A 144,179-nucleotide genomic window follows, 5' to 3' on the forward strand; every position below is an offset into this window, starting at 1 on the left:
GATAAAAAATAGACAATAGTTAAAAGAAGGCATGCAATAATATGGCAAACATGCCTTGATCTTAATTGGACTTTTATCAGTAGAGGTAGGCTAATGACACTAATTATGTTAAACTGAGTTGTAATGCTATGAATATTGATTGCAAAGAAGGTATAGATGTTTTCCTCAATGCAAGAAAGGCATAAAATAATATATCTAATAAATAAATAATTGCTTGCAATAATCTCCTCCAATGAAAAAGTAAGCAACCAATTCCAAAACTATGTATTACGGTGATGTTTGGGGGTTATCATGGAGAGGAATCTTCCCATGGAGTTCCTTATGGGTGGTGTCTAGGATGGTGAAGAGGTCATCTTGGAGGTCAAGCTCTCATCTAGTTGGTGGGTTGTAAGGGGGGGGCACCCCCCTCTATGCATGCGTGTGCATGTGCGCGCACGCGTGCGCGCACACACGTGCGTGTGCGTGTGCGTGTGCGTGTACGTGTGCGTGCGTGTGCGTGTGCGTGCATGCGTGCGTGTGTTTGTGTGTTGCATCCCTGATGAATTGCCATGTTATAGATACACTAGAATCAATAGTTGGTGAGCTTATTCTTGGTGATGGAGTGGCAGAGCCAAAGGTCCTAGGGCATGGCATACATTGGCTAGGCTTGTGTACTGCTTGTGGGCATAGTCATGCATGCTGTTGTGGTGGGCCGGGAAGTAGCTACTCACCCATAAGGACAATGATTGGAGGTCCACATCTAACATGTGGATCCTGAACTTGTAGCTCACATGGCCATGATACATGACATGCTATTGGCTAGCATAGTTATGTGGCCTCAAGCATATTCATTGCCTTAAGCCAATTGGCCTACATTATTGTTAGGTGGTGGCTTTCTCCACTTGCATGCCTCCTCGTCCTCCTCTAGTAATGAAATGCACTGCAACATACCTTTACACCACCAAAGGCAATGTGTGGTGGGCCAAGTAGCTATCGGACTTTGAGCATCAACATCACTTGGAACATTGTGGCCATGCTTGACTTGGGTTGTAAGAGAGCCACTTGGTGTAGCTCACTCAAGAGTCCCTTTGACCTATGGTCTTGCCTTTGTCACCCTCTACATGTCCCACTCATCACCTTCGTGGTTGAAGTTTGTCTCCTCTTAGCAATTCCATGCATAACACCATGCAGAGTTTCGACAGCCCATGAAACTGCCTTTCTCATTTGCATTGAAGGCATCCAGAGGTTGATCACGGCAGCCACCTGAATCAACAACCCCCAACAATGTATGGGATGTAGTCTTAAGGAAGGTGGAGTTGTCGATTTGGCCGCACAGAAGAAAGGGAAGAGGGAAAGAAGGAAGGAAATGGAATACCAAGAAGGGATATTCCTTCTCTTTCTTCTCTCACTATATGGTATCTTAAATGCTCTATGCGGAGGGGGGAGAGTGTCTGTCTTTTGAATACGGCATGCATGCATATGTGAGAGAGAGAGAGAGAGAGAGAGAGAGAGAGAGAGAGAGAGAGAGAGAGAGAGAGAGAGAGAGAGAGAGAGAGAGAGAGAGAGAGAGAGAGAGAGAGAGAGAGAGAGAGAGAGAGAGAGAGATGCACTATCCTAAATGCTGTGCGTGGGAACGAGAGTGTGTGTTGAACACGATGTGATTGCGAGAGATAAAAGTGTATTTTTTAAATTCTAGAAAAGAAAAGAAGGTTTGGGAGTATTCTATGTTTGTCACGTAGGCTTGGTTTTAGAGTGGGGAAATCTTTGAATTATAATAGTAAATAGATAGAAGTATGCATTATAAAAAATAATGATAAGCGAAGGCATGAAACATTATGGTTGTTGGAATGTTTAATAGTGAGAAGTGAAGCTAGGGGGTTTTTTTTTTTGTTAAATTCCAGAAGTCTAATTGGAAGTTTTAAGACAGGAAGCTTGAGAGAGGGGAATTTTTACTATCTGTGCAAGAACGTCCGCCCCCCCAAACTTCGTCAAATTTTCCCCGTTCGGGGGAGAAGCATCCGCCATCGCGAGAGCTTCGAGAGCTCAAACCCTTTCCTTTGTAACATCCGTATCCGACCGCCTCATTACCTGTTCGGGACTGTGCGCCACAGCCGAGGACGGGAGAAGCTCAGAGCTGGCTGAATTATCAGGACGGAAGGCCATGCCTGAAGATCGAACTCAAGAGGAAGGAGAAGTAGAAGAGGAAGGAAATAAGGAAGTACTAGAAGAAGAAGCGGATAGTTGAAAAGACGGAACCCCCCCAGTTTATGTCCCAACGCGCTCCTTACGCATTTGCAAACATGATCCCTGTGTCCAATTTCGATCAACATGCTCGCAAATTTCTGGAGCCAGAGCTTCGTATCCGTGCGAGTGAGCTGCACTTTCGTTTTCCCTTCTCTGAGAGAGAGAGAGAGAGAGAGAGAGAGAGAGAGAGAGAGAGAGAGAGAGAGAGAGAGAGAGAGGGTTTGAATACTCTAAGGAACGTACAGTGCATGTGAAAAAGCGTTCTGATTTGATTGACTTCCAGCATGTTTCCTTAACTTGCCAATTCAGCTATGCAAAGCAGGTTGCAATTGGCCATTGAAGTGCGGGATAGCCTTGAAATTGTTCATACATCCGAGTATCTTAACTTTTTGAAGAGTTATTTCAGGGTCTTTTCTACCGTTTTAACACAGCTAACGAAGCCACAGACCACTGACAGTATAGAGCATAAACTTAGGAATGTGATAATTGAGATTCTGAGTAGGTTACCGCACACCGACATCATCAAACCGTTTTTGCAAGACCTGTTGAAGCTGTTGATGCATGTATTATCAACCGACAATGAAGAAAATGGGTTGATCTGTTTGCGGGTCCTTTTTGAACTGCATAGAACCTTCAGACCACACCTGGACCATGAAGTTCAACCTTTTCTGGAGTTTGTATGTAAGGTGTGCATTCAAACTTTTTTGGATATTGCCATTCTGCTTTACCACAAAAACAGAGGCCACATATTCTCCAAGCGGGTTGGATTTGTTGATTGTCATTTTGTATTTTGGAATATGAATTCAAATGAGTGCAAGAATGTTGCTTTTGGCGTCTCTTGCACAGATCTACAATAACTTCAGAGCAACTGTGAACTATTTCTTTGAAGATGCAAGTGGTTCAGATAATCAGTCTGCAGCTTCTCAGCACACGCTTGGGTATATGGGAGCACAGAGACCGGGTGGCGGCCCTATCCCTGGACAACTGAATCCCAGCACCCGTTCATTCAAGATTATCACAGAATGTCCTCTCATTGTCATGTTTCTTTTCCAGCTTTATCCTCGTTATGTGCAAACCAATATCTCTACTCTTTTGCCACTAATGGTAGCAGCAATATTCATACCTGGCCCACAGCAAGTGCCTCCAAATTTGAAGAACAGGTACACTGAGTTGAAAGCAGCTCAGGTGAAGGTGTGTGCTACTCTTTTCTACATCTGTTAATACATAGCACCACACTTTGTGCTGATAAGGATGCGTCGTTTAGATGCTGATAACAAAGTACCAAATTTTGATATGCAGACAGTCTCCTTTCTAACATACCTTCTGCGAAGTTTTGCGGAATGCATTAGACCTCATGAAGAGAGTATTTGCAAGAGTATTGTCAATCTACTTGTAACTTGCCCTGACTCTGTCTCCATCCGAAAGGTCTGGCATCTTCACTTGGGAGTTCCTTATGCTGATTTGCTAGGCATTTTCTGTGGCATATTTGCTTTTGCTACCGTGGTATGTTTGTTCTCCATAAGAAAATCCTGGTCTTTGAATCATTTGATAGGAACTTCTTGTAGCAACACGACATGTTCTTGCAACCGAATTCAAACGAGGCTTTTTCCCTTTGATAGATAAAATCTTAGAAGAAAGGTACATGGACGTTTTTCTTCTTTGAGGATGCTCAGCAGTACTTATATCACTCTTCTTGAACTACAGAAATTTTGAAGGACACATAAATTTGCAAGTGACATTTTGCCTTTCTTCAGGGTTTTAGTTGGAACTGGAAGGGCTTGCTTTGAGTTGCTCAGACCATTGGCATACAGTATTCTTGCAGAACTCATACATCATGTGCGACTTGATTTAAGTCTTACTCAGGTGAGAGGAACATTGGTTAATTCAAAAGTGCCTTTCCAAATTGCACCTTCCACTCTCATTCTTGGATGGGGCCTAAACTTTGCTCTTGGTTAATGCTTACAGCTTTCACGTATTATATATCTATTCTCAAGAAATATGCATGATTCTTCTCTCCCATTGGGTGTTCAAACCACATGTGTCCGCCTAATGTTGAATCTGGTACGTGCTTTTGAGGTGTTTATGATTGCCATGAGGTGTTTATGATTGCCATTGTTTCAAGGGTTCTACGAAGCAATTTCACATGTTATGCATTGGAAATGCATGATCATCTCACTTTAATAGCATGCACTTGGAAACCTTTCACTGCCAACATAGATATTCTACTTTAAGAAATGGATATGTTTTAAGGGATCCCTGGTTGTTTATAACAAAGTTGTCATTTGCTACATGGTGAAATGGTGGATGTCCATTTTTTGATGGCATGGCACTTTTTGCACATCATTGTGAAGATCATGTGACATGCTGTATTTAGCTAATTCAGGATTTGTCAGAAGCATGACATGTACATGTGCATGCACATATGTGTGCATGCTTTCATACATCCCTGATCTTAATCAGCCCTTTGAATCTCATTGTATTACCTCAAGTGGAAGCACTGTGGATCTTTTTAACCTAGGAAAGATGACTGATGACATCTGAAAGTCAAAAACTGTTGTGGATTTATGAGAAAGAGTTTGCTTGCTGTTGTCCCTGCCTTGATCATATGGAAGCATTATTTTCTAGAGACAAGTGTTTTGGTCAAGACTATAAATGCATATAGTTCTCACAGTCATTGCATTGGGTGACAACTAGGAAAGGAATCGACATTGGGGTAGAAGTTAATGTCCTTAGCACAAGCATGGGGCAGCCCACTTGCTGAAATTTGTTGCTTTAGTGTCATAGTAGCCAACGGAACAAAGGTTAGACCATTCAGAGTTTTGAAGGATTGGCTGATTGAGGTGGGAGGTTTCCAATTCTCAGTCAACTTCATCATGAAGGAGGTTGACTAGGATATCTTGCTAATAAGCAGACCATACGAGGAACACTCATACAATTTATACTTGATGCAAACAAAATGTACTGGCTGATGCTTTGTCCCCAAGACCTCAACTAAATACTCTTACCATGGGACTTGACGCTGACTTCACATGAATGAAGGATACGTATGCTGTAGATATAGACTTTACTCAGGTTTGGGCTTGTTTATAGGATGGGGATATCAAAGTAAGTTCGACAACTGGATAGGGGTTTCTCATGAAGGAAAACCAGCTTTGTATTGTGAAAAAATTGCAGCCTTGACAGTTCCTATTTTCTTTGGGGACATTTTGCCAACCTGGTCTCAATCTTGGAGGGGAGTTACTTTGCTCCCACTACCCGACTAGGTCTTCTTCTTGTTCTTTCCACCCCTTGGCTTCCCCTTTTGTGTGGTGGAAGTCAAGACTGCCTTTGAATATAGCAAATGGGTTTTCTTGTTAACTTCATCGAATAACCTTGCTAAGTGCTATAGTTGACATTCATATTGATAGAAGTTGAGTAATTGGAGTTGTAAGATAACTTGCTACATAAAGTTGAATATTTAGGTGGCAACTTATTCATGAACAAAAAGTGACCTGTTCATCATTTGACTTTGGTGGGCTAGTTATGGCAAATTTTGTGAGTGAATGTTGACCCAATGATCTTGAACTCTTGGAATTTGTGGTCGAGGTTGATACGTCGGCTATGATCGTGAATCAAATAGTGTTCGGCTAGATGTGCCCAATGCTTAGATGCAAGATCAAATTATTGAAGTTGTGAGTAGAATTCGGGCATAAGACCCTGCATTAGTTTGACAATGACTATGTTATTTCTGCTCTTTCAAGAGTGGATCACCTCGTATGAGAACCATGGGGGGTTAGGTTGGGGATCTTGTCCCTAAACGAGCTCTCATTCGCCTATTCCAAGACATGATAGATCATATTTGACCAGGTGGCAAAGTCTGATTGGTTGAGACGAGTTTCATCTGTAAACACATTCTTGCTGATGCAGATGCTATTAGTAGATTAGTTGGTTCATGTGTGAGTCTGTGTGTGTTTTAGTGGGGTGGGCACAATATTTTATTTGTGAATTTCTTTGGCACTTGATTTATGAGATTTGGTCATTTTTGGCTGGCACCACCGCACCTTGTGCAGGTCACTTATACACACTTTGCATTTAGTTTAGAAAACATCATAGTCCATAGTTTCAACCCTAGCACACGTGCACTAGTTCAGCCCCCTTGTATTAGTGCACCCATTTGACACCTAGCCTAGTGCACATCCCTTGTGTGCACATATTGTGTATCATACATAGCCCATATCCTTGCACTTAGTGAGTACGCGCACAATCCTTGCACATTGTACATAAGAGCGCCAGTGTACCCATACACCAATGGACACATGCACTATACACTCCCTTGTGCACATGTACATGTACACGTGTACCCATGCACTAGTGTACACCCCTTCTGTACATAGCTAGTACACACTGTCCTTGCATACTAATAACTTGCACATCCCTTCATTGCACATGCATACACCCCCTTAACCCATCACATTAGAGCACTGTTACTTACACTCACACACTCTAGTACAGTGAAGTTTCAACTTCCGAAATAAGTTAAAATCAATCAGACCAAAATCAAAAGTAGCAATATCAACCTGAAAATATTGTTGCCCAACCACTAGATGATGCATATGTGTGTGCACTAGTCTATGTGCTTACCCTGTTTAATCTAATCTACATGGGATATAGATGACACTCGTGTATTTCTCTCTTCTTTGATGCATTTCTAAAGAGGTTCTATTGGCGGTCACCTCCTGTAGGACAATTTTAGAGATGTGGGAGAAGCTCCCAATATTGTACGTGGTTTCATTGACCATGCGTGTAGTGACCCTCTATGGTCAGCTCCAATAGATGAAGTTTGAGCCGAAAGATACCATTCACTTTTTCTTACTTTGTGTTACACAAGTATAGGATTAGCTTTAGCACATGCAGTCCACGCTCTAGAGGCTCATCTTGTGGGAAGTATACAAGCTTTCTTCAGAGTTTGATGGAGTTGCCAATGCTTTATGGGCCTAGACATCCTTGACACTTGTGAGCTTCGCTTGTGCATCCTCTATGCTGCTTGAGCATGAGACATCCTTTGAGGTTACAAGGAAGGCTTCTAGCTTGACACGGTGGCCATGATGAGGCATTTACAGCTTTAGAGAGGGGTGGCAGGAAGTAGTCAAAGGCCTAATTCGGATGGGTGCTAGTAGGATTGGTCACAGGGGTTACGAAGTGACTTAGTACGAATGCACTAAGGACACGTCGGGGTTAGGGCAACCGAGTCCTATTTATAGGATTCAAGGCCCTATTGTGCACATTCATTGTGTGATCACCACCCTTGGACTCTTGGCCCGTTGGCTGATGCATTCGTACATCGGGATGGTGACCCTTTTATTGTGAGTGTGGCTTGCGTTGAGTTTCATGTGCAGGTTGGATCATAGAGGGACGTTTCACTAGTGTTACAAGGGAGGCTTCGATCTCGACATGGTGGCTATGATGAGGTATTTGTAGCTTCAAAGAGGGGTGGTAGGAAGAAGAACTTGAAGGCCTAATGTTATCATTGTGAAACGAAGGGACATTTACGTAAGGATTGCAAGGAGTTAGCGGCTTTGGAGAAGAAGAAGGAGAAGAAGCGGTAGTATGATATGTACTTGTTTGATCAGTCGTCATCCTCCTTTGACTGAGACTTGAACTCCTCTCTAGATCCTTTGGCCAAGGTGAAGACAAGGCTTGGAAGGGGTCATCTTCTTCAGAGTGAAAGAAGGTCTTAACCATCCCTCTTGCTGCTTTCTAGTGTTAGTGATGTGGTCATTCCTCACGACTTTGCAATGCTAGAGAGAGAGTGTGAGTGGGTGGTGAGGTGGAGCCGATGAGCCTCATCTATACAAGTAATATACGTGCAAAGGATCGAGAGAGGAATTTCCCTTTTGTATCAATTAAAGTTTGGGAGGTTTTGAAAGCTTGGAGCTTGGATTGACATTCAGGTTAATGATGGGTTGTTTCTTGACAGAGGGTGGGATTGACTGTTAGTTTGAACTCACATGAGGGGATACTTTGATGGTTTGGTTGAAGGTTGTGAATTTATGGTCACATATGCTCAAAGGCATTGTTGATAGGATGGTCATGTATGCGATTGCTTGGCATTGTTTGATAGATGTAGAGGGTTGCTATGATTCTTCTCTATTTTTAGGAGGTGGTATGATTGATGTCGACACTAGGTTCTCTTGGAGGCACCTTGGTGGTGGCTTGATCATCCACTGCTTGGGTATCCATGGTCCTATTATGATGGTCATTGTTGTATGTACTATGATAAGTCCTTATTATTGTATCGATGTATTGTACCAGATCATGCATGATCTAAGAGAGGGTGTTACAGGATTAGTCAGGTCATGTGTGAGTTTGTGTGGGTTTTAATGGGTCGGGCACATTATTTTTTTGGTGCATTTTTTTGATGCCTGATTTATGAGGTTTTGGTTATGTTTTAGCTGGTTGACAAGTCATTTTCTTATTATTTTATGGTGGGCGACTTTTCCTGATTTATGGCCTATTTATTGGCCTAGGCTCTCTCTTCAATCATTCATCACTTGCAAGACTTTTTGAGAACGTCCTGTTGGAGAGAGGGAGCCATTGCTAGTGCCCACTCAGGTGGTGACTTATTGTTGTATTCGATCGTCTCATGTCAAGCTTGGTATATGGATTCCATTTCCCAAGCATTCTTTTGAGTTCTTCTTTGTAGTGTACTTCTTTTCCTTTGCAGCCTTTCTTCTTTCTTGTGTTGGGCAGTCTATTTCTTGTAGATTCTCATGCTTCCATCGCTGCACCCAGTTTTGACAGATGCATGGATGGCTATGTAAGGATTTGGATAAGTGGGTGGCAGGGAATAGAATTGTGAGTGCTAAGGTGCTACATGTGGCACCGATTTGCAAGGCATGGTGACTTTAGGTGTTCACTGAGTAGTGTGTAGTGTAAAGAAATACTCGTCTACAGGCAACAAACACAATTGTACGACAAAGTAGATTGATAAAAGACCTCAATTTGGTTAGAGTAACTCAGAGTCAATGAACACTAGAGATGAAGGAAGAATAATGAATAAATACAATGCTCATGCAGTAAACTCACTATGGAGGGTGGATACAAAACCTCAAACTCTTGTGTTTGTAGGACCGGGGTAGAGATCATGTCAACAACTTTGTGGCCTCTAACAATCCCAGCAGGGCAGCCTCTTTTTCAGAAAACTTAGCTTTTCCTGCTCCCAGTATGTATCCAGCATGAAAATGTAGGGCAGCTTGTTTTGCTGCCAACACATGTTGTAGCAGTTTTTTGGAGTCCCTGACCAGCAGGGTGGCAGCTGTAGGGTGAAAACGCAGGTAGAAGATGGCTGAGAACAGTTAGCTGAGTTGACTAGAGGTTGAGGACAGCAGGGCAGCACTCTGAACAGCTCCACAAACTGAGGAATGCGTTGGTGTAAGCAGCAGTGGGCTTGAAGCGGGCCTAAGGTAAGCTGGCTGGTAATGAGGTAATGGAGGACTGATGCACAAATACAAGACTCCTATTTTAGAGGCTTGGGGGTGCATTTTTCCTAGTCTCCAAAAGAAAGCCATTTAATAATATTAATAAACATTAACATACCTTTGGGGCTGTTTCGAGACTAAATTAGGGATTAGTGCACATAATTATGATTGTGTGCTGACCCTAACATTAGTTGCTCAATATGTGCGATGTCTCACTTCTTAGAAGGTGAAGTTTATTTGTGGGAAACTGCAAGGCTATTTGCAAAGTTGTGTCAGTTCCAGAGAAGCCATAGGGATAGCTAGCTATAGGTTTCATTAGTAGACTACCCCTATTGAGCAAGGAATGCTGATTATAAATAAGTATAGTTGGTTCTTGAAATGTCCATCTAGGATTGAATTTGCATACAAGACAAAACACGAGCCATACTCACCATAGAATAGAATATAAGAAAATGAATATTACACTTAACTCCAAGCCCTCCACAAACAGGCCTACCCTTGAGCCTAGCACCATCAACATAACAAGCCATACTCATGTCATGAGGGATGGCATCCCATGTGAAAATATGCTAGGGTTTGCCTAGAGAAAACTCTTGGATGGATGAATGGAGACACTATGATATAGATGGAGCTCAAGGAGCAGAGTGGTCCAATGATCACTCTCTCCCTTAGGAGCGGACTGAGGGAGAGTGCTAAAAAGTGTGGTCCTCTGAGAATGGATCCTTAGTGCAATAATACTGCCAATGATGAGGTAGGTGCAGTAGATCAGAGCTGAGGGTGATCAAATACAGCAGTAGAGGGTCAATCAGTCCAATAAATCTGATGTCTAGGGCTGAGGACAGCATGGCAGCATGCTAGATGTTGAAACACATAATTCTATGGGGCTGGAACAGCAAAATGCAACAATATAGAGCCTACCGACAGGTTTTGGATGTGTGTCAATGATGAAGAATCTGATGTAGAGGGTGCAGAATCAGCAAACTGCAGATTTGCTGATGTTGATATCAGCAAACATAGTAGTTCCCATGCAAAACACAGGTTTTACAATGGTTACCTAGCTGGAAATCTGACCGGCAATGCTGGAAATTGTCAAGACGTGAAATTTTGAGATTCTTTAATCTTGCCGATAACATTTGATTAAGTTACTAATCAAATGTGCAAGGTTGTTTAGCACATGATGCACATGGCAATTATTTCATGGTAGCAAGCCAAGGACCCCAAGGATGCAATGGGTGTCAAAGGCAAAAGTTGTGATGAGTTATGCTAGCTGGGCTTTGGTGCTCACTTGGTGCCTGCTTTGACCCTAGGATAGTTGTTTGATCAATAAGTGTTAGTGATGACACTAGGGACTAGCATTAATTACTCAATTAATGCTAGGATCAATAGAGGTTGGGGATCACTCCAGGTTGCAAATGGCCTAGTCAATTTAATTATAGATGGACACACAATTTTGGGCAAGGTTAGAAGGGATGGAATTAATTTTCATATTTAATTAAATTTGAAAATTAATTTAATGGTTGGATAATGCAGAAAATTGGGTCTATGACATCATTTATGATACCTATAGATGTAGGTGATAGTAGGAGGGCACTTCCTCTGGTAGCAGGCGATAGCAATTTGGGCTGATCAGAGCATGCAGCAATCAATTTCAGCAATTTCTCTTGTGGAAATCAAGAATTTCTCTCTTCTTGGGCATTCTCTCACTTTCTCCTGTCAATTCTTAAGAGGTCTCAGCATTTCTCAGCCATTTGGAGTAGATCTCAGTCATATTTGGTGGACAACAAAGGGAATTTTGCTGTAACCCCTAAATTTTTGCAAATATTAGGGTTTAGCAGCCACCTCAAGACCCATGCCATCAGTAGAAGGCATTGTACACTGAATTTAGCACCCGAAATTGGTAGAATGATCAAGGAATTCAGATGCGAGCCGATCCATTGTAAATTTGGGGCAGTATTTTGCCAATTGGGGTTCAATTGGTGCAAGTCTTGGGTGGTGAAAATCAAGGGGAATCGCCAAATTTGCTTGTTGATTGTTGGAGCAGCAAGGCGCTTTTGGATTAGCCAAGGAGATTGTGGAATCTCGGCTTGTAATCAATCCATTAGCAATTGAAGATAAAGAAATACTACAAGGGGTGAGAGTTTTGGGGCCAACAGGATTGTCTAAGAATTTTGAAGATAAAGTGTGCATTTCAGTTTATGTTTATTTATTGATTGCTGTAATTAAATGCTAGATCAGGGAATTACCACCCTATGCGAGAAGGAAGGATGGTTTCAAAAAGAGGTCATCAATGTTGAGAATTAGATCATCTATTGTTTGGAGGAGAAGATAATGCTATAGATGAGGTTGTGATAGTTGTAGCAAGGTTCTAGCATAGTTGCCAAGAAACCGATTTCATAAGGTTAGGAAACTTGTTTCATACCTGGGTGTTTTAGAAACCTATGAAAGACCTATTTTAAACTTTCAAAAAAGCCCTATCCTAAAAAGTGCATGTGGACTTTTTTAATAAATATAATGCATGTAATTATTGATGCTATTTGGAATCTCCATTTGCATTGTATAGGATCATGTATTATGAGAAATTACATTATTTGAGTCATAGAGTCTTATAATTTTCTTTCATCTCGATTGGAACTTGTTTCTAACGATTTGCGAAACTCATATGAAACCTATGAAACTCGTTTCATGTCCCCCTATTTCAAAAACCCTTGGCAACTATGGGTTGGAGAGTCTTTAGATTGTAGTAGATGATGTCAAGGAAGCTGGCTGTAGTCAAACACAATGAATGGATGCCACGTGGCAGCTAGTAGTTGTAGGGAGAGTATCCACGAATAGGTTAATAGTAGCCATGTGCCGATGTAGATGGCTGGTAGCAAGGGCAGTGTCTCTAGGTGGTGTGGGTGAGGGTAGATGATGATGGTGACAATTGTGGCACAAGGGATGAAGAGTGCTATGCACATTGGGTCCCTTTTATAGGACAAATTGAAGCCAAAAGAACTCCTAGAGTGTCTTTCAAAGTGGGCTAATGTTACATTAAAAAACGCTACTGGCCACGTTTACGGAGTCGCCTGAAGAAAAAAACGGACGACGGCCCAAACAGATTACGGGTCCAACTTTAAATTGCGAACCCAAACTCTTCGTGCGTTGCGCAGTTGGGCGAGAGGTGGCCGAGTGATAGTTGACGCGGCTCTGATACCAATGTTACGTATCTGGTAGATTGTCTTTTGTCGACAACTCTGGCGACGGCCCTCTGTTCGTCATAACAGGAAAATGGCATGAGAGATCCTTTCGTCTCACCACCCAGCCACGCCTAGGAGGTTGTTGGCTCGCTAAATCGTGACCCGATTGCTAGCCGTCAACTTGAGGTGAGCTATACTATTTTTAAAACTCACTTACTTCCTAGGCTCCCCTTGACCCCGTTCAGGCGCCCAAGGCCCTTGGAGGTCATCCCTCGAGCTTGTTTCCCAAATATTACACAATAAATGTAACCGCTAATATTCCTTTTTGGGGCTGTTTTAATGAGCCAAAAAGCATTAGAAAAATGTGATAATTGAAAGCAAGTCTTGGTTTCTCAATGCCTCCTCTTAGGCTCAAAAAGGAGACCAAGAAGAGTGAAGAGATGACTCAAGCTTGACCCAAAGAATCCCACCCCAAAAAGACTAAGGCATTGGGCCAAGGGTGTCATGATTAACTGCCCAAGGACCTACAAAGATTGGAGAGGTGAGAGGTATCTTCTTTGGAGTCATTGGAGTGAATAGACATGTGTAGTTTAAAAAATAAAAGAAGAAATTGTTTACTTTTGATTGGCTTCTTAGTTTATACAAAAGTAAGAGCCAATGATGCACAATCACAATCAAGGGTGGTGTTGTAGAAGGATAGTAGAAGTAAAGGGTAAATAAGATGTGATGTGGTAGCTACTAAGGATCTTGGGTGAGAGATGAAATGCTCATTTATTCTTCATTTGATGTGGTAAAAGAGAATCATGCTACATAGTGCAAAGATTTCACTTTGAAAAGATGCTTACATTCACACGTTCTCATCCTATCCAAAGTGCATAACTTATGCATACAATGTGAATGCAAAGGAGTAATGCATGAGGGGCATGCTCATGAAGCAAGATGCCACTTGGATAGCGCATTCATGGGGAAGAATGAATAATGTAATGCACTGATTTATGCAATCTAATGGGAAATACAATAGGGAAGGGATGTCAATGCGATATCAAGAAGATAAAGCTGAAACTTGCATGTACCATGTGAGAAAGCAAGCACTTTAACTACCTTTCAAACCCTCGATGTTGATGCTATAGATACAAGAGCAACTAATGTTATGTTGTGCCGAGAACTTGATGGATTGATGAAACTTGGTGATGTAGAGAGTAGATTTGCCACACCTCAACTCGAAGAGCTGCAAGGGAGAATCAGCCATATACATACTTGTAACATGCGTGTACTCGATCTAATGTTGACCAAGTGTGATAAGTGAGCCCAAATCTCAACCTGAAGAAATGCCATTCAAGAATCCCCAAGATTGCAATTCACCATGAAAATGAACCTAATGGATGAAAAAGAAATGTCACGAGGTTGTGAATCTTCAACCTAATGCTCTTGGGACACTACAGTGGCAAACAATCCTAGCTTGGACAATGGGGGACAAAGACCTGACACTCCCTAGCTGATAGAGCTATAGGGAGAATCAGCCACCTAGCCAGTCAGGATGTCCTTGTATTTGATCTTAGTAGAGGGCTTTGGTGCTGACCAAGTGTCATAGGCATGTCCAAAACTCGACCTTGGGATGGCTCTTGTGCTTGTCAAGAATGCAAACGCCAAAGGTACAACCACTAAGATAGCAGTCCACTTGACATGAAAATGAAAAGCTAGTGTAGTGGTAACTAGTTACCGATGTAAAATTATTGAAATGCTTGAGTTGAAAGTGAAGAAAGATTGCTGCCATGATAAATGGAATATTGCTCAAGACTTGATCTCGAAAGAGAAGATACTATCTTTGTCTCCATATTGTGCATGGATGTGGAGGCAATACTAAGTAAGGCAAGGACTGAAAAATCGTGCTTTCAACCCAATCAAGACTAGTAGATACTTGTAATGTTTTTCTTTAACTGAAATACAAAACCCATCACGAAAGTACTAGTAGAGAAACTAGAGTCTATGTTTCACACAAAATGAGTAAATTTTTTTTTTTGGGCTTCAATGAGCTGAAGAATTCTAATAAAATATGATAAATTAGAGGTAAGTTTTGGTTGCTCAATATCCCATATGACCAATCCACACCATCTTGGTGTATGGAAAGTTAATGCCACAAATAGCCATTGAATGGTCCCTCAATGTGGCTGCCCTTGGATACCCAAGGATGTAATCGCAATTACATGGAGTGAGGAATAGAAATGAGAATAGGTCTTGTAATGGGGAACTTGCTTGAAGTCAATGATCGAGGAGGACAGGGGGATAGCAACTGGTGTGGAGTCAGCCATCTTGGATGCCCAAGGATGTAATCATATATTACAAGGAATGAGGAACGTAATGGGAACGTGACTTGGAATGGGGGAATGCTTGAAGTCAATGATTGGGGGGATGGTAGAGAGAGAGTGTGCGCACGCGTGCGCGCATATATGCACTTATTGTAAACATATATATATATATATATGTATATGTGCATATATACAAAACATACATACATACATATATGTACGTACGCATATCTATATATGTGCATATATACAACTCAAGAGAGGAGAGAAGAAGACAATTGTTTTGTTGTCTACAAGAGGCTGAATTGGCCTATGAGACAAAAATAGGTACATCTTTGAGACTTAGGGAACTATCATGTTTCCTAGTAGAGTAAAGAAAGCATAAAGGAAAAGAACATCTAGCTAGGAAACAACAAATGGTTGGGAGAAAAGAAAACTAGGAATTTGTCATGTTTGTTGATATAGCGACACGAAGTAAGCATGGAAGTGATATGACATGTTGTGGAGGCAAGTGTTGGCTTAGTCATCCCCAATAGTTGATTGAAGAAGGAGAGGAGGAAGAAGAGGAATTGTGGTCCTCCTCGTTGAGGGAATAGTGTTGTTGTAGAGCCTCGAGCAAAGGAGAGGCAATGTAGGTAGGTCCTAGGAAGCTCCCATGATGAAGGTGATTGAGACATCATAGGTTAAGTATGTGTCGCTTGTGCAAACCTAGATGTTATGAAGGAGTAGAGGGCTGTCCAACAGTCACACTCTCTCATTAGAGCAAGTTGAGGGAGTGTGTTGGAGAGTGTCGTTCTTTATGAAAGGATCCCGAGTGCAGTAAACCACCAAGTGCGATGTCGAGTGATGAGGAGAAGGCTGCTTGAGCTGAAATGCACTAGTATTAGCTAAAAACACAACAATCCTTTAGGTTGTAAGCTGTTTGAAATAGCTACATACCATTACGAGTGTTGATCAGCAAGGATGGTAGGAATAGTGTAACTAGCCTTCCTTCTTGGAGAGGGTGGTAAAACTTAATTAAGCACTTAATTACAACAATTTATAATTGAACATAAACTGAAATGTACACTTTACCGCAACAATCTTGAACAATAGGCACCTTGTTGGCCCCAAAATTGGCACCCCTTGCGGTATCCCTTTAACTTGAATTGCCAATGGATTGTGTACAAGCTAAGATTTCACAATCTCCTTTGTTGATCTAAAAGCACTTTGCTATACAACCGATCGGCAAATAATTCGGGTCAATTGCCCCTTGATTTTCACCTAGGACATGCACAAATTCAACCCATAACTACCAAACGCTGTCCAATTCACAATGGATGAGCTGGCATCTTAAATCCTTGAGAATTCCTTGAATTTCAAGTGCTAGTTTCAGTTTATGATACCCTTGACTGATGGCACAAGTCCTAAGGTGGTTGCTAAACCCTAATTTTATCAAAAATTTTGCAGAAATTTCAGGTTTATAGCAGAATTCTCCCTACTATCCACCAAATCTGATTGAGAATACCTTCTATTGGCTGAGAAATGCCGAGAATGGCTGAGCATAAGTTGGAGAAGGTGAGAGAATGCTGGAGAGAGAGAATTCCCTGATTCTCCATGCAAGAAAACCCCAAAATTGGCTGTGTGCTGTTTGACTGAATCAGTCTAGATGCTGTTGCGTATTGCCAGAGAGGGCATTAAATGCTGTTGCCAGCCTGCGGCTGCCGTCACCTACACCTGGGAGGGCTGAAACTGCTATCACTTGCCCTTGATTGGCCTCTCATGCTGTTGGATGCCCCAGAAGATCCTCCAATGGCTGAAAATCAGACTAGCAACTGCTTCATAATCTCTCCCACAGGCTGAATGCACTGAATGGCTCTCCACTGGCCCCAAAAACGTTTTCTCACTCGCATGGGTATTTTTGCCAAGTGGGAGCCTTCTAGTCCGATGTTCTAGCAATTTCCAGCCAGTTAATTAATTCTAAAAATTAATTTCAACTTGTTTGATCTTGCCCAAAATTAAATGTGTCCATCCATAATTAAATTTGCTAGGCCATTTGCAACCTTGAGTGGTTCCTAGCCTTCATCGACTCTCAAATTGGCATTAATTGATTAATTAATTCTAGTCCCTAGTGTCATCATTGATAGTTGATGGCCCATTAATTGTCCTAGGGCCAAATTTGGCACCAATTGACAACCAAGTGCCAGCTGGTGGAACTTGTCACAACTTTTGCCTTTGACACCCACTCCATCCTCGGGGTCCTTGGCGTATTACCATGAGATAACTACCAAGTGCATCACATGTGCTTTACAATCATGCACATTTGATTGTTAAATTAATCAAATGTTACTAGCAAGATTAAAGCATCTAAAAATTTTTACGTCCCCATGACAAATTGCAGCAAAATACAGCACATGGAAGCTGGACAACATGGCCAGGAGGCTGTAAATGCAAGAAACACAGTTGTGAGGGATGGTGACAGTATGTAGGAAGCTTGCGATGATAGAGAACAACCACCAACTAGGCGACAATATCTGGAATGTGTGGACAGCAGGGCTGCAGCCACAAAGTGTTGGAATCGTGGTGGGCTCAAGAGTGGTTGGGAGAGAGAGAGAGAGAGAGTGCGTGTGTGTGTTTGGAAGCTGGACAACATGGCCAGGAGGCTGTAAAAGCAGGAAACACAGTTGTGAGGGATGGTGACAGCATGTAGGAAGCTTGCGATGATAGAGAGCAACCACCAACTAGGCAACAACATCTGGAATGTGTGGACAGCAGGGCTGCAGCCACAAAGTGTTGGAATCGTGGTGGGCTCAAGAGTGGTTGGGAGAGAGAGAGAGAGTGTGTGTGTGTGTTTACATCATCACAAGGTCATGCACCTACCAACAAGACAATGTAAAGCATGAACAAGCGAAATGAGAACAAATGGAAAGCAACTGAATATTTCCAGCCCCCGTGTTAGGAGGGTTGACTTTGCTCAGCTCTTTCTGTTGAACCTAGACTGTGAAGTGTGCTCTCTGGACAAGAAGGTTGTAGTGTGGAATCTAGGTTGTTGCAGCATGAGGTTGCCTGGTTTTGCACTAGGCAAGACGTAAGAAGAATGCTCTGGTTGCATTAATTTTTGGAATTGAATAAGGCTTCTCCTCCTGTCATATGGTCAATTCCCTATTGAGTGAATCTTAAAGCTTCGTAATGTCTACAGAAGGCTATTTACTTATTGCCTGAGGTCTTCGACCCTTTTTCAATAGGTAACAATGAACCTCACATTTGTAAACTGTTTTTGTTTTGTACTGGACATGTCTGTTCAGAATTTTCAAGGCAGTTTTCAATTAATTCTGTTAGCTCTCTAAGTGTGCTCCTGCATACATGCAGTCAAGTTATTTAATGAATTGTGTGGCAATCTATTTTGTTAATTTGAAATTTTAACAATCTCAAGGAACAAAAGCTTGCTCTCATGACACTTGGTTTTAACAGCAATAATATCATTTCCTTTAGTTGAGATATTGGTTTACTTTGAAGGTGCACATCAGCAAACTTCTAACTTCTCATAAGGGTGCAGGTAGAGCCGATTTTCAACAGAGGTGTAGATCCATCTAGTAAAGAAGAAGGGCGAGCTTTATTGGTAAGCATTGGCTTTCTGTACTATTTTTGTATATATTGCACAGAGCACAATTTGTAGAGACATTTATGGGCTTGTGTCATTTTGCATGCATCATGAATTACTGATTTTTTGTTTCTTTTGAAAACTTCTCCTTTCTCTCTCTCCTTTACAGGGACGCATTCTGGATGCATTTGTTACGAAGTTTGGAACTCTTAAGCATATCATTCCTCAGGTTGCTACTTGACCCGTACAGCAAGTACTGTCTATCATCTTGAATTGTGTTATTTGGAGATGTAATTGTGACACTCTTGCGAAATTTGATAAGACATAAGTGGCTGTGTTGATCTTCTTAATATCAAAATAATGGTTGCCTAGGATTGTTTTACTTTTTGCTCAAGCCAATTAAAGTGGTTGTCCATGGAAAAGCTTTTGGAAGGTGGAGATAGTGAGGATGGAAAAGAGCGGCCAAGCTTGAGGGCACGATTGGAACTTCCTGTGCAGGTCATTGCAGAATTAAAACATTCACAAATTGAGACTTTTTGCAGCATCCTGTGCTTTTTCATCAATCTGATGACCATTCTTTGTGCTTGATTGAGCAGACAGCTCTCAATTTACAGGTTCAGCCAGAACATGGAAAGGAAGTTGCTGATTGTAAACAGCTCATCAGAACTCTTATCATGGGTATCAACTATGATTAAAATATCAGTACATTGCCTTCAATTGGAATAGTAGCTTGCAATATGAGCAGGAAAACTTGTTCATTTGTATGCAGGCATGAAGACTTTAATCTGGAGCATAACCCATGTGAATATACCCCAGGTGCCGATGGGACAAGCTCCAGCTGTGGTCAATCCCCTTGGTCCAAAGGGTATGAGAGAGGATGAGGTCAGTATTACGTTTTTAACCTTGTTCATGTATTTCAATACCTCAGCCCCTTTAACTGTTCACTTTGAAAAATGTCTGTAGGTCCGACTTTCAACAGGGATATTAAAGAGTGGGATTCATTGTCTTGCACTTTTCAAAGACAAAGATGAAGAAAAAGACATGTTTCAGCATTACTCCTCAGTGTTTGCAGTGATGGAGCCTAGAAATCTGATGGACATGTTTTCCATCTGCATGCCCCATCTTTTTGACTGCATGATGGATAATAATCAACCGCTACAAATCTGTTCAGCCCTACTGCAAACCCAAAAAGTAGTGCGCTATTTCGCTGATGTTTTGGTGAATTTTCTTGTTAATAGCAAGCTTGAGTCGTTGAAGCAGCCAGACTCACCTTCAGCAAAGCTGGTTTTGCAACTTTTCACACATCTCATTCAAGCAATAGCTAAAACCCAAGGCGATTGTGAGCGTATTCTTCAGCCTCATATTGCAACACTTATGGAAACATGTTTAAAAAATGCAACAGAAGTAGACAAGCCACAGGGTTATATGCACCTGCTTCGTATAATGTTTCGGTCACTCTCAGTGGTGAAGTTTGAACTGCTGTTCAGAGAATTTATACCCTATCTTCAGCCATGCTTGAATATGCTTCTAGCAATGTTGGAGGGTCCCACTGGTGTTGAAATGGTTGATTTGGTTGTTGAACTTTGTCTTATTATGCCTGCTAGGTTGAGTTCTCTCCTTCCACACCTTCCAAGGCTGATGAAACCTGTTGTGCTGGCCCTTAAAGGCAATGATGAACTTGTTGCAATTGGTTTGAGAACATTAGAACTTTGGATCGAAAGTCTCAATCCTGAATTTCTAGAGCCCAGTATGGCAAAGGTGATGCCAGAACTTATCTTAACACTGTGGTCGCATCTACGTCCAAAGCCTTATCCCTTTGGTGCAAAGGCTCTTCAACTGCTTGGAAAATTAGGGGGGAGAAACCGAAAATTTTTGAAAGAGCCTCTTGCCCTTGAGTGCAAAGAAAACCCTGAGCATGGTCTACGATTGATCTTAACATTTGAACCAAATACCTCTTTCTTAGTGCCACTGGACCGATGTATATACCTTGCTCGGGCGGCTGTAATGCAACCTCAGCCTGGCCTAGACTCTTTTTATCGTAAACATGCGTTGATGTTTCTTAGAGTTTGTCTTTGTCTTGTCTTAAATCTGAAAGGGAATATTGGAATTGAGGGGGTCACTTCTGGTCAGTTGAGTACTATGCTTTTGACACCCGTGGATCCTTCAAGGCGTAAAGCGGAGACTATAAACATGAAGGTACCTGCTGCTTTAATTTTACTGAAATCTACAGATCTTAAACAAAACCCTGTCAATAATGTAGGATGTGAAGGCTCAAAATTAGTTGGTTATCTGTACAGGCAGATCCAGGTGTTAAGACCAAGACTCAGCTTATGGCAGAGAGAACTGTTTTTAAGATCTTGTTGATGACTGTGATTGCTGCCAGTGCTGAGAGTGACCTTCAAGATGCAAAGGATGATTTTGTGCCAAACATTTGCCGCCACTTTGCAATGATTTTTCATGTGGAATCTCTAGAGATGCCTCAAGCAGTTTCAAGTCAAACTTCTGGTTCTTCAATGAGCTCAACAGGAAGTCAAAACATCAAAGCTCGGGGCAAGACTCAAACTAATTTAAAAGAGTTAGATCCATTGATTTTTCTGGATGCTCTGGTAGCAGTATTAGCAGATGAGAACAGGCTACATGCTAAAGCAGCCCTTAATGGGCTGAATATTTTTGCAGAAACCCTTCTTCTTCTTGCTCGTTCCAAACACACAGGTGTTTTGACTCTAAGAGGTGTCAGCACTCCTGGAACTCCTATGATGGTTAGTAGTCCATCTATGAATCCAGTGTACTCACCACCACCTGGAGTGAGAATCCCTGTCTTTGAGCAGCTTTTGCCAAGACTTTTGCATTGTTGTTATGGGAGCACTTGGCAGTCTCAAATGGGAGGGGTTTTGGGTTTGGGGGCTCTTGTTGGAAAGGCTACAGTTGATACTTTGTGTCTCTTTCAAGTGAGGGCTGTATGTGCTCTGGTGTATGTACTCAAGAGATTGCCACAACATGCAAATAAAGAGCAAGAGGAAACTAGTCAAGTACTTACACAAGTTCTGCGTGTTGCCAACAATGTGGAAGAGTCCACCAATGAGCCTCGTCGTCAGAGTTTTGAAGGTGTAGTTGATGTTCTTGCAGCAGAGCTTTTCAATGCCAATGCTACCCATGTAGTCAGGAAAAATGTCCAGTCATGTCTGGCATTACTTGCCAGCAGGACAGGTATGGAAGTTTCTGAATTATTGGAGCGTCATCATCAGCGATTGCTTCAACCTCTTATTTCAAGAATCCTTCGGATGAAAACTCCTGAACAGCAGGTATTGACCATAGTACATCAGAAATTGAGATAGTTCTTTTTGGTTGCCTTGATGCATGATGCTTCAATCATTAACTTGCACCTTTTCCAGGTTGGAACAGTGATGGCCCTAAATTTCTGTCTCTCATTGAGGCCGCCATTACTTAAGATGACTCAGGAGCTGGTCAGTTTTCTGCAAGAAGCTTTGCAGATCGCAGATACTGATGAAAGTGCCCTTAGTGGAAAGTTCATGAACCCAAAGCTGGCAATGACACTAACAAAACTTCGAACAGCATGCATTGAGTTGCTATGTACTGCAATGGCATGGGCAGATCTGAAGACCCCCAATCATCATGACCTGCGTTCCCGTATCATAGCTATGTTTTTCAAATCACTAACCTGCAGAACTCCAGAGATTGTTGCTGTTGCCAAAGAGGGTCTGCGTCAAGTAAGTGACTTGCAGGATAAGACATTTCTTTCTTCCTTCATAATCTTGGTTTCTTTCTTCTCTGAATGGAGTTTGAGTTGTCCTCTGGTTACAAAACGTATGACAGGTAATTCAGCAGCAAAAAATGCCAAAGGATCTACTGCAGAGCAGTCTAAGGCCGATTCTTGTAAATCTTGCCCATACAAGGAGTTTGACCATGCCTTTATTGCAAGGTCTTGCGAGGCTACTAGAGCTACTTTCAAATTGGTTCAATGTCACTTTGGGATGCAAGCTCATGGAACATCTCAGAAAATGGCTCGAACCTGAAAAGCTCGTCCAGTCTCAAAGATCCTGGAAAGCTGGAGAGGAACCCAAAATTGCTGCAGGTAGTGTATCAAAATTTGCTTGCTAGTGGTGCAGTTATTTGTATATATGCATATGAGAGGGAGAGGAAATCAGGGAGGGAGGAGAGAGAATGAAAGTATAAATAGAGACCCATGGGGCCTATAAGGCAAAGTGAGATACTGAAAGCAACAGAATTGATTAAAGAGTATATCCCCTCCATGACCTCCCGAACACACACATGGGTCTCTTGAGAAGATTAGCAACTATCACTCTCAAGTTTTTTGTGAAAATATGGATCCCTTATAAAATATGATCTTTTTATTTAGGAAGGTTAGCTTGTAGTTGTTATTTTTGACTTATAATGGCTCAACCATTCATAAAATTCATTCACAATTTAGCCTCATTAGGAGATTATACGTTTTTGATTCAATAGCCTTAACTTTGGTTTCATGTATGTTTTCTCACACTTTTAAGTACTTAGTAGGTTCAGCTGTTGAGTTGATCAAAGTAAGTGTCTTTAGGTCATGGTGATTGTTAAGCACTTGGAAGAAAACTCTTGGATTATATTGTACTTAGAAGAATGGTCTTGGACATATGGAATTAGGAAGATTCATTCCTGATAACAGTTTTGTCATTTGTAGGCAAGTAGACCAAGTCAATCTCTCTTGCATGGAGCCGCTTGACATAATAACAGTGCACTTGAATGTGCTTTGCGGGAGCATAAAACTAAAGATTGCTCACAACTACCACAGCGCTGTGTCTGTTAGTGTAATTACAATGGGAAAGGTGTGTTGAGCCACTAAAATTAAAGCCTGCATTAACACAAACTTATCATATATTTTGGAAGCGACTCATCATTGTCCGCCACTTTTGATCATCCTTTCTAATTTTACTCCACAAAATAAGCCTAAAAAAGAATTATTTATGAAATTGACATTATCTTATCGCAGTAGGACAAAGCCCCAAAGATTGCCTATAAAAGGACATGTTGTGGACATGTATCTTGCCACTGTTCATTAGCATTATTTTTCACTTTTTTGCTCAGCCTTCGGTTATCACCCACCACTACCCTTCATTCAAGGCTGCACAACATCTGGAGGAGCTGTCGCCCAGCCTGAGGAGGTGCTGCCATGCTTCCTTGATGGTGCTGCCCTGTTGCCAAACCCCTGCTGCTGCCATTGCTAGCCCTTGGAGGACATCACAACCTGGTCCGCATTGCTGCCTTGCTGTTGCCATCATCTGGATGTGCTGCAACTTGCGTTTTCCCTGCTACAGTCTTGTGTTTTGCTGCTGTGGTGGACTGCCAGCTGATGTCATCATCTGCTCCCTCTCTTGCTGTTCATTAGGGTGCATCTCAGCCAGCAGACCTTACATTTTTCCGCTCGCTGGTGCAGTTTTTGGGATCCATCTTGAGTATGACATGCTCTTGGAGCTGTTCTTGGTGCTTTTGACACTACTCTCGGGCTATCTCAGCTCACCTCTGTCCCAGTCCTTCCAACATGAAGGTTCAAGGCCCTTTGTATTATCTTCATCTTTGTATACCCTCATCTTTGTTTGAGCAATCAACTTGTATTATTTGCATGTTATACTATTTGTGTTTTTCCGTGTTTGCCCTAGCATTTCTTTACGTACTATCAAAGTTGGGTGCTCTTGATTGACACACGAACCTTGATTAAGAAAGCTTAGCATTCAAGAGCATGTGTGTTCAGTCTTAGAGATACAACCATCATCACACAGCATTCTCCCCTGGAGCCTATTTCTTGAGTGCCATTCCCCTTCATTGTAGGTTTCAAGGGATTGGTATCATGAATCTTTGAACAAGACTAAAGGAGAGGATGTAAAGAAATACCCTAACATAGAAACACAAATACAATTGTACGACAAAGTGCAAACTGAACAGAAGGTAGCTAGGGTTAGGGTAATTCAATGACAATGAACACAGTGAAGATTAGAAATGAATAAGTTTGAATAATCCAATGCTCATGCAACAAACACACTATGCAATGAATGAATTTTACACCCTGAACTCTCATGTCTTGAGGACCGAGGCAGAGGTAATGAGTTATTCGGATGGATCCTAAAACATAGCGAGGCAGCCTCCGAAGATGTCTGGTAGGAGTAAACATATCAATGTGGATGTCGAAACAATGATAGAGATATGCAAAGGAGAGAGAAAATGTGCAATGCAGCAGGCCGTGATGATGTGGCAGGCTGACAGTAGCAAAAATGCAATTAAGATAATGTGGCGGTCCATACAACAGCAACATATACAAAACACAGCCCGAGGGCTGTAGACGATGCAGCAGATGCAGCAAATGCAGCCTAGCACAGGTCGTCAGGCTGTAAACGCAGCCTTCTGGAGAAGATGACAATTGACAACAGCAGTGGAAGGTGTAGACAGTGAGATGAAGGCTGGAAATTGGCGCAAAATGGATGTAGACAATGTGGGCGGTTTCGGTGCTAAGATGTCCTTCACGAACGGGGTGCAGCCATAGAATTTCTAGCACCAGAAACTTGCAAAAATGAGATTAGACTGAATGGAAGGGAAGGTTGTCTATTTATAGAAAGTTTGGGGCCTCCCAAATTAGGGTTTTCATGTGGGACATTGAAACCTTCTCAAACTACTCTTGGTTTAAAGGAATAGTTAAAATTCATTTATTAACTTAAGTTTTGGGACTGTTTAATGAAAGCTAGTGGTTATTTAGCTCACATCCTCTCTCAGGCCCAAAATTGAAACTAGAAAGAGATTGCAAACAAGCCCAAGCTCTTTTTCCTTTCTTTTTTCCGAGGTGTCCCATCCCAAAGTAGCCAAGGCATAGAGAAAGGGTGTATATTAGTTGCTTAGTGACCTACCAAGACTATAGAGGCGATGGTAATCTTACCAAGGGAGCTCAAGTGTTCATCCTAGAGAGGATAGAGCATTTGACAAAGGATGCTCGTCGGCTGCATAGTGGCTTTCTAAGTCTTGCAAAGGCGGATGGAAACACAATGAAATATCTTTTTTTTTTGGGTTGTTTAAAGAGAAAAAGGACTTTTGTTTTGCTTCTTCAAAGATTTAACATTAAGTGTTTTTGAAAATTTTTTGGATCAATTGAGTAATAGTGTCCCAAAGATAGATAGGGATGGTTAGTCTCAAGACCTTCATAAAACAAACAAACCTATCCCAATCACTATTGGGTATCAATGACAAAGGAAGTAGGCTAGGTGGAGGAAGTATCTATGGTGAGTATATAGAGAGGCTTGAAAAAAAAGTATGAAAGGAAAGCTAGACAAGCTAAGCAAGCAAGGGAGATAGTCTTGGAGGTTGCAATGTGCAATGCCATGAATATGGTGGATCCAGAGTACGACCACTTCAAAGACTAAAAATGAATAAATGTGTACAGATGCATGCTTACAAGAACATAATGCCAATGCATTGGAGTTATGCAAGGGACAATCCAGCCGTGATCATACTCATGCAAAATGCGATGCAATAGTGCCACTTGGACTGTTTCCTTGCAGGGGAATTGTTCACTTGTCTAAGCGTCCCTTTGCAAACATAGTCCTCTTGATGATGTGGCTGAAGATACAAAGTAAAATATACATAATGTCCGAGTCAAAAATTGTAATCAACACCCTATCACCAACAATGAGAGAAAGCTGCCCCCTCTCAAACTAGAAGAGAAAGCTTGAGGGAAGCACCATCTTCCCGCCAATCTGAAGAAGTAAGGGAGGATGCAGTGTTTACCCAAGTTGATCATGGGTAGCAAGTATTGTAGCACTGGCCAATTGATCGCATGTCGGCCTTGGTCAATATGTCTGCAAAATTGTTTGATGAATGTATAAACTCTAGGTGAACAATGCCTAGCTCAACTTGGTCTTTGGTAAAGTGAAAATGTATTTCAATATGTCGCGTCCAAGGTGTAATGATCACAACACACGGGAATTGAAGCGTTGCTAGTAAGCTCCTTAGGTAGATGGCCTCGGTGGTACCATCATAGAGAGCCCTATACTTAGCCTTGACCATGGAAGCCGCCACCGTCTCCTGCTTACAACTAGTCCAAGGGATGGGAGCTAAACCAAAGGTAAATATGTAGCTACCATGGAAACACTAGGTCTTAGAATCTCCTACCTAATCAAAATAAGTGTACACTTGCAAACATAAATCAGAGGTATAGGTCAGATCATAAGAATAGGTACACTACAAATATATCAAAACACGAAGACATGCAATTCAATGTGACATCCTAGGTGTAGTGAAATATTGATCGAGCAAATTCACGGAGTATGTTAAATCTAGCCTAGTATGAATTAAGCAAAGTAATTTTCCTAGTACAGATCTATAAGTGTGCTCGTCAAAGGGTGGACCTAGGATATCCTTAAACAATTGGATAGTTGAATTAAGAGGTGTGGCCATTGGTTGTGTTTGATCCTTGCATTATTGATCCACCAACTGAAGAGGGTACTTTTGCTGTGATACAAAAATGCATCCCCAAGATTGAACTACCTTCATCTCCAAAAAGTTACAACAAGTTGAGGTGTGTTATCTCAAATGTAGCACATAGCTTGGCCTTAATTTTCACCATGGCAGCAGAATGTGAGCCCATGATGAGGAAGTCATCTATGTACAACGAGATATAGTTGACCCCCTTTGAAGTGATACAAACACATAAGTTTGGGTTATAAGGGATAGAATGGTATGCATGAGTTGGAAGGAACTCATCCATTCTCTGGAACCAAGACCTCGGTGCTTGCTTTAATCCATAAAGAGTGTTCGGCAAGCAAAAGAAAAAGGCACTTTTGACATCCATCTGATAGATTAGCCAACCGTAGTGAGTGGCTAGCGTAACCAACAAACAAAATGCTATCACCCGTGTAATAGGAGCAAAGGTTGAGAGCCAAAAAATGCCTCATATGAAGTTCTTTGAGGGACAATTGTTGTTGGGTGCTGGTTGAGGATGTATACCGAAGTATTAACAAGCTCTATCCAAAGGTGCTTAGGGAGGTCTGCTGCAAACAACATAGAGCATGCCATGGTTATGATGGTCCGCTGGGTTTTTAGGCTCTTGAACTTGTTAATGTGTATGGTCATGGAAGTACTATCTTTTATATTCAATTTATTAAACTACACGAGTAATTTTACCTTTGAATTCTTTGCTTGGGTACCAAAGATCTTGTCAAGTTACTCTCAAGCAGTTCTAGCATCTTTGATGCTAGAGATATGATATAGCACATCATTACTTAGTCCCCAGACAATGATGCCTAGTGCCTTGTTATTCATCTTTTTCCATTCTTTGGTTTTTGGTGTAGTTACTGCAAGGATCCCGCTTTCTAAATCTTCTTTTCCACCATCTGCATTACCTTCATCATCTTCAAAGAGATCCTAGAGGTCTTTCCTCATGAGGTGATACATGGTCTTTTCCTTCTAGGGATGGAAGCCTTCTCCATTGAACTTTGCTATTTGTTCGAGCTCTGCCATTTTTGATCAGCAGTGAATCAGCCAGTAAAAGGGTTGTACTTCAATGTGTCAAGAGACACAAGATGATTAGTGTTTAGCAACACTGCATGAGTATTAAAAAAATACTATCTTGGAGCTCTATGTCGGATATTGATGCTTGATCTTCTTCTCGCTTGCTAATTTAGTGTGATGCTTTGCTGGGAATTAAGTGCTCAGTAAGACTAGAGTGATAGAGTTTTCAGTGGATTGAGAGGAGTAAGAAAATGAAAGGTTTTATGACCTTGAAGGTCAATGGCTATGGCTGCCCATAGAGATGATAGTTAGGGTTTCTCAAATTGTGATCAACAGAGAGTATTTTGAGGAACCCTCTTGGATAAGGTTAGCCCACTTAGGGGGCTACCAAAGCCCTATAGTGGCAGCACAGATTGCACAACGTGGAGATGATGGCAACCGTACGACCAACAGGGATGCAGTTCAAGACAATGATGAAGAATTTCAACAATGCCGGCTTTTGCAGTACGCAATGTTGACATGCGAAGTGATAGGATGGTGCGCCCTGAGCAGAGGGAAAGATCTCCAGAAGAAATCATGTGGAGATATTGACTGTGGAGAGAGATCTAGGTGCTGCAAGTAGACAAGGTACTGCTATCCATGGCAGCTATGAAAGCTCCAGTGAAGGTGAGGTAAAGTTGAAGTTGATACCAAGCTAGGCAGAAGTGAAAGGGAGCTGGAGAAGCAGAGTGAGAAGCTGACCATGCTTAGTTGAGCTCTGATACCATGTTAAAATGTCGGATCTAGAGCATGGCAGGAGCTATGGAGGTTGAAAGATAAAGACTAAATTCATGTTGACATGGACAATGAGTAGGCAACTGTTACATAAGTGAATTAGGTTCCAAGATGGAAGCTTGGACTCATAAAGACAATCTTGTGTATTGGACTGACAACGACACTAACTGAAAGAGGAAAGCATCATGATATTATATTCATCATTATGAAAGTGATAGTCAAGTACAATGCCTCATAGAAGTTGGGTTGTTCCACTCTCCTCATTGTGCATATGGGATTCAGGACATCTCTTCCCGGAGCATACATCATTTGTCTATTTCTCAACAATACATGTGATTTACATTTTGCTAGTGGCCCTTTGGTTGCTCCAAGTGACGTCTAGGTTATGGGAATAAATTACCATGGAGAGTCAAATCCATACTAGTACGTGAATGTGATAAGAGGTGGATCTAGAGGTAGAAGGACATGTATATCTTGTCAATCACATGTTTATTTTGATTTTTTTGCCTCAATTGCTCCACTGTTATCATTTGCTTATGCTCACTATCCACATTTGGAACACCATCTTGCTATATTGGCTCTTCCTTGAGTGCATCTTGCTGTTGCGAAGCTTATGAAGACGATTTCCTCCTTGCCTTTGCTTCCCTCCTTTAAGGGGCTCAAAAGGTGTCAAAAGATGACGTATCCTCGAGACAATAGGGTTTGCGGGGAGGAATCCGGAGTGAACTCGACAAACATGGAGAAGAGAAGAGAAGAGAAAAGAAACTCTGATGAATGGAATGATGAAGTTTTGAATCATGGAGTGAATGTGATACAAGGGAACAAGGGTGCCGTAGCACAAGGAAAATGATGAAAACAACCATCGATCACGAACTGCAATGTCCTCCTGATGGGGTGTAAGGGTAGTGGAGAGGCTAGAGAGAAGAAATGACGGGCTGAATGAATCAGCCGTCAGGAATGAATGAGAGAGTGGCCTATAAATAGGCACAGTCACTCTAGGGTGGCGCCTCTTTTTGGGGCTACAAACCCTAAATGCAAAATGCAGTAACGCAAAAACGTAAACTGCGGGTGAAGGGTTTCTCAACACCCCCTCTTAGGCCCAAAAAGGGGAAGAAGAGAAGAGTGAGGTGGAGATGAAATGCTATATGTTGAAGAATGCTCATGCAGCGGGTGCCACTTGGAAAGTGTCCCTCGTGGGAAAATTATTCACTTGCCTAAGCGCCCTAGTACAAAGATGATGGAAACGTGCAATGTATAGGAGGAATGTCGAACTTTGTGTGGTGTCGAGAACCATAAGGATATGCCTGTACTCGATCTCGGGAGTTGGCTCCATGCTGACCAAGTGACCAAGGCAAGAAGAAGAGGAGGAAGAACATGTAGAGGATCCCTAAGATCCAAGATTTCCACCTGAAAGTTAACCTGTAGTAAAGAATAGTAGACAGAGTGAACAGGAGAACCTGAAACTCAACCTTGGGAGAGAGGCCACTAGCTCCGTGCATCCATGCAAGAAGGAATACGAAGGCCTTGTCACCAAGTCGCGGTTGAATCTCCGGGGCCCCAATCTAGGTAGATCCTCGAGATTTTGGGTATCAATAGGTGAGATGATTGTTGGAAGGAAGCTGCCCCATCCAAGGGTAGAAGAAAAAGGTAAAAGGCCTATGCCAAGGTGTGCGAAGGATTGAGCGGTGGGTGGGGATCCCTTGTGAAAGTGGAGGAATAGAAGCCTTCTTTGAAGTCACAGTAGATGTAGATGCCCCCTTGGAGGGCAAAGAAAGATCATTCCCCTTTGAGTTAGATAGGGAATCCAAAAAATCTTGGATCATAGACTCCAAAATGCCTGAGGATGAAGTGTTGCTGGTCATGCCGAAGAAGGTATATGGGGTGGTGAAGAACACCCAGAGGTGGCCTCTCGAAACTGAGTAGACGAGGGTGAAGGATGGGGCTCAAACTGAGCAATGAGTGGGCAATAGTCGCTGCTTCTCAATGGAGCGCACTGGGAAGTCGAAGAAGAGGAAGGAGTCGAGCAGCCACTGTCTCTTGAAGGAACGGATTGACGAGGAGATGGTATCAAACAATCATTGTCTCTCAGTGGAGCGGACTGCAGAATCGCGGGCCGTGGTAGCCACTGCACTCGAAAATAGGTGGTGGAAGAATACCACTAGCTTTGTGATGATCTCCAAGAGGTCGTAGCACCATTTGATCCTCCATGTGCTCAAAAGGACTTAGTGCGTATCGGATGCGTCTTATTGCCTTGAGCATAGTACTTTGATAGCCGATGCAGAATGATCTCTCTGGCCCAGAAAGGAGAGGTGCACAAGGAGTGCTTGGTGGAAGATGCATATACTCCGGGGGGGTGGGGAGCAAAGGTCGAAGTGTCAGAGTGTAGCGGTGCGGAAGCGTAGGACTGAGAGAGAGAGAACGTAGAGAGAGAAGAGAGAGAAAGAGACAGTGGAAGATGAAGATCTGCTGTATAAAGTGTGCTGAATACAAAGATATACAGATATATACACGGGCGCAGTGCGCTGGACTGCGTGTCTCCACCTCGACGATGCAACCTGCTGTTCACCTTGAAGTCCGCTGCAGTCTGCACTGTCTCCTGTCTGAAATCTGCGAACAGAGACTGAATCTGTGCGTGCCACCGGTCTGTAATCTGCGAGCAGAGAAGTGTTGGAGATTGCTGGAAAAGTCGGCTATTTATAGCCAGAAAACTGGGCGAAAACAGGGCGCCAGAAAACAGCCTGTCGGCTGCATTAAATGCAGCCGACTGCCTGAACAAGTCGGACTGCCACATGGCAGTCCGACTGCACACGGACAGCAGCTGTCCGACTGTACCTGCTGCACAGGCTGTGATCACCTCTAACACCCCCTCTCAGAGCCTGGGCAGGGCAGAAGCCTGAGGGATCTGGAATGTCGCCGAAGTATAGCTTGGGGAACTGCCTTCGTAAACAATTCTGCAAGATTGTCCTCCGTCTTGCAGTACTCCACAGTGATGGTCTCATCCATAAGCTTCTCTCGGATGAAGTGGTACTGGATCTCTATGTGCTTCGTCCGGGCATGAAAAACAGGGCTCCATGCCAAGGCAATGCAACTCTCATTGTCACATTGCAGCAAAGTAGGACGAGTCTGGGGGCACCCAAGCTCCTCCAATAATCTCCGAAGCCACACAGCCTCACATGTGGTGGAAGACGCGGTCCGATACTCCGCCTCAGTAGACGAAAGGGCTACTGTAGGCTGCTTCTTGCTACTCCATGAGATAACACCTGCACCCAAGGTGAAACAGTAACCTGTAGTAGACCGCCTGTGGTCCACATCACCGGCCCAATTTGAGTCACTCCAACTTGCAAGTACAAGATCTGAACCATCTGTCCCTGCGGGATAATGAATCCCTAAATCAGACGTCCCCCTCAAATACCGAAGTATCCTTTGAGCAGCCTGCCAATGCACTGTCTTAGGTTCACTCATGAACCTTGCCAAGAGCCCAACAGCAAAACAAAGATCAACCCGAGTGTTGAGAAGCCAAATCAAGGATCCAATCAACTGATGATAGCGGAAAGCATCCGCCAAAGGAGAAGCTGAATGGGAAGTGGCCTTCCAGTTCGGATCCATAGGAGTAGAAAGGGTCCGACAATCCTCCATCGCAAAAGACACCAAGAGCTCCTGTACATATCTCTGTTGAGAGATGAAGATCCCCCTCTGAGACTGATAAATCTCATGGCCCAAAAAGAAATGGAGAATACCCAAGTCTGTCATCTCGAACGTCCGATGTAAAGCTGACTTCGTCTCTTGGACCTGTTGTGCATGATCACCTGTGACAATCACAAAAAGCACACAACCATCCTCGGAAGTGTGAACATAAAGCTGCGGATCGGCCTTGGAACGCCGATATCCCAACTGAGACTGAAGGAACGAATCAATCTTCTCGTTCCATGCACGAGGAGCTTGCTTGAGGCCATACAAGGTCTTCTTCAACATGTAGACTTTCCCATCTGAGAATCCAAAGCCAGGAGGCTGCTCAACATAGATCTCCTCCTTCAAATCACCATTAAGGAAGGCCGACTTCACATCCAACTGATAAACAGGCCATCTCCTATGGTCAGCCAAGGCAAGAACAACTCGAATGGTTGCCATACGAGCAGTGGGGGCAAAAGTATCACGACAATCAATCCCTGGGCGTTGTGCAAAACTTTTAGCAACAAGACGAGCCTTGTGCTTATCCAAAGAACCATCGCTAAGGTATTTGGTCTTGAAGACCCACTTGACGCCAATCACCTTCTTATTCGGGGGGCGGGGCACGAGTGACCAAGTGCCATTCCTCTCAATAGCCTCCAACTCGGCTTCCATAGCTTTCTTCCATGGTGCAGACTGTAAAGCCTCCTTCACGGAGGTGGGCTCTCGATCCTACATAACACGGGTCATCAAACAATAGTTAAACAATAGTTAGAGCAAACAAGCTCCGTAGAATGTGCCTGGTGCCGCCGTGACCGCCGCGGACCATCGTGCGGTCCCCACTCCTCAGGAACCCCCTCGATCCCTGAATCACGGAGTGTGTCACGGGCCCATCGAGGAGGAGGCCGAACCTCCCCTCGTTGCTCTCCATCAGCTGAAGACTTTGGAATATCCACCGGTGGTAACTCCTCAGAGGTGACCAGTGGAACAGTAGACTCTGTGTCAGAAACAGAATCATAATCAAAAGGCACGGGCTCCAGTGGAACTGTACTAGGAGCCCAACTCTCCCTTGGATCTCCAAGAACGGGATGCTCCTCACTCGTTGTTATCGCCGGAACCTCCACAAACCGCACATCTCGACTAGTGTACACATCCCGCTTGACGGGATCATACAATCGATAACCTTGGGACTGGGAGCTGTAGCCAACAAATACCTGTCTTCGGGAAGCTGCTTCAAATTTATCACGGTGAGCCTTGGGAATGTGAACATAGGCATCACACCCAAAGACCCTAAAGTAAGAAACATCAGTCTTGGTTCCAAAGTAAGCCTCAAAGGGGGTGATCCCTTCAACGGCCGAAGTAGGGGATCGATTAAGGATGTGGACTGCAGTAGCATAGCCTCGGCCCACAGAACCTGAGGGGTCTGTCGATGCTCCATCATGGTGCGTGCCATCTTGATCACACTGCGGTTTTTCCGTTCAAAAATGCCATTTTCTTGAGGAGTGTTGGTATTGGCAAACTCCTGGTGAATACCTTTATCTGCACAAAACCGAGCAAACTCATTAGAAACAAATTCACCACCCTTGTCGGATCGCAAGGACTTTAACTTCCAGCCCGATCGGTTCTCCTCAAAGAGAAGCCAATCCTTGAAGTGGGAGAAAGCTTCGGACTTTAATGCCAAAAAATAGGCCCATGGCATCCTGCTGTAGTCATCTATGATCAGCATGAAGTACGACCTCCCACGCAAGGACTCATTTCTCATAGGGCCACATAGATCCGTAGATACAAGCTCCATCGGTGAAGTAGACCGCCGCGAAGCTGTGTGGGGAATGGCATCCCTATGTTGCTTCCCCCGAATGCAGGAGACACATGGTTGCTGGCTCACCACTATATCCGGCAACCCTCGAACAAGCTGTCCACGTGAAGCTCTCCGAAGATAATCATAGTTGAGGTGACCAAACCGAGCATGCCATAACGCTGACTGTGACTGTGAAGTAAAAAGAAGAGTAGAAAGGGTAGTGGAAGACTTCAATTTATAGATGTCGTTCTTCTCATATCCGGATGATAGAACCTTCCTCGACCCACGATCAAGGTCTCGTGCCGTAATACTGTCAAACTCCACCAAAAGTCCAAGGGAGCAAATCTTATGAACTGACAGGACATGATACCCTAAGCCTGGTACATGCAAGACCTCTGAGGTATGGGTACCACCATGTCCATCTGGAATAATCTGCATCTTACCTCGTCCTGCTCTGACTGTGAAAACTCAGCCTGCTAAGGCTCTTCCGCGTCCTGAAACTTCTTCACCCGCCGGAGGCGATGAAAAAGCAAAACCTGCACTTGAAAGCTGAAAACTCAAACTTCCTCCGCGTCAAACAGCAGTAAACAGCAGCAAATCCACCACCTGGACTCCTTTCCTGCGCGCCCACCCTCGCTTCAGCCTTGTTCCAAGGCGCAGCCCTCCTGTCTGCCCTCAAACGCTGAAAACACAAATTTGTGTCGCGATAGAAACTCCTCTTCAGGTTGGTTCTGCGCTCAGTCAGCCCTCTAACACTGCTCTGATACCATGTCAGAGTGCAGCGGTGCGGAAGCGTAGGACTGAGAGTGAGAGAACGCAGAGAGAGAGGAGAGAGAAAGAGACAGTGGAAGATGAAGATCTGCTGTATAATGTGTGCTGAATACAAAGATATACAGATATATACACGGGTGCAGTGCGCTGGACTGCGTGTCTCCACCTTGACGATGCAACCTGCTGTTCACCTCGAAGTCCGTTGCAATCTGCACTGTCTCCTGTCTGAAATCTGCGAACAGAGACTGAATCTGCGCGTGCCACCGGTCTGTAATCTGCGAGCAGAGAAGTGTTGGAGACTGCTGGAAAAGTCCGCTATTTATAGCTAGAAAACTGGGCGAAAACAGGGCGCCAGAAAACAGCCTGTCGGCTGCATTAAATGCAGCCGACTGCCTGAACAGGTCGGACTGCCACGTGGCAGTTCGACTGCACACGGACAGCAGCTGCCCGACTGTACCTGCTGCACAGGCTGTGATCTCCTCTAACACGAAGTTGGCAAGTATCAGTGGTGTGTCCGGTGATGCCATAGTAGGAGCACCCAGTAGTCTGGTCATCTGTTGGTAAAGAAGCCGTGGGTACCAGTGTGTCTTGCTGAAGAGGGAAGAGGTCATCTGTTGGTAAAGAAGCCATGGGCACCAGTGAGCCTTGTTGAAGAAGGAAGAGGTCAGCTACGAACCATGAACTGCAATGTCCGCCTCAAGGGCTAGGAGGGGAGTGGAAGGGCTAGAAGTGAGCTTCTAGTGGGAGGAGAACGCTACTAGTAGTAAGAGGTTGCAACTAGTAGAAAAACGTAGGTGAGGAGAGAGGACTAAAAACGCAGGAAAAACTAACAGCAGCAGTCAATATGCTGAAATCAGCTCCGAACAGTGTGTGGTAGGTTGGAAATAGGCTCCAGATTTCAAAATACCAAAGCAAAGTTTCTAACCTTTAATTAGGTGCCTCGGGCCTACTAATTCAAGAGAGTTGATGGTATCTCGACAATGAAACCTTGTGTTATATTTATGAGGTAAATTAAGGGAAACATGCACGAGCCATGACCGTCCGGGGTCTTGGGCGCCCGAATGGGGTTTAGGGGAGCCTAGCATTAAAGAGAGTCCAAGAATAGTAGGACTCACCAAGGTTTGATGGCTGGCAATCGGATCACGATGGGTCTGGCCAGCAATGAACTAGGCAAGGCTGGGAGGTGAAATGGCTCGTGCTCATTGGTATCAGACTGCTTTTCTCTGGTCTTCATCGTCTTCTTCAGAGTCGCTTGATAAGATCGCCTGTCATTGGTATCAGTCAAATTCGTCATACATATAAAAGACATATTCGTGGTTTAAGTGATCGTCCCATTTTCTGCCGAAGAACTTCATTTTCAGCGTGACTGGTCTAGTCCGGGAAGATAAAGATTGTTCTTCACTCTTCGGGCTTACTAATAAATCCAGCAACAGCTGCCCTGTCATTAAAACCACGGAAGTACTTTACTTTGTATGCAAATTTTTTATCTTTGCTTTCAAATTCCAGTGTATTATGATGATAACTACGTTTTAAGATAGAAATAAAGATACAATCTTTAATTTCCTCCAAAAATGGGAAGATTTACATAAACTTAAAAATACTCCACCACATCTCCAAGCACTAGAGGCTAGTTTAACTTTGGGGCCCAAAGCATGTAAATGGTGGCGAACTTTAAAGGAGGCAAATAAAATACCTAAAACTTGGGCTCAATTTGAATCCGTCTTTTTGAAAGAATTCCTTCTTGAAAATGAAATGGAAAGAAATTGGGAAGATTGGGATTATGTCAGACAAAAGGGAAGACCCCTGCTGACATATCTGGAGGAATATGGTGAGATAATCCTCAAATTGGAAGGAATAGATGAATTTCAAAAGACAAGAGGATTCATTAGGGGACTAGATAAAGCCTATAAAAAGGAAGTAAAAAGGAGTTCACCTAAGACGCTGGAAGAGGCAATTAAATTTGCATTAATTAATGAAGATAGTATGCTTCCAGGTACACTCACTAGTCTCATTGATTCGGAGCCCAAGTCTAAGGAATTGGAAACCTCAAAATTTGTGGGCAAATTTAAAAGAAAAATGTCATTTTTAAAGGGTAAAAAACAACCTTTTGAAAAGAAACAATATGTGAGGCCAAAGTTAAGTCCTGATGATTTTAAGAAGGCCAAAAAAGAAAAGTTGTGTTTCAATTGCCTATCCCCTAACCATGCTGCTTGGAATTGCCCTCAAAAGAAAAAGAGGGAAGACAAAGGAAAGGATAAGGACAAGGGTAAGGGAAAAGAAAAACAAATTCACGTAGTGCAGACCTTAGAATTAAAGGGGCATGAAAGGTATAAATCTTTAGAGGTCTTGCACATGGATGTACAACACAAGTGTTGTATGTCAATCTCTATGTGGCAGCCTACCTTTGGGCCACATGATTTAGTTAGAGTGCATGGATTGATAGCTGGAAAGAGAGTTAGAGTCATGATTGATGACTCTGCTACACAAATTTATAAATTATGCACTTGTCAAAAAATTGAAACTTTCCCAACAAAAGAGTGGGCATCAATATGTTGTTCGTATGATGCAAGGTCAAGATAATAAAATATGGGATACAATGGTATCAAATTTGGAAATTGAGATTCAAGGATATAAAGATAAACTTGATTTCCAAATTATGAACATGGAAAGAGCTGATATTGCTCTAGGGAGGGAGTGGCTATGGGGATTGGAACCATCCTTAAAACGTAGTTATCATCATAATACACTGGAATTTGAAAGGGATGGTAAGACTTTTGTCATTCAAGGTGAACATGAAGTATCTGATAATCCTTTGCTGTGTTCTACTGAAGTTCAGAAGCTGATAAAGAAGGAAGTTTGTGAGGTATACATGTTATGGTCTCTTCCTGTACAAAACACTTTTACTTTCTGTAATATAAAGCAACAATTTTCTTATGTTTGTGAGTTGAATGTAAATAATGAATTAAGCAGTTTGTTAGATGAATTTAAAGATGTGTTTTCTTCTGATTTACCAAGTGATCTTCCACCAGATAGGGGTGATATAAATCACCCAATTGACGCAAATAAGGATACTCACTCTATTTCTAAACCACCTTATAAGTTAAGTGAAACGTAGCACCAAGAAGTTGAAAGACAAATTAAGGATTACCTTGATAAAGGGTTTATTCGACCCAGTAATTCACCTTGGGCTTTGCCAATTTTATTAGTAAAGAAAAAAGATGGTTCTATGCGACTTTGTGTTGACTATAGAGCACTTAATAAAATAACGGTGAAGAATAAATTTCCTATGCCCAGAATGGAAGATCTTTTTAATCAATTACAAGGGGCAAAATTCTTCCCAAAGATAGATTTAAGATCAGGCTATCACCAAGTAAGAATTAAGGCACAAGATGTTCCTAAGACAGCATTTCGTACTAGATACGGACATTATGATTTTTTAGTGATGCCTTTTGGCCTCACTAATGCACCAGCTACCTTTATGAAGCTGATGAATAGTGTTTTACGGCCCTATCTAGGACATTTTGTAGTAGTCTTCTTGGACAATATCTTGATCTTTAGTAAATCAAGAGAAGAACATTTGGAACACTTACAATTAGTATTCCAACTGTTAAGAACACATTTCCTTTATGCGAAGAAAACTAAATGTGAATTCTTTGCACAAGAGGTCAAATATTTGGGGCATATTATCTCGAAAGACGGAATCAACATGGATCCAGAAAAAGTAAGGGAAATTGTTGAATGGCCATCTCCAAGGAACCTGGAAGAGCTGCAGATCTTCCTAGGTTTATTTGGATTTTATCGTAGATTCATTCGAGATTATGCCAAAATAGCTGTCCCAATGACAGACCAACTTAAAGGGAAAGGAAAGAGCTTTAATTGGGGAACAGACCAAAATGAAAGTTTCCAAAAACTTAAGGTAGCTATTGCTACAGCTCCAGTACTATTAATTGTGGATCCCAATGAACCATTTGTGGTTGAAGCTGATGCCAGTGATAAGGCGATAGGCGCGGTCTTATTACAAGAAAGTCGACCAGTTGCTTTTAAAAGTAAGAAATTAGACCGTGCAAAACAGAATTATTCTGTTTATGAGAGGGAGCTATATGCAATAGTACATGCAATGAAGAAATGGAGACACTATCTGTACGCTGCCAAACTTTGATTTTATGGGATCATGAAAGCATTAAGTGGCTTAATGATCAATCGGATTTACACGGGCGTAAAGCCAGATGGGCCGAACTCCTCCAAGGGTTCGACTATGAGATAAGATATAGAAAAGGAAAGTATAATATAGTAGTTGATGCACTCAGCAGAATGCCCATCATTAATAAATTGAGTTTTACTCAGTTCACTTCCAACTTGCTTGAATCTTTAAAAGGGAAATGCCAGGTTGATCCGGCATATTCCAACATATGGGAAGCAATAAAAAATGGGGATCCAAATGAAAGTGCTTCTATTGAGGAAGGAATATCTGAGGATGTTCAACAAGGAAATGGAGCATCAGGGGTTGCTAAAACCGGATTCAAGTGGAAGAATTTTACCATTGATAATGGTTATTTACTTTACAAGGGTAGGGTATGTGTCCCGAAAGATACAGAAATAAGGCGCCAGATACTCTTTGAGTGTCATGATACCCCTAGCTCGGGACATCTAGGAGTTAATGGTTGATAATGGTTATTTACTTTACAAGGGTAGGGTATGTGTCCCGAAAGATACAGAAATAAGGCACCAGATACTCTTTGAGTGTCATGATACCCCTAGCGCGGGACATCTAGGAGTTAATAAGACTTTTAGTCTTATTAAAAGGCTGTTCTATTGGCCTGGAATGAATAAGGATGTCCTTGACTATGTGGTCAAATGTAATAAATTCCAGGTTAATAAAGTTGAAAGATTGAAAATGGGAGGACTTCTCCATCCACTAGAGATTCCTTCGGGAAAATGGGAGAGTATCTCCATGGACTTTATTGTTGCTTTGCCCAGAACACAGAGGGGGCACGACTCTGTGTGGGTGATTGTGGATAGGTTAACCAAAATGGCTAGGTTCATTCTAACTTCAACTGATGTTAAAACACCAGAATTGGCTAGATTGTTCGTAGAGAACATATACCGATTGTATGGCCTTCCGGCAAATATAGTTTCTGATCGGGATAGAAAATTTGATAGTCAATTTTGACGTGTGGTATTTAGGAAATTGGATACTAAACTTAGCATGAGTACGGCGGATCACCCGCAAACTGATGGGCAAACTGAAAGGGTTAACCAAATCCTTGAAGATATGCTTAGGGATATGTAAGTAAAAGGCAAACTAATTGGGAAGAGTATCTACCGATAGCAGAGTTTGCATATAATAGTGCCAAGCACTCTTCCACTGGATATAGTCCATTTATGTTAATGTATGGGTTTCAGCCCAGAGCTCCTTATGCAATAGGACTGCATAAGGAAAAGGTTCAGGCAGCTAAAGATTTTTTGGAGGATATGAATAGTATGTTAAAATTTGCTCAAGAAAATATTAAAAAAGCTCAAAATCGAGCTAGAGCATATGCAGATCCTCACCGAAGAGACATCTCCTTTGAAGAAGGAGAATTGGTCTATCTTAAGGTGCCTGAACAAACTAAAACCATGAAAACGGGACAATGTCCAAAGGTTTCACCGAGGTATTGTGGTCCTTTCATAATACTTAAAAAGATGGAAGAACTGGCTTACAAGCTCCAACTACCTGCTGGTAGTAAACTACATCTAGTTTTTCATGTAAGTAAGTTAAGGAAGAAGCTGGGTAATTTGGATAATCTAATCTTAAATGATAACATTGAGGAGCTATTAAATGACCAATCTAATCCATATGAACCAGAAAGAATATTAAATGTTCGTAATAGACGAACAAGGAATACTATTTATCAAGAATGTTTGGTTAAGTGAAAAGATTATTCAGAAGAAAGCTCAACATGGGAGCGAGTAAGTACTTTAAAGAAAAGGTTTCCCAATTTACAGTTAGAAGTATCGTTTTCGAGGACGAAACCGATTCTTAAGGGGAAGGAAATGTTATATTTATAAGGTAAATTAAGGGAAACATGCACGAGGCATGACCGTCCGAGGTCTTGGGCGCGCGAACGGGGTTTAGGGGAGCCTAGCATTAAAGAGAGTCCAAGAATAGTAGGACTCACCAAGGTTTGACGGCTGGCAATCGGATCACGATGGGTCTGGCCAGCAATGAACTAGGCAAGGCTGGGAGGTGAAACGGCTCGTGCTCATTGGTATCAGACTACTTTTCTCCGGTCTTCATCGTCTTCTTCAGAGTCGCCTGATAAGATCGCCTGTCACCTTGCTTTTGGAGGGCTTTTGTAGGAATGAGCCTTGGTGGTTGCAAATCACATCATCAGCATCTCCTTGCTCTCTGACAGCCTCCTCTCTCACAATGGCTGGAATAGACTTCCATCAGCCCCAAAAACGTGTGTACCACTTGCACGGGCAAGTTTTGCCAAGTGGTAGCCTTCTAATCTCAGTTTTCAACATTGCCTAGCTTATTAAATTGATTTTGAAAGTTAATTTAATAATTATTCTAGTGCTCAGAAAAATAATTTCACGAGCCAATAATTAAATTAGCTAGGTCAATTTGTCTTCGAAGTATTCGTGAGCAGTTATTTACCTTTAGATTTGCATTACTTAATTAATTAATGCCGTCTCTAATGTTACCATTGACGTTAGTGGCCAATAAATTGCTCTAGGCCAAAATCTGATTCCACCACCTAGTACATGTCAGACATAACTTATTGCAACTTTTGTCTTTGGCATCAATTCATATTTTGGGGTCTTGGGTTCCACATTGTGAAATAATTTACTTGCACCTTGGATTTGTAAGTCACATTAGCACATTTGATCAACTTTTAATCAAATGTTGAGCAAATCAATAAAATTTTACGTCCTCGTGATGAACCACCCCCTTGAAATCCTTATAATCATCCTTGATTGCACTGCAATGTGCCAAAAAATCTATTGCCACTACTAGAAATACATGTTGGCATTGTAGTCAAACCCTGATTTTTGTTGTAAATTAGAGTTTACAACAAAGATTTTCTCGGGATCCATACATTGCATGTAGGAATAGCTGCATTTTTTCTCATGCAGATATTACTGGCTGCATTTTTCCTCGTGACCAGCACTATACGGAGCATTTGCATGACCGACATTAACACCATGAGTCCCAAACACAGTGGTTGCATATATGCATTGCCAAACTTGCCACTTTGTGCCCCAGCATCATGCCAACATTGCTTTACATGGGGTTATTCATATTACTAGCCATAGCCGGATACATTGAGCCTCACACACCACACATCCACCATAGAATGGAAACTCGTGCCACTACCAAAGTAGCCTCACTATCCCATAATTGCATGTATGCCCTGCTGTCCAAAACCCATTGGATTGGCACTACCAAGATGCCCTTGCATATGCATCAATTGCCCCATTGGCATCATTTGCTTATGCTCACTACCCGCATTTGGAATGCTGTATTGGCTCTTTGTTTGGCACATCTTGCTTTCGGGAAGCTCTTGAAGACGATTTTCTCTTAGCTGAGGATCCATTGTCAATTGCTCAAGCATTTCAGGTACTATCCTTAGCTGATCTTTAAAGTAGTCATCAAAGTCCTTTGCCTCTTGCTGGTTATCATCTTCAAGAGACCTAGAAGGAGCCACATTTTGGTCTAAACCAAAATTATCAGCGTGGTGTCCATGCTGCATGCCTTGTCCAAGATCAGGCATTGCATTTCCTCCAACACTTGGTGAATTTTTCAGATTGAGAGGCATTATCTTTGTTTGATCCCATTTGTCTATGTGAAGACATTTGTGCTGTAATGCTCAGCTGAATACAATTTCAGCACTAGAGCTAAGCTTCTAACCTTCAATCAGGTGCCTCGAGCCCACCAATCTAGCCCACCAATCCAGGGGAGTTGATGGTATCTCAACAATGGAACCTTACTTTTGGAGGGCTCCAAACTGGCTATCAGAACGGTCCTTGATGGCTACAAATCACATCAACAACATCTCCTTGCTCTCTAGCAGCTTCCTTCTCTCTCACTATGGCTAGAATAGACTTCCACTAGTCCCAAAAACGTTTTGCCACTTGTATGGGCAAGTTTTGACAAGTGGCAGCCTTCTAATCCCATTTTTCAGCATTATCTAGCTTATTAAATTAATTTTCAAAATATTAGTTCTGAAAATTAATTTAATAATTATTCTAGTACTTAGAAAAATAAATCCGCCAACCAATAATAAAATTGGCTAGGTCAATTTTTCTTTGAAGTATCCTTGAGCAGTTATATTGACCTTTAGATTGATATTAGTTAATTAATTAATGCCTAGTCTCTAATGTCACCATTGACATTAGTGGCTAGTAAATTAGTCGAGGCCAAATTTAACACCAGGTACCACCTAGTACATGTGAGACATAACTTATAGCAACTTTTGCCTTTGGCATCAACCGATATTTTGGAGTCTTGGGTCCCACATTGTGAAATAATTAACTTTCACCTCACAGGTGCAAGTCACATTCCCACATCTAACTAACTTTTAATCAAATGAATGAAATTTCATGTTCTTGTGACAGGTTGATCTTCTTCTGTTTTTCACTCCTCTTTTTTGACTCCTTTTTGGGCCTGAGAGGGGGTATTGAGAAAACAAGTCATTCAGTACATTTTCCGTACTTCATTCCTATTTTGGTTTGCATTTATAGCCCCAAAAGGCTTTATTTGAAACATTATTCCCGAGGGACTTTAGTGGGTGCTACTCAAGACAATATGTGCCTATAAGTATGCTCCACCTATTCATCATCTCACACATTCATTCCTTTTGACATTATCACTCTCGTCCATATTCTTCTCTCCTTTCTCCATTCTCTCCACTACCGTTCACACCGCATGAGGACATTATGGTTTGTGGCTTCTGCATCCACCTCCAGCTGGTGTTTAGTAGCCTACATCATTTGGCGTCGGCCCTCCTCACTTGGCTTTATCATCATGCTTTGTTTGCAGCAGACTCAGACCGTTTACAGCAAGTTACACCCTCTTTATCAGCCCTATGTCAGGTACCTGCGTTTTTGTGTTTTCTTCACTCGTGAAGGGCTGCCCAACAGTCGCCTGTTTGCAGCCACTTACACAGAGAGATCTTCATCAGATATTCTTGCGTTTTCTTCTCGAATCAGTTGCCTTGTAATTGCCTTGATAGGAGCCATCATCTTGGAGAGATTTTAGAATGTCCTTCATCTTTGACAGTCCCTGAGGACTGCACTTTGGTCCCTCGACAGGTGACTGTCCCTTCCTTCATCATTCAGCATTACCTTCTATATCCTATTGCTTAGAGGATTCCATTTCGCTCCCTCTATAGACAGACCCTACTCTCTCTCTCTCTCTCTCTCTCATTTGCTTTCACAGCAGTCATATTTTGACACTTTGTGTCAAATTATGACCACAATAACCCAAACACATACTTCCAGTAAGTACAAGTTGAAGATTACCCAGGGAACAGCCAAGTTTACAAATGTGTATGCTATTTGGAGACAACAGAGTTTCAAGGTAAGTACAAGTTGAAGTTTACCTGGCCAACAGCCAAGCAAATAAATGTTTTTGCTTTTTGGAGACAACAGAAATACAATTGTTGGCCACTGAACATGTGCAGCAGTGTCCAATTGAGACCATGGAGAAACTGCTGTACACAACCAAGTGCAATGACAATACATGATTCTGTACTGCTGGGTCCAGCATATAACTGGTCCAACTACTGATCATGCCGTATGCATTGCCCTATTCCGTGCCATATGGTCATGAACATGTGCAGCTGTCTAGACTCTATGTATGCAGGTCCTTGCCTTACAGCTGCTGCTCATTGTGCTTTGTGTCTTGCGTTTAGTGGTCAAAGTGCCGTGCCCAATATTGTTGAAGGATTACAGATTTTGTAATTGGCAGATGCTCTAGTAATATTTAGCTTAATTCGACTGTAAATTACAGTTGATAATCACATGCATGTAAAGGTTTAGCAAGCTGGCTTGTGTTCTATGTGACTACACTAGAGTATTTATATATGCTGTTGTCGATATGATGATCTGACTCTTTTGGATTCATCTATGCAGCAATTATTGAGCTATTTCACCTCTTGCCGGCAGCAGCAGGAAAATTTCTAGATGAGCTTGTGACTCTGACTATGCAGTTGGAAGCAGCTCTTCCACAAGGACAAATCTACAGTGAACTGAACAGTCCTTATCGCTTACCTTTGACAAAATTTTTAAACCGATATGCTGCAGATGCAGTTGATTACTTCATGGCTCGATTGACAAAACCAAATTATTTCAGAAGGTTAGCTGGATTTTCATTCATACATTTTACTTATATTTGTATATGTAGTCAAGTTGATCCATGGGTTGCAATTGCATTCTGGTCAATCATGACTGTAAATTATAATGACAAATCACTTTGCGTCTAATTGCTGTGCTTAATCCATAGATCATGAGCAGATTACTGGCTAGTCATCACAATCCTGCCTAAAATCCATCCTATGGATATACTTTTATATCTTTCATCATGGAAATCATGTGTCAATATGTTTTGAATTTCTTCTCAAATTCCGCTGAATAAAAAACTTACGAAGTCAAAGGTCATTTACTGAAATGAAAAATTTATCTTCCTAAAAACCATCAAATCTTTTTGCTCAGCAATGGCATGTAAAATTTTTCATTAAAAATTTTCATATGCTTGAAATCCTGGAGGCTAGTTTTGAGGTTCCATGATGGACGTTGGACATTTCTGAGGGAACTGAAATAGTGAAAGGCTACATTTTTCTATTGATAGTGTTGAACTTCGAGTTTTAAAATTGGATGAGAGGTGGGTAAAGTTGATAAAAGAGCTGGGCAATTGAGGGGGAAAGGATGCTTGCCTCCCTATTGGATGGGTGCCATTTTATTGCTCTTTGTACCCTATTTAGAGGAACCAAGTTTATTGTTATTAAAGTTTTCAGAAATTGTATCATCCAGGTTTATGGATATCATACGGTCAGAAGCAGGTCAAGTACTGAGAGAAGAATTAGCACGGTCTTCAGAGAAAATAATATCCACTCTCTCTCCACAGACCGTTACACAGGCTCCTGATGGGTCTGATTCCATGGCAGCATCAACTCCATCAAATGCTGGAGCAGAGGGCTTCATAGCCATGCAAAAAACTGGGACTAATGCTGAAGGGACTCCAGAAGCACAATTTCATGGAATTGCTCTTGTTTCAACTCTGGTGAAGTTAATGCCAGATTGGTTGTCCAACAATCGACCTGTATTTGATGCTCTATTGTCCGTTTGGCACTCACCTGCACGGCAGGCTCGTCTGCAGAATGAACAAAACTTGACCTTGGATCAGGTAATTCCATGCATGTATAGTCTGAATGAGTAAATTCGATTTCAGGTTGTCAGTTTTAGTATATGCATAAGCACAGCAGTAATGTACGGTAAACGCAAGGCCTTCTTAATGATTTGCATAAATGGGTTACAAATACTAATTTCAAAGGAAAATTAAAAAATGGAGATATTTATCCGAGGGAGGGGAATTTTGCAGAAAGTCAAGCTGGAAAATGTGAGGTTTAGGAAGTGGTGAAAAGCCCTGCAACATTACGTGATGCAATGTGGCCATTTGAGGCATTTTCAAGGCTGGTAGATGTCTCAGCGACATTTCCATTTTTGAAGCATAATTGCACCAGGCATATACACCTGCATTTGAGTGTCTGCAGGGCTTTATCTTTGAGGCTTTTCTAGGCTGGCAGATCTCTCTGGGACAGTTAATTTTTTTTGTAGCACAATTGCACTCACATATGTACATGCATTTGTGTGTATGCAGTGGTCATGTATGCAGGGCTATTTGGCCACATGCTATATCTAGTGTTTTTGAGGCATTTCTAGGCTGGCAGATCTGTCTGGAGACTGGGACACTTCTGTTTTTCAAGCATAATTGCACCTGACATACATACATGCATTTGTGCGCATGCAGTGGTTATGTATGCAGGGCTATATGGCCATATGTATCACATGCATATTCATATCCATGATATGAATATGCATGTGGTCAACACATCCTACACTGACAATGTATCATCAACACATACTTGTCCTGCATATTTATAGTATTGGGTGCATATGCACCAATGCAGACTGTCAAGGCTGGCTGTGCATGTTTTGACTTGCAGATGTGTGTAGGCCTTTGCATTTTTTTAAAATATACATATTCAAGATCATTTTTGCATGCTTATATGCTCCATAAACTAGTCACTTAGCATTTTCTGCAGCATGTGCGTGTCAAATGTTTATTGTTTGCATGTACATATTTGCTTGCACCATTCATAGTGTGTGTCTGTACAGGTGTGAAAGTGTCACATTTGGGAAAAGTAAATCAGGACATTTATGAATAATGTCTAGCCCGCATAGTGGTACACTCTATTTGTAGTGCATTTACAAAATTCTTTTATACACCCTTCATAGTGTGGAAAAAGTGTCACATCTAGAAAAGGACTGATAAATAACAATGCTGTGTTAGATCTGAGCATATGGACAATGATTTGTATTTGCACCTAGATGTGGGCAGCGGTGTAAGAAAATTGCATGCCTCTGAACAGGTGAAGGAAAGCAAAAGGCTTGTGAAGTGCTTTTTGAATTATCTAAGGCATGATAACAATGAAGTTGGAGTCCTTTTTGATCTGCTTTCAATATTCTTGGTGCGCACTCGTATTGACTACACATTTCTCAAAGAGTTCTTCATAATTGAGGTAAGTATATTTCGTTAGACTCCTTTCCAAATGTTTCCATGTCAACAAGAGATCACACTCCCAGCTTTTTATTGCTTTTCACAGGTTGGTGAAGGATATCCCCCTTCAAAAAAAAAAGCAGTGCTGGTTCATTTCTTGCAGCTTTTTCAGAATAAGGAACTATCACAAGATCACCTAGTTATAGCCATGCAGATGCTAATCCTTCCGATGCTAGCACATGCCTTCAAAAATCAGAATTTCGATGTTGTGGATCAGGGCATTATCAAGACCATTGTTGAGAAACTGCTAGATCCTCCTGAAGAGGTGTTTTCATCATCCTATGTTTGAACTGAAGCTGAGAAAGAAGATTTATATGGGCATTTTCCAACCTGAAGCATCCTTTTTGGTATCTGTTTTCGTGTGGCACTCAAGTTTTGGTTTTTTCTTGCTATTGTTTATGTTGTCAGGTGAGTGCTGATTATGATGAACCTCTGAGAATAGAACTTTTGCAATTGGCAACACTCTTGCTGAAGCACATGTCAAATGAACTTGTACATCATCGCAAAGAGCTTATAAAGTTTGGGTGGAACCATCTGAAGCGAGAGGAGAGTGCCAGCAAACAATGGGCATTTGTGAATGTTTGCCATTTTTTGGAGGCTTACCAGGCTCCAGAAAAAATTATTCTTCAGGTTTTTCTGTTTTTTCTTTCAAATACATCTTGTGGGACTCTGTCTCTGACGTTTTCTGAGGCACTAAGGTGCAGTGCTGATGTTTTGCAGGTATTCGTCGCTTTACTTCGTACATGTCAGCCTGAGAATCGAGTTCTTGTAAGACAAGCACTTGATGTCCTTATGCCAGCTCTGCCTCGCCGGTTACCACTGGGCGATTACAAAATTCCTATATGGATTGGCTACACCAAGAAGATTCTGGTTGAAGAGGGGCACTCTGTCCCTAACTCAATTCATATATTTCAGCTACTTGTCCGCCATTCTGATCTATTTTACAGTTGCCGTGGCCAGTTTGTTCCACAAATGGTGAACTCTCTTAGCCGTCTCGGTTTGCCTTCAAATACTCCTCCTGAAAATCGGCGACTAGCCATTGAGCTAGCTGGCCTTGTTGTAGCATGGGAGAAGAGACGACAAGCAGATGCAAAGACAATACCTGATGCAGATGGACATGGTCAGGTGGCAGATTTGAGCACATCAAATACAAGTACAGGAGATTCTGGAGCTGGGTTAGTCGGATCTAAACGTACCAGTGAAGCTGCTGGTCTGATAAGTATGTCGGAGGATGCAAGTAAGCGGGTCAAAACTGAGAATGGATTGCCCTCTCTTACTGCTATGTCCCCTGGAATTGGTGCTGCTAGTGGAACTATACCAAACATTGGAACACCTGGATCTGTTGGACAACCAGATGAAGAGTTTAAGCCTAATTCTGCAATGGAGGAGATGATTATCAATTTTCTTATACGGGTAGATGCTTTCTCACGTTTTCATTAAAACATACCTTTGCCTGAACAATTTTTCCTTAATCTGTTGCAAGTTCTATCTCTGGTGTGTGGCTGAATTTGGCCTTGTTTTAATTTAATTTTTAAGGGGAACAGTTTCTATTCAGCACTGCTTTTAAAGCTCGGTGGTTCAATATTTGGTGTCTGTGAGTCACCCAAACTGATCCAGAGCTTGTTATATTTGGAGTGTGTGCAACAGACTCTTGGGAATCTGGGATGAAAGCTTCCTTAGAGATGTGTGAGCTTGTCAAAACTTCTAAACTCAATTTGAGCTATGCCATCCACTCCAAGAGGCATGTTGTAATGAGCCTAAAGTTTGTCATGTTTCCTGAAGTTTTCTCCTTTCTTTTGTCCTGGAGTCCACTTGTTTGGACTTCTCACTGAAAGACTTACAACTCTTATTTAAGTTAATTAGCTTTTTTGCAAAATATTTTACCTTTGTGACAAATGAATAGATGAAAACAAGGAATCTTAGACTAAAATTTATTCCTTGATTCTCACAACCTCTGAGGGAAAACTTGTTATGTGTTGAGATGCCAGCTTTGGATTACCTTTCAATATTCCCAAATTCTTTGTATTGGCTTGAATATAAATCTCTCTTTCTGGCAGTTACTAGTTCCAGGTCAAATCATCAGGTTTTCAACTATGTTTGCCCAGATGAATATTTGATGGCAGAAGGTTAATGAACTTGGAAATGTCCTGCGTATGTTCTGTGCTTAGATATTGCAAATTACATATGCAAAGCAAAAAATGTTGAACAAGTTTTTTAATGTTGGCTTGACCGCAGGTGTCATTGGTGACAGAACCAAAGGATAAAGAAACGTCTGCCATGTATAAACAAGCACTGGATCTTCTCACTCAGGCACTAGAAGTTTGGCCTTCAGCTAATGTGAAGTTTAATTATCTAGAAAAGATACTGTGCAGTGTCCAGCCATCGGGTCAGAATAAGGATCCTTCTACAGCTGTTGCACAGGGATTAGATGTAATGAACAAAATCTTGGAAAAACAGCCTCACTTATTTGTGCGCAATAATGTGCAGCAAATCATCCAGGTAGGATGGGTAGCATACATCAAGTGTTCAGCTAAAAGCCTGTGTATGAATTTTGTTTCAAACACTTTGTCATCTTGCTAATGCAAATTGACTTCTTGATTTTGCATTCCAGCTACTTGAACCTTGTTTCAACAGTAAACTTCCGGATATTGGAAAATCTTTGTGCACCCTGTTGAAGATGGTTTTTGATGCTTTCCCGGTTGAGGCTGCTAGCACACCCCAAGAGATAAGACCTTTGCATCAAAAAGTTGAGGAACTTATTCAGAAACATCTAATGACAGTAACAAATTCTCAATCTACTCTCGAAACTGGTTCAGCGAATGCTGTGATTGGCTTTACATGGTCTGTTATAAAGACCCTCACCGAAGGACAAAAGACCTATATTGACCGGTTTTTACCTGCCTTGGTCCGTGTGGTGCAGCGACTTGTTCGAGAGATGTTTTCTGCATCAAATGCACAAGCACGACATGTACGGTTTTTCTCGGCACTGTTTAAGGCACTTCAGTTGTGTCTTGAACCTTTTGCTCTTACTAACCTCTATGGTTATTTGTTTCTAGGAAAATAGATCTGATTCAGATGCAGCTGCAAATGCTGCACGGCTGATGACAGAATTGGGAATTGTAACAACAAATTTGAAGGCTTTGCTTAAGCTTGTAAGTGGGCGAGTCCTACTTGTGCTTGATTGCAAACGATCCTTTTGGCAAGCACTGCAGTCAATGCTGGGAGAGAAGGGCACGGATGCTAGTGTATTGCTTACCATACTGGACATAATCAAAGAATGGATAGAAAATGATTTTAGGACTCCTGGACCTGGGAATTCAACAGGGCAACTAAGTCCCAAGGATGTGATTCCTTTCCTTCAGAAGCTTTCCCAAGTTGACAAGCATAACATGAGCGTTTCTGTCCTGGAAGAATGGGAAGGAAAATATTTGAAGCTACTGTATCGCTTATGTTCTGACACAAGCAGGTTAGTACTTAATATTTTTTCTTTCACCAAGCTTGTTGTGGTCCTAATGCATTTGGTCCATTACATTTATTTGAACATGAATTTTCAGGTATCCTTTGTCAACAAGGCAGGAGATTTTCCAAAATGTAGAGCGGCAGTTTATGTTAGGCTTAAGAGCAAGAGATCCTGAAATGCGGCAGAAGTTTTTTTCCCTTTACCATGAATCAATTGGCAAAAATCTGTTTCAAAGGCTTCAGTACATTATACTCCATCAAGATTGGGAGGCCCTCAGTGATGTTTTCTGGCTTAAGCAAGGGCTGGATCTTCTTCTGGCAATTCTAGTGGAGCAAGAACCTATAACCCTTGCTCCAAATTCAGCACAAGTTCCTCCACTCATGGCATCTGGAGGTGTTTCAGAGCGACCAGGAATACAACAGGCAATTGCTGATGTGCCAGATGAAAGTCAAGGTTCACCTATTACCTTTGTTACTGCAGTCAGCAAACATGCACGCTTTTTAAATGAGATGAGCAAGCTACAGGTAAGGTGGTTCTTCCCTTTGTTCTATGAGTTCACTGAATATTTGCACAGAGAGACTAGAATTTTTTGATACACAACCTCAGGTTTTCGCTTCCTTGTTTCATTAGGTAGCAGACCTGGTGATCCCATTGAGGGAGTTAGCTCATACAGATGCCAACGTGGCTTATCATATGTGGGTACTTGTATTTCCAATAGCTTGGGCCACATTGCAAAAAGAAGAACAAGTTATGCTGGCCAAACCGATGATTGCACTTTTTTCAAAAGAGTATCACAGTAAACAGCAGGACAAAAGGCCTAATGTTGTTCAGGCCCTGCTAGAGGGTCTATCATTAAGCCAGCCACAACCAAAGATCCCAAGTGAACTAATTAAGTTTCTGGGTAAAACTTATAATGCCTGGCACATAGCAATATCTCTTCTGGAAAGTCATGTAATACTGTTCCCTCAAGAGACGCGGTGCTTTGATGCACTAGCTGAGCTTTATCGCACTATCAATGAAGAGGACGTACGCTTTGGACTTTGGAAAAAGAGGCCAATTACTTTGGAAACAAGGGCGGGACTCTCTCTTGTGCAACATGGCTTTTGGCAACGTGCACAGGATGTTTTCTATCAAGCAATGAATAAAGCAACACATGGGGGTTATAACAGTGTTTCTAAGGCTGAGATGTGTTTGTGGGAAGAGCAATGGATTGGCTGTGCAAAACAACTTTGTCAATGGGAAGTTCTCGCAGAGTTTGGAAAGACTGTTGAAAACTATGAGATTTTATTAGATTGCCTTTGGAAAATTCCAGATTGGACAATGCTAAAAGACACAGTGCTTGTGAAGGCACAAGTAGAGGAGTCCCCCAAGTTGCGTATCCTAGAAGCATATGTCTCTCTCCATATGGGTGTCGTAGGTGAGGCGGAAAAAAGAGTGGTTCAAGGGTTTGATCTTGCTTTACACCAATGGTGGCAGTTTCCTGAAATGGTTGTACAATCACACTTCCCCTTACTGCAGCAGTTTCAGCAGCTTGTTGAGCTTCAAGAGTCTGCAAGGCTTCTTATTGACATAGCAAATGGCAATAAACAGCTTTCTGGGTCTGCACAACTAGGAGTGCAGGCTGCAGGTGGTAGTTATGGAGATCTGAAAGAGATTTTGGAGACTTGGAAATCGAGAACACCAAATGAATGGGATGATTTGACAGTTTGGTATGACCTCCTCCAATGGAGAAACAACATGTATAACACAGTTATCAATGCATTCAAAGATTTAATGCAGACAAATCCTCATCTTTACCAGCTAGGTTACCGCGATAAGGCATGGAGTGTTAACAAATTAGCTTATGTAGCACGAAAGCAAGGACTCCATGAAGTTTGTGTGAATGTGCTGAGTAAGATGTATGGCTACACATCAATGGAGGTTCAGGTCAGTTACTTTCAGTTCTGGTAGTTGGATCACAAATTAAAGTCTGAGTGATATTGGCCCTCTTTTCCTTTTTTTTTTTTTTTTTTGAGAGAGAGAGAGAGAGAGAGAGAGAGAGAGAGGTAGGTAGGTACCAGAGACAGATCCTGAGTGCAGTAACCATCAGTTGGACCAAAGAATGATTTAGAAATGTACTGAAAACTCAAAACAACCTGCTGCATGCGATGGCCAACAGCCAGGTGTCAATTGGAATTAAAAAAACATAGGCTGTTATTGATGGTGATAGGGGCTAGAGGAGCTAGTGATACCAAAGCAGACTAGGTGGCAGCTGCTAGAGGAGATGGTGCAAAAAACACAGGTACAGCAGTATGAAAACTCCACCAGATCAGGTGGGCAGCAGATGGGCGGCTCCAATAGCAGCAAACTAATGGTGTTAGTAGGTTGGGAACAAATATAATCCACTAGATGATGAAGGACACCTATAGGATGTCCATGGTAGCAGCTGGAAATGGAGGACAGTTATAACGCCTTTTGTATATCAATTATTATCAAGATGTATTGACGCAATGAATCAAATTAATTTGATGCTCGTAGACCTTGAAAGGAAATTTGTATTATGTGAGTGTTTCAAAATATGGTTAAATATTCATTTTTTTATTCAAGGGTGGCCAATGGCTAGAACACCCTCTAATCATACTGGGGCCATCATTGATGAGATGCCCAAGAGAAATTAAATGTTTAGTCAGGCGGTCAAATTGAGCAGTAAAGCCCAAGTGACTAAGACTTTTTCACTTAGATGGTCACATTGACTAGAAGCCTAGATAATGAGTGGTTTCAGAAAGCAAAACCAAATGCTCATGATTAAAGAGGGAAACCATGAATTGGTGAATCTATTCAATTAAGATCTCCATTTTTAAAATTTGGAGATGCCTAAAATTAGGAGATTACTATGTTGGAAGATACTCAAATGGAAATTCTGTTTGTGTCGAAGGCTCCAGAATTTTGAAATTCATACGGATCAATTTTATCTTCAACAGTTATCTCAAATTCTTAACCATTTGAGAGACTTTTAGACTAGAAGGTTTATAAGGTTCTTTCTCTAGAAAATTGACATGTGGTATTTGTTGAGAAACCCTTCACCCGCAGTTTTGCATTTTGCATTTTGCGTTTAGGGTTTTGCACTTTGTGTTTAGGGTTTCATAGTGAACAGTCCCAAAAAAGGGGTTGGGCTCCCACAATGGGCACCACCCTAGATGTAATAAAGCATAAAATACCTTAGTCTAGGATATGTGAGGGTTTGGTATAAAAGGGTGGAGATGTAACATGTGAGGCATCTTTTTGCCATCTTGAAGAATACGAGATTGAGGGATCCTTCCTCCCACCTATCATAGGGATGTGTATCTATGTCCACCATAGCAAGAGGTGAGCATCTTGTTGCAACATTCATCTTTGATTCTCAGCCATTCAGGGCAATACATTTTCATGCCTAGCCACCTTGGCTATGGTTTCTTTGGCATACTTGGTGTATTCTTGTATTTTTCAGTTATTTTGTTTGCTGTGAGAATTGCCTCTTTTACATTTGCCAAATTTGCTATGAAAATTGCCTCTTTTACATTTGCCAAATAATTGGAAAATACAAGAATACACCAAATATGCCAAAGAAACCATAGCCAAGGTGGCTAGGTATGAAAATGTATTGCCATGAATGGTTGAGAATCAAAGATGAATACTGCAACAAGATACTTAGCTCTTGCTATGGTGGACATAGGTACATACCCCTATGATAGGTGGGAGGAAGGATCCCTGAATCTTGTATTCTTCAAAATGGCAAAAAGATGCCTCACATGTCACATCTCCACCCTTTTATACCAAACCCTCACATTTCCTAGACTAAGGTATTTTATGCTTTATTACAAGCCATCGCGGCCTAGAAGAGCTTTGTCCTCAAAGCTGAATTGGAAACAAATTATAAGGATGATTACAAGGATAGCTTGAAGCATATGGAATCATGTTGAAGTAGAGCTCTTATGTTGATGAAGAATCAAGAAGTTAATGAAAAAATGACCTTGACTTTCCGATATGAAATTATTACAGTAAACTGTTTACTGTTCTGTTTATGAATTGTCCTCATGTAAAAGCCATGGAAATTGCTCCAAGTATGATACTTGTTGCTAAGAAGATTCTTCGATAGGCAAACCTTTCCATTTGATAAGGTATTCCACAAGAATTCAGTTCCTTAGAACCTTCTCCAACTTACCAATAATCTTTTCGGGCTCATAAATGATCAAACCATCATCCAAGGGAGGGAGTTATTCAAGAACTTGAATTTGGGGACCAACATACTTTTTAAGCTGAGATACATGAAAAACCTTATGAATTCTTGTGCTTGAAGATAAATCAAGCAAATGAGCAAGATCCCCAAGTTGTTTGACAATGCATTAAGAACCATAAAATCTATGAGCAAGTTTATTGTGTCCTCCTTTGAGAGAAGTATATCCTGACTTGGGAACTTTCAAGAATACCCAATCATCTTCCTCAAACTCCACATGTCTTCTTTTCTCATTCGTATAGGCTTTCATGGTCTCTTGAGCTTTCAGAATGTTGTCCTTGCATTGCTTCATAAGAGTCTCCATCTTTTCTAACTCCTCACGAGCTTGTGGATTCACATCTTCATGGAATAAGGTGGAGGGTACTTGCACTTTGTAACCATATAGAGCTTCAAAAGGAGACATTCCAATACTCATATGATAAGTATTGTTATAGCAAAACTCCGCAAGGTAAAGCCAATGGTCCCAAGCATTTTGTGTGTCATGGGAAAAGTGCCGCAAGTATATCTCTAACCATTTGTTAACTCTTTCTGTTTGCCCATCAGTTTGCGGATGGTATGCTGTACTAGGAGTTAATAGAGTCTCCATTGAAGAGAATTAACCCATCCAAAAGCTGCCCATAAACTTAGTGTCTCAATCGGACACAATCTTTATTGGCATTCCATGAAGCTTGAAGATAGATTCCATAAATTGTTTAGCCACTTGCTTTGCTGTAAATTGAGCTTTAGTAGGGATGAAATGGGCTGATTTAGTCAATCGGTCTACCACCACATAAATGCTATTTCACCCGTGCTTTGTTGTAGGTAATCCCACAATAAAATTCATGGTAATATCAGTCCACTTACCATGAGGAATAGGAAGTGGCTGAAGTAAGCCGCTGGGTAGAAGAGAAAAGTCCTTGTTTTGTTGGCATGGAAGACATTGCATAACAAAATCCTTGACATCCCTTCAAACACCCTTCCAATAGAAGCTCTTATGGATATTATCAAAGGTTTTGAACAGCCCATGGTGTCCCGCTAAAGGTGAAGAGTGCATCTCATGCAAAATACGGTCTTTGAAAGAAAATTGTGGTGTCAAGTAGACTCTACCATGATACCATAGAAGATCGTTATGCCATTTGAAATTGGAATACTCTTCTCCTTTGCCTTGCTGAAATTCCTTCATCATTTTTGATGCTCGCTCATCAAGCAAATACTCTTCTTGAATATCATTGATCCAATCCTTATGCACAATTAAAATTGTAGAGATGGAGTATGTCCACATTCTTGATAAAGCATCTGCTACAATGTTGTCTTTTCTAGCTATATAGGATATTTCAAAATCATAGCTTTGAAGAGTAGCTAGCCACCTCCGTTGTTTAGGAGACAAATTTTGTTGGGAAAGGAAATATTTCAGCACACGGTAATCGCTTTTAACCTTGAAATGACAGCCATATATATATTGATGTCACTTTTTAATAGCATGTAAGATTGCCAACATCTCTTGTTCATAGACATGTAGTTGACGCCCCTTATTGTCAAGCTTGCGACTCTCATATGCTATGACTCCATGGTCTTGATAGAGAACAACCCCAACTCCTTTTCCACTAGCATCCACACATATAGTGAATTCCTTAGAGAAATCCAGGCAAACAAGAATAGGTATTGAAATTAAGAGAAATTTCAGCTCGTTAAAACTCTTGTCGGCTATGGAGTCCCAAAAGAAAGACTCTTTCTTCAGCCTATCGCTTAGAGGAGCCGCCATATGAGCATAATTTTTGATGAATTTTCTATAAAATGATGATAATCCAAGGAATCCCCGCAAAGAGGTAGAAGAAGTCGGTGTAGGCCATTCTTTGACACACTTCACTTTGTTAGGATTCACTCTTATTCCTTTTTCTCCCACAATGTGACCTAGATATTTCACTTCTTTTTCCATAAAAGAACACTGACATTTTGGCAAAGAGTGCGTGCCTTCTTAATATGTCGAAAGCCTCTCATACATGCATCAAATGCTTCTTCTTGAACTTGCTATAAATGATAATATCATAAAAAAATACTAGGATTGTTTTGTATAAGAGAGGCTGCAATATTTTGTTCATGAGAGCTTGAAAAGTGGCGGGGACATTTGAGAGCCCAAGTGCCATGACCAAGAAGTGGCCTCTTTCGGTCCTAAAGGTTATTTTATACTCATCTCCTTGTTTCATTCGAATTCGGTGATAGCCCGAACGAAAATCAATCTTGGAGAAGACCTTTGCAGCCTTAAGTTCATCCAAGAGATCGTCAATATGTGGAATCGGGTATCTATTCTTCACCGTGGATTTGTTCAACTCTCTATAATCAATGCACATGCGGAAAGATCCATCCTTATTCTTTACCAAGAGCACGGGAGAGGCAAACGGAGATTGACTTGGCTGAATTAGACCCATTTGCAGCAACTCTTTGACTTGCTGCTCCAACTCTTCCTTTTCAAACTTTGATAAGCGATAGGGATGTTTGTTGATGGGTTTGGTATTAGGAAACAAATCGATAGGATGGTAGATCTCTCGCTTTGGAGGCAAAGATGATGGTGGCTGAAATAAATCTTTGTACGTCTCCAATAGCTCTTCCAACCTTGGATCCTTTTTCTTTGAAGAAGAGAATAGTTGATTTGGTGGCTGCTCTTCATCTACTTTTGCAAGCAAAAGAGTGAAGATACATGATCGTGCATTGATTTCTTTTCTTAATTTCTTCATGGATAGGAGTTCCAACTGTTTTTGACCAATGCCCTTCAATTCTATATACTGTCCATTCCATTTGAACTCCATTTGAATGCTCTTCAAGTCCAATGAAAATTTTCCAATGGACTTTAATCAATCACAGCTAATAATAATATCAATAGGACCCATTTTCAAAGTAATTAAGTCCACTTGTATGGTACATGAAGGAGATAGAGTAATAGGAGTTTGTAGGCACACTTCATTGCTTGACTCATAAGCACCATTCGCAACTTGGATCTTCAATGGCACTTGCATTTGTTGAGGTAACAATTTCAGCCCATGTAAAGAATTGGTATTTATGAAGCTATGGGTGCTACCCGTGTCTATCAAGAGATGAACCGCTTTGCCATTGATCAGCCCTTCAAGTTGAAGAGTGTTTTCTCCCTTACAACCAGTCCATGCATCATGAGAAATGGCGCACAAAGAACTACCCAGATCGAAAGGGAAGCTATCCACAATGTCATAAAACTCATCGTTGGTTCCATCATCCTCATCATGTATGTGTTCAACCATAGGGTTTGCATCCACTTGAAACACATTTGCCTCTTGATTCTCTTGTCCTTCATCTTCATCCGGTTTATCAATGATGACAAAATTGAGCTTGCTATTTTTAGATTTACATTTCAGCCTATGGTCTTGTGTCCACTTCTCTCCACACTGAAAGCATAAACCTTTGGTCTGCATGTCCTGAATTTGATCATTAGAAAGGACCTTGCTGTAAGTGTTGTTTGGAGATTCTTTTTGTGTATTTTTAGCCCTTGTAAAATTCTGTTTTGCTTCAGCCATATTTCTGAAATTTTGCCCCTTTTTTTTGTGCATAATTTCCACCTTGTTTTGAGGTATAAACAATAGGAAAGATTGGTACTTTGCTGTCACAACTGTTAGGACTGTTATACCCCCTGTTTTCTTGCCTGAAAGCGTCCATTGACTGGGTAAAATAAGCTCCAAACTTTGAGGACTGATTTGAGGAAGAATACCCTATACCTTTAGGCTGAAAACCCATTGAATCCTTCGTATATTTCTGTCCATACCTTTCAGCATATTGAATAACATCATGAATGCTCTTGGGCTGCATTGCACCTACTTCCGAAGAAAGGGCCAGATCTAAACCAAAGATATACTTGTTTAATTTTGCCATATCATCAATTCCATCAATGTACATAGAGAGGTTGAGAAACATATTGGAGTAGTCACACACAGACATGCCTCTTTGTTGAAGATCATACCATCTTTGTTGCAACTTTTCCTTTTCCATCGGAAAAACAAACACCTCAAACATTGCCTTTTTTAAAATCTACCCATGAAGCAAAAATATGACCAACTCTTTGCATGTATCTCCACCATGTATGAGCGTACCCTTCAAGATGGAGTGCTGCAAAGTAGATCTTAGCTTCATCATGGCAAGGGAAAAGAGTCAAGTACATCTCTAGTTTGTTCACCCATTCTTCTAACTCCGTTGGAGATGCATTATTCCCCTTGAAGTTGGAAATTGTGTTTTTCTCTTTATATTCCCTCTCATTATATGTGGGCTAAGAATTGTTAGAATGCTGTCCAAAAGATGGTTGTCTCTAAGGTTCCCATGCATTGAATCCCTTCCAAAGGAATTTGGTCTAGAAGTATTACCGCCTTGATTTTTTTGATTAAATTCAAATGACTGATGTTGTCCATTATTGGGCTGACCATAGATTGTGTTCCCTTTGTTAGTTATGTCTTGAAATGACCTTCTTTCTTCAAGTCTTCCATGGAGCTTTTCATTATCCATTTCTCTTAAGTCTTCATCCCCTACATAAGTTGCCTCATGTCTTGGTTTAAAATGTGGATGGACATAATACTTTGATGGCTGACCATAGGTATTCTTCAATGTAGAAGGCTCTCCTCTCTCAAAAGTGGACATGATTGGTTGATCAATCCCTTTCCCTTTTACATTAGAGGGTTGGGCTGAAGTATTTTCACCATGAGTAGCGGGTCTATTTAGAGAAGAGGGTGTATTTTGAACCTTGATGGCTGATAATACCTCATCAAATCCATTTTTCATAGTTTTTGCTACTATATTTTCAAACCCATATTGCATGAACTTGACCAATTGTTGAATACTCTCATTCATTGCATTGGTTGTCTTTTCTATATTCCCCATTGACTTAGAAAATTCGTCATGCATTCCAATGCTCATCATATGTAACTCATTTGAAAGTATAGGATCCCCAAAAGGTTCATGGAATGCTTGGTTCTTTTCATTTCCAAGTTGCACACATTGGGCATTACCAACACTTACACAATCATCATGTTGGTCTTGATTTCGGGCTTCATTAGTGTTATTTTGTTCATTGGCATACTCTCTAACGTCTTCTTGAATTGTCTCCATCACTTGGTCTTTCCTTTTGCCTTTGGCCATTGGAAATGGTTACAGTAATAATGGACTGTCAATAACAAAATCCCTTGTATTTCTCAAAGTATTACTTCAATCCCAATAGCTTTAAAGAAAGCTTATGATGTAGGGATATAGTAAATTTGAAGAGATTTCAACTTGGGATGAAGGTCTTAGGTGAAATACTGACAAAGTGCTGTCCAATTGTACCCATTGTCACTAAAACTGAAATATCTTGAGCTACAGATGTCAGATCACTGAACTACCTGTTTCAAATCGAAGTTTATTATGCCCTCTATCCAACAAGCTATCAAGCTCCAATTATGGATCTATACAAAACTTTTTGTAATAAGATCTTTACTGCTGTTCTCGAATTTCCTGCAACCTGTCAACAACCTGTAAGTGCCCTGTTTGGACCTGTAGGAGTTCCCTGTGTAAGAATAAACCCTGCAAACCCCTGTAGCTACTTGGAGAGGGTAGTGGGGCACCTATAGGGCTCAAGAATGACATGTAAATAGTGGGTACCTACTGTATAAACTTGTATAAAACTGTGACCCTGTAGGTATCAAAAGAGTATGAAATGCCCTGTTCTTGTTGTGCCAATAGAACTTCTAACATCTGTAATTCCCTGATGTAACTGAAATGTCTCTGCCAATCACTGTCAAATGGATGTACTTGCACCTAAACTTGAAAAGTACGTGGGCTCCGAGACTACGGGAGGTATGCAAAGTTCCTCTTGTACTGGGTTGTGCACCCCATCAGGGTCATAATTGGAAAGGGAGGGTCACCTCTCTCGTGTCTTCATAGGTAGCACCTATAGCTTCATAAATATCAAATCTTTACATGGGCTAAAATTGTTACCTCAACAAATGTAAGTGTCATTGAAGATCCAAGTTGCGAATGGGGCTTATGAGTCAAGCAATGAAGTGTGCCTACAAACTCCTATTACTCTATCTCCTTCATGTACCATACAAGTGGACTTAATTACTTTGGAAATGAGTCCTATTGATATTTTATTGGTTGTGATTGGTTAAAGTCCATTGGAAAATTTTCATTGGACTTAGAGAGTATGCAAATGGAGTTCAAATGGAATGGACAGCATATAGAATTGAAGGGCATTGGTTAAAAACAGTTGGAACTTATATCCATGAAGAAATTAAGAAAAGAAATCAATGCACGATCGTGTATTTTCACTCTTTTGCTTGCAAAAGTAGATGAAGAGCAGCCATCAAATCAACCCTTCTCTTCTTCAAAGAAAAAGGATCCAAGGTTGGAAGAGCTATTGGAGGAGTACAAAGATTTATTTTAGCCACCATCATCTTTGCCTCCAAAGCGAAAGATTGGCCATTCTATTGATTTATTGCCTAATACCAAGCCCATCAACAAACCTCCCTATCGCTTATCAAAGTTTGAAAGGGAAGAGGTGGAGCGACAAGTCAAAGAGTTGTTGCAAATGGGTCTAATTCATCCAAGTTAATCTCTGTTTGCCTCTCCCATGCTCTTGGTAAAGAAGAAGGATGGATCTTTCCGCATGTGCATTGATTATAGAGAGTTGAACAAATCCACGGTGAAGAATAGATACCCGATTCTACGTATTGATGATCTCTTGGATGAACTTAAGGATGCAAAGGTCTTTACCAAGATTGATCTTCGTTCGGGCTATCACCAAATTCGAATGAAGCAAGGAGATGAGTATAAAATAGCCTTTAGGACTGAAAGAGGGCTATACCACTTCTTGGTCATGCCATTTGGGCTTTCAAATGCCCCTACCACTTTTCAAGCTCTCATGAACAAAACATTGTAGTCTCTCTTATACAAAACAATCCTAGTATTTTTTGGTGACATTCTCATTTATAGCAAGTCTAAGGAGGAGTATTTGATGCATGTACGAGAGATCTTTGACATATTAAGAAGACACATACTCTTTGCCAAAATGTCAAAGTGTTCTTTCATGGAAGAAGAAGTGGAATAGCTAGGTTACATTGTGGGAGAAAAAGGGATAAGAGTGGATCCTAACAAAGTGAAGTGTGTCAAAGAATGGCCTATACTGACTTTTTCTCCCTCTTTGCGGGGATTTCTTGGATTATCATCATTTTATAGAAGATTTATAAAAAATTATGGTCATGTGGCGGTTCCTCTAACCGATAGGCTGAAGAAAGAGTCTTTCTTTTGGGACTCCATAGCCGACAAGAGTTTTAATGAATTGAAATCTCTCTTAATTTCAACACCTATTCTTGTTTGCCCGGATTTCTCTAAGGAATTCACTATATGTGCGGATGCTAGTGGAAGAGGAGTTGAGATTGTTCTCTATCAAGACCATGGAGTTATAGCATATGAGAGTCGCAAGCTTGATGATAAGGAGCGTCAACTACATGTCTATGAACAAGAGATGTTGGTAATTTTGCATGCTATTAAAAAGTGGCATCATTATATATATGGTAGTCATTTCAAGATTAAAAGCGACCACCGTGTGCTGAAATATTTCCTTTCCCAACAAAATTTGTCTCCTAAACAACGGAGGTGGCTAGCTACTCTTCATAGCTATGATTTTGAAATATCCTATATGGCTGGAAAAGACAACATTGTAGCAGATGCTTTATCAAGAATGTGGACATACTCTATCTCTACAATTTTAATTGTGCATAAGGATTGGATCAATGATATTCAAGAAGAGTATTTGCTTGATGAGCGAATATCAAAGATGATGAAGGAATTTCAGCAAGGCAAAGGAGAAGAGTATTCCAATTTCAAATGGCATAATGGTCTTCTATGGTATCATGGTAGAGTCTACTTGACACCATAATCTTCTTTCAAAGACCATATTTTGCATGAAATGCACTCTTCACCTTTAGCGGGACACCATGGGCTGTTCAAAACCTTTGATAATATTCATAGGAGCTTCTATTGGAAGGTTATTTGAAGGGATGTCAAGGATTTTGTTATGCAATGTTTTCCATGCCAACAAAACAAGGACTCTTCTCTTCTACCCAGCGGCTTACTTCAGCCGCTTCCTATTCCTCATGGTAAGTGGACTGATATTACCATGGATTTTATTGTGGGATTACCTACAACAAAGCACGGGTGAAATAGCATTTATTTGGTGGTAGACCGGTTGACTAAATCAGCCCATTTCATCCCTACCAAAGCTCAATTTACAGCAAAGCAAGTGGCTGAACAATTTATGGAATCTATCTTCAAGCTTCATGGAATGCCAATAAAGATTGTGTCCGATGGAGACACTAAGTTTATGGGCAGATTTTGGAGGAGTTTATTCTCTTCAATGGGGACTCTATTAACTCCTAGTACAGCATACCATTTGCAAATTGATGGGCAAACAGAAAGAGTTAACAAATAGTTAGAGGTATACTTATGGCACTTTTGCTATGACACACAAAATGTTTGGGACCATTGGCTTCACCTTGCGGAGTTTTGCTATAATAATACTTATCATATGAGTGTTGGAATGTTTGCTTTTGAAGGTCTATATGGTTATGAAGTGCAATTACCCTCCGCCTTATTCCATGAAGATGTGAATCCACAAGCTCGTGAGGAGTTAGAAAAGATGGAGGCTCTTATAAAGCAATGCAAGGACAACATTCGGAAAGTTCAAGAGACCAGAAAGCCTATGCGGATGAGAAAAGAAGACATGTGGAGTTTGAGGAAGATGATTGGGTATTCTTGAAAGTTCCCAAGTCACGATATGCTTCTCTCAAAGGAGGGCACAATAAACTCGCTCATAGGTTTTATGGTCCTCACCGCATTGTCAAACGAGTTGGGGATCTTGCTTATCAGCTTGATTTACCTTCAAGCACAAGAATTCATAATGTTTTTCATGTGTCTCAGCTTAAAAAGTATGTTGGTCCCCAAATTCAAGTTCTTGAAGAACTCCCTCTCTTGGATGATGATGTTTTGATCATTTATGGGCCCGAAAAGATTATTGGTAAGAGAGAGAAGGTTCTAAGGAACTGAATTCTTGTGGAATACCTTATCAAATGGAAATGTTTGCCTATCAAAGAATCTTCTTGGCAACAAGCATCATACTTGGAGCAATTTCCATGGCTTTTACAAGAGGACAGTTCATGAACAGAACAGTAAACAGCTTGCTGTAATAATTTCCTGTTGGAAATTTAATTGCCTTATCTTAATCAAAATTTAAGTTTGAAGGCATGGCTGGATACTACATGTTGTTTTCTACATTTCTATATATAGCACATGGAAATCGGACATTTCTAGCTTAAGATATGGCAAATTTTATATACAGCCTGTTTTGGACAGCTTACAACAGTGTGTTCCAGTTACATGGTCATTTCTTCATTAATTTCTTGATTCTTCATAAACGTAAGAGCTCTACTTTAGCATGATTCCATATGCTTGATGCTATCCTTGTAATCATCCTTATAATTTGTTCCCAATTCAGCTTTGAGGACAAAGCTCTTCTAGGTCAGGATGGCTTGTAATAAAGCATAAATTGCCTTAGTCTAGGATATGTGGGGGTTTGGTATAAAAGGGTGGAGATGTAACATGTGAGGCATCTTTTTGCCATTTTGAAGAATACAAGATTAAGGAATCCTTCCTTCCACCTATCATAGGGGTGTGTACCTATGTCCATCATAGCAAGAGGTGAGTATCTTGTTGTAGCATTCATCTTTGATTCTCAGCCATTCATGTCAATACATTTTCATGCCTAGCCACCTTGGCTACGGTTTCTTTGGCATATTTGGTGTATTCTTGTATTTTTCAGTTATTTTGTTTGCTGTGAGAATTGCCTCTTTTACACTAGACAGTCGACACCCTCCGTTCGGGCGTCACCCTAGACAGTCTCTTGCCTATTTATAGGTTGCCTCTGTCACTTATTCTACATGGCTGATTCATTCAGTGTGTCAGCTCTTCTCTCTAGCCTTTCCACTACCCTCATATCCCTTTAGGAGGACATTGTGGTTCGTGGTTCGTGGCTGTCTTTATCATCTTTCTTGTGCTATGGCACCTTCATTCCCATGTATCACATTCACTCCATGATTCAGATCTTCCTCATTCCATTCTTCATCAGAGTTTCTTTTCTCTTCTCTTCTTTTCTCTTCTCCATGTTTGTCGAGTTCACTCCGTGTTTCTTCCAGAAAACCCTATTGTTTTGCTGGTACGTCATCTTTTGACATGGTATTAGAGCTGGATGTGCTCAAACAATGGCAAAGATCCTCCACTCCAGTGAAGGCAAAGACCGGTGACGGGTTCGGTATTCACTTCTCTTCTTCTTCCGCTGCATCAACACGGTAACTGGCAGTTGCTCCATCATGCATTTGCTATTTTCCAGCCTGCGTTGAAGGTTGCTACTGCTGCTGCCTCCACTTCTCCTTTGCTGGCTTTATTGCTGACAACTCTTCTGTTGCACCTAGCGGTATTCTAGCATCTATTCTCTGTTGCTGGCGGCTTTTCCTTGTTGCTGGCGGCTCAATGAATTAGTGTGTTGGTGGCTGTCCTCTACAACTTGGCGGCTTAGCCAGTCTGTTGACAACTATTCTCTTCTCAGCCAGACTGCTGGCGGCTCAGCTAGACTGCTAGCGGTGATATTCTATAGTCGGTGGCTCATCTCTCACTGTTGTAGGCTGCGTTTGTAGCTGGCAGCTCCTCCTTGGTAGCTGGTAACTCACTTCCAACCCTTCCACTACCCTCCCAGCCCTTGAGGCGGACATTGCAATTCATGGTTCGTGGCTGACCTCTTCCTTCTTCAATAAGATACACTGATACCCATAGCTTCTTCACCAATAGATGACCAATCTACTAGGTGCTTCTATTGTGGCATCACCAGACTCACCGTTGATGCTTGCCGACTTCGACCTTTGCTCCCCATCCCCTTGGAGTATATGCGTCTCGTACTCAACACTACCTTTGCCATCTCTCCTTTCTAGGCCATAGAGATCTTTTGCATCGGCTATCAGAGCATTATGCTCAAGACAATAAGACGCATTTGATGTGCACTAAGTCCTTTTGAGCACATGGAGGATTGATTGGTGCTATGACCTCCTGGAGATTGCCGCAATGCTAGTGGCGGCCTTCTTCCACCTATTTTCGGGTATAGTGGCTACCACGGCCCGCGGTTCTGCAGTCCGATCCATTGAGAGACAGTGATTGTTTGATACCGTCTCCTCGTCAGTCCGCTCCTTTGAGACAATGGCTGCACAACTCCTTTCTCTTCTTCGACTTCTCGGTTCGCTCCATTGAGAAGCAGTGACTGTTGCCCATTCATTGCTCAGTTTGTTGAGCCCCATCCTTCACCCTCACCTAATTAGGTTCGAGAGGCCACCTGTGGGAGTTCTTCACCACCCTAGATATCTTCTTCGGCATGACCGACGACACTTCCTTCATCCTCAAATCTTTTGGAGTCCGTGATCCATGAGTTTTTGGATTCCCTATCTACCTCAGAGGGGGATGATATTTCTTTGCCCTCTGATGGGGCATCTACATCTATTGTGACTTCAAAGGGGGCTTCTATTCCCACCGCTCAATCATTCACACACCTTCGTGGAGGCCTTTTACCTTGTTCTTCTACCCTTGGATGGGGTGGCTTCATTTCAGTGGTCATTTCACCTATTCATACCGAGGATTTCGAGGATCTACCTAGATCGGGCCCCCAGAGATGCAGCTGCGACTTGGCGACAAGGTCTTCCTATTCCTTCTTGCATTGATGTACGGAGCTAATGGCTTCTCTCTAGAGGTTGAGTTTCAGATTCTCCAGTTTCCTCTATCTACTGTTCTTTAGTGTAGGCTACCTTTCAGGTGGAAATCTTGGATCTTAGGGATCCTCTCCATCTTCTTTCTCCTCTTTTTCTTGCCTTGGTCACTTAGTCACCATGGAGCCAACTCCCGAGATCGAGTACGAGTATATCGTTATAGTTCTCGACACCACACAAAGTCCGACATTCCTCCTATGCATTGTATGTTTTCATCATCTTTGTACTAGGGCACTTGGGCAAGTGAACAATTTTTCCAGGAGGGACATTGTCCAAGTGGCATCTGCTACATGAGTATTCTTCAGCATGCAACATTCCATCTTCACCTCACTCTTCTCTTGTTTCCCTTTTAGGGCATGAGAGGGGGTGTTGAGAAACCCTTCACCTACAGTTTTGCGTTTTGCGTTTTGGTTTAGGGTTTTGCGTTTTGTGTTTAGGGTTTCAAAGTGGACAGTCCCAAAAAGAGGCTGAGCGCCCACAGTGGGGCGCCACCCTAGACAACTAGCGCTCTCCTTGTGAGTGCCACCCTAGACAGTCTCTTGCCTATTTATAGGCTTTCTCTATCACTCATTCTACACGGCTGATTTATTCAGTCTATCACCTCTTCTCTCCAGTCTCTCCACTACCCTCATACCCCTTCAAGAGGATATTGCGGTTCGTGGTTCGTGACTGTCTTCATCATCTTCCTTGTGCTATGGCACCCTTATTCCCTTGTATCACATTCACTCCATGATTCACATCTTCATCATTTCATTTATCAGAGTTTCTTCTCTCTTCTCTTCTCTTCTCTTCTCCATGTTTGCCGAGTTTACTTCATGTTTTTCCCTACAAACCCTACTATCTTGTTGGTACGTCATCTTTTGATAGTATCTAGAATAGGGCACGTGTTATTTTAAAAGAGACAAGTGTTCCTACACTTATCATTTTCAGTAAGCACTTATCATTTGTAGCATCTACTTTTCACTTTTGAGCATCTAGGCCCCACTTGTGAAGATATGCTAGGGTTTGCACAGAGGAAACAAAGAATATATGACCATGATTGAAACACACAGACTCAGACAGTGACATGCAAACTCAAACCCTAAACACAAAACATAAATTGTAAATTGCAAAACACACAAACATAAACATAGAAGATAGATAACTCTGAAGTGAATAAATAAATGCTATAAATGAAGGAAAGAATATACAAGATGCTCAAGGGTAGTGCTGTCCAATAGCCGGTGGCTCTCATGGAAGCAGGTTGAGGGAGGAGTCGATGTGTGTTGTCCAGTGGAGATGGATCCCGAATGTAGTAACCAATGTAATAGCAATTGTTGGGGTTGAGACAACTAGTGGAAGTGAATTGATGGCTGAAACTTGCAATACAAGGATGGGGTTGAATGGTGGGAAGCTTGTGTATTTATAAATGTAGAAGGATCCTTTCAAATTAGGGTTTTGCACGGGAGAAAGGGTGATGAAATATGGATGGTGAGGGGGTGGTAAGATAGTGAAGAACTGCCAATGGAGAGAGCTCACGATCCACTTAGGGGTGCTTCGCACAATGAGATGCATAGTAGTATACTACATGATGAGAAGTGCACATAGCAGGTGCCACTTGGACAATGTCCTTGGTGGGAAAATTATTCACTTACCCAAGTGTCCTTTACAAACATGATGAAATCATGCAATGCAAAGCACAAGGTATAATAGGGAGGGGGAAGGCCGATGTTGAAGACAAGCATCATATCTTGTAGAATACCATGTGAAAGCACTTATTTTTCAATATAGGACAAATCAAATATATCAATCATATGAGAGAGAGAGAGAGAGAGAGAGAGAGAGAGAGAGAGAGAGAGAGAGAGAGAGAGAGAGATGAAATGATATATTAATGTCTACAAAAGGCCAAAATGACCTGTGAGACCATGAGTTACAATCATGTGTATGATGGTACAAGTGTCTGGGCAAAATATGTAGCCCAAGCAGAATAAGAAAGGAAACTAACTATGGCTATGTGTAAAACATAGAGCTCTATCTAGTAACAATGAGCTCCAAAATGGTACAATCTCATGTAGGTATGGAGGGCCTAGCTCTAGCCCGAGCAATAATCCCTTGTATTTGCCTATGAAGGTGTCGTTGGTGTCTGTGTCGAGGCCTAGGACGTCTGGATCGGCTAAGCTGAACGGCTCGATCACTCAGTACTCCTTGTCTCTGTGTGTAAACTGTGGCGGTGAGAGAGGCTCTCTGTGGATTGTGGCTGTAACTGTATTGAAGTCTCCTGAGTTTCCTTTGCAAAGAAGTTTGTGAGCTGCCTCTGTGAAGGGCCTCGGTGTCCTGGAGCAGCTGTACTCCTGAGGCGCATGAGAGAGATTAATGTGTTGTGGAGGACAAAATTGACCCAAAGGACAAATCAAGTACATCAATCATATGAGAGAGAGAGAGAGAGAGAGAGAGAGAGAGAGAGAGAGAGAGAGAGAGAATTTTAATGTACCAAATCAGCCTATGTGACAAGTAGTATACAACAACTCATGTGTCAAGCATCATGAAAACACTAAAAAAGAGAGAATGTATTAATGCCTACGAAGGCTAGATCAGTCTATGAGACAAAGCAATATACAGCAATCCATGTCTCAAGCATCATATAACAATTCAAAAGAACTAAGTCTAGTCTAGATTCTAGTGCATCCCATGTCTAGTTTGATCCTTGTTTATATTTTCACAATGTTTTTGATGTTTTGTGGGTGCAGTAATTATAACATCTATCTTTTGGTTCCTGGTTCTCGTTTCTTGTCCTCAACTTTCATATCCATGCCTATTCTATGTGACTATATAGTCAATAGGGAGCAACAATTCATGGCCATTTCTGTTCCCATTCACTGTCCCTATTTCTTGTTCCATATTGTCAATACCCTAGTGGGACAACATGTGGTCGCTAATCAATGGTGTCATGAGGATGTGTATTTAAATGTTTCACTTTGGCATTATTAAGTTGTGCACATGTAATGCTTAGCTTTGGTATTACTAAGTTGAGCACATGTGAGAGCGCATGTGAAATAGAAGTTAAGTCACCATGGTAGCAAAAGAGGTTGTCACTTGTCAAAATTACCCATGCAAGTTGAGAGAAGGCTGTTTGGGGGCTGTTTGAGGGTCATTTCAACATTTAGAGACTAAGGGAGGAAAGAGTTACCGACAGATGGGCTTTGAGAGAGGCGACCTTGTGCAATGCGACAAGACAAGGGCAGGAGGTTTCCTTCTCCACCCTAGTGAGAGGTGGCAATAGAAGAGGAGGGCTTGTTAGTTGCACTAGGGTTTTACTCCCCCTTTAAACTTATTGGTGCAATTAGAGCCACCGTTCCAAAGATACTCTTTTCAGCTGATTTTTTGTCTCATCCTCTCACATTCCATGATCAATTCTTAGCATATTCCAACTATTGGCAAAGGGAAATCGAAGAAATTGCTGCCAAAGCTCTAATTTACATTAGAAACTAGGGTTTCCACAGCTAGCTGGGGATCTGTGCCCAATTATTGAAGGTGTAGGAACTCAGTGTAGTGCCTAAAGGCATGAATTTGCAGTTGATTTGAGGCGTAGTCCATTCCCAAATTATTATGGCCTGCATGTGAGAGATTGAAGACCCAATCTGAGCTCGGATTGTTGTACAATCAAGGGGCAACTTGTGTCCAAGCATTGCTGGCCATTTATGACAACCATTTGTATTGAAGAAGATTGAAGGAGATCAATGCATGCGAGAGATTGAAGACCCAATTTGAGTTGGATTGTTATCTAGTCAAGGGGAAAATTTTACCTAGCAGTGTTGGCCATTTATGACAGACATTTGTATTGAAGATTGAAGGATATTAGCCTATATCTGAATGTATTTCGACCTTACAACAATACGAGATAAAGAAATACCACAAGGGCAACAATTATTGGGGCCATTCGGGTGTCGGCTCTCCAAGATTAAGTGGTAAAGTTTGTATTTCGAGAGTTGTGTAATGCTTGCTGTAATTTGAGTTAAATCAGGTTATCACCTTCCTTGCTAAGAAGGAAGTCTCATTTCACATAGCCTACATAGGATTCAAGTAGGGAATAGGATTCGGGAATATAGTATCCTCCTTGGTCCCAAGAGTTGCTGTAAGTAGCCTTCCTCCTCAATGAGGGTGGTATTAACTTGATGTAGCAACACTTATGGCAAGTAAATAAATCACATAAATTGAAATGCACACTTTACCACTTTAATATTAGACAATGGATAGCCTATTGGCCCAAAAACTAGCACCCATTGCAGTATTTCTTTATCTTTAATTGCAAATGGATGGAGTACAATTGAGATTCATTAATCTCCTCCACTACTTCTAGTGTCTTTTGTTGTCATAAATGACCAATAAGCCTTCAAATCTATTTGCCCCTTGGTTTCCTCGAGGATTGGCTCTCACTCTGCTCCTTGCGAGACAAATTTAGCCCCAAATTTGAGATTTGTTGGCTGGCCTTTTGAATCTCCCTAAAATTCTTCAATTTCACATGTGGGAATTCAAGTCCCTAGGCCCTTACACAGAGCTTATACAAGTTTGAAACGATTCCTCTCTCTCTCTCTCTCTCCAAGCCCCAAAAACGTTTTTCCCACTTACATGGGCAAGTTTTGCCAAGTGGCAGCCTTCTAATTTCATTTTTCAGTAAGTCTGAAATAAAACCCTCTCTCACTTTTGGCGGGGCCGTCAAAGTCCAAAAACGTTTTATCACTTGCATGGACAAGTTTTGCCAAGTGGTAAGCCTTCTAAACCCATTTTTTAGCATTATCTAGCTAATTAAGTTTATTTAAACAATTAAATTCATAATTATTTTAGTCATCGTATTGTCTAAACAAATAGAATATGGCTTCTCAGGACAATCAAGACAAAACTTGGAATCACACAACTGAATAGCTATTCAGCTAATGAACATGTGCAAAAGCTCAAAGGTCTCCCATTGCTCTATACATGTAAGATCGAATGCTCATGCCATTTTGGACCCCATAGAAGCATTGCATTCAAAAGCTCCAAATGTCTCCCCCTTGTACTTTACATGTAAGAGCAATTGCTCGTGCTATTTGGGACCCCCATAGAAGCACTGCATTTTCTAAACAGATTTGGGGATTGACTATTTTGGATTAGCACTTGAATAATGGTCATTCAGACGAGGGGCAACATTCCAATTCTGAATATTTATTATGAATGCAATGAATAAAAGTAGAAAATGGATCAGTACCTCTGGTATACTATTTTGTTTCCCCAATTTGTGGTCTATGATTTGTCTATGGTTTTGTTCCCCAATTTTTCTTTATAGCTGATTCAATTCTATATCAATGGGAATGTATAAATTTTCTTTTTATGACCATCAAGTGGGAGAGTGTGTCATGTGTCAATTTCCCTTCACTTTCTCTAAAAAACTATTCTCTGGGTGCTTGATTGCATGTCAAAACTTTGCTCATTGCATGCCATGTAGCTTGACTAAGGTCTATGGCATAACTGTTTATGCTTCAGGATGGCTGCAGGAATTCATTTATGCATTTCGATAATTAAGTGATAGCATCTCCTTCATATCTGGTTAGAATTCATATGTTATAGGTGCTACCTCTTGTTACTTAAAATGTACTGTGGTTTAATTATCCATTCAGTAATTTTATGTAAATGCATTTTGCAGGAAGCATTTGTTAAAATTAGAGAGCAAGCTAAGGCATATCTGGAGATGAAAAACGAACTGATTGCAGCATTGAATTTATTGAATGCAACAAATCTGGATTACTTTCACCATCAACACAAGGCAGAAATGTTTCGCCTTAAAGGAGAATGCCTGCAGAAAATGAACGATAGTGAAGCTGCAAACAGTGCTTTTTCAAATGCAATTTCTATGTGCAAGCATCTACCTAAAGGATGGATTAGCTGGGGAAATTATTGTGATCGGGTAAGCTGTTGTGTGTGATCTATAATACTGGATTATGTTATGCAGGAGAGTGTTTAATAGTCTTTACACTTTCAGGTCTATAAAGAGACAGGTGAAGAGTTGTGGCTGGAATATGCTGTCAGCTGCCTTCTGCAGGGGATTAAGTATGGCATCTCAAATGCTAGAAGCCACTTGGCTAGAGTACTTTATCTTTTGAGCTTCGACAATCAAAATGAGATAGTAGGAAAGGCCTTTGATAAATTTGGAGATCAAGTGCCTAATTGGGTGTGGTTATCATGGATTCCACAACTTCTATTGTCTTTGCAAAGACCAGAAGCACCTCATTGCAAGGCTGTGCTTTTAAAGCTAGCTACTGTATACCCACAGGTTTGGCATCTTTCCACTTGCTTTATAGTCTGTTTTTATTTTTTAGGAGGAGGTAGGGTATACTACAATGCTTGACACATTCTTTGGTTGGTTTCCTGTAAAGGCTTTGTATTACTGGCTACGGACATACCTACTGGAACGTCGAGATGTCGCTGCAAGGGGGCCAGCTCAAGCTAGGGCTTCGGGCCCTGCAGTGTCTTCGGGTACCAATGTTAGCAATACACCAGAGAACACTACCACTACTTCTAATACCAATCAACAAGAAATGGTCCTGACTAATACAGGGGGGCAAAACTCCATGATAGCACACGAAGGGTCAAGTAATGGAGCCCAAGATGGTGAGAGGAATGCAGGGGGTGATACCTCTGCTTCCGATTCTTTGCAGCCCATAGCTAGTGGTGGGCAGGGAGATCAAGTTGCAGGACGGAGAAATGTGAGTGCAGGATGGCCTGGCTCAGCTGTGACGGCATTTGAGGCCGCTAAGGATATAATGGAAGTGCTGAGAACAAAGCATTCAAATTTAGCATGTGAATTAGAGGTATTTGGCATGTCTATCGATTATATTTATGCCTGCAGTAGATGAATCAGAGCTACTGAAAGGGCTTATTATGGCAAGCTCAACTTCTCCAATTAACACTGATTGAAGTTTTCTTTATTTGCAGGTGATGCTCACTGAAATAGGGGCAAGGTTTGTTCCTCTTCCAGAGGAGAGGCTTTTGGCAGTGGTCCATGCTCTATTACACCGTTGTTACAAGTATCCAACTGCCACGACTGCAGAAGTTCCTCAGTCTCTGAAAAAAGAACTGGCAGGTGTATGTAGAGCTTGCTTTTCAACTGATACTGTGGCAAAGCATCAAGATTTTGTCCAAGAATACAAAAAGGACTTTGAGAGGGATCTTGATCCTGAAAGCACAGGGACGTTTCCTGCAACTTTAGCAGAGCTAACTGAGCGGTTAAAGCATTGGAAAGGTGTTTTGCAAGGAAATGTGGAAGATCGCCTGCCTGCTGTGCTCAAGCTTGAGGAGGAGAGTGTACAACTCCGAGAATTTCATGTCCTAGATATTGAAGTTCCAGGGCAGTACTTCAACGATCAGGTATTTCTACATTATACTTTAGTTGTGAAAATCTCGTGGGAATATATTTTCCTTAGCTGCACCCATTGATTTTCTGTGTTTTCACCGGTCCTTGACCTCACGCTTTCTGAATGCTTTGAACCCAATAATAAGCAGTATTTTAGGACATGCAACATTTTGGGAAGCTTCTTTGAGGCAGACTCTATTCCTGGAATTCTCTATCATGGCACAGTTTTGTTTACTCTACAAGGTTGTCAGAAAGGGTTACTGAAGCAAATATTTCAATTGGAAAATTTAATGCCCCTTTACAATTTTTTTGCAGCATGTAGTACAATGCAATGGTATGCAGTCATTCTTTCCTAAATCTGGTTGTAGTATAGGGTTTTTAGAAGTGAGCACACTTTTTTAGTCCGTTTGGATATTTTCAGCAGAGACAAATTGGCATCCCCAAGTGGGGGTTGGGGAAACTATATCTCAGTTGGCCAGTCTATATGAAGGAAATTGGTTGTCTCATGGAAAATGTCTTAGTAAATGTGAATGCTTTCTTCATATGTGGCATTGAGAGGAAGCCAATTTGTGTTGCGCTAAATTTTCCCGTAGTAAAGATCCAATAATATATTACTGAAAGACAATCTCAGCTTTAGAGGCAGTGCAACCAGCCTTTGTTCTTGGATAGGGTGGTAGATGACCTGGATTAATGGAATTTACAGCTCACAAATCTGAAATAAAACTTGACCACATAAATCTTCGACAATTAACGTCCAATGGACCCCGAAATTGGTGCTCCTTGCGGTATTTCTTTAACTTGTATTGCTATGAATTTGTAGTATACTGAGATGTAGACTGATCTCTCTACAAACTCCAATACTTTCGACTGTCACCAATGACCAGTAGCATTAGAATCAAATTTGCCCATTGATTCTAACACAATTTGGCACAAATTGAATTGGGAACACTTGCATGCGGGTCATCTTCAATGTGGATGTATGATCTCTATCAGATCTTTTGCAATTGCTTCAATTCTAGTAGCTGCTCTGATCTTTGGGCTTTTGTTCAATGGGCATGCACTTCAAGGTGGCTGAGAAACCCTAATTTTTGCTGACAGCTTAAACACCGCTCCACATTCAAACAGCTGATTGAAACTGAGAATGGTTGAGAAATGCTGAGATTCAATGGCACATTTCTTGAGACAAGTGATAAACCCTAATCATAGCAGTAATTGGGTTTGAATTCGGCAAAACAATGCTAAACATTTCAGATTTGTTGAGATGAGAGAGGACAGCTGAGGAGAGAGAAACCTTTAATTTGATGCCAAGAAACTGCTGTAACAGCAATTGTCTCTTCTTTTAGAGTGAGAAAATCAGGTCATATCCTGGTTTTTAGGTTTTTGTTGCTGTCTGAAACACTAATTTCTGCACCATCAATTGTTGATGACCTTGTTTTGAGGATTTCTTGCTTTTTATAGCTCTAAAATCTGCCACAGATCAGGTTGCTGTGTTACCCTGAAGCTTCAGCAACTATCTCCCTACTCACAACTAAGCTCTCCACCCTACAATCCTGTCCCAAACAGCCCAGCATGGGATAAAAATAGCCCAATGTGGAAGTTACACTTGCTTGCAGCCCAATACTGATGCAAACTTGATATTTGGAAAATTTTCATTTTCATTGGGGCCTCCACATGTAGAAATGAGCTGTCTAGCCTTTTTGCCTTGCCCTCATCAAAATAACATTGAAGGCTACCCAACCTCAATATTAAATTCCTAACCTCTTTGAACTTGAAAGTGTTGAAACTGTTCACAAATTTTAGTCTAGGACATTAAATCATTTAAATAACGCCCATGATACCAAAGATAATTTCCAAGGAAAAATTCAATGTCCTTGACTAAGATCTGTCCTAGGTATTTCACTCGTACCTATCCATAACAACTTTTATCAATGTCCCCCGTTGCAAAGGCTAGGATTATCTGCCACCATGACGCACATTTAGCTAAATTCACATGTGCACAACTCAAGTATCCAAAGAGCATCGAGTTAAATATTCATGTCCTTGTGAGAGGTAGCTTGCTTTTCCTTAAGGAAGAGCAGAATGAAGCTAATCAGGATCAACATGATAAAACTCCATATTGATTGAAATGGGAGATAAAAAATGCACTTTTACACAACTATTCATTAACTAGTACCTCTTAAATAGGCAAGATACAAATGCATTAGGGCTCATTTGATTGCCTTAAAGCCCAGCCTAGGTCGTGGGTTCTCTTTCCTAAAAGTAAGGATATACATGATACAAGTTGTTAGGGCTATTTGAATGTCTCAAAGGCCAGCCTAGGTTGTGGATTCTCTCCCCTAAAAGTGAGGAGGTGCCCCTTGATTCCACACCACTTCCTTAATCTTTCAAAATTTAATGGACTAGGGCTTTTCTGCTTACATTAAAGAATCAAATCTAGCAACCGTGCTTGGGACTAATGTGGATAATATATTGATATGGATTATAGTGGCAATATATTGATAGTCTATTTTGCTTCTCAACATTATGTAGATTTGGAATTCATCATTCAAGTTGCTCATGCATCATAGTTTATTGGTATGAGCTCCTTAGTGGTGGAAGATTTACTATTTCTATAAACTTCATAGCTGTAACTGGTTGCTAAAAGAAATTAAATGGGTTATAGATTCTCTTCATTAATGAAGGACTTATATGGTTGTATGTCTATCTTGTGTCTTCATATAGCTATAATGCAACCAAGTGTGCAAAATTGTTTGAAAAAAAGATTATCAACATGATTTGTCATACTACTTGACCATTGTATGTCAAAGTTTGTCAATTCATAGGCTTTCTTGTCTTTCGTTTCAACCAAGAATGTGTAAAATAATCTACTCCAATACACTTTGTATCATTGTCGATTTGCCCTTTGACACTACATCTATTAATACTTTTTTCCAATAATGCAATATACTTGTTATAGGGGCCATCTACACTAAGGCAATGTCTACTTGGTGACTTATTTTTGGGTTCTCCATTAGAGTGTAGGTGTATCTAGGTTTACGATTTGGTGGTGCGTCTATGTAATGAGACATCTTTTGTTTTTTCATCCCTCTCAAACAATGTATCAAATGTCATTTAATATAATATTACCTTTCTCTTTGTTTTTGGCCATTGCTAAATCCCTTACAATAAAAGCGAATACTAAAGTTTGTCAATTCATAGAATTTCTTACCTTTAATTTCAACCAAGACTAGGCAAAATACTCTACTTCAATGCACTTCTAGCCTTATTTATTTTCTTACGAATTTTCCCCTTGACACTACATTTGTTAAGACATTTTGCTCTAGCAATGCAATACACTCGATCACATTTGTCCATCTAGGCTAAGACAACCTTTACTCAAGTGGTGTGTATTCAAGTGCTTTTGATTGGTGCCAAGGTCTTTGTAGGTTTAGTATTTGGTCCATGTGCTTATGTATTGAGACATCTTTTGTAGTTTTATTTGTGTGTTTATGTTGCTTGTCCCCCTCCCCCGCCCGCCCCACTAAACAAAAAAAAAGAAAAAAAGAAAGAAAAAAATGAAAAAACAAAAAACCCTTGTCACTCACCTCTAGTCTCATTGTGCTTTCTCGTAAATTTACCTTTTGATACTACATTTTTAAATCTAGCTTAAGATGGTTAAGCAACCTTCACTATGGGGTTCTATGTTTAGGTGCTTTCCACTAGCCCATACATTTAAAGGGTTAGGATTCTATCCATGTGCTATATAAGGCATCTTTTGTAGTCTCATATCTCTCAATGTACATGCTTAGTGTTGCTCAATGTACACACACACACACACACACACACACACACTCTGTCTCTCTCTCTCTCTCTCTCTCTCTCTCTCTCCATGAGGACATGTATTTTTAAAATCTCACTTGACATATGGATTAATTTTTAATCACATGGTTAAGTAAATATTGCACATGTGAAGTGTAACTAGGGTTAGAGTAAATTTACGAGTTTGGGACTCCAAGAAATAACGGGATGTCAAAGGCAAAAGTTGCTATAAGTTATGTTGCACAGGTACTTGGTGGTATCTGGTGTCAGTTGTTGGCTTAGGTTATTCATTTGGCCATAAGTGTCAGTTGGAGATGTTAGAAAAGTGGCGTTTAATGGTACCTAATACCAATCTAATGGTCAAAGATGACGTAGGGACACTCGAGAATGGAAGTTGCCTAACCAATTTAATTATTGGCCAGTCAGATTATTTTTCTAGGCATCGAAATAATTATTAGATTAATTTTCAGTATTTCAAGATTGAAAGTTAATATTTAATTATGGATAATGTTAGAAAAACCATTTGGAAAGGTCTTCGCTTGTCAAAAATGCCCATCCAAGATTGAAAACGTCTTTAGAGGTTGGAGAGGCATTTTAGTGCATTCAGCTTGCAGCAAGAGAGAGAGAGAGAGAGAGAGAGAGAGAGAGAGAGAGAGAGAGAGAGAGAGAGAGAGAGATACTGTTGGTCTGATTTGCAGCCATTGGAGGACCTTTTGAGGCAGCTAGGGGCAAGAAAATACAAATCAACAGCATGCGACAGCATCTGCAGGCTGTTTAGATTAGGCAATAATAATAAATGATTTATTTTCTTCAGTTCTTTGTGATGAGACTGAAATTTCTCTCTCTACAGCATTCTCTCTCATCTCCCAGTCTTTCTACAACCTTGCTCTAAAGAATACATCATTGAGATTAGTAGAGGTTGAGAATTTTCAAATTTCTCTAATGTAAACCCTAATCTACAACATAAATTAGGATTTACCAATAACCTCAGGAAGCATGCTAGAAATTCGAAGCTCCAAGACTTGTATTTAATAGGGTTGAAGTTGTTTTCGGTCAAATTCAAGTGGAGAGACCAACAAATCAATGGATTTGGGGCATTTTCCATCTCCATCAAAGTGGATGAAGGCCAATTGACTGTCCGAATCAAGGGGCAAATCAAATTGAAGACTTGTGGGTCATTTTGGACAGCAAGGGGAGTTGAAATACCGAAAGGGATTGTTGGGAAAATCCCATTGTACTTCAAATTCTTCTTCAATTTAGTTAAAGAAATACCGAAAGGGACTCTTGTTTTGGGACCAACAGGATGTCCATTGTCCAAGATTGTGAGTTAATTTGCATTTCTCAGTTTTGTAATAAATGTTGTTGTAACTAAGTTGTAATCAGGGAGTTACCACCCATCCACAGAAGGAATGCTAGTTTCACACACACACACACACACACACACACACACACACACTCCCTTTAAAAAAAAAAGAACCTCCTCAAATCCCCCAGAAACCCTTGTAATGGGTAAGTTACAAAAAATGTGGTCTTGCCTCTCTTCTCTTCCTCTTAGAGAACCAACCTTCTTTCTCGGAGAGGTGGTAAGGACCTAATTAGTCAATAATTATAGCTTGGACAATTGAAAGCTTGTTGGCCCCTAAACTGGCGCCCCTTGCCATATTTCTTTAACTTGTATCGCGATTTGGATGAAATGCATTGAGATTCGTTGGTCTCCAATTGTCTCTTGCTGTTAAGAATGACCACTAAGCTTTCAAACCAATTTTTCCCTTGGTTTGCTTGGGGATTAGCCTTTCAATTGGGCTTCTTAGGTGATAGATTGGGCCTCTAATTCTTGTTGCTGGAAATTGTTGAGAAAGGATAAGAATAGTCTCAAGGATGAGATAGAATGCTAAAGAGAGAAAATTCGGACTTCCATCGTAAGAAAATGGAAGAAATGTATTATTGTCCTATCTAGACAGCCATGAAAGATGTCTTCACCAATGGAACACCTTGAATATGATGCTGCTTGGCTGAAATAGCCCTCAAATTTTTGTCACCTATTATTGTACTCTCTTTTGGGCTCGTCAGTAGATCGTGGTGGATTTCTTGTTGGTTGGAAATGGCCTGTCAACTATCAACCATGAAAGTTATCTCCACCAATGGAACATCTTGAATATGATGTTGCTTGGCTGAAATAGCTCTCAAATTTTTGTCACCTACTGTTGTACTCTCTTCTGGGCTTGTCACTAGCTCGTGGAGGATCTCTTGTTAGTTGGAAATGGCTTGTCAACGATTGCAATAACAATGATAGCCTTCTCTCTCTCCCCCCTCCCTCCTCCCTCCCTCCCTCCCTCCCTCCCTCCCTCCCTCTCTCTCTCTCTCTCTCTCTCTCTCTGTGCTTGCCCAACGTAGAATGACTCTCTCTTTGTTTCTCCCAGTCTCAAAGAACGTTTTTTTTCACTTGCATGGGCAACTTTTGCCAAGTGGTAACCTTTCAAAACAAATTCTGGCATTATTCAGATTTATTAAAGTAATTTTCAGAGTATTGATTTTAAGCCATAAATAATCATTTAATTAATCAATAATTATTTATGGATGAAAAAAAATCTGACTAGTCAATGATTGAATTGGCTAGGTTGGTTTATCATCAAGTGATCCTAAGTACTCATTAGTGTGAAACTTGCATTAATGAATTAATTAGTGTTAATTTTTTGGGGTCACAACTGACATTAATGGCTAATTAAATGTTTGGGGGCTAGGTTTTGGCACTAGGTACCACCTATTACTTATCATGCATAACTCACTATAACTTTTGCCAATGTCACCCATTGACATTTGGGGTTACTAAGGTCTCATTGTCACCTACTTGACTTGCATTTCATATGTACTTCACATGTGCATAACTTAATAATGCCAAAGCTAAGTATTAAAAATACAAATGCTTGTGACATACCTTTCCCTTGAAATCCTTGCAATCATCCTCGATCGCATTGTCAAATGACAAAAGCAAATTAATTCTAAACTAAAAAAAGCATAGGCATCATAGTCAAAGAATATCGGCTGTTGCTGTTTTACTCTGTTACTACACAACTCGTGCTGAAATTTCCAGTCCTCATAACTAAGTCATAATTGACAAAAAGAAACTAATTGCTATCAGATTGCATTGTGGATGCATTCATTAACTTTTGGCGATTAGTACATTGAGTAGTGACCTCTTGGCAAACATACTGTCCACAAATAGTACCTTGGACATAGAAACAGGGAACGCCCATTCCGGGCCTTAGGAACGGATTAACACGTTCCGGCATGTGTCTACCAGGGAAACGCCCATGGAACATTCTTGTCGGTTCCCAGTCCCGTTCCTGCTTGTTCCGGGTCGTTCCAGTAGCCGTTCTCTGTTTGGAATGGCCGTTCCTTGGAATTAGACTGTCTCGTCTGCTCCGCTTGTCTCACCCGCCTGCTCCCGCTTGCCTCGCTTGGGCCCTATCTGCTCCCATCTCTCCTGCCCGCCTGGCCTGACTCTCCTGCCTGCCTAGCCTCTCTCTCTCTATATATATCTATCTATCTATCTATCTACCGTTCTTGTTTCCTAACTTTAGGCGTTCCCCCCGTTCTGGGGGGTCCCGTTCTCGTTCCTGGTAACTATGACCTTGGATGCATGTTTCATACACTCGAGATCCACTATATACTTGAGTTGTCCATCACTAGAAGCTACCTCTTGAGGTGGAGTTGACAATAAGCTTTAATATATATTCTCAAAGTTAATATGCTTAGAGGCTCCATCTAACTACTGTAATTGATGTTCTCTCCATGAAGTTGTGCACCTACTTTGCATTAAGAAGATCTCATTGTTTGTATCATGCATTGCTGAGACATGTTTCAGCATAGCTTTCTTTTAGGGTAAACACATTGTTTGAAACCAAATAGAAAAATATGAGTCATTACACGATCACTACTCAGGGGCTTGTACAAGCATAGACCTTTCAACAAAGCAACAAAGAGGTGCTTTGGCAGCCTTTTCTATGGTCAATGCGGAGACAAAGAAGTTATGACATCCCTTATATGGCCCCATCAATGTGGGGATTTTCTTTGGCTTTTGAAGGCTGAAAATCTACTTGAGATAGTGGAGGCCATTTACATCAGCAATAAAGAATGTGTCCTTGGTGATTGAGATGCCAGTTCAAGAGGGTGGTGGAGTGAAAGCCTAAAAGCATTAGAGTTAGTTCATAATGATCTCTTAGGCACATGTAGACATGTACTCTTAGTGGCTAATTTTTCTCTAGATATAATCAATAACTTTTTGGTCAATAGAATAATGGGGCCAATGGTCAATAATGTGAAGGAATTAATATAAAGTTAATATAACTAGTCCAATGGTCTTTGAGGCCAAATCCTTCGGTGTATCCTTAGAGTGAAAGGTGGTGCCAAATCCTAAGTGTTTAAGGAGGCATGGTGCATCTTGTTGATGTGCTCTAGATCACCTCATTAATCTATCCCATTTGTCTTTTAGAGAGTGAATGATCTCTGTGCATATCAATAACTTTTTGGTCAATAGAATAATGGGGCCAATGGTCAATAATGTGAAGAAATTAGTATAAAGTTAATATAACTAGTCCGATGGTCTTTGGGCCAAATCCTTCGGAGTATCCTTAGAGTGAAAGGTGGTGCCAAGTCCTAAGTGTGTAAGGAGGCATGGTGCATCTTGTTGATGTGCTCTAGATCACCTCATTAATCTATCCCATTTGTCTTTTAGAGAGTGAATGATCTTTGTGCATATGTGGCCGAGGGTCTTAGAAGTATAGATATGCTATTTGTTACATCCTTGGACATCTAGACGGGCATTGGTAGGATTGGTCATAGTGGTCATGGAGTGACTTAGTGTGAATGCATCAAGGGTACTTCAAGGCTAGGGCAACAAAGCTCTGTTTATAGGACTCAAGGCTCTATTGTGCACATCATTGTGTGATCACCACTCTTGGACTCTTTTCTCGTAGGTAGACATGTTCGTACATTGGGACGGTGTGGGTTGGTGGTATGGGATGCCAACTCTTAGGACGTGGTTGTGTCTTTATTTGTTGCTAGCTCCTAGGCTTGGAGGTTGGTCTGTTTGACTCTATGGCTAGGAGGTGAGTTTGATGCCCATCAGTTATGTTTGTGGATATAGCTTGTATCACATCTTGTGTGTAGATTCGATCCTAGGTGGATGTTTCATTGCTATTAGAGCCAACAATTACGTCACTTGAATGGTGTAATGTGTTTGGGCATCAATGAGCTTACGGATTTCAAATGCAGTAGGTGGGTTGTGGTGATGAAGAAGAATAGCTACAGCATAATCACTCACATCCATATGGACCTCAAAAGGTTTATTCGGATTGCCTATCTGCAATGCCATTGTAGTAGTAATTGGCTGTTTCAATGTTTGAAAACATTGATCGAGCAATTTGTCCAAAGCATAGTTGAGAGGAATGTCAGAATGGGAATGGGAATGTCAATTTTCAAAAGTTGCAAAATGGGAATAGGAACACCACGCCATCAAGGGTATACGAGGGGTGAATGTTGCATAATATCCATCCTTAGAATATTTTAAGATGTGTAAACTAGAAAGCTTTATTTATCAATATTGCAAGCTGAAACTTGGACTTGGAAGATAGAGAATGAAAACACCATTTGCCTTAATAATGGAGGCAAGACTGAACGGCGAACTTACAAAAATCAAAGATCTAAAGGCTACATTCAAATTTGAAGGATAAAGTGAAAAATACAAATTCCATAACAAGTTGAAGTAGAGAGAGTAAGACTGTAGGTTCTTGTGTGCATGATTCTTTCTGAAAGTCTGTTGTGTTTATTTTCATACAATATTGGAGAGCTAAGAGAGGTTTGTTTTATATCTTCATGGCTGGTTTTGTCTATTGCTTATAAATGATAAACTTTTGGCAGGAAGTGGCACCTGATCACACAGTAAAGCTTGACAGAATTGGTGCTGATGTTCCCATAGTACGCCGCCATGGAAGCAGTCATCGGCGGCTGACAATGATCGGGAGTGATGGCTCACAGTGCCATTTCTTAGTGCAAACATCACTTACACCTAGTGCCCGAAGTGATGAAAGAATGGTGCAATTGTTCCGGGTTTTGAATCGGCTCTTTGACAAAAACAAGGAGTCTAGACGCCGCCATTTAGCGTTTCATACCCCAATCATTATCCCTGTCTGGCCCCAAGTAAATTTCTGAGCATAGCTACTTGGTTTATATATCATACTTGTTGATACTAGATTAGCCTTTCTCATAATTGTCCCTTATTATCTCTGATGAACTATATGAGATATCCTTTGCTTAACATATGTAACTGCATATAGGTGCGTCTGGTTGAGGATGACCTCATGTACAGCACATTTGGAGAAGTGTATGAGATTAACTGTGCTCGATATGGTCGGGAAGCAGATCTTCCAATAACATACTTCAAAGATCGTTTGAATTCAGCCCTTACTGGACAACTTTCAAGCGAGGCTATTGTGGATCTACGACTTAACACATACAATGAAATCACAGTGAATTATGTTACTGAGAATGTATTCTCACAGTACATGTATAAAACCCTTCCCAGCTGTAATCATCTATGGACATTCAAGAAGCAATTTGCTGTGCAGTTAGCACTTTCAGGCTTCATGTCATACATGCTTCAAATTGGTGGCAGATCTCCAAATAAGATCTTATTTGCTAAAAACACTGGCAAAGTTTTCCAGAATGACTTTCATCCTGGTATGCTTAAGCTCTTTATGATTGTTTCTTGGGGCCCTGTATTCCTAATAAGGTCAAAACTTACAAGCAAATGGTCCACCATAAAAATTGCCTTGATTTTGCAGGTTATGATGGAAATGGAGTGGTTGAATTTTCTGAGCCAGTGCCTTTCAGGCTCACTCGTAACCTGCAGACGTTTTTCACCCCCTTCACTGTCGAGGGTCTTTTTGTATCCTCAATGTGTGCAGCAGCTCAATCTATAGTTGCTCCCAAGGTAGGACCATCATATGATTATCTTCATCGAAGTGATTTTTTAGCAAATTGCTGTTCACTGGGTTTCCTTTATCCTCTTGTATTATCATCCTCCCCTCTTGGCTTATGATGTCTGTGGTTTAGCAGAGCCAGCATATGCAGCATCAGCTTGCTATGTTTTTCCGTGATGAACTTCTGTCTTGGTCTTGGAGGCGGCCGCCTGGCATGCCTGTAGCACCTGCTGCTGGAGGCATAGGCTCTGCAGAATTAAAACAGAGAGTAACATCCAATGTTGAGCAGGTGTTGACACGTATCAAGAGTATTGCACCACAAAGCTTTCCAGAGGAGGTAAACAGCTTTAAGTTGATTATATCTTGGTTAAATGCTCCCCCAGGTCCTTTCTAACTTCTTTGTTGTGAAAATGTTAGGATGAAAATTTATCAGAATCTCTGCAATCTGTTCAACAAGGTGTAACAGAGTTGGTAGAAGCAGCTTTGAGACCTAAAAACCTCTGTATGATGGATCCAACTTGGCATCCCTGGTTTTAAGCTTGTGCAGTACCACAAATAAGTGCACATCCTGTTGGAAGTACACCAAGAATGCCTAATACCTGGCAGAAAATACGAAATTACTGGAGTGTACAATACAATAGGTTGTAAAATATAGATCTGAGTTACCACCCACAATTACTACCAATGGCATAGGAGTGAATATTTGTACTTGCACTACTTGATTAGTGCAGCTTCGCTACATGCCAAGCTTGTTGATAGGAAAAACGGGTGGTAACATGAAATGTAATATTGATGGTGACTTTAGAAGTCACCTGGCATTTTTGCAGAGTTGCCAATGTTATTAGACGGTATTTTGTGAGGTTTAAGCCTCCTTAATCACAATTTGAATCCTAGACTAGAATGTATATGGAATTTAGAAGAAAGCTGTGTATAAATTAGAAACCTTTCACCTGCGCATCCTCCAAATGCCCAATATTGTAAGGCCCCCAAATGAGGAGTAGTCATGATGGGCATGGGACCTTGGTAGGGTTCCCGAGTTGGAGATTGCGTTTGAAGTAAGTTGAGGCAAGCTGCCCATGTTCTATAACGAGTTTCTTACAGTATCATAATCATACAAGCAATGCTACCCCCTAGCATATCATAGCAAGCATTCAATCCTCCATCCGATATTTGCCTAGAGCACCATCGAACCTTGCAAGAGTAGGCAGTTGGATAGCCTTGATCCATTGGTTATCAATTTGTTATATTTGAAGATTTATTCTCTTATTCTCTCTGCTATGTGTAGATTGTTCGACTATTGTTGCTCCATGTTTTTTCACAAGCTTGCTACCTGCTTTCATAAACATACTACATTCACATTGCACTCTTCCTCACACTAATTGGCATTGTCGATCTTATTCTTACATCTACAAACACAAAATAATGAGAGGGAAAAAGCATATTAAAAAAAAGTAATATCAACATTAATTCAGCTATTTCACATGGGTAATTGAATCTTGTGCTTTTCTTATGCCATTCTAGCTGAAAAGTCTATGAAAACGAGATCTAATTATACCTTATTGTAAGTAGTCTTATAAAACATGAATCTCTTTAATGCATTTTTAATTTGCTAAGATGCAAAATTTGTCTCGTGCTACCATTTAGAAGAAAGATATAGTGGCCATTGATCTCTACAAAAGTGAAGCACAATAGTTATGGGCATTTTGAGTGAAAATATATACAATACATGCAAGCTTCCAAAAGGTTATGCCATGCCTTCAAAAACAGGGCGGGTCTCATGAAACGATCCAACAAATCAGAGCAATGGAAAGTGAATTGTTTGTTTTTTTCTTGTGATGGAGTAGATCGATTGGTCTCATCCAAATAGTAGTTGCTTTAGGCCTCTAATAACATCCCCATGTTGGGATATATTTGATAGAATGGAGTAGAGTGCTCCTTACATAACCATATTGACAAATGAGGTACAAGAATAACTAGTCCATATGCAAGCACTTCAACATCAAATTAAGCATTAGAAAAGCAAAATTACACCTCTCAACAAACATCTTCTCTACATATTGAGGACTGAAATGATGAACGTGTTGTCTGTTATCCATTCAACCTTCAATCCTCACTAAGAGAACTAAAGAGGGGCACCACCTAACCAAAGGGAGGATGGGCTAGGACATCCCTTTTTTCAAAGAGAATCAAGAGAACCAAAACAGAAATTTACAAGAGAATATATGTACTAGATACCATATTGGAATATAAGAGAGAGATGAGAGGAGAGGGAGATAAGAGGAGAAGAGGTAGAAGAAGCTTGCTATTGTGCTACATGGAATGAGAAGATGAGAGGAGAGGGAGATAATAGAAGAAGAGGTAGAGGAAGCTTGCCATTATGCTACATGGAATGAGAAGATGAGAAGAGAGGGAGATAATAGGAGAAGAGGTAGAGGAAGCTCGTCATTATGCTACATAATAAAAGAATTCACTCATAGCTCACCTCAAAGAGATGAATGTATTCTAGAGTGCTCTCATGGACTTGTCATTGTTCTCTCTCCCTTTTTCATTTTCCATGGGCTCTTTATATAGCCTCCATGAGGGATTAGATTAAGCTAATCTTCTTGATTAACATAATTCTAGATGATGTATGGCATCTTTGAAAATATGGAGCATAGTGGATGTGACAAGTTTCCACCTTGGTCATCATGCAAGAAGCCAAGGGTGGTGGTAGATAACATAGAGAAATAGAGCTAGATTACAAGAGGTGGGTGTCCAAAGTACATTATTATAATATATTTACAAGAAGGATAGAGTGAAAAGTTGGTGTGGTGAAAGAGAAGAAAATTACATGTAGCCAGCAGTCTGCGCTTTCGTAACTTCAAATCCGTGAGGAATTTGAAAAAAGTTTCTTCTGCAACTTTGTAGATCAGGTCGAAACTCATCGAGCGTCGCGAGAGTTTTCTTGAAATTTGTTTTTTCTTGGGAGTTATTGAGATTATAAAAAACGGCTTCTAAAAATTGCTTTGACTTTAGTCTCCCATATGTATATAAATACATATAAGCATGTGACAAAAGGGGTCCATGCTTGTAAGCTTTTGTGCAAGATTCAAATGACACCATGATGTGGATATTGACTTGTGTGCTAGGGTGAGTTGTCCTCTAATGATGGTGATAGATTCTAAATCTTAGTGATGTAGGTGCCTCACCTTGCTCGAGAAAATAAAGCACATCTTGTAGTTGAAACTTACCTTGAAACAAGGAAAGCTTTACTGTAATCATGCCCACCATTACCTCTTTCAAATTTTCAGCTGCTAGAGCATCTGCATCTCCATTTGTGCGCCTTGGCACAAAATAGATTTGGGCTTTCTGTAGCTTTCTCATGAGAGTTTTAGCTTCCCTCATTTTCACTGCTAAGTTATCATTTTTACAAGCCCAGATTCCTTTCATTTGCTTAACAATGAGCATAGAATCTCCAAAAACATTAAGTCGAGTGACACCATGTGAAAGACACCACCTCAAACCTAAAAGCAAGGCTTGATATTCTGCCTCATTGTTAGAATGGACATCCTCCAAGCTGATACCTTCTCCATAAAGTTTGTCACCTTCGGGACTGAACATCACTATTCTTGCTGCCGCTCTGTCTTTAATATGCTTGTAGGCCCCATCGAAGTAGAGGGCATGGGCATTCTCCACCCGTGGCGGCTCCTCAAGAGGAGGTGTCTCCTCTTTTACCTTTCCCTTCTCCTTTTCCTTCTTTTGATGGCATCTATGGGTCAACAAATCAGCTAGGCAAGCTCGAGTAGAATCCTCCACCTTGAAGGTGTAGTCAAACTCTTGGAGTTATATCACCCACTTAGCAATTCTAGCTGAAACATCCATGTGTTGTAAGGCATAGGGAAAATTCTCTTCTGTCGTGATCACTGTGAATGGCCTAGGGAGAAGATAAGGACGAAACTTTCTTATAGCAAACATTAGAGACAAAACCATCACCTCGACCATCTTGTACCCTCGTTCTGATGATGTCATTACTCTATTAGAAAAGTAAACCGGTCTCATTAGTCCAGTTTTAGCATCCTTTTGTATTAGTGCTGCCCCTAGAGCATCTTCCCCAAAACTCGGATTGACAAAAAACTCATGATCCCAACACGACTGTAAAATTATAGGAAGGGTGCTAAGAGCCTTTTTCACCTCGTGAAAGCACCTTTCGTTGTCGTCACTCCACAGGAGCTCCTCAGAGTGGGTTAATTGTTGCAGTGGAAATATTAATTGGGAGAGGAGATGAATGAACCGCCCCATATATCGCACCTTCTGAATGAAAGAGATTAGTTGCTTCACAGAAGATGGTGATGGCACCGCCAATTGGGCCTTAACTTTGTTTGGATCTGCTTCAATGCCCCTCTCACTTACGACATGCCCTAACAAAGTTGCACTGCTTTCGCCAATGCGACACTTCTCATGGTTTAATTGCCCCCCCATTTGTGCAAGGCGGTTGAAAGCTTCATTCACCTTTCCTAGATGTAAGGCCTTAGAACTATAAATACAAAAATCATCAATAAAGACCCTGATGGATTTTCCAAAATATGGTTGGAAGACATAATTCATGAATCGTTGGAAGGTAGCTGGGGCATTTGTTAATCTAAATGGCATTACTTTGTAAGCAAAACAACCCCAAGGTATAATGAAGGTGGTCTTCTGTTGATCCTCCTCAACTATTCGAATCTGGAAATAACCTGAATACCATCACAAACAGTGTATCTCTCATGCCCGGCCACCTCGTTGAGTATTTCATCTTGAAAGGGAAGAGAAAAGTGATCTCTCTTAGTTGCAGCATTTAGCGGCTTGTAATCCACACAAATCCTCCATTTTCCATTCTTCTTGGGTATCACCACCACAGGTGAAACCCACTCTGAGTCCCCTATTGGATAGATGAAGCCTGCCTTTAAAAGTCGTTGCACCTCAGTGAGTAGAGCCTTTTGTTGAACTACTCCCAATCGTCGTAGTCGCTGCACCACTGGCCGTGCTCCCTCTTTTAGATTAATGTGATGTTGTATTGCTGTCACACCTGTGATGTGTTCATAATCAGAAATAAAAAGTGTAGAGTGTTTTATCACCACTTCCATGTAGGCTGCCTTCTCCTCAACTGATAGATCCTTAGCCAACATTTTTTCTAACCCCTCCTTCTCGACCTTTGGAAGTTGCTGTGGAATTTCACTACTAGAAGACCCTTTTAATGTAATTCCCATCACTTCTAGAGAGCTTTCTTCCTCCTCATTAGAAGACTCTCCCTCTGTCATAGATGACCAACCCTCTCACTGGAACTCCATTCATCAGTGGTGGTCTCTAACACAAGATCCTCCTGTCGGCCCTCCTTCATGTTGTAGATAGTGCTCTTCCATTTTTTATGCAGCCTCTTTTGTGGCCTTAGCTCTAAAGCCCCTGTCTCCCAATCTTGTCTGGCTTTCATTCCCATTAGCCATGGTCGCCCAAGAATGAGCGGATAGCTGTCCCCCTTCACTGGCATCACATACATGTTAAGCTCCAATTGCACTCCACACACCTTTACCTTGACTTTCTTTATAACTCCCAAACAATTTACTACTACATTGTTGGCCATTTTGGCCCCAGATTTAGTAGTTTCATTTACCTCTAATCCCAAACGATGCATCAACTTTTCTGTCATGACACAAATCTCTGCACCTCCATCCACATATGTCTTTGACACTCTCTGTCCATTGATTTCGGCTTCCACTTGAAGCACAATATCTTTCATCTTTCTAGCCTAGATTGCATTCACATGTCTATTCTTCATGGATCTAATGCTTACCATCTTTGACCATTGTCGCCGCACTGTTGGAGATAGATGTAGTAATTGGAGCAATGAAATTTTTAGCCCTTGATTCCTCACATCAGCAAGCAAATCATAAGCTCTAGTACCTTTACCAAGGGAAAAATCATCTGGCTCAATGTGTCGGCGTGAGCGAGCCCTCCTCTTTTTACTGTTGCATGTCTTTGCAGCCATTGATGACTTTGCCTTCTCTTCCATATTTTCAACATCCTTTGGTGATGTAGGCTCCATTTTCTCAATTCTCCGGGCTTTCTTCACCGGCATTGCTTCAACCTCTACTACTTTGGCTTTTCCTTTGACATCACTCTCATCTAAACTAATTATCCTAACATCATGATTCTCTGGCGGTTGGACAGGCAAGGGCGGCACCTCTACAAGTGGTCGAGGATGCTGGAGAACTTGAACCGGTGGTGGAGGCCCTGGATTTGGTGGAACAAACCTTTCCCTAGGTGGTGTCACTTGTTGTCCCCTCCTTGGTTGGAACCCATTTCTTGGAAAACGCCTAGGATGAGAGCAAAAGTACATACCATGGACAGTCTCCCCACAATTATAGCAAACATACTCTCTTTCTTGCCTCCTTGGACCTCGATTGCCTTCATTTATGAGGGGAGGGGGCCGCACTCCTTGCACCAAATTTAATGAAAGGCTTTCAAGTTGATTAGTAATGCGTTGTAGGAGCTCTTGCTGTGGTATCTCTGGTTCAAGTGGGGTCTCTGCTATTTCTCTAGGCCTTGGCATGGTTGGTAAAACCTGCATGGGCTCAACTCCCCCCTTCATCTGGGCCTGATACTTCAATTTTCTATCTTTCTCCCTCGCATAAGTGACCGATTCTTCATAGGATGTGGGAAACTTTCCTTTGACCTTCTCCCTTAGTAGAGGATGGAGTCCGGCTAGAAAACAATCTTTCTTAAGGCAATCAGGTACTCTTTCTCCCTCGACTAAAGAGGCTGTCCATTTATCCCACAATTTTATAAACATGCCTTCATATGCTTGGTACTCCCGTGGTAAGGTTTGGCGAAGATCTAAGAGTTGTCTCCAAATATCTTCAGGTGGCTCTGTATCTTGGTACTTGTGCATGAATGCGGTCTTGAGATTCTCCCAATTACCCCTTGTAGCCTCCGGGAGAGCTTGATACCACACTCGAGCATCACCTTTTAGAACTAAAGGAAATACCCGTACTTTGGTTGCTTCATCATCCTGGCCTGTGACTAGGAAGGCCATTTCTAAGTCATCCAAAAAGTCTAGAGCTTTCTCCCCTTTGTGCCAAAAAAAACTTGGAAATGCCATGTTATCTTAGTAGAGTATGAAGATGAAAACGTCTAGACTTAAGTTGTATTTTATAAGGAAAATGATGAATGGGTTCACAGATGCATTGATTTCAGCAAGACGTCTAGGCCCCAGTATGCTTCTAATAATGCCTTGGAATCTAAGCTTTGTGCTAGCTACAATATGTACAGTTTGCATAGCAAGTGGACGGATAGGTCCATACAACTCGTTCTGATTCATGAGAAACTATCATAATAGGATAAAGATATGTACATTGAAGGATGCATTGTAGTCTAGCATTGGGAAGATTATAGGTTCTGGTGATACAAGAATCTCCATTAATCTTTCAGCCCCAAAGTACATGACAAGACGCTGTTGGAAGAAAATCTTCCTACTGATGCATACATTAACTGGGATGTTTTGTACAGAGTGGAAGATGTAGAAATTTGGGCCATTGTTATTATTCATGAGTGGAGACTACTTAAGGGAGTAGAGGGAATGCACTTTCTTGAATTATGAAGGATTTTTCCCAGAGTGTTTCTTTTTGGAACCCACCAACTTTGCTATACGGAGAATTTGCTCACCAGTGATTGTTCTTGCCTTGGTGTGTCCATCCTCGACGACATATATTTCATAAGGTGTGATGGCTACCTTTTCAACCACACCCAACCTTCGAGCTAACAACAGTTGAAGGTAGTCTCCATACATTGCACTTCTACAAAACTCCACACCGTTCATGCATAGTTGTCCTCCTTTGATATGGATTAGGCTAGAGAGAGAGAGGGATTTGATGATTTGGAGACAAGGACCTCTCGGAAGGGCCTTCACTTTGTTTGCAAAATACTCACCACAATTATGAGAACCTAGCAATTGATGGCAACATAATTTTTTCCGTTGTGAGATAATGAAATTTCTAAAGTGAACACCTTTTACCCGCATGCGTGCCGTCATTCGATAGGCATACTTTCTTTCTTGAGCTTCTTTAGGAGACAATTATGGGAGTCGTGGACTTCGACCAGCTTCAAAAATAGTTGGTGAAGGCGTTGAGGAAAAGCCACTTGGGGAACTTGTTGTAGAGGATGCACCACCATGTGTTATATCGTTCCACATAATGAGATAGAGAATTGTGGTTGAGAATGTTCTCAGCGGGGGCACAAAAAATGAGGGCTGAAATGATGAACGGGTTGCCTCTTACCCATCCAACCTCCAATCCTCACTAAGAGAACTAAAGAGGGGCACCACCTAGCCAAAGGGAGGATGGGCTAGGACATCCCTTTTCTCAAAGAGAATCAAGAGAACCAAAACACAAATTTATAAGAGAGAATATATGTACTAGACACCATATTGGAATATAAGAGAGAGAGAGATGAGAGGAGAGGGAGATAAGAGGAGAAGAGGTAGAAGAAGCTTGCCATTATGCTACATGGAATGAGAAGATGAGAGGAGAGGGAGATAATAGAAGAAGAGGTAGAGGAAGCTTGCCATTATGTTACATGGAATGAGAAGATGATAATAGAGGGAGATAATAGGAGAAGAGGTAGAGGAAGCTTGCCATTATGCTACATAATAAAAGAACTCACTCATAGCTCACCTCAAAGAGATGAAGGTATTCTAGAGTGCTCTCATGGACTTGTCATTGTCCTCTCTCCCCCTTCTTCATTCTCCATGGGCTCTTTATATAGCCTCCATGAGGGATTAGATTAAGCTAATCTTCTTGATTAACATAATCCTAGATGATGTATGGCATCTTTGAAAATATGGAGCATAGTGGATGGGACAAGTCTCCACCTTGGTCATCATGCAAGAAGCCAAGGGTGGTGGTAGACAACATAGAGAAATAGAGCTAGATTACAAGAGGTGGGTACCCAAAGCACATTATTATAATATATTTACAAGAAGGATAGAGTGGAAAGTTGGTGTGGTGAAAGAGAGAAGAAAATTGCATGTAGCCAGCAGTCTGCGTCTTCGTAACTTCAAATCCGTGAGGAATTTGAAAAAAGTTTCTTCTGCAACTTTGTAGATCAGGTCGAAACCCATCGAGCATCGCAAGAGTTTTCTTGAAATTCGCTTTTTCTTGGGAGTTATTGAGATTATAAAAAATGGCTTCTAAAAGTTGCTTTGACTTTAGTCTCCCATATGTATATAAATACATATAAGCATGTGACAAAAGGGGTCCATGCTTGTAAGCTTTTGTGCAAGATCCAAATGACACCATGATGTGGATATTGACTTGTGTGCTAGGGTGAGTTGTCCTCTAATGATGGTGATAGATTCTAAATCTTAGTGATGCAGACGGGGCCCATATGTAGTTGGAGGCGAGTCCTTTGAAAAATCTATGCATTCACTCAACTCCTAGGTGTAATTCATTTTCATCTTCACTAAGATAACCATCCCTTTTACCCTTTACATTGACATGCCTTCTAAGAACTTGTTTCCTCCATTTGCTAGAGTTATCATAATCGAGAAGCAATGTAGCATACCTAGTGCTTGAAGAGTAAACCCAAAGTGATATGGTAAGCTCTTGATAGAGGCTTTGGCCAAATTTTGTGGTAATAATTCGGGTTGTAAAAAACCCGGATCAATATGAGTACAAGAGGGTGAAGAAAAGTTGGATACACTAACTATATGCCATTTGTTTTGGGAAATAGAAAGGATAGGCTCTTCTTTCATAAACTCTCAATGCATAATGGAAATATGAAAAAGGGTACAAGCAATAAGGTAGAAATTAGACAATCTTTTTGTAGAATGATTGCATTAGCAATATACCAAAGATGGTTAGATTGCTTCTAACAAGCCTTCTTGCTAAAGGTGCTATATAGTTTTGAAATAATGGAGATGATTCTAGATCGTGTTCTCAGTAGGTTTAAGGTGAATGTTGATATCAAAAGATGATACAAAAGGTATTCAAAAGCGAGGCCTCATTCACACTTTTGATCAAGCGAGACCTCATTCACACTTTTGATCAAGCAAGTATTAGTAGGAAGGCTTATGAAGCAATTTATATTAGGGATAATATGGTCTCCAAGTGGGTTGATAAATGCTCCAATTCTGGCATGCTTTTACCCTCCTTTCTTACATTCTATATTCTATGATTATTCTATAATCTTCTTAGTTGCTTCTATGTGGCATCTCTCATAAGTAGTGTTCTCAAATCCATTTGCATGACATTTAGATGTTAGCAAAGGTGTCCTCAATATTTATCTTTGTCAATTTTTGTACACTACAAAGGATAAGCATGATTCATGGGAAGGAGTAATATTCAAGAAGGATTTACGGGTTCATATGCAACATTCAATGATTTGGTCTCAATGTGTTTGTCATTGTGGTGTACTATAAAATCATTGAAAGGGAGAACTGCTTGGGTTTCATGAGGCTCAAGAAGTTGGTGTTGTTGCAACAATTCAACATGTTTATAGTGTATGAAGAAGGTGAGTAAAAGGACTTCTTATTGAGATTCGATCTTCAAATTTATATGCCAAGCACAAAAATCGAGTCCATCTCATTGGGTGATTATTGAAGCTTCTTAAATTTGTATGTAAGATATAAGTATGGTTGAAAAGTTAGAAAGTGAAAATGGGATTTAGATATAGGTTTATGTAAGACATGAGTTTAAATAAAAGGTTAAAGCCTTCAATGTATTCATCATGAATTCTAGATGTATTCTTTGCCTCCACAAATTCTAGCTTCTTTCAAAGCACTCAAAATTATATATTCTTCTCTATTCTTTTGACCATTTGAAAGGGCGAAAGAAATTGTATAAGTTTCAAAATATGGTTTAACAACTCAATGAACAATATAAAAAGTATACAAATTCACCTTCCTATAACCAATTTGAATGTTAAAGCTTTCCATATTTATACTTCCCAGTAGTAACTTACATACCTATTGTAGCCTTTCCTTTTATGAACCTATTACAATGGAGCCTTCACCATTTGATAGCTTTTTACATTTCCTTGTAGTCATTTTGTTTGCTTGAAATCAGGCCTATACCAAGTTTTCTCTCCCAATATTAGCTAATATGACAGTGATGTGGCATGCCCCAAGCTTAGAATATACTCTCTAGGATATAAATGTTCACCTTGCAACTTCCACGAAATAGAATGTCTTGGTAAAAAGGCAACTTCCATGTGAGCTAATGGATCCCAAAAGAAATGAAAAGCTTGAACTTAAGCTAGTGGCAATTAGAATAACATGTAAATATAAATTTATTGTATGAAAAACATAGCTTTCACTCATGATGAGCATCCAAAAGTACACATTTTTCCCATAGCCTTTCTTATTTCATCCTCACATTGAGTTATACACATTGAAACCTTTGATATCTAACAACTATATTACCCTTCTAATTCTTTATTCTCACAATTAGTCATTCCACATATGGCTCCCAAGACATGTCATGCAAGAAAGGAGACAATCATGGATGGAGCATGGTAAGAAGAGACAAATGATTGACTCAATGAGCCACAAGAGAAAGGATTAATGTAACAATCACCTAAGAGCTAGTAGATCATTAGGAGTTTGGGTTTGGGAATAAACCCTTTTTAACAATCCTACTTTTAAAGGGGACATTACCAAAGTGCCCTTGAAATTTGGGAGAATTCGCAAAATACCCCTCAAATTTCAATATTACCAAGGGTGGAGGGACATCCTAATTTCCCTCGTATTTACACTCTATGCCATGGTCGTTTGAGGGGCAAGCAACACATGTAGACCCATCCACAGGTTTCCTCTCACATGGCTTCTATACCATTAGAGTTGGTCCACATCAACCTATGTAGTCCTATGGGCATGACTTGCATTAGGAAGGCCAAGTATTTGATGCTGATCATAGATGACTTCAGTTGTTATGTGTGGCCTTATTTCTCATTCCAGGGGTCTATCCTTGAAAGCCTAAAACAAAAATCACCACAATGAGTTTGAAAATAGTTGTATTTCTATCTAGAAATCATGAGTTATTTTATGTCCTCATTGTATGATGCATTGTGAAGTCCTAATTTTATCATCACCTATAGATGAAACATTATTTTATGTCCTCATTGTATGATGCATTGTGAAGTCCTAATTTTATCATCGCTTGTAGATGAAACATAATTATCCTCATAAAAGCTAGCAATATAGAGGGTATTGAGAAATTTGTGAACATCATAAGTTTATTAGATATTTTTGAAATTTCACGGTCATTTGGGGGCTATTGGTCAAATTAGAAGTGTATGTTGGAAAATTTGACCAAATGTAAGGGGGTATTTATGACATTTTTGAAATTTGAGGGGTATTTCGGATATTCCAAGATAAATTAGGGGTATCTTGATAATTCTCTCATTTTTTATTTTAGAAGAAGGATAGTTGTATTAGTTACTTTAACACTTAATCATTGTGTTAACTCAGGAGTCACAAATGATGGGAATTTTGAGTAAAGAATGATCGTATATTCCATTTGTCATTATTTGAGTTTGAGAACCAACTATGATGTGCTTGCTTGAGACATCCTTGGTGGCACATCCATTGGATATTTGTTCTTGATCGTCACTTGATTTAGCCTACAATAGTTGATGCAGAGACGGAGGGTTTCGTCCTTCTTTTGGAACATCACCGGTGCTTCCCACGGTGAATTACTTGGTCTGATGTATCCTTGATCCAAAAGTTGCTTTAGTTGTTCTTTCAACTCAATGGCTTCTGGAATGGACATATGATAGGGTTGTTTTGCTACTGGTCTAGCTCCTGGTATTAGCTTGATTTCATGATCAAGTTCTCTAGGTGGAGGAAGTTTTGTCTTCTCTTCGAAGAATACATCTGCATATTCTACTAGCTACGATGGTTCTTCATTAACTTCCTTTTCTTGCTCAATCTTATTAAGTTTGATTAGGTAGACATGTAGTTCTTTCTCAACCCCTTCATGATTTGAGAAGCTTTTGCTAGTTGAATTTTGGGGTTTCTAACTTTGCCTTGAGTGGTTACTAACTCTCCTTTTCGTTCTAAGAACATGATTTAACCTTTCCTACAATGAATATGAGCATCATTGTGGATTTCCTAACAAGCACTCATAAGCTCCTAAATTCATGACTTTGAACCCTATGTTGGAAACATTACCTCCTAAGTTAAAATCCACTCTCTTAGTCTGTTGAGCAGAAATTGACTCTCCTGTTTGCCAATTCCACTAGTAATTTAGATGCAGGTTCAGTGTTTATTCCTAGTCTCTTTGCACACTTCAAAACACCACATTGGGGAATATGGGAATTTTCCATAAGTTTGGGACACGTGGTCAAATCTTTGGATTTGTCATAACTTGAACACTATAACTCCAAATCGAGTGCTCTATAGCTCTATAGATTCCATTTTTCAAGCGCTTTGCAATGATAGGTCATATCATATGGTTTTGAGAAACTTATGGGCACGTTATCCGGATGTCACCTTTTTAGTATTCAAAAAATGGGAATTGGGAGATTCCCAAACTCACTAATATTGTGTTTCAATGAGATAAATGAGTTTTTGCTTCCACAATCAATCATAATTTTAAAGGTTTTACCTTGGTAGGTTATTGGTGTCTGGATTATTGAGAACTAATGGTTGGGGCCCTTCTTGTTGAGAGCATCATGTACCATTGCTCTTTCCATGTCTGCTTCTAAAGTGGGATCTTTACCTTCATCTATTCCTTTGTTTCTTCCTTTGAAGGTTACTCTAGCAGCTTTCCCTTTGGTGGTTGAAACTACTCGATTTTGGCCACAAAATTGCCCTTACAAGATTAGTTGTCCTTGCTTCGGACATCGTCATTTAAAGTGGCTGGGCTTGTTGCAATGGAAACATCTTGGTAACTCCTTATTGCCAACTATAGGTAAGAATTTTCCAACTGCACTTGTCTTGGCCTTCTTCCTTTGCTTGGTGGGTCTAACATTGTCTTGGGATCCTCTTAACATATTCTCGTGGTCTTTTGTATGGAGAATTTCGTCCCAAAATTTATCACCCTTGGATGTTGATTAGAGTTCCTATATAGTGGGCCTTACTCGAATTAATGTCTTGCAAGTCAAATGGACACATTGTCTCTTGAGATGAGTATCCAAGGGAGAGTTCAACAGAACTTTGACACTTGCTGGGTGATATCCATGGGTGGGGCATACTTCAGATGGGATAAAAATCTAGAATAGTAGGCCTCCAAGGTTAATTCAAATTGGTTCAACCTAAAGAATTCATTCATTTTTAGTGTATGGTAGGCCGATGGGAGGTGTCACCTACATACAGCTTCTTTTAGCTTGTCCTAAGTGATGGTCGTTTCCGCAACCCCTTGGTCTTTTCACCACTGCTTTCACCAAAGTTGGCGGGCTTCACCTTCGTCAACTTTAGTTTAGCTATCATTGTTTGGTTTGGAGGAGTAGTTCCAGTAGCAATGAAGTAATCCTTCATAGGAATTGATCCAAATGTCCGCTTCAGACTTGACATTCTTTCCTTTGCCATCAAACTTGGGCGATTTGATTTTCTTAAGAAGGAATTTTTTTTCTTGCTCTTTGACCGGGGTAAGCATAGACATGGAAGGCGCAATACTTGGTTTTGTTAACATTCACAAGATTAGTTGCATGTCTTGGGGAGTGCTTATAATAGTAGCCTCTCTTTAAGGTCTTTTTCAACACTTGAACCCATGAATTTTAAATTTATAACATATGGTTAGAAGTACATGATCTTGCAAAAACTTGAGACTCATTTATTATTCACGATCTATACTTACATCAAGAATTTTGTTATTACATCAAGTAGATAGTTGGAATCAAGCTAGGGAAACTTTTGGGTTACAATAATTTTAATTGTGAAATTCAGATACATCAATGGTTTTGTAGGTTGGGGGTTCATCAAATATATTTGGGATTTTGTATTTTTGTGAAAGATTTGGGAAACCATCTTTACAATAATTGTGGTAGTGTGAGCATCTTAAAATGGCAACGCACTAGGCCAAGAGAATTTGGAGCACTTGATCATAGAGATAAAGGTTCTAGTGAACTTATTATTTGCCTATGTTAAGGATGGGATTTAGGCGTGATTCTTTGAAGATGAATAGCTTGATCGGTTTAAGATCCTCCATCCACTTGATTCTCTTAAGGTTGTTTTGAAGGTAGACAAGTTGATCGGCATTGATGAAGCAATAGACTCTCCTTCATGCCTACCAACACTCTCAATATAGTGGTGGAGTGTACATATGTTGGAAGATCCTCATGAAGTGATCCCGCCAATCAAAGTCAAGGGAATGCATCACTGAGGTAAATGTTGCTTGGAATACCAAGAATTTTTGTCAATCTTCATTATTATGAAAGAGATTCCATTGATTTGTTAGAGATAAATCATTCTTGTATCAAATGTTTCTTTAACAAGGTTACAAACAAATCTTTATATACATCAATTTTATTTCACTTTGATATCACGTGTGATGTGTGTTGAGTGTTGAAATGACTTGTTTTTTGGCTGATTTTTGTTGTTTTTGAGAGCTGAATGGTTGATTTTATGGGATGATTGATTGGTTTGGAAGTGGTTTGAGAGTGTTTTGAATGATATTGATTGTGTTTTGGAAGTTCATGATGTTTGTTGGTGGTTCTGTGATGTTCTGATAGGTTCTGAATGGTTCTGTATACCTTCTGTTTTGCTCTGTTTTGGTCTGTTTTGTTCTGATTGTCTTCTGTAAAGAGGGATGGAGTATTGATTGATGAAGATTGAGATATTGTGAAAGTTTATTGAATGGTTTGTGAGAGTTTGGAGTGGTTTGAGAATGAGTTATGTAGTTTTGATGACTTTCTGTAACCTTCTGTAGGTCTTCTGTAGAGCTTCTGCTTCTGTTCTGTCTCTGTTCTGTTCTGTACTGTAGCTGTTCTGGTACTGTTCTGTAGACTGTTCTGTATGCTTCTGTATGTGTTCTGTGGAATGTATGTGTGACTTTGGGAAAGTTTTCTAGCCTTGGAAAGAGGTGAATACAAGTGTAAAAGAGCTGAAAGAAGTAGCTGCTGAAGACTCAAGTGAACACTAGAGTGAAGTGACAGTAGTGAGCTATGAAAAGACACTGTAGTGGCTCTGGTGACTCTTCATATCAAACATACCTCTTGGGAGGGGTATCCACGACCTAAGAAGGATTATTGAGAGCGATTTTGAGAGATTGTAGTGAGGATATGATGTATTATTGATGGAGAGAGAGAGAGAGAGAGTCAGAGATAGCCAATTCTACTAAAACAGAGTGATTGTATATGAGTGATTGAGAGAGAAGACTATGAAGATATTGAAGATGAATACTATGTGATGTATTTCCATTCAAAGATGGTGTATTCCCTTGCTTTCTTTGTTCTATTGATGGATTTTGTGAAGATATTGAAGAATATGGTTGATTCTATCAAATCCGTGGGAGATCTACATGATGCTGCATGAAGATTTGTTGTGCCTGGTGTTCTTTTCTTCATTGTGATCATATGAAACATGATAAACAAGCTTGTTGATGTTACAAGATAGATTTTCTTGCAAGACAATTCCCTTTTTCTTGGTGTTCCTCTTGGGGCTCCATGTTTTTGGTGCGCAGCCGGGGAAACTTGCCATCAACAAGCACCAGAAGAGGCTGAAAATGAAGGAAATGGCATTGCCAAGAAGAGAAGAATTCAATGGATGTTTGTAAAGTTCATTCTTCCACTGAAGAGTTGGAATTCCTCATAATCAAAGCCACTTTCCACAAGAAGTTCATCCCACAATGACGGAAACACATCACCATCATGATGCATGCTATATGTGGTGGACAGTTTCCTCTTCCTATTGAAGCAGCAGAAACTTGCATCTTGGTGGCAAACTGTTTGGGAACAAACTGAAGAGCAGAAACAGAGAGAATGACCATCCATGGAAGATTTGGCATTCATTGAGAAGTTTCCAAACAACATCAAGTGGGAGATTTTGAAGAAGCTTCAGGAGTCTTGGTCTGTAGAGGTTTACAAAGATAAGAAGGAAAAGAGTTGGAATTTGTTCGTGGATGCTCAACAGCAAGATACATGGGATGCTTGGTGCACTGATAATCTTCTGTTTGTTCAATTAGCAACCCACTGGAAGCTGGTAGATAGAGTGTTTTTCACAACATACACTGTTGAAACCATCAGAAGCTGGCATTACTATGATGATAGCACCACCACAATGCTCAGACGTATGCATTTTGACACCTTCAGAACCGAATACCTTCCCCTGTGTAGTGGTATGAAAGCAGAATTCAGGGACATTGAAAGGAAAGAAGTAGAAGAAATGTTGGCAAGAGAGTCCTCCAGAGACTGAAGCCTTCTGTTAACCCTCTGTGGAGCACTAACAACATAGTGGAGCCAACCCCCTGATGAATGACGCAATAAAAAGGCAAGCGTTAGAACGAGTCCAGAGGTACGTGAGAAGAGAGAAAGTAAAAATCAAGGCTGAGAACGAGCTAGCAGCAGAAGCCGCCTTTGACGCCCTTGCGGAACTCTTTACAGAAGTCCCAATGGCACATCAAGCCCTTCCTCCTGCTGGAGGTCCACTTCCAAGCCAGATCCGTCCTGGAAATATTGATGACAGGCCAGCGAATGTAGTCCCATTGCCAGTTTTTAAGGGAGAGTACAATGAAGACCCCGATCTTCATGTAGCAGAGTTTATGGTAGCGTGTGTGGCTAACAATGCCAGAACCCCTGAGCATTGGTTAGCGATATTCCCTGCCACTTTTAAGGGCGCGGCGTTTCAGTGGTATGAGAGACAAGCAGCAGGAACTTTTGGCACATGGGACGACCTGAAGTTGGCCTTCCTCACTAAATTCAGGCGTGAAGGTTTTGAAGAGCGGATGAGAGAGGAATTTATGAACCTAAGTCAGTCCTCTGGAGAAAGAGTGGAAGCTTATGTCTCAAGAATGGAATCCATCCTGAAGAGATGGACTAACCATAATCTAGATGATGGCATTCAGAAGGGGGTGTTTCTCAGAGGATTACAACCAGAAGTCCGTAAGTTTGTGGAGCTGCAAAGACCAGCCACCCTGCAAGCTGCAACAGAAGGTGCAAGACTGTATGATGAAGTGGAAGCTAGACTAGCAATGAATATAAGAAGAGGAGTCCTACCCCCTCTGATGCCAGGAATGATGTACCCACCAAATGCAGTTCCAGGGACTGTTTCCTATCCCTACCAACAGATGCCCCCAGTATCACAGTACAGTGCACCAAATCCACAGTGGCCACAATCCATGCCTCAAATGGTGGTTCAACCACAACAACAATGGTCCCAACCAATTTCCTCAATGCCAAATCAGCAGCAACAGTGGAACCCTACCAACTGGAGTCAACAGCCAACAGTTCAAACAGGAGCTCTGAATCAGAACCAGAACAGAGACCCCTCTGTACCAGCCCAACCAGTTTATGCAGTGATTACAGAAACTCCTCAAAACCCTCCTGCTAGTACGTCCGGAGGAGAAAGCTTGAAGGATTATTTATCCAATTCAGTTGCAAACATAAAAAAGGAGTTGATGGATGTGATTACAGAGCAACTACAGACGTTGAAAGTGAATACCGCTAGCATATCCAACGTTCTAGGAGCAGGAAGAGATGTGATGCGGTCAAATACTTGGTGTGGTAAGTGTTATCAAGTAGGCCATTTAGCCACTGAATGTACACGAAAACCAACCATTCCTGGAGCCTTCTGTTCCTACTGTTTGCGGAAGAACCATACAGAGGACATTTGCTCTCTTAAGGAGATGCATGATAGGAGAAGAAAGGAAGAAGACACAAGATTTAACTTACTGGAATCCAAAATGACAACACAAGATATTGGACCCAAGCCTAGAGAGTTTGGTTCTAATTTCGGACCCAGAAGATTTCCCTCTCAAAGTTACAGAGGAAGACAGTCTGGTAGTGGTCAGAGATCAGAAGTGGAGTGTTACAGATGCGGAGAAAATGGACGCATTTCACCAAATTGTCCAAATCCTCGAAGGTCAGTGGATTACAAGCCCTTATGCAGTCGATGCAAAGGAGAAGGCCACACTGCAAAAGACTGTCCAAGCCCAGCCCCAGTGAAAAACAGTGCTACTGATAGTCCAGCCAAGGCCCAAGAGCCTACCTCCAATTTAGTGGAATTGGAAGTTGCTGCCATCACGCGTGCAAAGCAGAAGGAACCACCTATCCAGAAAGAAAATAACCCTCCTGCCAGAATAGTGAAGTTCAATCTTCCATCAGAAGAACAGAACAAAACAGAGCCTAACAGTGCCGTACAGAGCCCTACAGTGCCACAGAGAGTTGCAGAGACAGTTACATATGCAGGACCAGAGGTCCAGGAGACAGAAGAGGAGGAAGTGCCACAAGTGGCAGAAGAAGTTCCTGTAATTTCTCTGTTGGAAGAAAAAGGGAAAATGAAAATGGGTGTTGCCCCATTCCCTAACCGGTTAGAGAAGCCAGTGGATCCTATTAAGGAATACGATCTAGTTAGAGATCTAGATACCTTTAAACCAAACCTTACATTCCTACAATTATTGATGTTGTCTCCCAGTTGCCGGAAAAGATTCAAAAGTATACTGACAAGAAGACGTGGCTTAAGGATTGCTCCCTCACAACAGTGACAAAGTCCAACAAGGCTCCAGAGCCTGTAAAAGAAGTGGATGTAGCTAACACCTTCCTAGATCCAGGTACTCCAGAGACTGGTGTGTGGATAGAAGGCTGCTTCATTGCAAACGCACTGATTGATGGTGGTTCATCAGTAAACATTATGACGGATGTGACAATGAAGGATCTAGGCCTACAAGGTGTGCAACCCACCCAATGGCTCATCAGACTGGCGGATCAGAGTAGAATCAAGCCTTTGGGCATTCTTCCATATGTGAAGACTACAGTGGATCGAAAAGATTATTGGCTAACCTATCTGGTGGTGAAGCCAAACTCTTATGGTACATCCTACCCTCTGTTACTAGGCAGACCATGGCTTTTTGAAGCCCGAGCAAGGATGGATTGGTTCAAAGGAACTTTGACCTTGGGTAGAGGACCCAACAAAGTGGTGCTGAAACTGTATGGTTCTCAAAAAGGACATGGATCCACCTCCTTGGAATTATCTTCTGACTCCCCTAATAAGGCTACAGATGGAAGTCAACAGACGAAGATGCTGTCAAACAGATGCTTCCCAAGAAAACAGTGGCACACTCCTTAACAGTGGATACTGTAGGCCGACTTCCAAAAGATGCCAAGCCATTATCAATGGGTGAATACTTCCTGCCTGAACCAGGAATGACTTCTGACAGTGAGATAGAAGCTTGGATGTACTGCTCTCCCTGTTATATGGCCATAGCAGAGACAGAGACAGAGATAGGAGAGGAAACAGAGAATCTGTTCTTCTGTTACAGAGCTCCTATAGAAGCAGAAACAGAAGCAGAAGCAGAAGCAGAAGCAGAAGCAGAAGCAAAAACAGAGACAGAAGAGGATGGATATGATATGGACGAAGAATATTATGAAAGTGAAATGGAAGGGGCTATCCCACCTGAAGAGGATACATTTGAGGAAGAAGTTCCAGAAGCATCAGAAGCCGATGAGCTCATGCTATGGGACAGAATGGTGATGATACCATTTGGTCTGGTAAATGGATCTTCTCATATGCAAAACCTGTATAAGAAATTGATTAAGAAGAACAAGCCGTCTTTCAAGAGTGGCTCCTGCCGTCCTAACCCATCCTTGCCGAAGAAAGATGATGATGATGCACCGTGCCAACAAGCACCAGTCCCACAAACCCAACAGGCATCAGAGGGTCCCTGTTATGTGACGTTCCTGGATGTGTCATCATCAGAAGATGAGTCTTCAAGCCAAGAGGTAATTAATTTTGAAACCAAACCCGAAACGGCTCTTATCCCATTTCAACATCTCAAGGAGCAACCTAAGTCTCCACCAAAAGAAGAAGTTGGTTCTAGTGGGACATCCGAAGAGGATACCACTCCCTTGAAGGAGTCGGATCTGTATCTAGAAGCAGTCCATGGGACCTTCATCCGTGAAGTAGAAGGTGAAAGGCAGTTAACTTTTGTGGATGCAAAAGGCATTGAACGCCACTTGAAGGTGGGTAACAGTCTCCCAGAAGAGGAGTTGTCAACCTTGTACAACTTGTTGAAAGAGAATTTGGACGTGTTTGCATGGTCCTACAAAGACCTAAAGGGGATTGATCCCACAATATGTCAACATCATATTGACTTGGAGCCTGATGCCAAGCCAGTACGGCAACGACAGAGGCGAATGAACCCGAATTATTCCACATTGGTGAAAGCGGAGCTGCTGAAGCTTCTGGAAGCCGAGTTCATCTATCCAGTGGCAAATAGTGAATGGGTTTCACCCATCGTGGTTGTACCCAAGAAGAATGGCAAATTGCGAATATGTGTGGATTTCCGAAAGCTTAATTCCAAGACGAAGAAGGATCACTTTCCTATTCCTTTCACAGACCAACTGTTGGACACAGTGGCAGGACATGAGCTTTATTCCCTTTTGGATGGATTCAGTGGATACAACCAAGTCCAAATCGCAGAAGAAGACCAATCCAAAACAACCTTCACCACAGAATGGGGGACCTACGCTTACCGAGTGATGCCGTTTGGACTCTGCAATGCCCCTGCTACTTTCCAACGAGTCATGATGGCCGCATTTCAAAATCATCTACACGACTTTATTGAAGTATATTTGGATGACTTCTGTGTCTATAGTTTGATCCGTGAACATTGGGAGCACCTGGAGCAATGCTTTGACCGATGCCGGGAGTATGGGATTTCCCTCAACCCCGACAAATGCATCTTTGGGGTCTCTTCTGGAGTTCTGTTGGGCCACATTGTCTCTGCACAAGGGATATCAACAGACCCTGCAAAGATCGAAAAGATTGCAGCTCTGATATCACCCACCAACCTCAAACAGTTGAGGGGATTCCTAGGCCATGTGGGTTACTACAGAAGGTTCATAGCCCATTTTGCGACAAAGGCAACTTCCTTGCACAAGCTTCTGAGGAAAGACGCAGAGTTTACTTGGACGGAAGAATGTGACAAAGCCTTCCATACTCTGAAGCAGTGTCTGATAGAGGCACCTATTCTGCAACCTCCTGATTGGACGAAAGAGTTCCATGTACACACTGATGCATCAATTGAAGGCTTAGGTGCTGTCCTCTGCCAGAAGGGCTCCTCGAAGTTGGATCAACCGATCTATTATGCAAGCCGAAAAGTCACTGATAGGGAACGAAACTATACAGTGACAGAGCTGGAGTGCTTGGCAATGGTGTTTGCCCTGGAAAAGTTTCGCCATTACCTCTTATCTACCCACTTTAAATTTTATGTGGATCATGAGGCCCTGTCCTTCTTGATGAACAAAGCGGATGTGAAAGGACGAATGATGAGATGGCTCCTTCTATTCCAGGAGTTCGACTTTGAGGTGATTACTAAGCCTGGTCGTTCCCATGTTCTGGCTGATCATCTGTCGCGTATCCCACAAACTGCAGACGAGGAGCAGGATGATCCAGACCTCCCTGATGCTTCCCTGTTCTTGGTAGAAACTGTCACCCCCTGGTATGCAGACATTGCCAATCTTCTGGCAACCCAACAGTACCCTCCTGGTATTTCTAGTCGGGAAAGGAAGAAGCTCATGCTAGAATCAGCCCCATACACCCTGCTAGGTGGTGCACTGTACAAGAAAGGCAAAGATGAAGTGCTCAGAAGATGTGTTGCAGGAGATGAGATTGGGATTGTTCTGAAGGCTTGCCATGACGAGCCATGTGGAGGTCACTTTGCAAGAGAAGCTATAGCTAGGAAGGCTCTGCTAGCAGGATATTGGTGGCCTACAATTCACAAAGATTCCTATGATTACTGTAAAAGATGTGATGCTTGTCAAAGAATGGGGAAACCCACAAAGACAAGTGCCATGCCCCTGCAACCTATCCTTCCTTTGAAGCCGTTTGAGAAGTGGGGTATTGACTTCGTAGGTCCGATCGATCCTCCTACCAGAAGGAAACAGAACCGATACATCCTTGTATGTACAGATTATGTTACAAAGTGGTGTGAAGCTAAAGCCCTAAAGCGGGACGATGGTAACAGCGTGGCCCTGTTCATGTACGAGAATATCATCACCCGTTTTGGTAGTCCCTTAGAGCTGGTAAGTGACAGAGGCACTCATTTCCTCAACAAAGTCATGGAAGAGTTGACAGAGTTGTATAAGATCCGCCATTGCAAGTCCACTCCTTATTACCCTAGAGCCAACGGCCAAGTCGAAGTCACCAATCGCATCCTCTGCTCGATTCTGACAAGAACAATCGCTGCACATCGTCGTGATTGGGACGATCGACTTACAGAGGCCCTGTGGGCATAGAGAACCTCCCATAAAGCAGCAACAGGACAGACACCCTTCCAGCTGGTATATGGTACAGAAGCTGTTTTTCCTGTTGAACTGAAATTACCCTCTTTGAGAGTGGCTATCAAAGAGCGTTTGGGGGATGATGATTCACTGCAACGCCGTCTCCTGCACCTGGAATGTTTGGATAAAATTCGTAGGATGGCTCTACAGTGCATGGAAGCCACGCAAGCTCGACGCAAGGCTTACCATGACAGTTTCATCAAGCACAAGGAGTTCAAAGAAGGTGATTTGGTCCTAGCCTATGATTCACGTTTTGGCAAGTTTCGTGGCAAGCTCCAGCAGCGGTGGATGGGCCCCTATAAGGTACTTGCAGTCAACCCTAATGGTTTTGTCCAAGTGCAGATCGTTGATGCCTCTGATGATCCCTTTCTGATCAATGGATATCGCTTGAAGAAGTACTTCCCTCCTTGGGGATCTTGACAATTACGGACACTTGATCCTTTCCCTCGTTGGCGCGGCACTGTACTTCTTATGCTGCTGCTTCTGATAGCCGTTCTTCAGTCACTCCTGATGAAGTGGACGCAATCCTCTATCCCCTCAAAACCCCCTTTCAGCCTTGATCTCTTATCCTCTATTTTCCACCAACGACAGTGGCGAGGTGGGTTATGACAAATGGTCTTTCTACCATTCCCTTGCTCAATATTGAAAAAAAAAGAAGGAAAAAAAAAACAAAACATATTGGTCATGGGAGAAAAGGACTTAGGTCCCTGTCATGCCGACCTATTCTTCGAGAAAAGGTGGAAACACCCTCGGGAATAGGGGAAAATAAGAGAAAAAAAAAACAAAGAAGAAGAAGAAAAAAAAAAACAAATCTGTTATGAGAGAAAAGGAAGAAATTCCCTGTCATAGTAGGCCTCGTTCCAAGAAAAGGTGATAAACACCCTTGGGCGAGAAGCTGGCTGTGGAAAAGGTGGTAACACCCCGCAGTCCAAAAAATGGATTCATCAATTGATATCCCTAGGATCCAATTCCGAAGCTACCTCCCTTGGTACGCTGTGTCCTGGGTCTCTCTGCAAAGCGTCTACCTGTCCTCTAGCAGACGACATGTTCCTATCCAATACAATATTCGATTTAATGGCTACCTCCCTGGGTACGCCTCTTCAACACCTGATGACACGATCTTCATCGACAAACAATTGAGTGATGTGAGCTTTCATCCTAACCGGATGGGAAAGTGAGTAAGGTTGCTCTCTTGTATCTATCACCAGAGAGTGAGACAGAGGGTGGGGCGAGAGACCAGTCTTTTCCCTTCAAATCAAATGAGAGGTGAGTAGTGTGAATGAAGTGTTGCACGCACGGGATGGGCCTCTCAAAGCACAAAGCACAATTTGTTTCTGTGCACTACACTATAAGGCTCCCTGGCCTTCCTTCTTGCACCGTATGCCGGCACAGGGCGGGATGCACAGTTGCACCATCAAATGCGCACAAGGCATACAATCTTTGTACAAGTGAGTGTGAGGATTACATCAATGGGTTTCAGGAAAAGGCTGCCCTCCTGTATCTATCAACAGAGAGTGAGACAGAGGGTGGGTTGAGTGTGACTGGAGTTTCTTCAATCAATTACCGAGAGGTGAGATTGAGGGATGTTACGACACTTGGAGTCAGGTATGTTCCCGTTTCCCTATGCACCCACGGGATTGGTCTTTGCCGTCATCACAAGACACTTCACCCTGTTCTGTACATTGCACCATAAGGCTCCCTTGCCTTCCTCCTTGCACTTATGCCAGACGGGTTGGGCGCACTAATGCACCATCAACTGTGCACCCTGGCATACTCCTTCTACACCATTCCCCCCTTGTCGATTCCTCAACCGGGTATGAGATATGGGTTTCAATCCTTATTCCTCGAGTGATATTAGTCATGGGGCGAGTGACTGTTCTTTCATTTCAATTGAGTGATTGTGAGTTGAGTGTAGTATCCCTCATCATCGATGAATTTCCTGCGATTCCTTCGATCAGCTACCTCCCTGGGTACTGCTGTGTGGTCCCTGCCATGAAGGACGTGCGCTGTAAAGATTCCTTGGTCCCTCCAGCGCCGACAACCACACTGGATGTGCCGTTGACACTCAACCTTGATTCTTGACGAAACGGGCCAAGTTTTTCTAACCCTACAACTTCTGTTTCTTAGTGATGTTCATGTTTTAAGTGTGGGGAAGTTAGTGGATGGTCTATGGCGTGGTCCTAGGTCCCTGTTGCTCGGTTAACCCTATCCGTTAAGGTCTTAAGTGTGGGGACGTGTCCCTGCGCGTCTACATTGCATACCCTTCTGCATATGCCTTAACCTGTTCATGCATGTATGCCATGATTTGCTGTTACCCTGATGGGGTCCCTTCCCACCCGACCGTTCCTTTTCCACCCACCCTTGGGGCTGTTCCCTTACAGTTTTCCTTCATTCCCTGCTTTTGAGGTCCTACCATGTGAATGCATCCTACGTTCACCAAACTCCAAATCCAACCTTATAGCCCTGTTCCTCCCTTTGAATTGACCATTTTTCCTTTTTACCTACCCTTATTCCGGTGCACGGTTTTTGAGTTATTAATTTTTGAAGCATTTTGCGTAATTTAGCCAGTTTTCCATGTGAACGCGCTTTTCTTACTTCGGAACCGTGATCTGATGTCCTAGCCCTGCCAACCACTTTTCCCCTGACATTTTTCCTTTTTATTCCGCATCATTCCGATACACGGTTTGTCCATTATTAATTTTCCGGGTTTTTACGACTTTTTCATGCGTATTCTTGATATTTTTCCATGTGAACCTGCCCTATTTGCATCGGAATTCCAATTTGATTTGACAGCCGTGTCCCCTGTGCCTCCCCCCACCTTTTTCCTTTTTCCTCCACCCTTCTTCGACTTCCGAATTTTTACTGATTTATTTTTAAATGAGTTTTTGGGCATATTTTTGGAGTTTTTCGCATATGAACCCCTTCTATTTCCACCGAAACTGTATTTTAACGTGATAACCCTGTGCCACTCCTTCCTGCGGACATTTTTCCTTCTTACTGCATGTCATTCCGGTGAATGGTTTGTCCGATATTAATTTCCGATCCCATTTTTGGGTTTGTTTTTTGGGTTTTTCCCATGTGAACGCATCTTATCTCAGTCGGAATTACGTTTTGATGTGATAGGATTGTCGGGCACATATTTTTGCACAGTTTTCCTTTTTTTTTGCACCTCATTTCGCTGCACGAATTTTTCGATATTAATTTTTAATTGCGTTTTTTGGTTCATTTTTTGGGTTTTTTGCACGTGACCGTCCTTTAACCCCCCCGGAACCTCCGTCATATATTTTTCTTGTTTTCCCCCTGCCGTCCTGTCCACTTTTTGTTTTTACACTATGTCTTTTTGCAATCCGGATTGGGAGTTATTAATTTTTCTTTATTTTTACGTTTATTCGCGCACCCGTTTTGCGCGTGAACGCGCCCTTTTTCGATTTTATGCATCCCCACGCACCCCGGTCGTGTCCGCATAACTCGTACCGTCATCCCAGCGTTGTTTCAATCCCGTCACGGCAAATTTTTTTACCCCGCCCCGCGCATGTGCGCGGGACGGGGGTACACGCCCTTGTCCCTACCCAACCACCCTGCCCACCCCCTACCCTACCCTGCCCACCCCCTACCCTACCCTACCCTTGTCCCTACCCAACCACCCAGCCCGCCCATTGCCCCTGCCCACCCCTTCCCCCCAACCGCCCGACCCCTTCCCTCCCACCCTCTCCATCTCCCTCTTCTCCCTCCATCCCCTCCCTTCTTCCCTCCCACCTCCCCTCCTTCCTCCGCCTCATGCATGCCTCCTACCTCCTTCTCTCCCCCGTCTCCTGCCTCTGCGCCTCCTGTACGCCCTCGCGACACTTGGCCTTCCCTCCTCCTGCCAGCGCATCACTGCCCCGTCCGCCTACCTCACGGACCGGCTTCTCCGCGCTTGCCTGAGGGCCCCGCCGCCCCACCTTGGCCCCCTCTCCCGCGCCTTCTCTCCTACCCTCCACCTTCCTCCCTCCACGCCACGTCGCAGTCGCCGTCGTGCCCAGTCTGCAGACGCCGCCGCCACGTCCAAGTTGCCGTTTGCCACGTCGAAGCTGTCGCCGTCTGCCACGACAACCGCCGCCACGACCACCGCCGCCACCTTCGACGCCATCGCCACCATTTCCAACGCCGCCGCCGCCCCTCTCCTCCTCCTCCTTCCTCCTCCTCCCAGCTACCCTTCAGGTTAGTTAAACTAACCTGCATGAAGTTTATTAACCTCCGTTAAACTAACTTAACCTAGGTTAGTTAACCCCACCCCCCCACCCAACTAACTTAACCTAGGTTAGTTAACCCCACCCCCCCACCCAACTAACCCAACCTAGGTTAGTTAACCCCACCCCCCCACCCAACTAACTTAACCTAGGTTAGTTAACCCCCCCCCCCCCCCCCCAACTAACCCAACCTAGGTTAGTTAACCCCACCCCCACCCAACTAACCCCACCTCGGTTAGTTAACCCTTAACCTAGTGAACTAACCCTAGTTAGTTAACCTTAATCCCACCCCCTAATTTACTAACCCTAGTTAGTTCAACCTAACCCTAACTAGGACTAACTAGGACTAACTAGGATAACCTAACCCTAACTAGGACTAACTAGGATAACCTAACCCCACCCACTAACCCTAAACTAACCCTAGTTAGCTAACCCTACCCTAACCCTAGCTAGGTTAGTTCTAACTAACCCCACCCACTAACCACCTAACCCTAGTTAGTTTACTAACGCTAGTTAACTAACCTAACCCCACCCCTAGTTTACTAACCTTAGTCAGGTTACTCTAACCCTAAGTTAGTTACACTAACCCTACCCTAGTTAAACTAACTTTAGCCTAGTTACACTAACCCTCCTTAGGTTAGTCCCCACAGACCTAGCTTAGTTTACTAACCTAACTTAATCTACCCTGACTAACCTAACCTGACTAACCTAACCTGACTTGACTTCCTGTGACTTACCTACCTTACCCACACTAACCAGACTTAACTGACTTATTTCTAACTGACTTATTTGATTAACATGATTTATGTGATTTAATTAATATTTAACTTCCTTTTTCCATAAAAAAATTCAGAAAAATTTCTAAAAATTCCTTTTGCTTTTTGCCAATTTTTGGGAGTTTGTCCGCTGGCGATTACCTACCCTATAATTTCTGCAAATTAAATATTTCCTAATTAATCCCCCAAATTGCCACTAAATGTCGCAAATTCATTTAAAAATAGTACAAAATTCTAAAAAAATTCTAAAAAATTCTAAAAAATTCCCCTCATCTCCCTTGCTCATTTTCCATTTATTCAACCATAAATAATCACAACTTAACAAAAAAAATAAAATAAAATAAAATAAAACATAAAAAATAAAAAAAATAAAAAAATAAACCTAAACAACCAACACCAACCAAATCCACACATCCGCTAAGGTGTTGTGTTTTTTGTTCATCAGTGGTCTTTACTTTTCCTTTACTGGATTCACTTCTTTTGGGAGACTCTTCCGTGCGCATTCCTGCATTACATACACACCCCTTCCAGGTGTTTATTTTATGTGCTTTATTTATTTTTATTTCCCCCTTAATCACAAATTAATTGCTAAAATGAACTCTTTATTCTCCCACAGTTTCCACGCGCATTCGCGCTCAACATACACATTCTTTTTAATTAAAATAAACTAGCCGTTCACTTCGCACGCGCTACGTGCGCTATAGAGGCGCTTTAAAATTTTAATTAAAATAAACCAGCCGTCACATGAGCACGTGTTGGCAAAAAAGCGCTCCACATCACCTTAATTTGTAATCAATGAATTGCATTTAGAGACCCAGTCGAGTATCGAAGTCCAGGAATCGAATAAAAGCACCGTTTTAACCTAATAATGGGCAATTTAATTTATAATAAGGAACCGTCGTTTTCTTGCTAAGGTTTATCACCTAATAAAAATTCACCCATTTTTAATAATTGATTAAAATCAACCATTCATTAAATTAATTCCCCCCTCACTGCACTTACTTCCCATTTTTAATGAACCGTTTCGTGGGAGGGGTATGCGCAGTCATTAGTGTTGTTTTCCATGGTCCAGTCTTGGTTTATCACAGATATAGTCTTGATATGTGTCGGATGTGGTATTGTTTTGGTTTCCTGTCTTTGTTACGGTTACGGGTGCGGTATATAGTTTTTTTTCTTTTGTTGCCTAATACGGGGTTCTGGGTGTTTGTCTGATGCATCGCATGAAGCTTTCGGTCGCATTTGTCTCAAGGTCATGTCGAATTTTTTCTAGGATGTGGTTTGCTTGGGGTTAGTTGGTCGTGTCACGTTTTATTGGTTGTTCTCTTATCCTTGGTTTTTGTCTGTTGCTTTGCAGGCATTCTCCTTGATTGTCTGTGTTTGTGGTGTGTGTGTAACCATCTGAATGGCGCCTTCTCATGCTCCTCCCCCTATCCAGTACGTCCCATTAGTTAGTAGGGATTACTCTTCCCTACTTACTTTTGAGTCCCTCACGAAGGAGGGACTTGCTGCTTTTGTGGCCACTCCTTTTCCATTGCTTCCAGAGGATCCGTCGTTATGTGATGAGTTCCTGGCCTCTTACAGCAAGAAGACAGGCGTAGTCCAGGGCATGTCTATGACTTTGACATCTCGAGGCTTAGGGAAGGCTCTGTCTTTACCCTTCAAAGGTGAACCTTTTGTGACCACTCGTCAGCTCTTCTCTAATGAAGAGATTCTCAAGCTGTTGCAGAAGCAGACAAGGGAAATCCTCGATGTTAAGAAGGTGATAAACTCTTCAGGAGTTTTCTTTTCTATGATTACTGATTCCGTATGGTAGACGATCTGTCAGTTTCTTCAGGACAGGTTTATGCCTGCCAAAACGCCATCCCACTATTTGTCCAAAGAGCTTTTCACAGCTTCCAGGATGGTGCTGAAAGGAGTTGCTATTGATTGGAGCACTTACCTCCTTACTAAAATGGATCAGCATTTTGTTAAAGTCACCAGGGGTAATGTTACCAATGTCACGTATGGATCATATTTGTCTGCCTTCTTGACCTATTCAGGTTTATAGAAGACCGTGCCTCCACCTCCTCCATCAGATCCAGTACCTCCTCCTCCACCTTCGGAAGAGTCAGAACCCATTGACATAGAGGATGATGATTCTCCGCCTCCCTTGGTCATACATCGCAAACGCTTGAAGAGGGTAGTGGATAAAGTTCCTTGTGTACTTCCTTCAGTACCTATCCCTGCTACTTCTGGCAGTGAACTCCCTGGGTATCTCACTTGCAATAACCTGTTCAGAGCACATCGAGAAGGATCCTTGGACATCTCAGTTCCCTCCCTGAACAATCTAGTTTCAGGAGATGCCATTCCTTTCCTCTGCAAGGATATTCAAAGTTCCATTGAGTTGTCAGTGATAGCCTGTGTTCAACAGTTGTACGCATCTTTCTATGAAGAGCTCATGCAGTCTAAGGACCAGTTGCATAAGGCAACATCTGAGTTAGCTTCTGCTAAGGATACCCTAGCAGATTTATTTAAGCAAATGGAACAACAAACCCAACTAGTTGCCACCCAAAGCGATGAGATTTCTTCATTGAAGACCCAGTTACTCGAGGCTCAATCCCAGGTTACTAGCCTTTCAGCAGAGAAGGAGAGGATGTCCAGAGAAGCGAAGGAATTCCAAGCTATCTTAGATGACAAAATTTCAGCTTTACAGATTGCTAATGACACAGTGGCCAACCAAGCCTCCCAAATCAAGCAGTTGCAAGATCAACTTGCAAAGTCCCACTCTGTTCCTCCAAGCCCTCCTGTTCCATTGATTCCTTCTCTTTCCCAGCAGGACTTGGCTGCTCTTCAGAGACATGCTACTTTGTGCCCTCTATTCCAAGATAAAGTGGAAAGATTGCAGTCCAGAATGGACTTGTTATGGTCTACCTTTGAGCAGTTTCAGGAACATGTCTTACCAGACCATTCTTTCTTTGTCCACTACCACTTAGAGAAGTTGGTCTTCTACATGAAGCTTTCCACGATGGATTTACATTTTCCAGAGGATGGATGGAGTGGGGCTTGGTCTGCTGAGTTGTTGACAGAGGTAGTCAGAATGGTCTTTGAAGATTCTGTCACGCCAGATACCATGTTGATGTCATACATATATCTACGAGGAGACTTGTTAATTCCAGATGAGGTAGATATGGCATGGTATGTGGGGGATGTGGTCTTACAGGCTGTTTTGTATGTCAATCATTTGGAGTTGCGCATAGCTGACATGTTCCAAAGTTATTCCTCCAAAGTAGCTGATTGTCATGATAATTTGTGGCATCCCATGATTGATTCGGTGGTCCTAAATCAAAGACAAAACATAGCTCCTACCTTTGCCCAGAGTACTAATCAACTGAGGATGGATCTCTTAACCTATCTTTCCAAACATAATCCATTTGATGCTACCTTCTTTGATGCCTATCATAGACGATCTCTCTTAGGACCTTCTGTTCCTACCCTCCTCTATTACCAACAAATGGCTCACCGCTATGCTATATATCTTTCCCTTTGTCAATCTAATTCCACCATTATTTTACCTCTTCTTTTCCAACCTTCATCTTTCCCTCAAATTCCCATTTTCACTTACTGTTCCTTTATTGAGGATCGGGTATTTTCCCCTTCTCCGCCCTGTCCTTCTCCCTCCATTAATGTACCCTCTACATTTCCTATTTATCAGTTAACACCGTTTCTTAGTGATTCCTTCCAAATTTCTGCCACTCCTTCTTTAACCTTTTCTTCCTTTTATGATTTTTCCTATCCTTCCCTACATCCACTTTCCCTTATTCCATTACCCTCTCCTAACACTTCTATATCTCAACCACCTCAGTTGGTTAGTGACTGTGATGGGTTTGATAATCAGATTTCCAGAAGAAGGGGCTGGAGTTCGGATGATTCCCTTACAGGAACTCAGATTAATTGGCCAGTAATTCCAGGAGAATGGATAGCTTCCAGTCAAGCTTATCAGAATTATGTTCATTTTGCTCAGCAGTATTCACAGTCTGCAGATCCCTCAGTGAGATTAACTGCTCACTTTGCTTGGTACCTGGCGTATATGCATAGGCACTCTCATAATGATTCAAAGCCTATTCTAAAGTTGTGCATGAATGTCAATGTTAGCATTGATTTCTAGCAGCTGGAGATATTGTATTTTCATGCTCTCTGTTTGCCTAGCAGATACCTGGTCCTGTTGGAAAGGATGTGCTATCTCCAATTTTTTCAAAATCCTCCTAAAAACTTTGTAGATGAATCCTTATCTATGGATCGATTCCGACAACATCAAGCTTTTAAGAGGGATCATCTTCATTGATACCTTTCTAATGTATAATGGAAGCTTTCTAATGAAAAACTCTCTTTTTGAAGGAGTCATTCAGATGGTTGTGTTGTGTATTAGTGTTTGTGTTGTGAGTTCATTTATGTAATACGAACGTGGTGGTTTCCTATGGGATTTCGTGTACGAGCTACGTTTTGGAGAATTGTGGTGATGGGGTCGTGGATGGAGAATTGAAGCAGATGCAGATGAAGAAGAAGCAAACTCTTATATCCTTTATAAATTTGTTGTGATTTTCTTGTTTGATAAGAGGTGTTAATGTATAAAGAGTTTTCCTTTCTTTGTATTTTTATATCAGAAACAGGTTATAAGTTGGGGTCGTGGTGGATGAATTCTTTTTGAGAAGATATTGAAGATCAAAGTTGAGCTTTTCCCTGAACTTGTATTCCCTTTTTCCTGGGTCGCGAGGACGCTTCCTTATTAAGTGTGGGGATATGTCGAGTGTTGAAATGAATTGTTTTTTGGCTGATTTTTGTTGTTTTTGAGAGCTGAATGGTTGATTTTATGGGATGATTGATTGGTTTGGAAGTGGTTTGAGAGTGTTTTGGACGATATTGATTGTGTTTTGGAAGTTCATGATGTTTGTTGGTGGTTCTGTGATGTTCTGATAGGTTCTGAATGGTTCTGTATACCTTCTGTTTTGCTCTGTTTTGGTCTGTTTTGTTCTAATTGTCTTCTGTAAAGAGGGATGGAGTATTGATTGATGAAGATTGAGATATTGTGAAAGTTTATTGAATGGTTTGTGAGAGTTTGGAGTGGTTTGAGAATGAGTTATGTAGTTTTGATGACCTTCTGTAACCTTCTATAGGTCTTCTGTAGAGCTTCTGCTTCTGTTCTATCTCTGTTCTGTTCTGTACTGTAGCTGTTCTGGTACTGTTCTGTAGACTGTTCTGTATGCTTCTGTATGTGTTCTGTGGAATGTATGTGTGACTTTGGGAAAGTTTTCTAGCCTTGGAAAGAGGTGAATACAAGTGCAAAAGAGCTAAAAGAAGTGGAAGAAGTAGCTGCTGAAGACTCAAGTGAAGACTAGAGTGAAGTGACAGTAGTGAGCTATGAAAAGACACTGTAGTGGCTCTGGTGACTCTTCATATCAGACATACCTCTTGGGAGGGGTATCCACGACCTAAGAAGGATTATTGAGAGTGATTTTGAGAGATTGTAGTGAGGATATGATGTATTATTGATGGAGAGAGAGAGAGAGAGTCAGAGATAGCCAATTCTACTAAAACAGAGTGATTGTATATGAGAGATTGAGAGAGAAGACTATGAAGATATTGAAGATGAATACTATGTGATGTATTTCCATTCAAAGATGGTGTATTCCCTTGCTTTCTTTGTTCTATTGATGGATTTTGTGAAGATATTGAAGAATATGGTTGATTCTATCAAATCCGTGGGAGATCTACATGATGCTGCATGAAGATTTGTTGTGCCTGGTGTTCTTTTCTTCATTGTGATCATATGAAACATGATAAACAAGCTTGTTGATGTTACAAGATAGATTTTCTTGCAAGAGAATTCCCTTTTCCTTGGTGTTCCTCTTGGGGCTCCAACGTGCCCGCTTGAGATGTCCTTGGCAATCAAATTTGAAAGCGTGTAAAGCTAATGTGCAATCTAAAGTATGGATGTAGGTATTAGATCAAATGGAACACGACAAAGTAGCCAAAGATGATTTGACTAACACTAGTCAGTGCATTCAAGGAATAACTGGTTAAAAAGAACCGATAGATTCTTTTTCTGCCCTTGCACATTTGGCTGACGTTAATCATAAAGAAGTCTCGATTGAAGAAAAGAGAAGAAGATAAGATGAACTAGGGCCTTCCTCTTCTGGCCCTCCGAAATAGGTAACTAGAAGAACGCTTGAACAACCAAAGCTTGCTGAAAATATAACCCTAGATCAAGAGATGGAAGATGCACCACAAACAAAGAAGGCCGAAGGAAAGAAGAAAGGCAAGCAGCCACGCTACAAATTGCAATTTGACATAGAATCTGCAACCAATCTCAAACGAGTTCTAGAATAATGAATTCTGGGAAGTAAAATTGAGTTCACCTTAGGTGAAATTCTGAAAATTGTTAAACGTGAATTTCATGATGTAATTATTAATGTAAGCAAAAGAAAAGACAATATGTTGGTGATGATGCTGAAGAAATAGTGCATGCTTCTTTGCAAGCTCTTCGAGTCTTTGTGCAAGATGAAGAGAAGCCGACTGCATAAGGAATTCATCTTGAAGCAGTTACAGAGTTAATTGCAACAATTGAAGTTGAATATAAAGAAAGCATGGATGCAAAAATTAAAGAAGTGAAGGTTGAAAATGTAATGGTTGGCTGGTCTAGACCAGTTGGGCAGCCCACCTCGAAAAAAGAAGGGCCGTCTACATCACATGCATGATGAGGAAGAAGCCTGATTCATTTCAAGCTGTCACTACATTCGTATACATTGGGCAAGAGTAACAACGGAGACAGTTGCCAAAATTGGAGAAAAAGAAACACCATGTATTGCACTCTTAGGCCATGGTTTTGAGATAAACATCATGGCAAGGAGTCTCTATGAAAGCCACGGATGGCCCATAGATGTTGATCCAGGTTGGCAAATGAGAGATACAAATAACTCTTCTGGAGAGTTATATGCTGCATGTCCTAATGTGCAGGGAACTATTGGAGACATAAAAGACAAATTCCACTTTTTTGTTTAAGACTCTTGTAGTTACCCTATCATTCTTCTTGGACAACCTTACATTTCTGAAGCCGACTTGGAAACAAAAACTCTTGATGATGGTTCTTCCTATGCTCGAATCTGAAGCAAGGATAATGAATGAGCTATCCAATTTCTTATTGTGTGTGTTAACCATCATCGAAACAGAGATCGACTGTGTGATTATCCTATGCCTCCTAATGCCCAAGAATTCAAGGTTTTTCGGGCTGCATTGCTATAAAAGGAGGCTATGGTAGTGTGTCATGTAAAAAGATTGAACCTCCTTATGCTACAAAAACTATCTCTAGCAAATCTGTATGTGTGTATAGCCAATAGTATGGGTTGTTATAAGTCTCTTCCAACCATGACTAAAGTTGAAAAAAAATATTTATGTCATGTAAAAAGGGTGCTGAAAACTTATGACATGATGGCTGAAAATAAAGATATTTCGGGCATTTTTTTTGGACTGATTACTACTGACACATTGGCTAAAATATATGTAGCTACTCATACAGAAAATCAGGTTGAAAATCACTCCATAAAAGTATGCACATTGGGTTTTTATCAAACAATTCAAGAATTTGTTGAGTATGAAGACATTGGTTTACTCAATAAGGCTGAAGCGCAAGTGGAGGTAAAATACAAGATAGTAGATAAGAAAGTCAAGCCTGTGGGAATCCTAGTGCCTCATTCTGAAAGTGAAGAGCTGGCTGATAGGGCAACAAATCAACCAAGTCTTCATGATCCCTTCAACATTGGTCACAAGTTCATATCTGAAAGTATAAAAGAGCTCAAAATGGGTGAAAATTCTTTCCTTTCATTGACTGAAAAACACTCTTTTATGCAATTGCTAATGAAATAGGAAAAAGCTTTTGCATTTCAACCAAGTGAAATAGGCAGTGTGGATCCAAATATTGTGGCTCCTATGGTCATTTTTACGGTCCCACATGTGCCTTGGAATCTTAAGCCCATTCCCGTTCCAAGGGTGCATTTGCCCAAATTATTGGAACTTTTAAATGAGAAGATCAGAATGAAGATTTTAGAACCTTCTTCAGCACCTTACTCAAATCGATGGTTTACCATGCCTAAGAAAAATGGATCCTTACGATTCATTCAAGATCTACAACTTGTTAATCATTTCACAATCCGAAATTTTGGTTCGGGTCCAATTGTTGATGAGTTTGCTGAAGCTTTTACAGGTAGAGCAATTTATTCTATGGGCGACCTATATTCAAGATATGACCAATTTCAACTTTTATTAGAAAGCCGAGACATTACCACAATGAAGACACCTCTTGGATTGGTCCGCATTTGCACTTTACCACAAGGTGCAACAAACTTCGTAGCCCATATGATGAATGCCATGCACAAAGTCTTAAGGGACTTTATTCCACAACTTACTCTTCCATTTCTTGATGATGTACCTATCAAGGGATGTGAAGTCAATGAAAAGAATGAGGATCTTGACGAAGATGGCTGCAGGACATTTGTAGTTAATCATATTCATGATTGTGATAGGATTTTGACAAGGCTAGAAGAGATACATCTTACCCTTTCTAGAGCTAAGTCAATTTTTGGAGTAGAAGAAGTCCTAGTGGTCGAACATATGTGTGGCCCCTAGGGATGTAAACCTTCACCAATCAGGATAGATGCCATCAACAGAATGCAAGAAAAATGCATAAATATTTCACAGGTGAGAAGATTTCTTGGTGCATGTGTATTCTATCTCGTATGGATATCACATTTTGCTCATGTAGCTGAAAATCTCTATCAATTATTAAGAAAAGGCCAAAGATTCTTTTGGGGAAAAGACCATACTCTAATTATACGCAAACTAAAGAAGTTAATTTCAGTCCCCACTCTCAAAAGGGCTAATTATTCAAATGGTCAACCCATCATCCTTACTGTGGATAGAAGTCCCATTGGGATAGGATGGGCTGTTTGCCAAGAAGACCTTGAAGGTAACAGGTATGCAATTCGTTTTGGAGCAAAGGTTCTCAATGAACATCAAAGAAGGTATGGACAAGTAAAAAGGGAATTGTGGGGAGTTGTAATAGCATTAAAGTGTGATCATGAATACTTTATAGGTGCTTTTGTATAGTAGAAACTGATTGTCTTTCACTCTTGGGCATGATTGCCAATTGCTCTACACCTGACATTGCTATGCTAAGATGGATTGCATATATTAAATCTTTAAACCATGAATTAAAGCATATTGCGGGAAAGGCGAATCCAGTTGCTGACATGTTGTCACGTGCAAGATATGACAATGAAGAAGAGATGATGGGAGAAGATGAAGCTGAAGAATCTATACTTGCTAAATTTCATTCCATGGCTGCTAAAAGTACATTTTCAGTTGCTGCATATACAAACCCAAAGCTGAATCTTGCAGGTGAAGCTGATCTTTTTAATGGTATAGCATTAAGTATAGTAAGAACATGAAAATGTACCATTGTAAATCATCATACAACATCAAAGATCAAAGATTTATCTATGGAAGAAGTGTGGTCAACTAGAAGCCAGCATGCTCATTACATTGCTCAAGTTCTAGTTCATTTCCTTGAAGAAGATTGGCTGAAGATCTCGGCCAATATTTGAGCACAATGAAGAAGAAAGAGACTTGGATTGATGAAGAGTTCAAGCATATTAAGAGGAAATCTTATGGCTTATTTCTTAAAAATGGGCATCTATGGAAGCCCGCAAAGAAGAAGAAAGGAACGCATGTCCGAGTTTTCGATAATACAAGGTTTCAACTACAGATAATGAAGGAATTTCATGAAAGCTTGTGGGTTGGCCGTAGAGGTATATGGGGAACCTTTATTAAAGTCAAAGAAAAATACTGGTGGCAGAGCATGTGTCGAGATATAGAGAATTTTGTTGAAACATGTTGTGTGTGTTAGATGTATTCTATGGTCAAGCATCGAGATGGGTTACAACCGACTTATCCCTTGTCTATACATTATATATGGTTATTGACCTTGTAACCATGCCTACAGGGATATGGAATATGTGGTATTTAGTGCTTACAAGAGAAGATCTAACCAATCAAGTTGAAGGTAAAAATTTAACAACCAATACCACTCAAGCTATTTGTCACCTTTTGCTTCAAGAAGTATTTATGCTAGCTGAACTTATGCATGGACAACAACCAATTATGCCAATTGAAGAATCTATTCTCACATGGAGTCTTTTACCTTGGGAGGAAGGTATCAGTAGAGAAAAGTTGCTAACTTTGCGCATATGGTAGCTAGAAAGAAGGCCTGAAGATGTTCAAGCAGCTATTAAGAAGTTAAAAATAGCAAGACTAAAAAACAAAATAAGATTTGATAGGCAACATGGACTTCGGCCAAGAGCTATCGAGGAAAATGACTTGGTGCTTATATTTGACAGCAACCTAGATAATCAATACAATGCTTCTAGGAAGATAATTAAGTGTTGGTTTGGCTCGTATGTGGTAAAAGTCGTTCGTGACAATGCCACATATTCATTGGCTGAATTGGATGGGACAAGCATGAAGATACTCGTAGCTGGAAAAAGAATTAAGCTCTTCAAACAAAGAGAAAGTTCAATATATGAGTTAGAAGACTTGGATATAATTCAAGAGTATGAAGACATAGAGGAAGAAGAAGGGGTAGAAGATGAAGACATTGACATGGCAGAATATACTTCTTCTAACATTGTAGAACCGTAAGACTTTGGCACATGCCAGAGGATGTGCAGGTTAGGAGGGGGTGGATGTCGTGCCACTACACGCACATCCTGTGAAAAAATCTAAGAGTGTGGCTTCTTATAGATTTAGAGAGCCAATGCCACTTTAGGCATTAGTGTTAGTATCCATGGTTCAAAAATATTAGATTTTTGGACAGGTTTTAGCCAAATTTTGATATTTTAGATATTATCTCTTATAAAAATCCATAAAACTATAGACAACTTCTAGATTAGGATAACATGTAAAAGAAAGTATGTAGCTTTCAGCTATTTTGAGAGGATTTTATGTAAAAAGAAAGATGATCAAAATCGCGCTACGCGCGATCGCTGTTTTCACGCAGTGAACAACACTTTGAAGTGGGAGATGAAGAGGGAGTGATCTGGCAGAATTTTGGCCAGGTGTGCTGGTATTTTACCTCCCTTTCGAAGCCAATAGAAGCATCAGATTGGTGAACTAAGCAGCATAGAGGAAGGTATTATTTTATACACGTTTTTGTCTACAAGAGTTTTATCTTCTCATAATGCAGAAATAAACTGGCAGGCTTCATCTTTGTTAGTATTCTTCTACATTTTTTATTTCTTTATGCGAGTATTCTTCTATGTCTTCTATTTCTTTGAACCCCTTCTCTTCCGTCTACTTCTCTCCTTAAATCTCCCTTCACCCTTGCTGTCTCTTATCCCCTGATAGACTTTTGATACCAAATGCACCGACACCATGTTAGGGGAAGTTTATGCGATCATCATAGGTGAATTCCAGAAGATATTTGGACTGATATCTTCAGTTGTATTCAGAGAATTACCTACATCAATGTTCTTTTAATTCATTTCTTACTCTACAAAAGACATCTTGTCAAAATATGCAAGTATTATGTGCCCCTATGGCAGGGCAATGTTTTGTAGATCATTCATAGATGCTTTGAGTTGAATTAAGAGGAATTTTTTCTCTTATTTCTTGGATGTGGTAACTTATCCTTATCAGAAACTCAATTTGAAGCTCTCTTGAAGCAAGTCTCTTTGCCCTACAAGCATTGTAATTGACTCATAAGCTTTTGTCCTTGACAATCTACGTTGAATGCAATCATGCAAAGTTGATTCATGCTATGGTTAAATTGTCAGTGGATGAGACCGGTTGAGTTAACTGAATAATTAAGAATGCCGCGAGCAGGGATCATAGCATGTATGAATGATGGGATGCAGAGTTGTTTATGATACATGATAGCATATTGTACTTGATTTTACAATTTGTGATTGCTCTTACAGTTAAGAAAACAAGCTTGATTTGAGTTAGAACTTATGAGATAATACTCTTATGATCTTTGCTAAGAACATGCAGTTGGAAGCTCTATTAAAATATTCAAGAACTTGGCTTGAAACCTTCAATCCTTCTCTTATCTCTACCATGTCTGGAGTCTAAGCTCTTAAACCCCCATACATTATTCTCTCTCAAACCCCTGTGATGGATCGTGAAGTACCTCTTAAACCTTTAAACATTCACTGCAATCTACTTATCTCTTGAAGACACATCTCTATCTATCTTGTCAAATTTTCTTGCCAAACCTCTATGGTGACCTTCAACTCTACGCACTGTGATATAATATATTTTTGAAGTATGAGAATTGTGATTGTTTTCTTTGATGATATTTTGATTTTCAGTAAAGATGAGAATGAGTATTGTGAACATCTATCTTTAGTTTTCAAATTGTTGAAAGAGAATCAATTGTATGCTAACCTTGACAAGAGTGAATTTTTCGAAACCCAGATTGAATACTTAGTCACATTGTTTCTTCTGATGGTATTTGCATTGATCCTAAAAAGATAGAGGCAATTTCGAATTGGCCAATCCCTAAAAATGTGCATAAGTTATGTTCTTTCTTAGGTCTTGCCAGCTTTTATTGAAATTTGTAAGAATTTTTTCATTGCTTGCATTACCTTTGACGAAATTGTTAAAGAAAGGTATTGTGTATCATTGGTCTGACAACCAGCAAAAGTCTTTTGATTTGTTGAAACATGCTTTAACACATGCATCTGTCTTGCAATTATTTGATTTTAGTAGATCATTCTTCCTAATAGTCACTGATGCTAGCGGATCAGGAATAGGAGTTGTCCTCATGCTAGATTCAGATCCCATAGCCTATTCTAGTTGCAAACTTAAACCTTTTGAGATGAAGTATTCCACCTATGATAAAGAATTATTAGCTGTAGTTCAAGCCTTACGTCAATGGAAACACTATCTGAGGGGATCCGAATTTATGATTAAAACTGACCAGCAAAGTATCAAACATCTCCTTAGTTAGCCATAAATTTCTGATCGCCATATTAAATGGGCTACTTTCATTCAAAGTTTTCATCCACTTATCCAATATTAGCCAGGAAAAGAAAATGTTGTTGCCGATGCATTGAGTAGGAGACTAAGTATCCATAATATTTCTATTCTATCCCTTGATTCCCTTACTCCTATGAAGGATACCTATGACCATGACCCTAGTTTTCAAGCTAATCGAAACAAATTAGTTGCTAATAACTGGATTCCAATTGAATCTTTGTCTTACTCTGATGGATTTATGTTTTATGAGAAAAGATTGTGCGCATTATTAAATTTAGATAATTTGTGTTGCACAAAATTCATTGTCCTCCATATCAAGGTCATAGAGGTATTATTTTTACTTTAAGAACATTGGTTGAAGATTTTTACTGGTTGAAAACGGAATCTGATGTTTCTAACTTTGTTTCTGAGTGTTTAATTTGCTAAAGAGTCAAGCGATACCATGATAAGCAATATGGTTTGTTAATGTCTTTACCAATTCCTGACTGTCCATGGGAACATCTTTCAATGGATTTTATAAGTGTTTTTCCTAATACACAAGTTAATCATGATATGATTTGGACTATAGTAGATCGATTTAGTAAACAAGCATATTTTTTACTATGCAACAAAACATTAATTACATCTCAAGCTGCACAATTGTTTTTGAAGACTGTTTTCACTAATCATGGTTTGCCAAAAGTTATTATTTTTTATCATGATTCTAGATTTTGTAATAATTTTTGGACTACTTTGTTCGCTAATTTGGGTACTAAGATTGATTTCTCATGATCTGTATTCCATCCTGAAACCAATGGGCAAACATAAGCTACTAATAGTACAATTCTAGATCTTTTGCATGCATACACAATTTCAAAACCATAAACATGGGACACACATTTGTATTTACTTCAATTTACATACAATAATACACCACACACAACTACTCATAAAGCACCTTTTGAAATCATTTATGGCATAGATTGTCTACACTTGTCACATCATTGTCGAATAAAGTTAGAGCTGTTAATGATATTGCCAATACACATGCTACTATTTTTGCTCAAGTTAAAGATATAATTGCGAAATCCCAGCAATCATACTGACTATGTTTGGTTATGCATTGAAAAGAGAAAATTGAAAAGTATTGAGAAACACCCTATTGTTAAATTAACACCTAGGTTTTATGGACCTTTCAAAATAATTCACAAGATTAATGACAATTCATTTAAATTAGAACTACCCAAACATTGGAATATCCATGATACTTTTCATATCAATTTGTTACGACCTTTTAGAGGCCAATTATCTATCCACCCTGTCTATGAAAACCCTCCTTTGTTAGAAGAAGAAACTGAAATTCTTGAACCTGAAACTATTCTAGACACAGACTTTATGACCATTAGAACTGGTCGTAGATATTCTAGATATTTGATTAAGTTTAAAAATCATCCTGTTGAAGACGCCCAATGGATGCACACTCGCAACCTAAGTGCTTACCCCTCATTGCTGGTTCCACATTGAGCTAATAGCAATTGAGGACAATTGCTATCCTACCCTGGGGGTATGATGTCAGGAGGCATATTCCACGGTGGATTCCATAAAACTATTTATTTATCGGGGGTTGTACACAAGAAGTTGATAAGGATGCTTGTCCTTTTTCGGGTGTCAGATTAATTTAATGTGCACGTGGGTGATTCCATAGCGGGTGATTGCATAAAATGCATATTAAATTAATGGACATTTACGAGTTTAGAGTATGCACTTGAATTAAATTAAGGTTAGGACACAGTTTCAATCTATTTAATTATTTTGTAGTTGAAGGCTACTAGGTATTCACTTTTGTTGGGTTTTATTTAATTATTTTCTAACAATTATAAATGCTTTAGTTGATGTGTAGAGCAGGCGGCGGTGGTATTGGGTAGCATTGGGCGATGGCATGAATCCAAATGCCTAGAGGAATTACTATTTTTTATGGGTGCGCACGTTATTACTATAGGTGTGGCGCCAATATTTATTTAAGGATGCTTATTTATTAAAGCACTTGACAAAACATTTATTATCTTGTATGCACATAGACTCTTGGTTAAATATTTCATTATTTGATATTTGTATTTGAGCATAGCCCGACTGTTGGACACCCAAACACCTTACTTTATATTTAGGCGAATGCAAACACCAAAAGCAAAAGCATGCTATTTGTAAAGTGGGCTATTTTTGAGCTTAAAGATAAATAAATCTATAAATACATGCCTTGTGAAGCGCTCACGAAAGGCATGGGAGGAGATTGCACCCAATTTGTCTCTTTTGTCTCATGTCGGGCAAATTTGCTTTTGCTTTGTACTTAAAATTATGAAGATTTGTAGAGTTCTTTGTTCTTGGGGACCTTCTGGCATTCACTATGCACGCATCTAGCATTTGATTTGTGCACCGATATCCTATCACTACCTCGATATCACTATTTTATGGTCATTTTTGTGTAGATGTATATTTACAAATATAATCTTTCTCCTCTCCCCCACGTGTGTGTGTGTGTGTGTGTGTGTGTGTGTGTTCTTACATAGGAAGTTCAATGCTATAATGCCAATCAAAGAAAAATCAAAGCCATTTATGATATGGATATCTTAATGTGCACTATTTACATGCTAAATTGACTATAAAATTTTGTCATGGTGCGAAATTAACCCTAAATTTAGATGTAAGCACAGAGATCTTTGAATCAAAAGCCACATGGAATTGTCTACCTCGCTTTTGTTTATAGGAAAGGCTATGATAGCAAATGTGTTTAACATAACAATACCAACTATGGAAGCATGCGAATAAGTAATGAAAATCTAATATAAACACAACCTAAACATGGCTTAGAATTGTTAAATCATTTGAGTACATGTGATGACAATGTTTCCTTTCATCTACAAGGGAATAGCAACAAAAAAATATAAGCAAAGATTGGTAAGAATGGAAATAGCACAAGATGGGCATTTTATATAAATATTTGGCATATGCATGGGTTTGGAGTAGAATAGTTAAGTATTTGATGTATCCATATCCAATAAGTACCTAAGGCTAGAAGTAGCACAAGATGGGCATCTTACATAATTATTTAGCATATCCGTGTCTAGTAAAAAGTACTCACAAGGATGGCCATGGCACATGATGGGTATCTTAACCAAATAGGTAGTTATTTTTGATCATATGTAAATATGATGTGTGTGTGTCCACTAGACATAAACACACATATACTACCTATCATTGGAGAGAGAGAGAGAGAGAGAGAGAGAGAGAGAGAGAGAGAGAGAGAGAGAGAGAGAGAGAGAGAGAGAGAGAGAGAGAGAGAGAGAGAGAGAGAGAGAGAGAGAGAGTGTGTGTGTGTGTGTGTGTGTGTGTGTGAGCTAGAGAGTGCGATAGAGCTAAATAAGGTCCTCTAGGAGCCCTCTAGATGTAATGATTAGTTTTTATAGCATGTAAACATTAAACATGTGTTGCACAAAGAGCAACCTCTTAGTTTTTGAAGTGCATCATTAGTTATCCACCATTATTTGCATTTGAAACATGGGTACCTAGCCTTGAGATGAGAGCACCTTATTTGTTGTGCATAGTGAATTGCCTATTCTGTTCTTGTGAGCAATGGAAAGCAACAACATGTGGCTACTTTCTTTTGCTCAGAATGCAAAGTGAGTGAGGTGTAGCCTTCGAAGCTTCGCAAATTCACACTATGTAGTAGCAAGCCTGGTTGACAACATCAACCATGCCATCTAGTTATAGTTGTCTATACAAATGTAGACTTCAATATGCAAATATTTATTAACTTGGTCAAACTAATTCTTACTGCTCTCCTAGCCTCCATAACACTTTTTATATTTAAAAAAATTTGATGCCAGGAGGCATATTCCACGGTGGATTCTGTGAGGTTTTGCGGTGGATTCTGTAAAATTTTATTATTACCGGGGCTCATATACAAAGTGGATTCTTTGTGCGAAAAGTCGACGGGGATGCCTATCCTTTTCTGGCGTTTTGTTAATTTAATGTGTAAGTGGGTGATTCCATAGCGGGTGATTTCGTAAAATACATATTTAAATTAATAAACATTTATGAGTTTTGAGTGCGCACTTGTAATAAATTAAGGTTAGGATTGATTTCTAACCAATTTATTTTTGTAACTGAAGACTGCTAGGTATTCACTTTTGTCGGTTTAATTGTATTATTTTTCTAACAATTGTGAATGCTTCAGTTGATGTGTAGAGCAAGCAATGGTGGCAGTGGGAAGCATTGGAGGATAGCATGTATTCAAATTATCATCAATTTTTGATGGGCGCATATCTTAGGCATGGCGCCTATATTTTGTCGCGCTTATTTATTAAAGCGCTTGATATTTATTTATTATTTTTGTATGCGTACGGGCCTCGGGGGGGAGGGGAGGTCACTCATGAATATATGTATGTATAACGTGAGTTCAAAATAAGGGGTTTTTAAAACACAATTTTTATAAATGTTTTACATATAGAAGGGTGTCATATAAAGGGGTTACTTACAGATTGAATAGAAAAGGGTTGTTTTTAATTCAAGAAAAATTCATAGATTAGGATATTTATAAATAGGCCATGAATGCACGTTATATAGAGAGTATATATATAGTGAACCCCTCGAGGCATGGACACACGATTTAAATATTTATATTGGACATTGTATATTGGGAACCGCCTGACTTCTTGGGCGCCCAATAGCTTTAATTCTTTAGTGGCACAAAAGCAAACACAAAAGCTAAAGCGTGCTATTATTTGAGCTAGAAGATGAATAATATAAAAAATACATGCTTTGTGGAGCGCTCACACAAGGCATGGGGGGAGATTGTACCCAATTGGTCTCTTGTTCATATCGTGCAAGCTTTCTTCATTGGTTTTTGTGTAAAAAGTAGAGTTCTTTTGTTCTGGGGGACCTTCTGACGCTCACTACGCGTGCATACGACGACCGATCTGTGCACCAATGGTATCAAAGCGAAGCTGAGATCGAGAGCTTCCAATCGCTTACCAACTCGTGCGAAGGCAGAGTTCCTGGAACGATCGAGCTCTACAATCAGTCTCGTGGTGAACGGTAGATATTGGAAGTCAAGAACCCCCTTCTATACCCTCTGATCGCGAAGGACCTCTCTCGATAGGTGAAGGACAGGCAGTAAAGCTTCTTTATCAAGTCGTTTATTACAGATAAGAATTTCAGCCATAGCTTTCAAGCTTAAGTAATAAGCTTATAAGCTTAAAACAAGAAGCTTATAAAAAAGCTTCACTAGTTGTTTTATTCCGCTTGCGGCGGGAGTATGTACTAGCTACCGTCGATTCAGTCGAAAATGTCCTCTTGTCCACGAAAATCAAGCTTAATCACTAAAGCTTTAAACTCGAAATCCTCCAAGTTTCCCAAGTCATCAAAGTCCTACAAGTCACCTCCAACAACTACACTAGCGGCAGTTCGTATTCAGTTACACACAACCCACTTTACTACTCTCTGAAAGCCCCTGTTCACACCTGTGAACTGACAGAAGCAGATTACAACAAGCAATCATCAACATGTAGATTATACGTAGTCTATATGCAGTCTATACACACAATTACTTTCTTGGAAGACGGTTGTGACAACAAATTTCGCAATCGTAAAGGAGAAATACTATAAAAGTCAAACAATATATACACAAGCCTTGTAAACCCGTCTTTGAGCTACGCTCATCCCGCTAACAAGGTTTCGAGTGTGTGAGGTCTTTTGGAATTTTGCAGGATGACTGAACAAAACATGGACGATCTTATGGCTGAAGGTGATTTACTCGGAGCAAAAGTTAGATTTGATTATGATGCAGTTACAAGAGGAACGAAGAGCACGAAAAGCTTTGCAAGTTCAATTGGCCAATCTTCAACGATCTACCACCGACCAAGATGGATCGCAACTCGAAGATCTTATACGACGTATCATCGATGTAACACTTGAAGCCCAATCTATTCACAAAGAAACAAAGATAAGTAAAAGAAACTTCAAATTTCGTACTTTCAATGGATCACACGATGGAAAGACTGTTCTTGCTTTTATCAGTCAATTTAATGATTACTTTCATGAAGAAACATATGCTGAGAAAGACAAAACTAAATGTGTCACTAACCATTTAGTTGACCGAGCATCCTTATGGTGGACTGTGGTCCGCAAGAGCGTTGATTGTCCCACTACATGGGAGACTTTCCAAAAGAAATTTTTGCAAAATTTTCTTCCCCTCCAATTCCACGAAAAAGCCATCAAGCAATGGGATCTTTTACAACAAAGGGATCGCGAACCTATTTCCCAATACACTGAACGTTTTTGGAATGCTCTATTGCAATTACGAATGCTCGAAGATGTACCTGAAGCAACTCATAAATGCAAGTTTATGTCTGGCCTACTTGGACATTTCTATGTGGAAGTCAATATATTCAAGCCAACAACACTTGAAGATGCAATTTCCTTGGCCCATGACACTGAAGACAAAATTCACGGACGAGACAAGCGACCACAACAATTCCCAACTAATGGTAACTATGGTTCCAAACAATTCAATTCAATTTTTTGAAGATTCAATTAAAGTCATTTTCTTCCATCTTCATTTCGTAAATCTTGGACACAACCACCTGCCTTGCCATCAAACACAAATCCAAACCCTAAGCCATCCCCACAGTCAAATCCCAACATTCCTAAACTTTCTACCATTACCAATAATGTATCTAAAGCAAAACCCATAGTTTGTTACAAATGCCATCAACCTAGATATCTAGCAACCAATTGTCAATCCAAAAATCCATCCATCCATATCAATTATCTGGGAGCAATAGAAGATGAAGAACGTGAGAAAATGCTGGACTTTACGGAAGACGATGACGACATTGGTACTACTTCTGATACTTTGCTAGGTATGCCAACTCCCCATTCTTTATTAACAATGAAATATTTTGTGCATGGTAAATAAAAGATTATTTTACATGATGATGGGAGCACACATGACTGTATTTCTGCAAAAATAGTCAAAGAATTGAATTTACAAACTGTTTCTACACATTATTGCATCAAGGCTACATTCCTAGGTACGAGATATAATGGAACACAAGAGGTGCATAATTTTAAAATTAAAATTGGTGATTATATTGAACGAAGAAATTTCTTAGTTGTACCTTTGTAGTCTAGTGACATTATTTTAGGAATGCCCTGGCGTCATCAATACAATCCTGATATAGATTATTCTACGCATTCAATTAAAATTTATTTTCAAGGAAAACAAATCACACTGCATGGTATGCACGCTTCCAATAAATTTTCATTGTTTACTCATACTCAGGCTAAACGTGCATTATGTAAAAGTAGCAAATCCTATTTAATATGGGTGAATGAAATTCAAGCTAAAGAAAAACAGATGCATACTAGGCATACACAATTTCTTGCCCAATTTTAAGATTGCTTTGCTGCCGATTTACCACCTGGATTACCACCTTCATGTCATGAAGATCATAAGATAGATTTAATTCTTGGAACACAACCACTATGTAAAGCACCATATAGACATAACCAAATTGAACAGAAAGAAATTCAAAACCAAATAGAAGAATTGCTTAACAGAGGATTAATTAGACCTAGTAGTTTCCCATTTGGTGCACTTATCTTATTAGTGAAAAAGAAAAATAATACTATCGCATGTGCATTGATTATCATGCCCTAAATAAAATTACTGTTAAGAATAGATACCTGATTCCTAGGGTAGATGATCTTATGGATAAGCTATAAGGATCTGCCATATTCAGTAAGATAGATCTTAAATCTGGATATCATCAAGTAAGATTGGATAAATATGATATATTCAAAACTGAATTTAGAACACAATTTGGACACTATGAATTTCTAGTTATGCCTTTCGGTTTAACTAATGCACCAGCCACATTCAGTCTTGTAATGAATCGCATATTTATGAAACATCAGCATTGTGTCATTGTTTTCTTTGATGACATATTAGTTTTCAGTAAAAATGAGAATGAGCATTATGAATATTTGTCTTTGGTTTCTAAGTTGTTAAAAGACAATCAATTATATGCTAATCCAGAAAAGAGTGAATTCTTCCAAACAGAAATTGAATATCTCAGACATATTATTTCATCAGAAGGTATTAAAGTCGACCCTAAAAAGATAGAAGCAATTTAAATTGGCCCATACCCAAAAATGTGCATGAATTACGTTCTTTTCTAGGTCTTGCTAGCTTTTACAGAAAATTTATGAGGAATTTCTCATTACTTGCATTACCTTTGACAAAACTCTTAAAGAAGGGTATTGTGTATAACTGGTTTGATAATCAACAAAAGTCCTTTGATTCGCTGAAACATGCTTTAACTCATGCTCTTGTATTACAATTACCTGACTTCAATAGACCATTCTTTTTAGTAGTTACTGATGCTAGTGGATCCGAAATAGGAGCAGTCCTTATGCAAGATTCTCATCCCATAGCCTACTCTAGTTGCAAACTCAAACCATCTGAACTTAAATATTCTACCTATGATAAAGAATTGTTAGCTATAGTACAAGCCTTACATCAATGGAAACATTATTTAATAGGATCCGAATTTATGATCAAAACTGACCAACAAAGCATTAGACATCTCTTTAGTCAACCACAAATATCTGATCGATACATTAAATGGGCCAGTTTTATTCAAAGTTTTCATTCCATTATACAATATCAACCTGAAAAAGAGAATGTTGTTGCTGATGCTTTGAGTAGAAGACCGACAATTCACAATATTTCTGTGATATCATTTGATTCTCTTATCCCTACGAAAGATACTTATCATCAGGATCCTACTTTTCAAGCTGATTGGAATAAATTAGTTGCAAATAATTGGATTCCTATTGATTCATTGTCTTACACTAATGGATTTATGTTTTATGAAAAAAGATTATGTGTGACTGTTCCATTTCGATCATTTGTTTTGCATGAAATTCATTGTCCTCCATATCAAGGTCATAGAGGAATTATATGTACTTTGCGTACATTGATTGAAGATTTTTATTGGCCACATATGGACACTGATGTATCTAAATTTGTATCTGAATGCTTAATTTATCAACGAGTTAAAAGACACCATGGTAAACATGTCATGAAGGAAAATACAACATTAATATTTACACCTTGGATTAATTTCAGCCTTTGTAAATTCAGCCCTAGCCTATGTGTACATGTGTGAACAGCCCTTAAGTTTGGAAAGAGTGTTAGAATAAAAGGGGACTAGAGGCCAAAGGCAAGACATCTTTTGATCATTCAATAATCTTCGCTTTACCATTTTCTTGGAGTTAGCTTCTTCTTAGCCTATGAAGCACTCAGCCATGGCCGTCATGTATTCTTGAATCCCCAACCATTAATACATGATGAGGATGTCTTGGTGCAATAAATTTGTTAATTCTTTGTTGTAGCTTAGTTAATTTTCAATTTCAGTTAGATTTCATTCCATGGTTGATTGCTTTCATTACATTGGTATCGGAGCCTTGCTTTGATCCAAGGAAGGCTTTAATTCCATCATTTTCATGATTATGATCTTGCTGGGGAGGTCATTTTCATGGAAGATTTGATTACAAGCATAATTTCTATGTAACTAGAGTTGAAAACATAGTTACATGGTCTGGTTTCTTCTTGATAGTAACTAGACATGTTGTACTACTTCAAACCTTGTTAAAGATGGTGGATTTTGGCAATATCCAGTGGGGGCAATGGCAGGTTCCATCCAATTTTAACACATCGTGGTTCAATTTTGGCCCAAAAATGAAGAGAGATGGACAAAATGTAGGTAACTTGGGTTGAGGTTGAGTTTAGTGGGGGTTACTTTTGAGAGGGAAGGGTTTACTTTTCAGACACAGTCTTTCTCTCTTCCGTTTCAAGCTCCCTTCATACTCCATAGCCAATCTCTTGCTAATATCTTCTAGCCATGACTCTTCCAACCACAATGGACCCCATAACTTAGTTCTTGATCTCATGAGCTTCAGGTAGAATAGTGATTTGGCTCTATTAGCCTTTCTACTACTCTCTTCATCACATTCAGGACAACAGTGTGAATTGTGCCTGTTCTGAAACCTGCCATATCCTTGATCATAGATGAGATCTATTGTTCAAATGCTCCATGTTTGAGGCTTCAAACTTCATTGGAAAAATTTTCTACATGACAATGCTTTGAGATCAGATCCAGACTCGTGCTCTTGACAGATAAACTTTTCGAGCTAGCTACGGTTTTTTAAAACAAGCGCTTGAAAACTTGTTGCAAGCCTTTCGAGCTATACAACATCTCCAATGTGCAGAGAGGATGCTGGATTGCAGATCTTCATTTGGTATTCTGCCATGTCTGCAACAAGAAATCATGTGAAGGATCGATGAAAGCATTCGATGCTCTTCATTTGGTAGTATGCACTGTCTGCAACGATCACATGATTCGATGAAAGTGTTCGATGCTCTCCATTTGGTAGTCTGCCTTGTCTGCAACGAGGAATCATGTGAAGGATCAATGAAAGTGTTCGATGCTTTTGCACGAACAATACTTGAACGGAGAGTGGACATTGGAAGAAGCAGATAGCTATGTCGTGGATGAGGAATGTATGTACGCAGCTGTTGGCATCTTTGCTCTAATGCAGCTGAAAAGTAAACCTACTCAAGAACTGTTGAATATGAAATCATGGATGGCTCCCTTGACTACTGAGCCTGGTCACCAACAAGATTGGGTCCTCCATTAGAAGAAATCAATAATGTCTTCCTATTTGCATTTTAACCTCCTCTGCAAGCTTCTCTTATTTCCCTATTCACGAAGGTCTTGCTGAGCTTTATGTGAATGAAGATCAGTGGGGTTAGAAACATCACAGATGTTGAGTGGAATTGATATGTAAAGCTACTCGCAACTATTCTTGAGCAATAGTGACAGAATTTGAGAGAAAATACAAAAAAAGGACAGTCGAAATGAGAAGTAGCTAGTGTTGTGTGATTTTCGAATCAGGAATCGAAGAAGCACCAGTTTCATTTTCGCATTGTCATCAACAAGAGCAGAACATAGGTGTGGCTGGTATCCTTTTTACAGATTTGCTCAGATGGACAGGTTTAAAGAAGGATCTGCCTATATGGTATGAAGCAGGGGCTACTCAGTTCGACTTTGCTAGTACAAAGACTCTGTTCATTATTCAACTCATTTTGATGGGATTTGTGGTAACCAAGAGGTATATGGAGTCACTCGCTTTCCCAGTTCTGACTACTGCATGGAGTCACTCGCTTTCCCAGTGCTGACTGCTGCAAGCTGTCAAAAGCAGAAAGTCTAATATCAAATTGTGTTAGCTGACCAACTGTGTCAAGTTGCACCTCCTGGTCGATATTACTTTCTGTCTGTCCTTCCAAGTCTATTCAAATGCAGCAGCAACTACTTTGTCACAGACTTGGGCATGGTACGTCGTATTTTCACATGAAGTATGCTGTCAGCATTGCAGTTCTGCAGTGGTAATGACAAGGAAACCGGTGCAGCAATGGCTTGTGCATAATCAGCTAGACTAATTGTGGTCTCTCCAAGAATGCCAAACCGAGACAAACCCATAGAAACAACAAGTTTGTACAGCTCTTTGTCAGAATCCTTTCCGCTGATATCCAGAGGAACATTTGCAGATTCTTGAAGGGCTTCAGTCCAGTGGCAAGTCCCATTTTTAACTGCCACCTTCCCAGTTTTTGAGATAACTCTGCCTGCCATATACAGACCACCTGCATCAATAAACTGCATGGCTATCATATGGCTTTTGGTCAGTTTAGCACAGAGTTGAAGTGCTACTTGAACCATTGTTGCTGGCAGCTTCATTGAGAGAAGCTTGCAAGCAACAGACATGGTCCTGTGCTGTTCATCTTCAGTCATATAGCCAGTGGGCATTCCCAGGATAGCTTCCCACCTTCTCGATCTCCTGGATTCTTCTTAAAGATTTTGCAACCTGTGCTTGCTTGTTGGCATCCATTTTTGAGTATCACTTCTCCACCATCCTCTTCACTAAAATGCAGTAATGAGAGGGTCTTTTCAGGGCAGAGAATTGCTGTCATCACCATCATAAGATACTGAGACATCATTGGTATCCACATCATTGTTACTATTTGGCATATCAGAAGTTGCAGTGGAGACAAAGGATGATGTAGAGTTCTCCCAACAATCCAACCAAGCCATGATGAGTATTTCTCATCATTAGGAGAGCAAACTGCTTGATTCAGCAAAGCTTTGCATCACTCTGAGCATCAAGTATGACTTTGACAAGTGCATAGTTGATTGGTTAGTGGGTAATTGTAAGAAAGAAGAAGGTATTGACCTGCTGAGGGATAAGCAAGCTTTGTAGCGTCTCACTGAAGGCCAAAGTGGAACTGTCCACTCTGACACAGACTACTATAAGTTTGCCATTCATTACTGCCACAGCAGATGGGCCAAAGTACATTGGTTGGATGCATTGTGGGAGGATAGAGTGTGTCATCATCTGCACTGTCTAAACAGGGTGCAGTCCAAACAGGGACAGATTTGGAAAAGTTGCTACAGAAATTAGTAGCATCATTCTAACGATAAATAGAAAATTGGGATTGATACTAGACATCACAAGCTTGGATTGGAGCTAACAAATGCTTCGTTTGGATACATATTTCTCAAGTTAGAGCCTATTTTGTTCCAATAGTTCACTAGCAGTTTACTATGGACAGACCCAGAGAATCATTTCTAGAATGGGGTGTAGGTACAAAATAATGCAACCCAAGATTCCTAATTGAAGGTAGATATCGTGGGCTTCGAGTGAAGCTATCAAACACCTCATTCCGATCAAAATTTCTCAAGTTATGGTTAAAACAATGCAACTAGGTACTTGAGACAGGGTGCTGTCTATTGTGGACAGACATAACAAATCATTTCCAGAATGGGGTATTGGAATATTTTAATGTGAACCAAGATTTTTAACTAGTACTAGACATCGTGGGTTTCGAGCAGAGCCATCAAGCACCTCATTTGGATCAGTATTCTTCAAGATATGGCCAAAATAGTATATAGGGATAATCACAACAGCATGGTTACAGTGAACAGTTTGGTCAGAGATGTAAGGGAAATGAAGTTGAAAGTTAAAGAGCTCATATCCATCATTGATAGGAGCATTGCAGAAGTGTCAAATGTTCAACATGATGCTTATACATATGGTATATCTCATGAAAGAGAGAATGGCACTAATGCTTATGGATGTGTTTCCCATGATGCTCCAGTTCATGGATATAGTGACTATGGATCTTATGTCTTTTTTTCTTCAAATGGGCAAAGTCTTAGAAGTTCTTTTGGGCAATATGGATGCCATACCTCATGCCAAGATGATCAAGGTGATCCTTATCCAAATGGTTTTGGTCAACAACAAGGTGGTTTTGTCTATGGCAGATTTGATCATGAGAGTAATCATACAAATGCTCATGGCCAGCAGCTTGATGCATTTGGGAAGTAGCAAGGATATTTTGGAGGGACGTATGCATATGAAGATCATGCTTCATCTTTGGAACCTACTCCAAAATACTTTGGACAGCATGCTGATGATCATTCCTATGGGGATGCCTATGTTTATGGGCAGCATTGCAGTGTTAAATGTAGTTGTCCTGAATGCTTCCAAGAGCAATCTTATAGGAATGAATATCATGTATCTTGTTTCCAACAACATCTAGTTGACGATGGGCAGCATGAACCATGTAATGCAGGAATTCATTATGGTCAGCCTATGGATACTAATGCAAGAATGTATACAATGCAAACCGAAGAGGTTAACATCATAGAGAAAAATGAAGAAGCTGATGAAGAAGACAACACTCAAGATGAAGATGACAATGAAGAAGATATACAAGAGAATGATCAAATAGAAGACCAAGAGCAGGAATTTCAGAATGAAGATAGTGACGAAGATGAAGATCAAAATGAAGAAGAGAGTTTAATCGATAATGAAGAACATGAGGATGCAAAGATATGTGATGATGGTTCACAAGGAGAGTTAGTTGCAGAAATGGATGAGAATGCATATCCATATGATGATGAGCTACCTTGGGATAATCATGTTGATGAGATACATAAACCCACCCTTGGTCATGATTCTTATGATTCCATGGTTGATCTACATCAGCCCATAGTTGATCAAGGACTGCAACTATGTAATGGCATTTCTTTGGATTCTCATGTATATGATTTTGAATATGGTGCTGATATGTCATATGATTTGAATGCATCATTTCCCTATGATCTAGGCATTCATGATGGCAATCATGAGTTCTTGGGTGGTTTCCCATTTGACCCGGGAGGTATAGATGATATGCATGATTCTTGGACAGGTACCCATGATTATGACTATTATTTTGAGGGATTTCCTTTTGATCCCGGGGGTACTTGATATCTTTATTTGGAGTATTGTCTACAAGGTAGTAACTCATAAATGCGTGCTACAATTTTAATGATTTTCCTATGGTTACTACATATGGAAAAGTGCATTCCAAAGACAAGGTAGCTTACAGTCCAAAATTTCTGTCATAAAATAAATTGACTTATCTCAGTCAATTTGCAAGATTTATGATTGGGGAAGGTACTATATGATGTCTACTTCATTATGACATCTCATATGCTAAAAACCGACATGTACTTCAAAAGTTATGGCCATTCTCCTACAACAGCCCTGTTTGGACAGCAGCCAGTTTTCTCACAGTTTGGCATGCAAAAGGTCTTCTTTTCATGGAAAGTGCTTTCTTATCACTTGGAAGATGAATGGGCATGATTACTATCATCCTTGACTTGGATTTAGTCCATTACTTCTTGGTTTTGAGGACAAAACCATCTTCAGGATGGGATGTTTTGTCATGAAGGAAAATACAACATTAATATTTGCACCTTGGATTAATTCCAGCCTTTGTAAATTCAGCCCTAGCCTATGTGTACATGTGTGAACAGCCCTTAAGTTTGGAAAGAGTGTTAGAATAAAAGGGGACTAGAGGCCAAAGGCAAGACATCTTTTGATCATTCAATAATCTTGGCTTTACCATTTTCTTGGAGTTAGCTTCTTCTTAGCCTATGAAGCACTTAGCCATGGCCGTCATGTATTCTTGAATCCCCAACCATTAATACATGATGAGGATGTCTTGGTGCAATAGATTTGTTAATTCTTTGTTGTAGCTTAGTTAATTTTCAATTTCAGTTAGATTTCATTCCATGGTTGATTGCTTTCATTACAAAACAATATGGTTTACTAATGCTATTATCTATTCCATCACGACCATGGGAACAGATTTCAATGGATTTTATCACTGGTTTACCTAACACTAAAGCTAACCATGATATGATTTGGACTGTTGTAGACAGGTTTAGTAAACAAGCATATTTTATTCCATGCAAGAAAACTTTAATTGCATCTCAAGCTGCTCAATTGTTTTTGAAAACTGTTTTTACTGACCATGGTTTACCAAAAGTCATTATTTCTGATTGTGATTCTAGATTTTGTAATAATTTTTGGATTACTTTGTTTGCTAACTTAGGAACAAAGATTGTTTTTTCATCTGCATTTCATCCTGAAACAAATGGTCAAACAGAAGCTACTAACATTGCTATTTTAGATCTTTTGCGTGCTTACACCATTTCAAAGCCACACACATGGGATACATATCTACACTTACTTCAGTTTGCATATAATAACACACCACATACAGCTACAAAGAAAGCACCATTTGAAGTTATTTATGGATATTGATTGCCTATACCTTTTACATCATTATCAAACAAAATTCAAACTGCTGATGATATTGCTAACATGCATGCTACTATTTTTGATGAAGTTAAAGATATGATTGCCAAAGCCCAGCAATCATACACAAAACAAGCAAATAAGAAAAGACAGGCTATGAGTTTTAAAGTTGATGATTATGTTTGGTTAAGAATTGAAAAACAAAGATTACAAAGTGTAGATAAGCACCCCGTTGTCAAATTAGCACCTAGATTTTATGGACCATTCAAGATCATACACAAAATCAATGACAATGCATTTAAACTAGAAATACCACAACATTGGAAAATCCACAATACCTTCCATATCAATTTATTATGACCTTTTAGAGGCCAATTACCTATACACTCTGTCTATGAAAACCCTCCTTTGTTAGATGATGAAATTGAAGTCTTTGAGCCTGAAGCTATTATAGATATTGACTTTATGACCACTAGAACTAGCTGTAGATATTCTAGATATTTGGTCAAGTTTAAAAATCATCTTGTTGAAGAGGCCCAATGAATGCATGTTAGAGACCTAAATGCTTTCCCCACTCCGTTAGCTCCACATGATTGAGCTAATAGCAATTGAGGACAATTGCTATCCCACCCCGGGGGTATGATGCCAGGAGGCATATTCCATGGTGGATTCCGTGAGGTTTTGCGGTGGATTCTGTAAAATTTTATTATTATCGGGGCTCATACACAAAGTGGATTGTTTGTGTGAAAAGTCGATGGGGACGTCTATCCTTTTCGGGCATTTTGTTAATTTAATGTGTAAGTGGGTGATTCCATAGCGGGTGATTCCGTAAAATACATATTTAAATTAATAAACGTTTATGAGTTTTGAGTGCACACTCGTAATAAATTAAGGTTAGAATTGATTTCTAATCAATTTATTTTTGTAGTTGAAGATTGCTAGGTATTCACTTTTGTCGGTTTAATTGTATTATTTTTCTAACAATTATGAATGCTTTAGTTGATGTGTAGAGCAAGTAACGGTGGCAATGGGAAACATTGGAGGATAGCGTGTATTCAAATTATCATCAATTTTTGATGGGCGCGTATCTTAGGCATGGCGCCTATATTTTGTCGTGCTTATTTATTAAAGCGCTTGATATTTATTTATTATGTTTGTATG

General features: G+C 40.6%; 1 protein-coding gene and 1 non-coding gene across 2 annotated transcripts; both read left to right on the forward strand.

The window, feature by feature from the left end:
- The first annotated feature begins 1,919 nt into the window (after positions 1-1,919).
- Positions 1,920-87,031, forward strand: LOC148032075 (uncharacterized). The gene is made up of 36 exons (XM_087682703.1): positions 1,920-2,337; positions 2,533-2,909; positions 3,070-3,414; positions 3,523-3,648; positions 3,776-3,861; positions 3,978-4,086; positions 4,189-4,284; positions 18,698-18,760; positions 18,912-18,971; positions 19,166-19,240; positions 19,339-19,420; positions 19,512-19,624; positions 19,706-20,938; positions 21,040-22,044; positions 22,135-22,470; positions 22,577-22,835; positions 45,372-45,594; positions 46,269-46,641; positions 47,888-48,037; positions 48,122-48,340; positions 48,484-48,705; positions 48,796-49,488; positions 50,311-50,574; positions 50,687-51,043; positions 51,132-51,541; positions 51,630-52,059; positions 52,166-53,461; positions 73,269-73,529; positions 73,605-73,895; positions 73,999-74,433; positions 74,558-74,989; positions 84,693-84,971; positions 85,109-85,511; positions 85,616-85,764; positions 85,890-86,090; positions 86,171-87,031. The coding sequence occupies exons 1-36, from the start codon at positions 2,247-2,249 to the stop codon at positions 86,288-86,290; spliced, it is 11,664 nt and encodes a 3,887-aa protein (XP_087538829.1). The 5' UTR covers positions 1,920-2,246; the 3' UTR covers positions 86,291-87,031.
- A 31,829-nt stretch (positions 87,032-118,860) lies between these two features.
- Positions 118,861-118,928, forward strand: LOC148032076 (small nucleolar RNA SNORD36). Its single transcript, XR_015691792.1, has one exon. It is a non-coding gene; the product is annotated as a small nucleolar RNA SNORD36 (small nucleolar RNA).
- The last annotated feature ends 25,251 nt before the right edge of the window (positions 118,929-144,179 follow it).

The sequence above is a fragment of the Lygodium microphyllum genome, chromosome 8, assembly GCF_053477565.2.
Source record: "Lygodium microphyllum isolate KBCC chromosome 8, Lygodium_microphyllum_v1.1.10, whole genome shotgun sequence".
In the NCBI taxonomy this organism is placed as follows: Eukaryota; Viridiplantae; Streptophyta; class Polypodiopsida; order Schizaeales; family Lygodiaceae; genus Lygodium; species Lygodium microphyllum.

Coding starts and splice junctions, on each gene's coding strand:
- LOC148032075 (XM_087682703.1), top strand. CDS start 2,247: ATGTCCCAACGCGCTCCTTACGCATTTGCAAACATGATCCCTGTGTCC. Junction 3,415..3,522: donor TGAAAGCAGCTCAGGTGAAG/GTGTGTGCTACT, acceptor TTTGATATGCAG/ACAGTCTCCTTTCTAACATA. Junction 52,060..52,165: donor ATGAGATGAGCAAGCTACAG/GTAAGGTGGTTC, acceptor TTGTTTCATTAG/GTAGCAGACCTGGTGATCCC.